At 40.6% G+C, this 144,179-nt stretch overlaps 1 protein-coding gene across 2 annotated transcripts; it reads left to right on the top strand.

Moving 5' to 3' along the window:
• Positions 1–24,147: 24,147 nt before the first annotated feature.
• KITLG (KIT ligand) lies at positions 24,148–83,635 on the top strand. 2 transcript variants are annotated; one of them, XM_056574392.1, is made up of 10 exons: positions 24,148–24,325; positions 43,930–44,031; positions 57,321–57,404; positions 68,566–68,727; positions 70,574–70,730; positions 70,818–70,880; positions 77,516–77,637; positions 78,126–78,199; positions 78,879–78,934; positions 81,469–83,635. In XM_056574392.1, the coding sequence occupies exons 1-9, from the start codon at positions 24,311–24,313 to the stop codon at positions 78,916–78,918; spliced, it is 819 nt and encodes a 272-aa protein (XP_056430367.1). In that variant the 5' UTR covers positions 24,148–24,310; the 3' UTR covers positions 78,919–78,934; positions 81,469–83,635. The 2 variants fall into 2 exon arrangements, with proteins under 2 accessions (XP_056430367.1, XP_056430368.1); XM_056574393.1 differs by having other exon boundaries at positions 57,321–57,383.
• Positions 83,636–144,179: the final 60,544 nt, after the last annotated feature.

Below are 144,179 nucleotides of genomic sequence, written 5' to 3' on the forward strand. Positions count from 1 at the left end.
CTACGGTGTTTAACCCCTCCCCCTCCCCCCTCTGTTCTCCAGATCTGTGGGGGTCATATCACACAACCAGTCAAGAAAGACTTTTCACATCTCTGTGACATGTCAAAAGTGTTTTTTTTTTTTTAAATGGCAGGTACACTTTAACATTACTCCTCAATTATTGCCTATATTCCTGGTGCATTATATTCCTAGCACATTAGAATATCCCAACACAACATATTGCTGTGTTTGACTATTGCACTTAAGATAACCATGGTTACATCTGTAAATATCCACACTGTTCTGCTATACTGTCAAGAACAGTATCCACATATGCACCTGTCGAATGTCTTTTAGCATACATTTAGAGCAACCTATACGTACGTTATGTGATACTTCTGGATACCTTTTTTTTTTTTTCTATCCAAATATATACTTGTAAGGCTGGGTTTGCATATGTCTAGCATCTGGCATAGGTGAACTCATCCTCGATCTGGACGCAACTGATGCCATAACTAATGACAAGTTGTCATCAGTTGTATGGTATCCAGCGTCCATTGTTTCTGCACAGCGGACAGGAGAACGCAGCGTGCTCTCCGGCATGTCCAACCATCCGGCATCAAAATTGAGATGTTGGATGATTGTAACTGTCCCATTCAAATGAATGGGGTCAGTTCAAGCATCAGTTTCCCTCTGGTGCACGTCGGCGGGAAACTATGCTGGACAACTGATATATGTGAACCCAGCCTTATATAGTCTACAAATAGCCTAAACAGTGTTAGGCTGGGTTCACATATGGGCATTGGAGGGAAACTGATGCTAGAACTGATCCCATTCATTTGAATGGGACAGTTCATAATCATCCAGCATCTCAATTTTTAAGCCGAATGGTTGAACACGCCAGAGGGCACCGGAAAGGGGAACGCAGCTTGCTGCATTCCCCTGTCCATGCCCAGAAACAATGGACGCTGGATGCCATACAACTAATGACAAGTTGTCATCAGTTGTGGCATCAGTAGCGTCCAGATTTAGAGCAATAAAATGGAGGAAAAAAGCGGAGGTAGCGCCGGGTGCGGTGTATGTCTTTATCCGGTATAGGTGGGTACCCAGGTGGGGGTAGCATGTTCCTTGCCGGTGATGGTAGCTTGGTATGCAGGCCAACAGCATGAGGATGGAGCCCAGAGGAGAGTCCGTAGAGCAATGCAGAAGTATTGGAGGAAAAAAGCTGCGTTGGCACTCCCAAGGAAGTAACCTAAGTCGTGGGTATTGATGTAAAATAATTTATTCTTACAGCATAAGAAATCAAAGAAAACAAAGAAAATAATAAATATAAAGCAAGACGCGTTTCGGGAGTCACAGCTCCCTTTTTCAATTGCATATATATCAATATATCAATATATATCAATATATAATGCCGGATGCCGAACATATGTGAACCCAGCCTTAGTACTATACTGTACTATACTGTACTGTGCAATATCACAGAATGCACAGCTATCAGTAAGCCTCTAAATGGTATGTGAAGGTTAACTAAATTGTTCTGGAATGTAAATGTATAAATGCCTTCTATAGCAAACTCATTTTGATAGTTTAATCATTCATTTATTTTTTGTGCATTTAGAGAATAAATGGTTGAAAAGTTAGATCTGGTCTCTGTGAAATATGTTTCTTGTGTTTTTGAAGGAGAAGATGGAGGTACAAGGGAACAGTTCAAGACAAGAGTCCACATACTGTAAACTTAATAGAGACACATGCTTTCAAAGCCAATAATTGTTCTCTTTTAAGAATATAATATCTGCAGTTGTATCAGTGTAAACATGATAAGCTATTATCACAAGAAGTTCACCTGCTACAGTAGCTTTGATTTTGACAATTTTCTCCACATTCCTGTTTTCTCTTGTTTTGATCTTGCTTTTGGATAAACATTTTGCATTGATACCAAAGATAGCCCTGCAGATAGCTAAACTGCATACACTCAGACACTGCAGACACCACTGGAGATGTCCTATCTACTTTGGGAACAAAGCACTGAGAAGAAAACCATGTGCTTTCTGCACAAAAGACCCAATTCAGATGAATGAAACTGATTTTCATTTGTGCAATAAATTTGCCTTGTGTCACATGAACCCATTGATTTCAACAGGCCTGGCTAAGTAAACTGCAATTCAGCTGGTCCTAACTAAACTGGGGTTGGGAAATGTAAGGGATTCCTACAAGGAGACAAAGATCGCTAAGAGTTGGGTAAAGTGCACACTAATCGCACACTTATCCCCACTTGTTCGTCTGATTAGGGGGGGCTTAGCACTGAGACCCCCACTGATAAAAACTTCTGATCATCATCTGTTCATATTTTGCAATTGTAATTGAAACATATTGGCCAGTGTCAAAAATGGCAAGAAGTCATTTCAGTAAGGACTTAAGGGTTTTTTGAAACAATCCTGTTATGATAAAAATATTGTATTTTATTAAGTTGGATTAAAATTGTTCCAACTACATACAACTTAAGAACTTTGTACAGTAGACTAATGCTGGTGTTTAAACTTTTATTAAATCTTCTCTTCCAGAGAATCGTATTAGAATCACTGGTGCATTAAATGAGATGAAATTTCACCAAGTATTGCACCTAATGGAGACAAACGATGCTATTTTGTGTTATTTAGTATAATAGACTAAAAATGATTCCAGCTTCCTGCATTAGATACAATTAATTCAAAATGTTAGTAATTTCCCTCATTGACAAGAACAACAATTAGTTGGTGAAAGCAGCAAATACAATCTGTTATAAAGTACACACACAAAGTCAAAGCCAAGGCTAACCAAGTACACTTACCACTTCTCCAAAAAACATCTGTTTCATATCTTTGCCAGCGAAGGATGCTACTGTGTGAGTCACACTGTTCCCCAGGCAATAATATGAAAATATACATGCGTGCTGAATGGGAACATTTCTATTTCTCAAGATACCTTACAGCAACATATCTCTAAAAATATTATTGGAATAGCTCATTTAGTGACGAATGTGTTAATTCTATAATGCTAATGTTAATTCTATAAAAAGCTTAACTACACTGTCTGTGCTCATAGTAACGCATTAGTAAAACAGTTATAGAAATGTATCAGTGAATAATTGTCTTTATAGCCATACATTCACTGTCTCAGTCGTAAAATAAACACAAATGCATCATGGTGAGACACAATTTTTTTCATGAAGTTACAGTTCCTGGAATAAAAAAATAATGTCACTGTGCTGGAGGAGTTGTTACACATGCTTTTATATAGATAGTTTGTTAGTTCTGATGTAAAGCATACAGCTACTCAAGCTCTTGTAAGCTCTTCTTAGCAGAGAATGTTACCTTCTGTTCAAGCGTAAACACCTGCATTACTTTCATGCTATTTTAAGTTGTCATTCTGAATTCCCAGAGTATATGAAAATAACAATTACTACGTATATTGTAGTAATAATAATAATAATAATAATAATAATAATAATAATAATAATTGGGGATGAGCTAATCGAATCTGACGAATCCGAATTTGCTACGAATTTCAGGAAAAATTGTGACCCTTTATCTTTGGGTTGAGTGTATATAAATTGAACTTGGTAGAGGTGAGTACTAATGTAAAAGTATTTGGGCAATTTTCAAAAATTCACATATAATAGATCTAGGGATGAGCGAATCGAATATGACGAATCCAAATTCGTTACGAATTTCAGGAAAAACTTAATCGCTTCATTAAACTCCATTTAGTGCCGTCCAGGCTCAAGGGCATCTAAAATGGTGGAGCCACACATAAGGACATGGGGCAAGAAATGCTGGGAAGGTGGGAACAAGGGTAGGGGGAATGACCCTGAATCACATGCAGCATATCAGCAGCTAGCCACCCACCCCTGTGATGTCACAGCCCTATATAATCAACATCCATCTTGCGGCCAGTCACTTCAGCCTTTTATTGCAGAGAGAGAGAGAGGGACAGAAATGTGTTGCACAGAAAAGCTTTTTACAGCAGCGATTCATCTCAAGCCCAAATCCTGCCTAGAAGAACTGATAGGGAAGGGAATGAGATTGAGAGAGAGACTGCAATTTTGTGTGTGTGTGTAGTACACAGCGACTGTGTGCTGCAGAACTGATGTATACTGCTGGTGTTGAAAAAAAATTACTGTTTTAAACGTACTGGAGCGCATTGTCCTCCCCACAAAAGTGCATACCAAATACGTACATCTATGTGGTGTACTATTTTGTTCCTGTAAAAGTCTTAAGGGCCTAGATACTGTGAAAGGCCAGCCAAAAGTACACACCTGCTGGTGTTGTAGACAGATACTGTTTTAAGCGTAGTGGAGCACATTGTCCTCGCCTCATAAGTGCATACCACATATGTACATCTAAGTGGCGTACTATTTTTTTCCCTGTTAAAGTCTTAAGGGCCTAGATACTGTGAAAGGCCAACCAACAGTACACACCTGCTGATGTTGTACACAAATACTGTTTTAAACGTAGTGGAGTGTATTGTACTCCCCTGATATACGCACTACATATGTCAGGCAGAGAAGTGCCAGGACGTGCACTGGGGAGTGGCAGAGGCCTAAATTCATCAGGTAGAGGTCGCAGCAGACTAGGGGCAAGTGGCAGCAGGAGTTGCAGCGAGATGCCTGAGCTCCCGGTATCAGCTAGCGGTCATGTCTCGACCAGCAACCCATCTGCCATAATCGTTTGGTTAACACGGTCATCACAAGTGACATCTGACACCCCTAGTCAACAGTCGGTGGATTCCTCAGACACAACCCTCAGTTAGCATGGCCCGGGAGCAATCCCTGTCCTCCCATTGCCGCTGTCCTATGCTGTTCCCTCCCCCATAGAAGTATCTCATGCTGTGGGTTCAGCTCCACTATTTAGTGAGGACGATCTACCAGGGGACAGTCAGCAGCTACTGCCCAGCCAGGAAGTGGAGGAGACATATGCCACTTCCTCCACTAGGCAGGCTAGGCAGGCAAGTAGTAATGAGGAGAGTGGTGTTCAGGATCCTGAAACAGACACTGTTGAGGAACCTGAGGACATCAGTGACGTGCAGACACAACTCGATGATGATGAAGCCGATCGCACTTGGGAGCCGGGTGCCGAAGGGGCTTCATCATCAGGAGAAGAGGGTTGCAGGTTGCCCGTGAGGCAGCAGCTGAGCCAGGAAGGTGGTAGCATGGTTGACAGTCAGAATGGTGGCAGAAGTGGAAAGTCTGGAGCCAAACATGCCCGAGGTAGACCACCTGCTACACGGCAGCATATCTTCCCGCCAGGTAGTGGAACAGGGGTTCCTGGAGTCGACGGCAGTAGCAATTAATTAGTGCGGACTGTTGGTCAAAAAAACAGCTACTCGGCGGTGTGGCAGTTTTTCATCATGTTTCTGGAGTATGTTAATCGGCAGAAGGTGAAGCGTGGCCAGGGTCCCAATGTTGGCACCACGGCCCTACTTCAACATATGCAGCATCACCATAAAGCAGCCTGGGAGAACCGTGGCTCTGTTGTTGGGGTCCTGCATCACCCAGTGGCATCCCTGTTTCAGCCAGCCAAGGCTTCACCACCTCAGCCAAAGGGAGCTGTGTGTCATACCCATCTTCTGTCACTCCAGATGCTCCTGCACCTCTTACTTTAAGTCAGTCATTTCGCCAGCAATCCATCTCCAAAGCCATGTCCAAGAGACAACAGTATGCGCCCACTCATAAAACGGCGCAGAAGCTGAATGTGCTCCTGTCCAAGTTGCTGGTGCTGCAGTCGCTCCCTTTTTAAGGGGTGGAATCTGCCCCTTCCAGAGAACTGATGGCTTGTGCCGAGCCGAGGTGGAGAGTCCCAAGATGTAACTTCTTTGCAAAGAAGGCAGTACCAGCTCTGCACAATTTTGTGGAACAGAAGGTGGGCCAGTCCTTGAGCCTGTCATTGTGTACCAAAGTGCACGGCAGCACTGAGGTGTGGAGCTGTAACTACGGTCAGGGACAATACTTGTCCTTTATGGCCCACTGGGTTATTGTGGTTTCTGCAAAGCCACAACAGCAACTCGGACACGTCACACCGCTTCCGCCTCCACGCTCTCGGGCCGTTGGTCCTATGACAGTGTGCGTCTCCGCCTCCTCATCCACCACCGTGTCCACAGCCTCCACTGCATGGACAAGTCTCAGTGCCCCTCCAGCACACCATGTATGCAGGGCACGGTGGTGTCACACTGTTCTTTACATAGTTTGCCTTGGCAAACGGAGTCACACAGGGAAGGAACTGCTAAAAGTAATTCTTCAAGAAATAGAATCATGGCTTACTCCATGAAAACTGGAAATGGGAAATATGGTGACCGACAACGGGAAGAACATCTTGTCTGCGCTGCGACAAGGAAGCCTGAGACATGCACCCTGCATGGCACACGTGTTCAATCTGGTTGTCAAGCGGTTCCGGAAGTGTTCCCCCCATCTGCAAGACATCCTAACAATGGGAATGAAACTGTGCATTCACTACAGCCACTCGTACACCGCAAAGCACACCCTCCTTGAGCTGCAGCGTCAGAACGGTATCCCCAAAATAGTCTGATTTGCGACGTTTCCACAGGTTAGAATTCTACCCTCCATATGTTGGACCGACTATACGAACAGAGAAAAGCCATCACCGATTTCTTGATGATCCAAGCGGATAGGGGGAATCCCCTGTGTAACTTCAATGTCAAACAGTGGCAGCTCATACGTGACACCTGCTATTTGCTAAAGGCCCTTTCAGGAAGTCACCTAATTAGTCAGTCGCCAGGATTATGGGATAAATAATGTGATTCCACTGCTTCATGTACTACAACACGTGCTGGAAACGATGGCTGGTCAGGGCATTTGAGACGTGGCGCCTACATCTCACGGCCACATGAGTCCTGTGGGGGCTGAACTGGAGGATGAGGAGGAGGGGGAGGGGCATAGTGGAGCACAATTTAGGTTTCGCAAGATGGGTGGTTTTTCTAGTCATCTGACAGGAGAGGAGGAGCAGGAGCAGCTAGAGGAGCTAGCGGGTTATGAGGAAGGTGAGACAAAGGACCCAGACACACCATGGCAGTATGCAGTGGAGATGGAACTACCTAAAACCCAGTGAAATGGCAGTGTTTGTAGGGGGAAATAGGGAGAGGTTCCTGTGTGGGGCAATCCCTTTTTAGGATAACTTTTTAGTATAACTTGCCAAGAAGCGAATTAATAATGCAAAAGTAGGGCCTTACAGGGGAATTTTTTATTCCCCCACCGGTTACAATGGACCATACGTTGTTCCCTTCAACCTTTTAGAGGTTGGTGTGGCACCATGGTCAATCTACTCTGATGCATCAGGCATTGGTGGGTGGAAATCCTGGCTAATCCATGCCTGATTCATCTTCACAAAGCAAAGGTCAGTCTCTCCACATTTTTCGTGGACAGACAAATTCTCCTTGGGGTTACTATGGCCCCCACCGCACTAAACACCCGCTCTTATGGCACACTACTGGCCGGGCAGGACAGCTTTTCCAGGGCAAACTCTGCTAGTTGCTGCCACAAATCAAGTTTGGCTGCCCAGAAGTCCAGCGGATCTTCAAGGTGTGTTGGCCTGGTCATGTCAAGGTATGCCATCACCTGCTGGTTCCAGCTACCTGCTGCTGATGAGTTGCTTCACTGTGCGGGTGAAGACTCAGGCTGTAGACTAAGGCTGCTGCTGATGGAGCTGGTACTGCTCCTGCCACCCCACTCCTCCCCAGCAGCCATGGCAGTGGAAGGTGAGTGCAGAGGGCCCCCCCAAGTCAGACCTGCGAGAGGATGGACAATGGCAAAGATAGGCATCGGACAACTGACTACATAGGATGTCTCTGTAGTAGACATATCTTGTATGTCGCTATGTTAACCTCCTCTGGATGCATGATGAAAAACTGCCACACTGCCGAGTAGTTGATTTTCCCACCAACAGTCCACACTAATTTACTGCTACTGCCGCCGTCTCCAGGAGCCCCTGTTCCACTACCTCCCGGGAAGGTAGGCTGCCGCGAAGCAGGTGGTCTCCCCCAGGCACATTTGGCTCCAGACTTGCCACTTCTGCCACCATGCTGACTGTCAACCATGCAACCACAATGCTGACTCAGCTGCTGCCTCACGGGCAACCTGCAACCCTATTCTCCTGATGAAGCCCCTTCTGCACCCTGCTCCCAAGTGTGATCGGCTTCATTATCTTCGAGTTGTGTCTGCACGTCAATGATGCCCTTCTCAGGTTCCTCAACAGTGTCTGCTTCATGAGCCTGAACGCACGCAACACCACCTCCCACGCCACTCTCCTTATCACTACTTGCCTGTCTAGCAGAGGAAGCAGCAGATGTTTCCTCCACTTCTTGGCTGGGCAGTAGCTGCTAACTGTCCTGTAGTAGATCATCCTCACTAAATAGTGCTGAACCCACGGCATAAGATACTTCTGTGGGGGAGGGAACCGCATAGGACAGAGGCAATGGGAGGACAGGGACTGCTCCCGGGATATGCCAACTGAGGGTTGTGTCTGAGGAACCCACCGACTGTTGACTGAGGGTGTCAGATGTTACTTGTGATGAAGTGGATGACCATGTTAACCAATCGATGACGGCAGATGGGTTTCTGGTCGAGACACGACTGCTAGCATACCAGGAGCCAGGCCTCTCGCTGCGACTCCTGCTGCCACTCGCCCATAGTCTTCTGCGACCTCTACCTGTTTAATTTAGGACTCTGCCACTCCTCTGTGCATGTCCTGGCACTTCTCTGCCTGATATACTTAGTGCGTATATGAGGGGAGAACAATATGCTCTACTATGCTTAAACCAGTATTTGTCTACACCAGCAGGTGTGTACTTTTGTCTGGCCTTTGACAGTATCTAGTCCCTTAAGACTTTAACATGAAAAAAATGGACCATTTAGATGTCCATATGTGGTATGCACTAATGAGGGGAGGACAATGCGCTCCAGTACGCTTAAAACAGTATTTGTCTATAACACACAGCAGGTGTGTACTTTTGGCTGGCCTTTCACAGTATCTAGGTCTTTAAGACTTTAACAGGAACAAAATGGTACACCACTTTGATCTACCTATGTGGTATGCACTTATGAGGGGAGGACAATGCACTCCAGTATGCTTAAAACAGTAGTTGTCTACAACACGTATATAAGTATATTAATGGCCCATACAAAAAATATGGAGAAAAACTGTTCCAGGTTAAACCCCCCCCCCAAAGGACGAGGGGGCACTCCCTCCCTCTGGAGAAGAAAAAGTTTAGTCTCAAGGGGCGACACGCCTTCTTTACCGTGAGGACTGTGAATTTATGGAACGGTCTACCTCAGGAACTGGTCACAGCAGGAACAATTAACAGCTTTAAAACAGGATTAGATACATTCCTGGAACAAAATAACATTAATGCTTATGAAGAAATATAAAATCCCTTCCCCAATATCGCGCCACACCCCTACCCCTTAATTCCCTGGTTGAACTTGATGGACATATGTCTTTTTTCGACCATACTAACTATGTAACTATGTAACTATGTAACACCAGCTGGTGTGTACTTTTGGCTGGCCTTTCACAGTATCTAGGCCTTTAAGACTTAAACAGGAACAAAATGGTACACCACTTAGATGTATGCACAGGTTACACTTAATAGAGGACAATACGCTTTTATTGCTCTGCTCAACCTAACTGGATGGCTACTATTAGCTTTTCAGTTGTTGTACACACCAGTGCTGCAGCACACAGTCGCTGTGTACTACACCCAAAATTGTACTCTCTCTCTCTCAATCTCGCTTCCTTCCTTATCAGTGCTTCTAGGCTGGATTTGGGTTTTTCTGTGCAACACACTGCGCTCTGTCCGTCTATCTCTGCAATAGAACGTTGATGTGACTGGGAGGTGTTCAGGCGCCTTGTCCGAGTTAACCTTGAGGCGCCTACCAACCCCCCCCCCCACCCCTATTACCCCATAAACATACACAAAGAGGGAAAAAATCTTTGTAACAAATATATTTTTTTAATTACAGATAATTTAACTACAACTCTCAGCATTCCCTGGTTGGGAGACACTAGCATACACACACATAACAGGGACTACAACTCCCAGCATTCCCTGGTTGGGAAACACTAGGATATATACACACACACACACACACACATAACAGGGACTACAACTCCCAGCATCCCCTGGTTGGGAACCACTAGCATACACACACATAACGGGAACTACAACTCCCAGCATTCCCTGGTCGGGAACCACTAACATACACACACATAACAGGGACTACAACTCCCAGCATTCCCTGGTTGGAAACCAGTAGCATTCTAACACACACACACATAACAGGGACTACAACTCCCAGCATGTGCCCCCCACCCTTCTCACATAGAAATCATTCCCAGTCAGAGATTTATTCCCCAATGCCTGCAGTGTATGAATCCCCAGCCCGTGTACTTTGTCATCCTGTTCAGTAAACACAGACAGAGCTCAGGCAGGGGAGATGAGGAGCACTGCTCTGGCTTCTTTCTCCCCATGCAGACCTGCGTCCTCCAAGGGGAGAGGAGATGCAGGAGCCGTGCTCCTCCTCTCTCCTCCTGCTCTGGCTTTTTTCTCCCTGTAAAGACCTGCGTTCTCCTGAGTTTGGGGAGATGAGGGAGGGGGAGTGTACTCTCTCCCCGTGCAGACCTGCGTCCTCCCGAGCTCAGGGAGGGGAGATGAGGGAGGGGGCGTGTACTCTCTCCCTGTGCAGACCTGCGTCCTCCTGAGCTCAGGGAGGGGAGATGAGGAAGGGGGTGTGTACTCTCTCCCTGTACAGACCTCCGTCCTCCCGAGCTCAGGGAGGGGAGATGATAGGGGGCGTGTACTCTCTCTACGTGCAGACCTGCATCCTCCGGAGCTCAGGGAGGGGAGATGAGGGAGGGGGTGTGTACCTCCTCTCTCCCCTTGCTCTGCCCTGGGCTAGGGGAGGAACGGATGCAAGTTTTCACGGGGGCGCAAAATTCCACCTCACACCAGCCTGTTACACTGCGAGCTGTGTCGGCCGCCCGGCACCCCTGTTGCTATGGCACCCTGTGGGGCCACACAGCTCGCACACCCCAAAGGCCGGCCCTGACAACTATATATTTTTGTTATGCAGTTGTTGTAAAGGTCATCATATACCTTTAAAAGTGTTGGACATATGTTCATTCAGCCAACAGCTATTGCTACTGAACCCCCAACACACTTAAAATTTGCCATAGCTGAACGTTCAGGTGATGTGAATAGGGTGAATAGACAGTTCTGGTGGCAGCATATCTACTGAAAGACAAAAGGATCAGGTGGTTGAAATCCAACATGTATGTTACAAAAAAGGGAAAAATCTCAGAAATAATCTGCTTAAAGGAACAACTGACACATTGATGTAACAATACATTTTTCCTGACTACAGTGGGTAGAAAAACAAATCTACAATGTGATTGATACATCCCCCTAAAATGAGTACACCAGGTAGGTAGCATCCATACACATTAGATGTTTTGCAGGATCCTACTGCATTATACCATGGGGAATACAAAATGATTCCAAGTTTTGATAATGTCATGCATTATTCTTGATGGGGAATTAAATAATTATGTCTACTATGATCCTATTGTAGGATTAAAGGAGAAGTCTCATACTAAAAAACTTGCTATCGAACATTGACAATGGGGGAGATTTATCAGAATCTGTCCATAGGAAAAGTTGCTGAGTTGCCCATAGCAACCAATTAGATGGCTTCTTTCATTTTTGAAAAGGCCTCTGAAAAATCAAAGAAGTGATCTGATTGGTAGCTATGGGCAACTCAGCTACTCTTCCTCTGAACCGGTTTTGATAAATCTCCCCCAATGTTATTATAAATGAGTTATGTATACAATGATCATGTTAAAGGCAGACTAAGTAGTGTATGCAAAAAATTATTATGTGATCATGTTCAAAACCAGTTGTAACCATCCCATAATATTGCTTTTAGGATAATAAGCTAGTTGATCAGGTCAGTGACGTCTTGCACGCTGCTTTCATTTGCCTTGTGCATACTGTACATAGCTTTTCCACTAAGCAGGAAGTGACTTAAGGCCTAATTTTTGAGACTTTACTGTGCGTAGTTTGTCAACAATGAAATAACCTGGAAGACCTAGTTTACCATTTGAGAGATATTCAAAGAGGTTTCCTGTTGTTACTGAGATAAAATCCTGTGAGATATTACACTAAAATATTTATGATGCAGAAAACACAGGGTAAATTATCTAAGCACTCACTTTTCCACCAATGATGGGAACAGGACCTAGTCAAAAGATCAAGAAAAACAAGTTTTCCTTGTTTCCTTATCTGGGATTCATTTCTACATTTGGTTAAAATAGGGATAAAGAGAGGGATGAGAAGCTGAATGACGTGCAAATTACGGTTTATTTAGTAGCTAGACTGAGTGTTAGGCTAAGCTGACCTGGGTTTATGAGAGGAAATTATTCTAAAAACCCACCAGTCATCTATGCAGAACATGCACATGTCTAATTTCTGTGATGTCATGGGTTCTTTATTGGAGGAGTACAGATGTGGGAGGTGGAAATCCCAGCAGGGGTTTCCTTTCCTTCCAGTGAAAATCTGACTGCGGTACTGTAGCGCTACACCGACGTGGTGACACAGGAGTCGGGTAGAAAGTAGTAGTACTTTTTATTAGTAGTCATAAAAATTAACATACAGGTGTGGACTACGTGTTTTGGCGGGGCTCCCTCCTTCCTTAGGTCCAGTTTACAGTGTGTAGGTAAAGCATCATATATATAGACACATACATGAACACATTTGAATTTTGATGGGACTGGAGGCCATTGGAGTGTGACTTCATTCTCCAGGGTCTATTGTACAGGTCCTGTTGGTGTGTGGGACTGTATAGGCTGGATCTATAACATTGTGATTTTTTTGCCTGTTGAAATCAATAGGCCCATTGTGATCTCTGGAGATCTTACAGCAAGCAGGGAAGGAAGCTAAACAGCAATGTCCTGGTAGTAGTGTGGAGGGGAGACCCCAATGTGGGTTTGAGTCCCAGAACACTAAATTTCAATCCAGAGCTTGAACCCACACCACAGTCTCCCATCCATGCTACTATCAGGACCTTGCTGTTTTGATTCTTGCCCCATTTGCTGCAAGATCTCCATAGAATTTAAACAACAACAAAAAACGTGGTCTCAAATGTCTAAATTTTAACATCAGTGTTGAGGGATAGCCAATGTCACTGTATACATCTACCACAGTAGTGCACCTAAATTCCTGTATTGTATTGTTCTAATTGTTATACATCCACACCGTCTATCAGGTGTAGGATTCTATTGTGGCACTTGTAGTCCGCTGCAGGCATGCTCTATTGTATGCATTTTTATGCTGGGGATCGCCCCTAGCAACAGACTACAAGGGCAGGATCTGCTCCCCCAGTATAAATGCACAACTGCATTTGGGGTTGAGCTCCTCCAGCCATTTGAGACCACATTTTTTGTTGTTGTTTAAATTTTATACTTGGAGGTGTGTAAACTTCATATGTAATGCGCCTTGAACATCTTCCAGGCAGCATTAAGGTAGCACCTGTGAGGCCGGCAACTATATTAGCCAACTTAGGTGGGGCTTGCAGTTTGCCTCCCTCCTCCCATTGTATGTGTGCTTAGCCACGCTGGAGGGTACCTGGGAGGACTCTATGAGTCGTCCTAATGCTGCCATAATTGCCCACTGGCCCCTGTTTTGCTTATCACGCACAGGTAGGTTTAGCGCTAGGTCCCGTGCCATTTGAGAAACCTTGGCGTTGGTGTGCGGGCTCAGGTATGTCCTTCATATAAGGATACACTGGCGAATGTCTCAATTTTAACATCAGTGTTGAGGGATAGCCAATGTCATTGTATACATCTACCACAGTAGTGCACCTAAATTCCTGTATTGTAAGTTCTACACAGACCACAATGGGCAAAAAATCACAATGTTATAGATCCAGCCTATACAGTCCCACACACCAACAGGACCTGCAAAATAGTCCCACACACCAACAGGACCTGCAAAATAGTCCCACACGCCAACGGGACCTGAAAAATAGACCCTCAGCTTCCAGTCCCGCCAAAATTCAAATGTATAATGTATTCATGTATGTGTGTGTGTATATATATATATATATATATATATATATATATATATATATATATTTAATTCTTTACCTACACACTGTAACCTGGACCCTTAGGAAGGAGGGAGCCCTTCCGAAACGCATAGTCCACACCTGTATGTTACTTTTTATGACTACTAATAAAATGTGCTACTACCTTACACCCTACTCCTGTGTCACCACGCCGGTGTAGCCCTACAGTGCCACAGTCAGATTTTCACTGGAAGGAAAGGAAACCCCTGCCAGGATTTCCACCTCCCACATCTGTACTCCTGCATTCTTCACCGTCCTCGACGGGACCGATGGCCAGCTGCTCCTGACACACCAGCGACCTGCCCAAAGCAATTATCAGTGTTGTGCCTGTAATATAGCGCAACCTGTAAAGGTGAGCATGTCCTTTACCATTCTGTTTAATTCTCTGCTAATAACGCGGATAACCGACACTATATAGCGCTTCTTTACAGGAAGCGCACAATGAGCTGTGGGAATTGTAAAGGCCCAATATTCAGGAGAACTTCTAAATAATAATCTACAAAAGGATTATTAAAAAAAATTATAAATATATATAAAGATTTACTCTTTAATATTCAAAAAACACTTAGGCATAAAGGAGTAAGCAGGTTGAACCACTAATAATACCTAGCCTTAGCATAAAATATTATTGTGTAAATCTTAATGGGAAGGTAATCCTCGTGGGAGAAAAAAACATGGATGGGGATGCTCAGTGTAAAAACAGGCATTAGCTTCACAACAAAAATGTGCATTGAACAAAGAAAATATATTGCCACTCACCCATCATAAAACGTAACCTATATTGCTATATATATATATATATATATATATATATATATATATATATATTTATTTATGTATTTATTTATTTATATACAGTGATCCCTCAGTTTACAATGGCCTCAACATACAACAGTTTCAACATACAATAGTCTTTTCTGGACCATTGTAACTTGAAACCATACTCAACATACAATGCTACGAACAGTCCAGATCTGTGAAACATGCCAATGGCTGGAAGAACTGACCAATAGGAATGGGCATTTTACTGGTAAATCCCCTGTATTACTGAAGCGTATGCACTAAATTCCTGTCTGGTTGCACTTCCATACAGTACAAGGAGGTATTACATGTTCTGTACTACTCTTAACCTATGTCACGGTTAGCTGCTCCTTTGGACACTAGGTGAGGGAGGCTCCATGTTACTTTTTTGGGACACTGTGTGTACTGTACAGGAGCCTGTAGAAGCTCCTGTCCTCTACATAGACAGTGATAACAGCTCCCAGCAGATCTTTCTTACTTTTATATGTACGGACTTACTTTATCTCTATTAGTTGTCTACTTATTTTTCTTTAATCCTCACTTTCTCCTATTTTTGGATGACATTTTGGTGGCTTCAGAACCAATTACCAGGTTTCCATAGTGTTAAAGTCTCAACATACAATGGTTTCAACATACAATGGTCGTCCTGGAACCAATTAATATTGTAACTATATATATAGATGTGTGTGTCTTAATATTACATACAAACAATGGGGCAGGTTTACTAATCATGCCTAATATATAGACAGCATAAACTTAGGCCAGGCCTTCTCAAGTTGTACACTTTTACACACTACAATTGTACCTCACAGAATCACACAGTGCATGTGTTGGTACCGTACAATCTATATAGCCAATGACTTGGAGGACAATTTATGTATATTGCAAATATTTGTAGACCATATATCACACTACTTGGCTGCTACGACCCATTCTTTATAGAGGCAGTGTTATGATTCGGCTAGCTGGATGTGGATCCTCTGTGTCAGCGAGGGATTGGCGTGGACGGTGTCGGTGGACCGGTTCTAGGGTTGCTACTGGTTTTCACCAGAGCCAGCCGCAAAGCGGGATGGTCTTGCTGAGGCGGTAGCAACCAGGTCGTATCCACCGGCAACGGCTCAACCTTGCTGACTGCTGAGAAGGCGTGGGAGAGAAGGACTAGGCAGAAGCAAGGTCAGACGTAGCAGAAGGTAGGGGCAGGCGGCAAGGTTCGTAGTCAATAGTAATAGCAGGAGGTCAGGAACACAGTAATGGTAAACACAGTAGAAGCTTTCTCAAGGCACTGAGGCAACAAGATCCGGCAAGGAAGTGCAGGGGAAGTGAGGTAATATAGCCAGGGAGAAGGTGGAAGCTAATTAGGCTGATTGGGCCAGGCACCAATCATTGGTGCACTGGCCCTTTAAACCTCAGAGAGCTGGCACGCGCGCGCCCTAGAGAGCGAAGCAACGCGCGCCAGAACATGATAGCCGGGGACCGGGAGGGGTAAGTGGCTTGGGATGCGATTCGCGAGCGGGCGCGTTCCGCTATGCGAATCGCATCCCTATCATGAATGTCAGTGCAGCGCTCCCGGTCAGCGGGCCCGACCGGGGCGCTGCATAGAGGAGAACGCCGCGAGCGCTCCAGGGACGAGCAGGGACCCGGAGCGCTCGGCGTAACAGTACCCCCCCCCCCCCTTAGGTCTCCCCCTCTTTTTGTCTCCTTGTCCCTTCAAAAGAGACGAGAAAATAGGGGGCGCCTCTTGAGTCTCCTTCTGGAAAAAGAAGTCCTGGGTAGCTACACCAGCGGCAGGCAGTTCAGAAGGAATGGGGAGGGGGGGGGGCAGAGGGAGAAGCATGTCACAGGGCAGAGTGTCACCAGGACGGGGGCTATGAGGAGGCACTGCACAGTCCTGATAGGCCTTGGGGAGACCAGGCACAGGAGGAAACACAGAGGCCCGACAGACGGGACTGGGAGCAGACGTGAGGCATTCCTTGCGGCAAGCAGGACCCCAATTCTTGATCTCCCCGGTGGTCCAGTCAAAGGTGGGAGAATGATGCTGGAGCCATGGCAGACCGAGGAGGACTTCAGAGGTGCAGTTGGGCAGGACCAAAAATTAAATTTTCTCGTGATGCAGTCCAATGTTCATAAGCAGGGGCTCTGTGCGGTAACGCACAGTGCAGTGTAACTTCACTCCGTTGATCGAAGAAATGTAGAGCGGCTTGACGAGACGGGTCACCGAAATGCAGTACCTATCAAGCAAAGAGGCCAGAATAACATTTCCAGAAGAACCAGAGTCCAAGACGGCCACAGCTGAGAAGAAGGAGTTGGCAGAAGGAGAAATCCGCACGGGCACAGTGAGACATGGAGAAGCAGACTTCGTACCAAGAGACGCCACACCCACGTGAGCTGGGTGCGTGCATGCGTTTTCCAGACGTGGAGGACGAATAGGGCAATCCACCAAGAAATGTTCGGTACCAGCGCAGTACAGACATAGATTTTTTATCCCTACGGCGAGACATCTCTTCAAGAGTCAGGCGAGACCGATCCACTTGCATAGCCTCCTCGGCAGGAGGCACAGAGGTAGATTGCAAAGGATAGCATGAGAGAGGTGCCCAGGGATTAAGGTCTTTTTCCTGGCGGAGTTCTCGGTGTCTTTCAGAAAAACGCATGTCAATGCGGGTGGCCAAATGGATAAGTTCATGCAGGTTGGCAGGAATTTCTCGTGCGGCCAGCACATCTTTGATGTTACTGGATAGGCCTTTTTTAAAGGTCGCGCAGAGAGCCTCGTTGTTCCAGGATAATTCAGAGGCGGGGGTACGAAATTGGATGGCGTATTCGCCTACAGAAGAACTACCCTGGACCAGGTTTAACAAGGCAGTTTCGGCAGAAGAGGCTCGGGCTGGTTCCTCAAAGACACTGCGAACCTCAGAGAAGAAGGGCTGTACAGTGGCGGTGACAGGATCATCGCAGTCCCAGAGCGGTGTGGCCCATGACAAAGCCTTCCCAGACAGGAGACTAACCACGAAAGCCACCTTCGACCGTTCTGTAGGAAATTGGTCCGACAACATCTCCAAATGTAGGGAACATTGTGACATAGAGTCCCCATCAAATTTGTCCGGCAGGGACAAGCGGGGGTTAGGAGTGGCCACTCGCTGCGGAGGAGGTGCAGGAGCTGGCAGAGGAGATGGTAGCTGCTGTTGCAGCTGCTGTAGCTGCGACTGAATTTGCTGTAACATGGTGGACATGTGCGACAGCTGGTGAGCTTGTTGGGCGATCTGTCGGGATTGCTGGGCGACCACGGTGGATATGTCAGCGATACTTGGCAGCGGCACGTCAGCGGGATCCATGGCCGGATCTACTGTTATGATTCGGCTAGCTGGATGTGGATCCTCTGTGTCAGCGAGGGATTGGCGTGGACCGTGTCGGTGGACCGGTTCTAGGGTTGCTACTGGTTTTCATCAGAGCCCGCCGCAAAGCGGGATTGTCTTGTTGCGGCGGTAGCAACCAGGTCGTATCCACCGGCAACGGCTCAACCTCGCTGACCGCTATGCGAATCGCATCCCCATCATGAATGTCAGTGCAGCACTCCCGGTCAGCGGGCCCGACCGGGGCGCTGCATAGAGGAGAACGCCGCGAGCGCTCTGGGGAGGAGCAGGGACCCGGAGCGCTCGGCGTAACAGGCAGAGTGTCTAAAATACAACAAATGAGGTGCAGGGCAAGTACACCAGAGTCCATGTTATACACTGGTACTTTTAGGACATCTGCAGCGGAAACAACTTATCCCCTATCCACAGTGCTCAGCGCGGCAATGCAGGGGCCCCATTCGGGAGATGACAGGGGATAAGTTGTTTTCGCTGCAGATGTCCTTTAAAGGGGTATTCTGAGCATTAATACCCATAGTGATAACCCATCTCAGCCAGCAGTTGGCTGGACTGCATCTTCCTATGTGTCAGGAGGAAAGCAAGAGGTGCTCAGCAGCAGGACTGGCACCTTGGTATAGCATTGACAGGGGATTGGAGACAAGTAAAACATTTTACTCCTAAGGCTAGGTTTCCACACAGGTTTTTTTCTGGCATTTTTTTAAAAACTGCAACTGCAGTTTTTAAGCCAAAGCCAAAAGTGTATTCAAAGCGAATGGGAAATATAAAGAAATAACTTAGGCTGGGTTCACATATGTCAGGTGTCCGGCACAGTTTTCCTCCAGCGTGCACCGGAGGGAAACTGATACCGGAACTGATCCCATTCATTTGAATTGGACAGTTCACAATTATCCAGCATCTCAATTTTGACGCCGGGGGAAGGAAGGGGCAGGTTGCTGCGTTCCCCTGTCCACTGTGCAAAAATAGTGGACGCCGGATGCAATACAACTGACGACAACTTGTCATTAGTTGTGGCATCATTTGCATCTAGATTTAGGCTGAGTTCACCTATGACAGATGCCGGACATATGTGATCCCAGCCGTATAACACGCATTTTTTTGACAAAAATTTTTAACCTAAAGTCTATCTGCGTGTTATACGCCGATAAGCCGCTGCAGTTCACTGATTTAAAGCGGGCGCTTTAAAACAATGAACTGCAGCGGCTTTTGCAGGTGCAGAGACCTGCCGTTGCTGCCAGCTTCTCTGCCCCTGCCTGTCCTGGGGTCCAGAGACTGCCGGCGCCGCTGCCCCGTTGCCTCCCCCATCCCTGGTTGTATAATTACCTGTTGCCGGGGTCGGGTCTGCGTTGCTTCTGGCCTCCAGTGTGGCGTCCCCTGCGTCGTTGCTATGCGCTGCGTGGCGCGGCGCAATGACGAGTGACGTCACGTTGAAGACGTCACTCGTCATTGCGTCTCGCAGCCCATAGCAACGACACAGGGGACGCCACACCGGAGGCCAGAAGCAGTGCGGACCCGCCCCCGGCAACAGGTAATTATACAACCAGGGATGGGGGAGGCAACGGGACAGCGGCGCCGGCAATGGGTGCCACTGCCCCTTCTCTCCCCCTGGCTATCGGTGCCGCTGCCCCATTGCTGGCGCCGCTTCTCTCCCCCTGGCTATCGGCACCGTCAATGGGGCAGCAGCGCCGATAGCCAGGGGGAGAGAAGGGGCAGCGGCGCCGATAGCCAGGGGAGAGAAGCGGCGGCAGCAGGGCTCTAGACCCCAGGAAAGGCAGGGGGAGAGAAGCGGGCAGCGACGACCTCTCCCCCTGCCTTTCCTGGGGGATTCTGTGGGGTCAGAAACATTGTATCGGGGTACCCAAATATCCTTGGTAAAATGAGGGTGCATGTTATAGGCCGGTGCGTGGTATACCCCGATAAATACGGTACTTCTCAATGCTGCTAGATCCACTTCTGGCAGTTTTTCAGAAAATACCAGAAAAAAACCTGTATGTAAACCTAGCCTTAGGGTACCCTGAGCTTTTCAAAATAACTATTCTAAAATGAATGCTCCTAAATATTTATTTAGGGCACGTTTCCCACAAAGCGCAGATTTCACTGGAAGAAATCCACAGGTGATATCCACAGCATGTAATAAGTGAGTTTTAATATTTCTTTATATATTCTTCTTTCAACCAATAAACACAGCATAAAATCTGCAGCATCATATCAGATATGAAATCCTCAGCATCAAATCCACAGCATCAGGTGAAGATTTTATGCAGAAAAACTCATCGCTGCAGATTTTACTGATTTGCTAAGTGTGAATATACCCTAAGTCTGGTACATTGTTGAGTCAATAAATTCATGCAGGAATATCTTTGTTTATCATCATGAGCAGCAGTAGTAATGGAAATAGTAGATTTTATAATCTCCTACTGTTTCTATAATTATCATTATTATTCATAAAACTTGACCCCTAGAGGACACAGGGTGTACAGGTATTCCCCGTGAGCCTAGGACCTGGCACACCAGGACGTACATGTACTATGAAGTGAGGTCAGGATAGACAATGAGTCCCAGCTGTTATTAACCCCTCAGATGGCGTGATTAATATTGATCAAAGGATCTGTGGCAATATGGCAATTCCAATGGCTGATCTGATCATCTGCGTCATGATGGCAGGGATCAGATGGGCCAAGATGGCGGGCAGAGGGCTCCTTACCTGCCTATTGCCTTTATCATGGGGTTTTCTGGTCTGCCTTTGAGCAGACCAGCGAAGTAGATCACAGATGACACTGCCTATGCATAGAACTAATCACTATTTGCACTCTAAAGATTGCAATAAAAAGACCATTGCGGGGACTAAAAAGTGTATAAAAAAAGTTAAAAAAATGTAAATAAGCTCCTCCCCAATAAAAATGTAATTCCCCTTTTTTTCCATTTTACAAAAAAAAGATTAAAAAACAAAAATAAATCAATATATTTGGTATTGCCACATGCGTATTGACCCACAAAATAAATAGAACATGTCATAAAGGGCACTGCGTAAACACAAAAAAAAAAGGTGCAAAATTGCAGGTTTCTTATGAATTACCCACCATAAATAATATTTTTTTTTAGATTTTATGATAAAATAAAAGGTGTCACTACAAAGAACAATTGTTCGTGCAAAAAACAAGCCCTCATATGGGTCTGTTGATGGAAAAATAGAAAAAATGATGCCTCTTAGAAGGCGAGGAAGAAAAAATGACAACACAAAAATGAAAATTTCCTGTGTCCTCAAAGCCAAAAATGGGCTGTGTCCTTAAAGGGGTACTCCTGCCCTAAGACATCTTATCCCCTACCCGACGCTGGGGACCCACGCAATCTTTCATGCAGCACCTCACTATCATCAGCCTTCAGAGCGAACATCGCTTTGGGTCTGATGAATCACGATCACAGGGCCGGAGTATCGTGACGTCACAGCTCCACCCCCGTGTGACATCACGCTCTGCCCACTCAATGCAAGCCTATGGGAGGGTGCGTGGCGGCTGTCACGCCCCCTCCCATAGGCTTGCATTGAGCAGAAAGAGAGAGTTAGTACTGGCCCATAAACCCATAGGTCAAGCTGCAGGTTACCTGGTTAGCTGGTGCTCTCTGGGTAACAAACACATCATGTGAACACATTATCATGTGACTAACTCAAAGATCCTTAAAGGTCCTTTATACATAACACAAATAACCCTATACATAATATATATTACTATAGGGGAGACACTGCAGGAGAGCCCCTAGGACACAGAGGGACTCAACCGGACAGGGCCTAAGTATTGTACGGGACTATATCCCGTACTGGGACATCACACATTATTATTATTAGTAGTAGTAGTATTGATAGTATTTAATAATAATATTATTTTATTAATAACAGTACTTACATTGTTATTATTAGTAGTATTGATAGTATTTCATAATATTATTATTTTATTAATAACAGTACTTACATTGTTAATATTATTATTACAAATATTAATAGCAACAACTACAATGCCATATATGTGTTTTATAATACTCTTTCAATTTCTTTACACAAATTGTGAAGTTGATGTGAAACTTTTTGCTCCTCCTGATGCCACATTGTATGAACATGAATCATAAGAACAGGAGATGTGCTAATATGCACTAAAATGAAGTGCAGTGCCAGCACACAATAGGTGGCCTGTGGGCTGCGGATGGGTTGGCAGTGCCTAGTGCACTTGTTGTTATTATTAATATTCATAATGATTAATAATAATATCAGTATTGTTTTATTAATAACAGTACTTATTATTATTATTATTATTATTATTATTATTATTAATAATAATAATAATAATATGTAATACTACTGTATTAGTATTATTGTATTATTAATAACAATAATACATACATAGTCTTTGTTATAATTATTCATATTTATTAATAATATTACTATAGGGAGACACTGCAGGAGAGCCCCTAGGACACACAGGGACTCAACCTGACAGGACCGAAGTATTGTACGGGACTATATCATGTACTGGGACATCGCACATTATTATTATTAGTATTGCTTGTATTTAATAATAATATTATTATTATTTTATTAATAACAGTACTTACATTGTTATTATTATTAGTATTGATAGTATTTAATAATATTATTATTATTTTATTAATAACAGTACTTACATTGTTATTATTATTAGTATTGATAGTATTTAATAATATTATTATTATTTTATTAATAACAGTACTTACATTGTTATTATTAGTAGTAGTGATTGTATTTAATAATATTATTATTATTATTATTATTTTATTAATAACAGTACTTACATTGTTATTATTAGTAGTATTGATAGTATGTAATATTATTATTATTATTTTATTAATAACAGTACTTACATTGTTATTATTAGTATTGATAGTATTTAATAATATTATTATTATTATTATTATTTGATTAATAACAGTACTTACATTGTTATTAGTAGTTTTGATAGTATTTAATATTATTATCATTATTATTATTATTTTATTAATAACGGTACTTACATTGTTATTATTAGTAGTATTGATAGTATTTAACAATATTATTATTATTTGATTAATAACAGTACTTACATTGTTATTATTAGTATTGATAGTATTTAATATTATTATTATTATTTGATTAATAACAGTACTTACATTGTTATTATTAGCAGTATTGACAGCATTTAATAATATTATTATTATTTTATTAATAACAGTGCTTACATTGTTATTATTAGTAGAATTGATAGTATTTAATAATATTATTATTATTTATTAATAACAGTACTTACATTGTTATTATTAGTAGTATTGATAGTATTTAATATTATTATTATTATTTGATTAATAACAGTACTTACATTGTTATTATTAGTAGTATTGATAGCATTTAATAATATTATTATTATTTGATTAATAACAGTACTTACATTGTTAATATTATTATTACAAATATTAATAGCAACAACTACAATGTCATATATGTGTTTTATAATATCATTTCTATTTTTTTACACAAATTGTGACGTTGATGTGAAACTTTTTGCTCCTCCTGATGCCACATTGTATGAACATGAATCATAAGAACAGGAGATTTGCCCTAAAATGAAGTGCAGTGCCAGCACACAATAGGTGGCCTGCGGATGGGTTGGCAGTGCCTGGTGCACTTGCCTAGTACACATCAGTTATCTGCCTGTACTGTACTGTGTTCAGCAGTCCCAATGAGCAGGCAGCAGGCGGGGCCCTGAGCAGGCTGGACGGGCAGGAGGGGGAGGCTGCTATATAACTAGTGATTGGGATCAGAGTGCACAATCCCACAAAGTGACTATGAGAGAGGATTACTGCTGGGCGATTCACTCTTTATCATCACTCCTGGACAAGGAAAGCCAATGCACGGATTAGCTCAAATATGCTGGGGCTCCACAACAGCTGAACGGATATTATACAAGCTACCTGAACTGGAGAGCTCCATCCTTTCCTTATGAAGAAGACAAAAGTAAGTAGCTGCCCATTGGCATATAGCGGAGGCGCAGACCAGCCATCCCTCAGTGGAGATCAGTTCACACTAGTGTGAACATAGCCTTTAATAGGAGAAACCCTGGTGCACGATCTGCTGCCGCAGCCTAGGATATTGCCTGCATGTCAGGACAGCAGTGCAGGCTCCTGGAGGAACAGCTGGATGTCTAGAAGGAGCAGTGCACCTGGACCTAGGTGTCCTCACAAGGAGCACAGTTGGCTCTGGACTCCTGGCACCCAGCACTGCCTGCCTGGACCTATCAGCATGGAGATAACACTCGGGGGACTTCTTCCTTTTTCCCTCAAGGAAGGACTGTCATGTTGCTATTTGCCTTTGAGATCTTCATGTGCTACATTTAGGGTTTCAGTTGAATTTCCTTTTATTGTGGAAAAATAGCAGTGATCTGTGAATATTTGCAATATACAGTATATACAAGTCAGTGGATACATTGTATTAATTGATAAATTCCCCAATGTAAGAATATGACAAACTTAGCTCTGCAGCTCCAGACACGTCCAGCACTGTTACATCTGTGTGGCTTCATATATGTCATTTTTATTTATTTCTTTTTATTTTTTTAAAGAAACTTTTTGAAGGTTTCAGCCATTTGCAGGATTTTTTTAAATTCTTTTTGAAATCTTTTTTTTCATTATTAAGTCAGCAGTTTTCAGGAATGTTGAGATTGGGAGAGATTTTACACCCAGAGGTCAATAAATTCGAGCTTCCAGGGTGTTTTCTGTGTTGTGTAACCTTTGTAATCTCTCCATTACAATTATACTGAGGTTATGACTGCCTTGCAGTTTTTTAAAGACATATCACTTATTACTGTTTAGTGCAATGTTCCCCAGCTATTGTACCTCCGGCTGTTGTGGAACTATAAGTCCCAGCATGGTTAGCTATGGTTATTCAGACAGTATAACTAGTAAGTGTATGGTTTAGTTAGAACACTTTTATTACTCCATTTACCATGTCATAGACTATGTCAGTGGTCTCCAGATTTTGGCCCTCCAGATGTTGCAAAACTACAACTCCCTGCATGTTTTTTTTTTTAAAGACATATCCCTTATTACTGTTTAGTGCAAGGTTCCCCAACTATTGTACCTCCGGCTGTTGCAGAACTATAACTCCCAGCATGGTTAGCTATGGTTATTCAGGCAGTATAACTAGTAAGTGTATGGTTTAGTTAGAACACTTTTATTACTCCATTTACCATGTCATAGACTGTCAGTGGTCTCCAGATTGTGGCCCTCCAGATGTTGCAACACTACAATTCCCAGCACGTTTTTTTTAAAAAAAAAAACATATCCCTTATTACTGTTTTGTGCAAGGTTCCCCAACTATTGTACCTCCAGCTGTTGCAGAACTATAAGTCCCGGCATGGTTAGTTATGGTTATTCAGACAGTATAACTAGTAAGTGTATGGTTTAGCTAGAACACTTTTATTACTTCATTTACTATGTCAGTGGTCTGCAAACTGTGGCCCTCCAGATGTTGCAAAACTACAACTCCCAGCATGGTTAGCTATTGCTATTCAGTATAACCAGTAAGTGTATGACATAGTTAGGACACTTTTATAACTCCATTTGCCATATCATAGTCTATGTCAGTGATTGCCAAACTGTGGCCCTCCAGCTGTTGCAAAACTACAACTCCCAGCATGGTTAGCTATTGCAATTTAGTATAACCAGTAACTGTATGACATAGGACACTTTTTGCAATATCATAGTCTATGTCAGTGATTGCCAAACTGTGGCCCTCCAGCTGTTGCAAAACTACAACTCCCAGCATGCCCGGACAACCAACGGCTGTCCGGGCATGCTGGGAGTTGTCGTTTTCCAACAGCTCCAGGCACACTTGGTTGATGAACACAGGAACTGTAAAATGCATTGTAGCCCTTGACTGACATTGAGATCAACTTTTAAAGCTAGTGTTCTGCATTATATGCTATGATGTGTATTTATGGAGTGCAAAGTGGCTATAAATGTATGAGTACAGTATTAATCACTAAGAACTTATATAGACTTTATATGCCCCAGGACAGCAACCATCAAGCTGCACATTGGAATTGTATTGATACTGTAATGTATATATGCATTATGTGTTTACAGTCCAGCTATGTTCTTGCGGCATTGAAACGTAAAATGTACGTAAAAGTAAAGCGTCTACTTAGGTAGAAATGTATCTGACAGTAACTTTGTATGCAGGGGTCCTGCTTCCACTTGCATGGTGCGCAGGGCTGGCGGTGGCATTGATTTAGCACAGTGGCTGATGTTTACTGTAATACGTGTCAATAGGAAGCTGACAGCCCTGTCTGATGTCTGTGTGTACTCTGAATCAAACTATCAGCAAGGCCAGCACGGTCTAGGGTGCAGGTATTCTGTTAAATAAACAATGGAATGGCAGTCCTTCACAGGTCTAGAGTATGTTTGAGCACCATTTACATTTCCTAGCTGATAACATTTCTTGCTCAGCAATGCTATCAGAGTTCTGCAGGTTCCAAATTCAACATTGAGCAGCGGACACCTTGGATTCGTAGACCTTGCTAGTAATAAGTTACATGATTTTATAATGCTTGAACAAGCATTAGCCCAGAATGACTTTGAAGTAGGCTAGGATTAAAGGTTGCATCTACATATGAAAAGTTGCAACTTTTCCAGGGCTACCATCAAAGCAGGAATGTGCAGAGGTGAAAGATACAATTTACCTCCGGTCTATAATGACCAAAAAAGATCTTGTGTTCCACATCTGGTGGGTGACCTTGTGGGCACAAGGAGTTAAAATCTTTTTAACTGAGCCCCAAGAAGTTATCAGTTATCAAAGTGGTAGGTTCTTTTCATGGCCAATGACTGGGAAAACTACTCTTGATAAAGCTTCCTAGTAGAGATAGGAACTGGTACTTGCAGAAAAGGTGTATCAACAATCTTTTGTAAAAACTCTTAGTCCCAGAATGGTGTAACAGCTTAGGTCCGAGACGGGTGTATGAGTATGAAACTGCTCTAGAATGGCATACTTGCTAAGCATATGTAAGCCACTACTAATCCCAGAATAGTATGTTAACTAAGCTTATAGTATGCAAGGAACTACTAGTCCTAGAATAGTATATCAGCTAATCTTATGTAAGGATCTACTAGTATAAGAAAGGTGCAACAGCTTAACCTACTTAAGAAATCATTCTTGAACGGTGTGAAAGCTTAGCTTATGTAAAAAAGTACGAGTCCTAGAACTGTGCAATAGTTGAGCCTACGTAAAGAATTGCTAGTCCTAAAACTGTGCAATAGTAGAGCCTATATAAGAAACTACTAGTCCTTGAACTGTGCATAAGTAGAGAATATGTAAGGAACTACCAGTCCTACAATTGCATAATAGTTGAGCCAAGTTGAGCCAATCACCTAATTTTAAAGGAAAACACAAGAATCTAACCTGCTAGCATGGGTTAATAGGCCAGGGGGTACAGATTAATACCATACATTTATTTTTCTACTCTACTGCACCTATTTTGCGTAACATAGTTTTTTTTAATATGCTAATAAGGGCTTTAGGTGCACATTACTTTACACCAAGGTGCACCGATCAGTCTACAGCGCCTCCTTTGGTCCTTTGCAGTGAGCTGTGTTACTGAAGAGTGACAAATGAGTATTCATAAGGAGGTGCTATTACGGAAGTGGTTGGGCAGGCCCGTGCACTAAAGGATAACACCCCCAATGCACCGAACAACCTTATTCGCATATTAATAAAAAATTAACATTCCACAAAAATGGCGCAGTGCAGAGGGATAGTAAAGGCACATTGGTAATCATTGCCCACTGTCATATTAGCCTATTTCAGCAAGGAGCTACTAGTCCTAAAAAGGTGCAGACACTAAGCCTACTTGAGTGAGTAATTCTAGAATGGTGTAACAGCTAACCTACTAGTCCTATTAGTTGTATGATGGCAAATCAGCATAGCCGATGCCAGTGTATGCCCCACTGTTACGAAGCCGGTACCATAGATGATATTTAGTGAGTTTTGTTTGGTCTTGTGAATGAGAAGCAGCTTACGTACCATTTCCTGATAACTATTTTTGTATTGAAGGTGGTCGGGCGTTTGTCACTGAAGAGAATATATATAGTACAAAGCACTTGGGTGTGGTATTACACAGGAAAACCAGTCTCAATGGCTCTTTACCTAATTAAAGAAACAGTTCATGCTCTTGTTTTATCCAGATATCTAGGATGTGTTCAATAAACAGGCCATTCCCATAGCTACTCCTCTTTTATGGTACTTAACATAGATTGTACGACAGTATCAGTAAAGTCAAAGCACACGTCAGCTCATGGAATATTGAACCTGTTGTAACTCGCCAAAGAACTTGTAAATCGCCTCTGTTCAATAATTGTGTAATAAGCAAATGTTGGGTCCCATGTGGCCTTCCTGACATTGCCCACGTTGTCGCCAGATTTAGTTATAAATAGAGATAATACATTCACAATAAGCAGCAACCATTTAATCTTCCAAATAATGGGATTTTTTTTTTTTTTTATCAGTTTGGTTTGGTGTTTTTTTTTTTTTGTGCAACCATCCAGCTTAGACTAAAATGTGACCTTTGCTATGCATAGATACGTGCTGAGCATACATTTGGTATGTAAAATGTTTAGTCTCACTGTCATCCTTTAACACCAGTATCTCCTAAATACACCATGCAATATCCTTATGCCTGTGGGACAACCCGGAGACATAATTCTTAGAAGAAGTTTTTTTAAAGAAGTTTACACTTATGGCCTGCAGGCTTTAGATACTAAGTGAACACTGCTATGCGGTAACGCTAAATATGAAGTATCACCAGGGATGTGCATTCACTTAAACAACGTACAATATTATTTGTTTATTTTTTTTTCTTTATTATTGAACCAGTTGCTGTTTTAGAAAAAATCTTGATGGACCGCACTTATAATAGCCATTGCTTCATGGTCAGGGATTCTTTATGCTACAGAGGCTATTCCCAGTAGATTGCAACATGATTCACTGTGACCAAAGTCATGTATGGAAGCATAGACCTCTGCTGTCTTGTCAAACAATAGAGGGGGCTGTATCTATAGGAAATCTCTTAACCAGGAGCAGGTATTCACGAGAAGAGGTCATACTGGTCTAATAAAGTGCAGCCCAGCAAAACTCAATAAAATGCCTCCTGTTGTGCTGGAATGTGATAATCTGGCAGACGCTACTGTCCTTATGTATAGGTGCTGTAGTATGTGGCAGAAGAGCCTGTTTGGTGCCGTAGTGCCTTAGTGATTTTAGAAGATAATTGGACCTAATGTTCACCCAGGTCTCCAGTCGCCCCCTGTCCTCTTCTGCATTTGCAGTGTTGTAGTCACCAGTTAGCATCTGTAGACTATTATCCCATATAATGCTATGCTAAGTTTCTGGTTAAACTGCTTTATGTTTTCAAAACTGAAGTAGACAGAAAATGTTGGTATCTGTACTGAAAATCTACAATATACTGTGGTTATTTGTGAATGAAGCATTGGCCAAGCTACATGTTCTACAATGCTTGCTACTAGGACAAAGGGGTGAGGCCCTAATCTTACCCTAATGCTATTTACAAAACCATCCATGTTTTGGAAATTCAGTAATAAGTATTGTGTCATCATCTAAGCATAAATATATATATGACATATATAGAAGTTATTATTATTATTTTATTTTTAGATATAGACATCACCATATATTAACAAAACTCAAGCCTGTTTCCTGGCCCATGAATTGTTGCCCCAGGACTTGTTTCATCAAAGCTTCTGCCGTATTGCTATACTCCTATCTGTTTGGAATGAAGCCTTTTCAGCCGATAGCTCATCTGCATGAGATTTTTATCAGAAGTAGAAAATAATTAGTTGGGAATGTTTTCTGATAAAAGAGTTAATATCTCCAGGAAAGATTTTTCTGCTTCATATAAAGAAATACCTATAAAACATGATTTTCAATAGTCATTTGACCAAGTTTGTAAACTGATACAGGGTTGTCCAACCTGCCAGACTCCCACCCTAGATCTTGACCCTAAATCTATTACTTTTTCATAAGTAAGATTATGATCCCTGAGGGCATATAACTTTTTATCTATATATTTTTTTATACAATGACATTGTATACAAGGAAGGAATGTAGACCATTAAGGTGAAATGTAAGACTGGCTTGTGAATATAAATCCTTTAACCCACATTTATTGTTCGAGCGGCATTGTTCAAGGGACACGATGAGAGGATGTATTGATGCTGCTTAACCCAACCAAAAGGTATCAAATATCTTCACCTGACGCTTTCTATGCCAACAAATACACAAAGCAGGAGCCACATGAATTCAATGAAAAAAAGCATCGTTTTCTATTTGCTACTTCAGGACAGTGTTGGGAGAAAGTTGTGCTGGAGGAAATCATAGTGAATTTAATAAGAAAATCCCTCCTGGACTGTTGGTTTAAAAATGACTTTCTATCTATGAATCTAAAAAAAATTTAAAACCAGTATTATCACTACTATATGGGTGTAGACATGTTATAGGCTGTTATAATCTATTTTGGTACAGTCCTTGTGAAAGGTTTAACCTAAAGTTGTTAGCCCCAGCACAAAATCTTTAACAGGCTTTCCCAAATATTACTCCCTTTATATCCCCTATAGCAAAAGATCCCTATAAACAGTTAAACTAATGTTCGGCTGACCACAATTGAAAGTGTATGGCCACATTGTAGCAAATAAGAGAAATTCTCATTTTGAACAATCAATGGAGTAGAGACTGTTTTAAGGTTGGCTCATTTCTAGTGTAGAGGTCCCAATATACATTAGAAAGAAATTGGCCAAATCAATTTATTTCAAGGGGACTGGCCACTAGAGATGTCTGACAGCAGCTTTCTCTCCTATTTTCATTAAAAACACATGCATGCCCAGCATGCATTTATAGGGGCGATCTATAGACATAGCTGTTAGCAGAAAGAGTGTTTGGTAACCGCTTCTGAAGATGTATGGGCACATAATGTTTATGGAGGCTTATCTAACACTATTTAAAGGTTTTTTTGGTCACACCTATTGAAGGCCTTTTTTCAGGATAGGCCATTAATATCTGACCGGTGGGCTGTTAGTCTGAGCAGCGTCTCTGGCCTTTACAAAGGCAGGTGGTCTTGTTTATTTTGTAATGGTTGTGCTGAGTTATAAATCTTTTACACGGCCCAATGGAAGGCTCCATCAATCATACAGCTGGGCCATGAACAATTACTGGATCATTCACCATGACTATTGGCCTCACATCACCTGTTTACACTGCTTATAAAGAGTGTTTGCTCATTCATTGGCTGATCGCTGCTTCTTTTATAAGGGTCAGTTATCGGGAATAAGCATTTCTAAGAACAATCACTTGCTCGATAATTGGCCTGTGGGAAACGGGTCTTTATGCCAACTCAGCTCCAACTAAAGTGAATAGATGCTAAGCTGCAATTACCCAGCTCGGCCACTACACAGATAATGGAGCTGTCTTCTTCCTATACTGTTTCTCTGATCAAAAACTGGTCATCTGGAGGTGCTCGGTGTCAACATCAATCTATTATTCCTGAGGATAGACCATTAATATGTTGTGAGCAGAAAACCCCTTTTAGTTCTATTAGTATCTGAAATATGGACCACATTGACCTTTAGCATACATACTAGTGCATTGACCTGCTTCATTCGAAAAGAGTTAGTTCGCCTATCTTTTGTGTAAACAGGTTCACTTTTTATTTGGGTCACTGATATTTTAATTTGCAAGCTTTTTTTCTTGTTGTCACCAAACAGATTAGAAGGTGTTCCTGTTTATATATTAGTACTAGAGCCATCCAAAAAGGAAAACTTAGGAATATCAATTGGGAATATCACTTCTATGGCCAAGTACTGTTTTAAAATGCAGCTGTAATGTTCCCACTCATTTCCGTCAAGTTAATGGGAAGATATCTGCATTGTTCCCATCAACTTCCTCTTGTACATATAGACTTATGGTAAAGAGATCCAGGACAAGGCTTCAGGAAGGTTGGAAAATGCATTAAGTACTTTACAGAGTACTCAATCTGGTTAATGCTTGATGTAGGGAAAAGCTTTCACTCCCTGACCATAACATAGTTAAAGGAAGCATGTAAATGCTTATTTAATAATATACTGTTTACATTAGAATGGTCTCTAGTCATTTTGTTGCTAAAATGGTATAAGAGCTTAAACCTTTCTATTAGGGGATGTTCTTTGGGTGGAGTTGAGCAAAACGAACTACTATAGGAATAAGAAAAGGCACAAAATAGTAGGTAGGTACTCCCATAATACTCCCATAATAGTAATAGGGCTGTGAGCAAACCATAGTTTGCTGTTTGACCACCATTGTGCTTTGGACCTATTTTTCATATTTTCTTTTGTAACCTCCTTCAGTGTGTTCTACATATGGTCTCAAATTTCACTCATTAAAAATATCTTGGTTCAGATTTATTGTAAATTGTGCCAAAATGTGTTGTATTTTGACATAGTGTGGTGCATCTATATCTATAACACCTTTTCTATGTGTTTTATTCACTTTTTGTACTTCTCCTGGCAAAGGGGTGTGGTGTTGCAGGGAGGGGGTTGTTTTTTAGAGGATAGGGCATGGCCTAAAAAGTGACAAGCTTTGCCAAAATGCACCAACATTTTTGTGCTAATATTTTTAACATGACCTCAAGTTGGCATAAAGGTTAGACAAGTCTAAAATGAAAATCTAAAATTTGCCTCTTCCATTGACTCTCCAGTTTTAGTTTATGCAGTCTTTCTCTATCTTCTAAACCATGTTGCTAAATCTGGGTTATTGCTTTCTTGTGCAATAGTAGTATTTATAATTGTAAGGCAAACGTGCATGTTGTTTTTTTTTTGTGTTTATGGTAGAACCCAAAAGCAACTTAAAGGAGTAGTGCAGTGAGAAATAACTTATCCCCAATCCAAAGGATAGGGGATAAGCTATAGATCAGGGGGTCCGACCGCCGGGACCCCTGCAATCTCCTGAACGGGGCCCTGGCAGTCCCGGGAGCCGCTTTGTGCAGGGGTCAGCACGCCCCTTTCAGCAGACCGCGGGGGTCCCCTATCTCTTGAATAGGGCATAAGTTACCTTTCTCTACACTACTCCTTTCAAGAGATAGAGGGGGTCCCCTATCCTTTGAATAGGGCATAAGTTACCTTTCTCTACACTACTCCTTTCAAGAGATAGAGGGGGTCCCCTATCCTTTGAATAGGGCATAAGTTACCTTTCACTACACTACTCCTTTCAAGAGATCTCGGGGGTACCCTATCCTTAGAATAGGGCATAAGTTACCTTTCTCTACACTACTCCTTTCAAGAGATAGAGGGGGTCCCCTATCCTTTGAATAGGGCATAAGTTACCTTTCTCTACACTACTCCTTTCAAGAGATAGAGGGGGTCCCCTATCCTTTGAATAGGGCATAAGTTACCTTTCACTACACTTCTCCTTTCAAGAGATCTCGGGGGTACCCTATCCTTAGAATAGGGCAGAAGTTACCTTTCACTACACTACTCCTTTAAGTATAAGCAGTACTATGTCCCAACCCAGGGATTCTGTAAGGGAAAGCTTGTCTGAATTCATCATATATACGAGTGGAGTGGAGTTGTGTGTCTCTCATTGCCCAGTATGCAGTACCAGTTTTATTTGATGTTGTGGTGTTGTGTAGAGTGTAGTATTAGGTCCCTGTGTGACTGACAGCTGAGTTCTCGCTGTTGTGCAGTGTACACTGTTGGAAGCGTGTCTTGCCATGCCCAACTTGAAAGTAAAGATTGTATTAATTCTTCCACCAGTGCCAAGTATAAGGGTAAGCAATTGCATTCTTTTAAAAGATGAATTGGCAGCAGTACTGCTTACACTCCCACACACAGATTTCAGCTGGTATAAAGCAAATGCTTTTCTCTAGAGTCATTCTTTACTTTGTAGTTGAAAAGGAAGCATCTAAAATCCATAGAGACAAATTTGACAGACACTATTACTCTAGTTTTTACTGGCAATCTAAGGCAAGCTGAATAAATTATATAACAACCGCATTCTTAAGTAACCTGAAATTTGATTAAAGTATGTCAGTCAGTTTGAAAGTAAAACATTCATGTTTTGCCATATTTTGACTTTTATAGCAGAATGGTGTAATTCCTCCCTTTATTGCTTTGTACATTTTATTTTTTTTTGCTAAAATGTAAACTATTAAAGCAACACTACTGTGAGATAGCAATGCTGTAGACTAGGACATCTATATTATGTTCAGAGTACTTGGTGTACAGTCTACTGATACAGAAGTCAAAGCTACTGAATAAGACTTTCACAGTCCTTCTGAAAACTAAGGGCAGATAGGGCTTCAAGCAGAGAGTCCTGATACATCAGTGTTGCCAAGTACTTTCCCACTACCTACGTGCACCGTGTACATCTTTAAAGGCGGTTCCCATGCAGATAAATAGGTCTTATTATGTGAAAATTAAACATATTGTAAAGGGGTACTCTGCTGAAAAAAAAATTTTTTTTGTATTAACTGGTGCCAGAAAGTTAAACAGATTTGTAAATTATTTATTACTTTTATTTAAAAATCTCATCCCTTCCATTACTTATCAGCTGCTATATGCTCCACAGGAAGTTCTTTTCTTTTTGAACATCTTTTCAGTCTGACCACAGTGCTCTCTGCTGACACCTCTGTCCATTTTAGGAACTGTGCAGAGTATGAGCAAATCTCCATAGCAAACTTATACTGCTCTGGACAGTTCCCGAGAGGGACAGATGTGTCAGCAGAGAGCACTGTGGTCAGATAAAAAGGAAATTTAAAAAGAAAAGTATTTCCTCTGGAGCATATAGCAGATAAGTACTGGAAGGATTAAGATTTTTAAATGGAAGTCATTTACAAATCTGTTTAACTTTTTATCTCTCTTTGAGAGATATAAGCTTACTAACCTCCTATGTGTCTTCTTTGTTTTGCCCCATTGCTAGTAAGAACCCTCTTAGGGCATCCGCTGAGACAGTCACATATGCTCAGTTTAATTGCATATTGCTCATTGATGTCTATCGTTTATGCAAGCAAGGGGGATTGTTTTTACTCCACCACCATAGACAGTCCTTCTCTTGCTGGAGAAAGCTCTGAGTAGCAATAATACTTCATCACACAGAGTTTTTTTAAGAGCGGAATCCACTTTTTACATAAAGTAGCATCTCCATTATAATAGTGGGCCCCCTTTGTATAAGTTCTGTATATCCTAATAAGATATTTGTAAAGGAGCCCCAGCTTAGGCGCTCTCCATCTACTCAACAATAGTATGGGTTCAGACAAAACTCCCTTCTCCATTAGGTGTACCCCTATATTTGTATTGTCCTTAGAAACTTATTGTAATATCTAGCTACTATGAAATGCAAGACATCTTGTCACACAAATGTCACTGTTTAATACTGGTTAATAGAGATGAGCGAAGTTACAGTAATTCGTCACAAACTTCTAGGCTCGGCAGTTGATGACTTTTCCTGCATAAATTAGTTCAGCTTTCAGGTGCTCCGGTGGGCTGAAAAAGGTGGATACAGTCCTATGAGAGACTCTCTCCTAGGACTGTATCCACATTTTCCAGCCCACCGGAGCACCTGAAAGCTGAACTAATTTATGCAGGATAAGTCATCAACTGCCAAGCTGAGAAGTTCGTGACAAATCGAATTACTGCAACTTCGCTCATCTCTACTGGTTAAATAAAAAAGAATACAAAGTAAGGGCAAGCACACAGGCTCGCTGAATTTATGGAGACGCACATAAACCCTACCCATTCTGCGAGGACGAAGGAGAAGAGCAATAAGTCTCATAATTTTGTGAACATTTTCTAATTGCAAAAAATGATGCAACTCTTTTCTCTTTTTATTTTCACCATAATTTTTTTAGTGTGATAAATGCCTCTCCAAAGTGTCTCCGTAAACATTGTACGGTATTAATAAAATAGACAATGACTGTAGACATTATGATAAGATATAAAAATATTAAGAAATAATAATAATATGATAGCTTTTGTATTAAAGGAATACTCCGGATTAGAAAAATGTATCTCATATCCTAAGGATAGGGGATAAGTGTCAGATTGCGGAGGGGTCTGACCGCTGGGACCCCCAACTATCTCCCGCCCGGCGCCCCCATTATCCTCATGAATTGGTGGTCAACATACCCCCTCCATGAATCTCTGTGGGAGCGCCAGAGATACCCGATTTCAGTTCTTTTCATGCAGAGAGCCAGGGTGCCGTATGGGAGATTGCAGGGGGTCTGACCACCGTATTACCCCTTTCTTTAAGATAGAGGGTAAATTTCCCTAACCTGGAGTACTCCTTTAACATAACTTTTTGACATAGTAAGAAGAGAAACATAAATATATATATATATATATATATATATATATATATATATATATATACTGTTTAGTTTCTAAAGCCTTGTCAACCTATCTTTCTGACATTTATGAAGCAAGTAAATAGCCATTAAAACATTTAAAAAAAATTCTAATTGGTAAGAGCCTTCTTGATAAGATTATCCACAATGTCAGATCCATAAAGTCATTAAATGATGGTCTGTTGAATGTTAAAATCAATGTACCATGCTACTGAACATACTTTTATATTGTACCATCAGCATGAACAATAGACCCATGATATTTTGTAGATAACTCTATAGAATGATCTCAGTTTATCATTGCCATTTAAAAACATCTCTGAACATTTTAAGCATCAGCTTACTCTCTTCCTTAAAGTGGCATCAAATACGACCATTTTACTGAAAATTTTAGTGAAAATATTATTCTTTTAACCTTTACTGAGGGATTTAGTCTACTGTTTTGTGCCATGTGTGTCAGGCAAACATGTGCGTGCTTATCTCCTTGTTTTATGATGGTGGATTTCAATGACACCATAAAATAACTTTTTGGCCTTGGAGCCTGTTTGATGGGAGATTTAAGTCTGTTGCAATTATTATGAAGATGGCCTTCTATTTATAGGAGCCTAATGCACGCCACAAAAGGGAAGCAAAATCTGTGAATGCAATTGAAGAAGTTTTTTTTTTGTAGTAAGTTGAGTGTTAAGCCTCCCTTAGGAATTAACCTTAAAAATTGGAAATAAGTATGGGTTTGTGATATCCTTAATAAGTACACTGGGAAATGTACACCCACTAGAAGAGCTCTGACATTAATGGCGGTAATGACTTGTTCCAGCTGACTTCAATTAAATAGGCTGCTCTGTCTTGGCTCATTTCATGTTACAAATCTCATATCTTTCTTCATCATTAGCTGTCTTGGGAATACGTGTGATGATTGAAGTAACTCCACTTAAAGCATTGTACGGTCTCTTAAGTTGCACCTGTAAGAAATGTAATAAAATGTGTAACTTAAGAACAATGAACGTTTAAAGAATGGGGGGAAAAGCTGTGTTGTCATAGGACAAAGAAAACTCATTACGTGGAATGTACACCTCCAGCAGCAACTGAGAATTACAGGTTGGAACAGCAAGACAAAGGGTGCACGATGATTAAGGGAGCTAACTTGTTTCTTTTGGAAACGAATATCATGTAGCTCTTATATCGCTCTATTTAAGGATAACAGGTTTGGAATAGTATTTTGTACATGAAAGGTTAGCAACTATTCAATATTTTGTGTCAGGTATTAGTTGTGACTGAAGGGCTTAGATACAATAAGGCTAGGTTCACCCTGAATAATGAAGTATGTCCTAGCTATACATTGCCATCAGCAGGGTAGATAAAGATTAAACTTGCTCACTCATGCCGCTCACTATTCTGCATATCCCACTTGTGTCCACCTGCCTTTAAGATGCTATAGCAAAGTTTTAGCTGGTTAAAATTCCATACGAGTGCTGAATATAACTTTGAGCAGAAGACTTTTCTTGTGCTATAGCACGTGGATATGGAAAGCAATGTGGTAGGGAAAAGTCTTCTGCTCAAAGTTATATCCAGCACTCGTATGGAATTTTAACCAGTTAAAACTTTGTTATAGCATCTTAAAAAAGTTCTAAAGTTTTGGATGCATACGAGTACAGGATATACCGTATTTAAGTTTTTAAAGTTTTTTACCCAAATATCCTTGGTAAAATGAGGGTGCGTGTGTGTGCATGTGTATACCTTGATAGACTGTTTCTGACCTCGCAGAAGCAACCAGGAAAGGCAGGGGGAGAGAGGCCATCGCTGCCTGCTTCTCTCCCCCTGCCTTTCCTGGGGTCTAGAGTCCTGCTGCCGCCACATCTCTCCCCCTGACTATCCAGAGACCGCCACCGCCGATGCCCCATTACCTCCCCCATCCCCGGTTTTATAATGACCTGTTCCCGGGGTCCACGCTGCTTCTGGCTCCGGAGGCATCCTTAGCTGTCACTGTGCGCCGGGCCACTGATGTTGACATTGCGTTGAAGACGTCACTTGTCATTGCGCAGCACAGCGCATAGCAACACAGGAGGCTGCCGGAGCCAGAAGCAGCGCGGACCCCGGGAACAGGTCATTATAAAACCGGGGATGGGGGAGGAAAAGGGGCAGTGGCGGCAGCGGTCTCTGGACCCCAGGACAGGCAGGATCAGAGAAGCGGGCAGCGACGGCAAGTCTCGGGACCTGCAAAAGCCGCTGCTATTCATTGATTTAAAGCACCCACTTTAAATCATTGAACTGCAGCAGCTTATCGGTGTATAACATGCAGATATACTTTAGGCAAAAAATTTTAGCCTAAAAAATGCGTGTTATATGCCGATAAATATGGTAACTTTGGAGTAGAAGATTTGTCCCTATACATTGAAATACCATCAAAAAAAGCTGTATAAGGCTGGTTTTACATATATCTGGCATAGGTGAACTCAGCCTAGATCTAGAAGCAACTGATGCCACAACTGATGGCAAGTTGTCATCAGTTGTATGGCATCCGGCGTCCATTGTTTAGCAAGCTGTGTTCCCCAGTCCGGTGCTCTCCGGCGTGTACAACCATCCAGCTTCAAAATTGAGATGCTGGATGATTGTGGACTGTCCCATCAGTTTCCCTCCCGTGCACGCTGGTGGGAAACTATGCCAGACGCCTGATTAAGGTGAACCCAGCCTAACGCAGCACATTATATGGGGCTTTATTTACTTGATTGGCCAGAATGTAGTCACTTAGGGGGAGATTTATCAAAACCTGGGCAAAGGAAAAGTGGTGCAGTTGCCCATGGCAACCAATCAGATAGCTTCTTTCATTTATAAAGAGGCCTGGGAAAAATAAAGAAGAAACAATCTGATTGTTTGCTATGGGCAACTGCACCATTCTTCCTCTACACAGGTTTTAATGAATCTCCCCCTTAGTGACTATGGTTGGGCTACTTCCCACACATATATGCTTTTTTAGCCAAGTTCAGTTGTGTGGTTTGCTGCACCATTTGAGTACAGCAAAAGAAATGTCTACCAGCAGGGAGTGGCCCAAACATAGTCACTAGCTGACTATTTTTGAGCAAAAAAGTGAATAGAGCACAGTGCACTATGGTATATTTTTATTTTATTTTATTGAATGGCTCTGTATAGCTAGCTACTATCCTTTATATTGCACCACTGGGTACTGGTCTTGGTATGTTCATATGAGGAAAAACGGGTTCCATCTCCTATTAACATCCATTGGAAATACTCAAAATTCATGTGACTTGGAGGTTCACATTGAAATCAATGGGAGCTTTTAAGAAAAAAGAAAAAACACATCAAAATCAGGACCAAAAACTATGCGGTCCATTCCACGCTGAGAGTTCTACCTGTGGGATCATCTTCCATAACAGCCATGCAGCCATTTTGCCCTATTCTCTTGCAGAACCCTATTTGACTTATTAACTGTGTCAACTATATGTAAGTTTATTAGGAGACAAGACTGTGGTCGCTAGGACAGGAAGTGATGTAATTTGATTGAAAGATGCAAACAGAACTCCATCATTTGGAGCAGAAGGAGTACCACACAGGAAAATTATTGCAACCATGTGTTAGGCTTTGAATTGTTCTGGTTCTAGATTTCCTGTTATTATGTTAGGATTCTGTATCTTAACAGCTGGAATAAGTGTTGCTATCTACTAAGTTTTATGCTGCTATTTTTTATTATATCACTTGTAAAAATGAGCAGTTTAGGATTATACTGTGTTAGGTTGATTAGGACAATCTTAAACTGTTGAATATCTAGTTTATTCCAATGTGTAGTATATTCATAAATGGGTACTGTTGCTTTAAAAACTTATGACACGTTTTTTTGTAGTTTTTTTTAAGCAACAGGTACACTTTAAAGTTTATGAAGCTTTAAAATATTACTAGGATATTGCAGAAACAAAAGCTAGCATATAAATTTTGTTAAGGTTGTAAATATAACTTGTACAAAGCAGAGCTGGGGCAATTATATAGAGCATACCACCTTTATAAACATTATAAATAGGAATATTTTGTGATGTTCATCCATGACTTCTAACTGTTAAATTTGTCTGGATTAATATTTTATGAAAACACCATGAAAGAGAACATATCATATTAAAGGATGAGCCGTGGACCTGTTTTTCCATTGTCATTATTTGTTAAACATCTAATTTCAAGAGAATGTAAATGAGAAAGAAACAGCTGTCAGTCACCCTTTTCAGCTCAGTGTATCAAATGGCAATGTTACTAAAGCCGCCTACATTGTTTTCATTGAATCTATCCAGATACGCAGGGTGTGTTAAAATAATACTTTGAATGCAAACTACAATTTGCATGGCATTTGCTTCAAAAAACAAAAAATTATAATGTACTATATTTTCTCCATGTTTTATCATGTTTTGGAAAGTTTTAGGAAAATCTTTAAAAGATAAATAAATAACAAATGACACCATGGGTAAAATATAATTCCAAATAAAAAATAGTCTATACTCCATGTGGTTGATTGGGTATAATCAAGATACAGAAGCCCTTAAAGTGATATACATGTCAGATGTTTATGGTTAGGGCTGAGCTTATGGAGCTGAGATGCAATACCAGACACCACCCACAGACACGTGTGTTTCTGAAAGAATGCAGCCATGTTTTCCAAGTCTTGGACATCCTGTTTAATAGTGAATAGGGAAAACAAGAGTATCAGAATGAAAGAATCCTATTAAATGTGATACTGAATGTTTTACTTGATAAAGTATTTGTTTAATGTCCAGGCAGCAAAAAAAGTTTTACCTTTCCTTGCTCCCTTGAGGCTCACTTTCTGCCCAACACAGCCCTATAACTTCCTTCCTGCTTGAAAGCTGCCAAGCTGTGTCAGTGGGGCAAACATCACATGCGGGCAAAACCCCATCCTCATGGCCAATTGCCACACTATGTTGCAGCAACATCATGCAACATGGTTTCTCCCACTTGCAGCAGTTCCAAAATAATAGCTGCCCCATTCACACAGCCCACTTCTTTTAAACAGGGACAAAGTTATGGGACTGTGTCAGCACAAGGCAGGAAGTGAGCAGCAAGGAAAGTATACCTTTTTGGCTCCTGAGACAACCCCTGTTATCATCTTGCTGCCAAGTGTTAGAAGTTTGGATCAAGATGTGATGCTTGGCGCCTCAATGTGCTAATTGCTCCAGTTTTCTGCTTTCAACTTAGAGGAGAAATATGTAAAAGGCAAAGTCCAACTTTTCAGTCCTTTTTTCTTTTACGTGTAGTATTTACATATCACAGCATATCTGATCACGGTACGCAGGGTGTATTGAACCTATTCCACTGCAAATTTTACTATGGTTTGTGAGTGTGGAAGGAATCCAGAACAGTCAGATAATACCTGGACGAACCTTGAGAACATATAAACTGTATTAATATTGTTCTAGGTAGATTCCAACCCTTGGCTCTATGAAGTAATTGGGGGTAAAAAGTTTTCTTTAAAATAGTTATGTTCGGTTTGTGCCTGGCTCTGCCATGCCTGCGGAGAGTCATGAAGCTAGCTCATAAACATTTATAACTTGCCACGCAACAAGTTTTGGTTAACTAACTTTACTATGCATTTAGGTGCATTTTCATGAATATATTATCCTTGAACTAATGCAATGAATAGTATAGTAGAGTAAAAAGTTATGAAATTACATAAAGAAATTTAAAGGAAGAAATTTGTTCATCAAATTTGTAAGAATGTGCTTATTACTTAAGTAATGTTTAGATATTCCCAGTATAACAAAGCATTATTGTCTGTAATATATTGGCAGGCAATCTATGGAAACCTTTAACATGTGATAGTCATATGGCCATAGCCATATGTTAGGCCCCTAGGCCTGCTATGTCAGTCTATCAGCATCTGACCATTTAGATAGCTTGGCTGCTTTTGATCATAGCATCTAAAGAATGAAATAGCCCGGATCAGAGATGTCATAGGCCATTGGAGCAAGATCGCTGTTCCCCTAATTCAGACCTACAGTTAGGCCATTCTGCTAAAAGGGGATAATATTACAGGCCCAAAATGTGAGGCTGCAATACGGAGAGATACTTATGACATCACTTTATGTTATTATTCATGTGCAGTCTTGTTATGAAAGGGCTGTGTGGGTTTAAATAATACTAATAGTAATATTTACATCTAGTCTGTCTTGAATAGGGACAGATATGCAAATGTGTGAACTTAATAAAAACTTTTTTATTACTTTTTTATAACTTTTTTAAGCAGGCCCTATATATGCGTATATACGGTGTGTATATATATATATATATATATATATATATATATATAAAATGCTTCATTTTGTGTTGCATCAAAAAGTATTATATTATATACCTGTGAACTGGGTTAGAATACATATATTTTAGCCACAGTTATGTCACTATTTTTTTTAGTTATTTTTTTACTTTTTTTTAGAAATAGGAATATTTTTGGGGGATTTTTTTGCCATTGTTACTTATAACAATCAAACAATATAACAATCATTGCACGTTACCTTTGAAAGCTAAAAAGCTACTTTAGACTGAAAGAATCCTACCTGTAATATTTAGTAATCTGTCATCAGTAAAAACAAGTGCCTTTTGTTAGCAGGGTGACAAGTTACCATCACGTCTGCAGCTGGATGGACACTGCTGAGTACCCTGTTCCATCCAAAGTATTTCCTCCAGGCCTTACTAGTTTTGTTCTGCTGCAAGCCACATTCATTCCTATATAGTAAAACATTCCTCCCAAAGATAACATATTTTACTTGTCTGTCATCTGGCTAATTCAAGAAAAGTGTGGATTAAAAGTCATTTTGTGGTTTTAACCAGAAAAATCTAATGCAAGAACCATAAAACATCAGCTAAGGGCCAGTCAGTAGCAGCTATACCCGTGATTTAATCTCAGTGATAGTTTTTGAATGATGTTTTTCATATATACTGCATAACTAATCGATAATTCAATGTGGGGCATGTTGGGCGTTGTAATAAAACGTAAGGTTTGACTGGACTCAAATGAGCAAGTATTGTGCCTGTTGTGTAAAATAAAATGCATGGACATAGTATTGTAGACTTTATGTAAATCAGCTTCTAGAATACATTTAACTTAATTTTTTTTAATACATAACTTTCAATGAGTTATACTGTGTTGACTAATATTGATTTCTATATTTGTTTTCAGACTTGGATTATCACATGTATTTATCTTCAACTATTTTTTGTATGCTTTGGAAGCCCGTGTACAAATCCTCTGACTGATGCTGTGCATGATATTGAAAAACTGGTAAGATTTTTATTTTTTTGCTTTTTATATTGATAATATAAAAATAACACTATAAAAGACATCATTTTCTAGGCCCCATGTATACAATCTATTAGACTCCTCAAATCATCAAACTCAATATTTGCGTAACATAACATAACATAACATAACATAAGATGTTAGCTTAAGCAAGTTGTCTTACCCCAACAACCCCTTTGATGTAAGATCCCTAGAGTAATCATGTGATTACTATGCGTACAGGTCTTTTCTGTGACTCTTAAAGTCTTGAGTGGGGGACACCACTATACCCTATAAGGACTTTTTGAACAACCACTTTAGCTATTAAATATGAAGTCATACAGTATGGCCCACATTACTAATATTTACAGGACTGTCAAATTACCCTGACATACTATTGTTTTTATCAAGTTGGGTTATTCCTGTACTAAGAGCTTTTCTTTATGTCTTGTTATCCTTTAATGCAAAATTACCACTATTTCTAGACAATGGAAAGTGCTTATGAATGGAATTTCAGAAGCTGGATAAAAGGACATGATGGTATGTCCTGAGGGCCCAGCAGGCTACACTGGCTAGAACAAACAAAAACATCAAAGTGTATACAAATCTCATGTCAAATTTCGCAAACAATAAATAAAAAAAATATTATTGCATTTAACAATTCTTATCCTATTCACATACGTCTAAATAAAAAAAAAATATACATTGCTTTGATAACATTTTGAATATTGATTATTTTTATATATGTTTATAAAGGGATTGTTAAAGTGCCCTCTTAATAGACCCAACTAAATTACTGTCTATAAGACACAAAGGATTATGGGTTTCTTTGGTTGACATTTTGTAATACTCTAGCTTCAAGGCTGCCCTTCTCTTTAAAATGGCATATTTTATTTTTAGTTCATCACCTGTCATTTTTATGCTTAGAAAAACACTTGCATTTATTGAGCATTACGAAAAAAGTTAAAATATATTTGTTTTTTTTACTGCACTTCAGTTCTTCACGCCATCATGATCGCTATAAGGAATATGTATTTAAACAGATTCTAATGATAGTGGATATAATTGACTTATAATAGGGTCAGCCTGATATTTTAGTAAAAATTTTTTTTTTGCCCATATTTGTCTAGTTTGTGATGGAATTAAAAAAGCAACATGCTAGCAACCATGTACACAGGGCCTAAAATTTGCAATGAAAAACACTAGTAGCATTTTTTGTGTCCTTTACTTTTCATCCGGCAAAGAGTCAGAAAAACTGACATGAACTGTTCCCATAGATGTCAATAGGTCATTCATGTGATCAGTTCACCTCAGTTTGAATTCAGTTTTTTTACCTGGCCAAAAACCGTGGCATCCAAAAAAAAAAAAACTACAAACAGAACTATAATGTGAAAATTAAAGGGGTATTTCAGGAATTTTTTTTTTAGATCAACTGGCTCCAGAAATTAAACAGATTTGTAAATGACTTCTATTAAATTTTTTTAATCCTTCCAATAGTTATCAGCTGCTGAAGTTGAGTTGTTCTTTTCTGTCTGACAACAGTGCTCTCTGCTGACACCACTGTCTGTCTCAGGAACTGTCCAGAGCATAAGAGGTTTGCTATGGGGATTCGCTCCTACTCTGGACAGCTCCCAAGACGTGTGTGATCAGAGAGCAGTTAGACATAAAAGAACAACTCAACTTCAGCAGCTTATAAGTACCGGAAGGATTAAGATTTTTTTTATAGACGTAATTTACAAATCTAAAGAAACAAACAAAAAATACGTAGGTGCACTCACCACAAGGCAGAGACAGTCAGGTCCAGGAGTCCAGTAACGGGTAGCGAGGTCACGGCATAGGCACTGGTGAAGTGTGGCGCTCGGAGGCTCCGAATGCCACACTTCGCCAGCGCCTATGCCGTGACCCGGCTACACGTTACTGGACTCCTGGACCTGACTGTCTCTGCCTTTCGGTGAGTGCACCTACATGTTTTTTGTTTGTTTCTTTTGATGCTTCACATCTGTGTACGTGCACCCGTAGGAGACTTTGACCGGAGGTCACCGAGAACCTTTCTGCGCATATTGATAGGTGATATAGCCCCTTGTGTGCTCTTCTCACTTTCTTGTCTTTGTTCATGCTAATTTACAAATCTGTTTAACTTTCTGGAGCCAGTTGATATATATAAAAAAAAAAGGTTTTCCTGGAATACCCCTTTATTATTAGTCTATAGTGCCATGGTGTCCAGATTTTGACCTTCTGTCTGGTTTTCAAATTGAGCAGAAGAAAAAATCATACAAAAAAAAAGTGTAACCCATACCATGAGTTACATACCATAAGTATCTCAGAAGATAGCTTAAATATAAAATATAAAAGGCAGGATTTTTTAAATATTTATTTTTAAAGAAAACTCTTGCTAAATATATAGGCAATTTTTTTTTTCTAGAAGGCATAGTACAAGATAAGAATATATAGGAAATATAAAAGCTACTTTTGAATAAGATATTCAAATATTTATTCACCTATTTATGATATATTGTCTGCCCGGCAAAATATATAGTGACCAACAAATGACATATGGCCAACCTCTGAATGCAGAATGCAGTATTTCTCTCATTTCCTGGCTTGTTTTCGTATTGTTTGATTAAAACCCTATCTTAGCAAACACATTTTTCCATATCTGGGGACTTACCAAGAATAATTTCCATGTGTTTGTACTTGATGCAATTTGATATTCTTGCACTCCACATAGTTATTTAAGGGAAATTTATGGACTAAACTACCCTTGACTTATTTTATGGCTGTTTGCTCTTACCTTGACTAGAACAGAATTGTTACAACACAAATATGTTTCTTTTTTTTTACCTTTTGTGATAAAAACAGATGTGTGGCTCTAGTATCACTCCTGATTTCCATTATCACAGATGTTGCTGGTTTTACCTTTTGCTCCATTTTATTGTTACATTAAATGGCTGTATGTTCCTGCTTATTGGTACTGTTTTATGAGTTTTCACCTGCAGTGTGTGTTCAGATTTTCATTCTGAGCACGAACTTTTGGCAAAGCCACTGAGTCATTGGTTTATGCCCTCAGTTATAATGCTTAAACTCCATGGTGTGCTTCCAATTTGTCAAGTCTTAAATCATGTCCCTTTCCATTGTTAAAATTGATCTACGTCCAATAAATAATGCATTGGGCACATGTTCATCTGAGCATTAGATATAGAAAATTAGTTTAGCAAGAGTAGCAGACAGTTGGTACTCATACATTTGTATGACTAATTTAGCAAATATTCTGTATGTATCCACTGACAAATTCAGTATGTATATATATATATATATATATATATATATATATATAGTGGGACATGGTTAACATTCACAATAATCATCATGTTATGGACAAACAGTGCTCTCCTTCATCTCATGACAGGTATTACAAAAGTCTTAGTGTGACCATCGTAGTATGGACAGCAAAGTATGAGTGCCGCTATATATATCAGGCTTAGTGTGAAGGAATGTGTTTGCACACATCAAAGTTGTTCTTCTAACATGTAGAAAGGTCCCATACTGGTCTGTAGTTTGCAGCAGTTGTTGGTTGCTTTGTTGTTCATATGAAAATATAAAAAATAAATTGTGAAGTGTCTTAGTGGAACAGATGTGTGAACAGCGGGGGCTGCAATTTCTTAGTTCTTACATTAATGACTAACACTTGGAAAGTCCTAGAAAAAGTCCTAGAAATAGCTCAGGCATGGATGAATAAAAAAAGTAATTTGCCAACTTGAAAAAGGTGTCTCTTGTGTAGTGAACATATTGTTTTACGGTTAAATGCCTTCCAGCTTAAATTGGGCATGTCACCACTACAGAACAGTCTGTGATTGAAGACCTCTTGCTACCTTTTTTATGGCTTTGATGCGTTCACCCCATGTCTCCTCTGTGAAATGCATCAAATGGCAATCAGTTTCATAATGTTAAGGAGCTGAATCGGCTAGGTAGTCCAAATATTTTTAAGTAAATAAACAAGTATGGTGCCAGTCATGTGACTTTTGTTAGTTTTGTGGATATTAGTCAATAAAACGGGTGTTTTACAACAAATGTTTGATAGGAATAGCAGAAACTATCTTAAAAGCACTGTCACATATAGAACCAGTAGAAGCAGTCAATTTATGAAATAGTATTCACATACATGCCAGACTCTCTTGATATTTTATAGTCATGACTTCTAATACCCCATATAGGTAACTACTTTAGGATCATGATCAGCTGACTAGGGATTCTCTGCAGGGAACCCGCACAGTCACATAGACAGCACTCAATATTAGAAGAGGTTAAGGGTAAGGGCATAGCCTTTATCTATATATCCATACTTCAACCTATAAACTTCCAGAAAGCAATGATGAAATTAAGGCTTCATTTACATCATATTTTCTGCACAAATCACATGTAGATGTAGGAACCCGTCAAAGAGGTGTTGTTCCCAGTTGGCCCATTCATTTTAATCATGAAGCCTAATTGTGACTATATTTAATCCATTTCCCAAATATATACTTTATGTGGGACTCAAAGATTATGCTTTTAAAGGAAAATGGTCACCCGTTCAACCGCACTATAACCCGATACACCGGGTTATAGTACGGGTGAACAGGAGACCGATGCGGGGTCTCGGACTGCTATAGGAAAGTCCAAAATAGTCACAGCACTGGCAAAAACATCCATTTATTTAGAATCCATTAAAATCGACAGGATACAAAAAGGTGCAAATTGGTGCATAGTTTAAGGTAAAAACCTCCCCTCTGATGCGTTTCCGCCCTACCAGGCCCTAATCTATGATTAAGGCCCGATAGGGTGGAAACGCGTTAGAGGGGGAGGTTTTTACCTCGAACTATGCCGCCTCAAAGTGCAATTCAGTGCTGGAATAGGGGGACTTTTGGAGGATCAGGGCTCCAGACTGCAGGTAGGTATAGCAGTCTGAGACCCTGCATCGGTCTCCTGTTCACCCGCACTATAATCTGGTGCATCTGGTTATAGTGCGGGTGAACGGGTGACCGTTTTCCTTTAAGTCCTGCATCGAAACAGGTATGAATGGAATGTATTCCCTATTAAACTATACTTAGTACATTTAAGTCACATGGGACACATACAATGATATATGATGGCAAAACTTTTTGACAAGTTGTCATCATATACCAGTAAGGTATTGAGAAATTGTTATATAAATGGGCCTAATCTGGTTTCTGGTTTCCAGCAAACATACAGTTACTAAAAGAACACTAATTTCTAATAAATGAATGTGTTTTATTCTCGGAAATATTTGCTTACCATCTTAACTGACTAAAGCTACTTTGTACAGATGACAGCAGAACTGCGAGCATTGCATCAGAGCTTTTATTTTATTTTTTTAAACGTAGCTACAAATAGTCACCTGGCCATCAAAATCATTTGCCTTGTTTGTTGAATAAATAAGATTTGGGATGGTTTGTTTGCATCCACTCTAGAAACTTTGCCAGTTTCTTTGTAAAAAATAAGATGGTAAACACAAAATCATAATGAAGGTGGTGGAGCCAAAACCATAATCCTAAAATTTGGCTCTGTTTTATAACTGTCATGAATGAACTGTGCTGAATAACCGTTGCTTAAACAGCTTTATTATATGCTCAGTTGACATTAAGTACAAAAGCAAACTTATTTTTTTTAAACTCATTACACAATGTCATCCATGTAGTTGCCCAGGTTTGTCTATGAAATATAAACTACTGTATAGCTATCCATACACATCCGACATGTGTCAGCTGACCCTGCCGACTTAGGGGGGGGGGGGGGTGACTGAGTAGCTAATATGTGTTGAGGCCTTCTGGCTCTCCCTCAGGAGCAGATGTCGGGAAAGAGAAGATTTCGGAATGTTGGATTATAACTGCCTGAGCCTATTGTTTTTGGGGAAGGTAAGCTGCTGTCAGATACATCTGGCTGTGGTTTCTGCACTTGCTCAGTCAAGCTTGTATGTGTACAAAAAGGAGGATTGAGCAAGATAGTTGTCTAACAAATAAGAGTTTGGACAGCTATATTGTTGTGTATGGCCAGCTTAAGGTTATTTTACTCAATTTACTGAGTTGGGATAAGACTTTGCGGGTATGTTCACAAGTGCATATTTTCTGCTGCAAATTTGCTTTAGTAGACTTTGGAGTACGTTCACACGCGCGGATTTTGAGCTTATTTTACGCTGCAGATCCGCTGGTGAAGGCTTGCTCTATGCTGGCTTTACATGTGCCTGCTGGTAGAGGCAATACGCTGCTACAAGCAGGCACACTGCGATGTGCGAGTCGCAGTATACTCGCACATCGCGGGAGTTCTCTGCCTAGCTCAGAGCAGGGAGAGTGGCCTCGATGTGCAAGTGCGCCGCGCACATCGCTGCAGTGTGTCTGCTCGTAGTGGCACATGTAAAGCCAGAGGCACATGTAAAGCCAGCATAGAGCGGGGCCTTCACCAGCGGATCCGCAGCTAAATACGCTGCAAAAATCCGCGCGTGTGAATGTACCCTTGAAGTCAATGGGCAGCAAAATCTGCAGCAGCAAATCTGCAGCAAAAATATGCACGTTTGAATGTACCCTAAAGGGGTTGTCTCGCTATTAAAAAAATTATCGTTTAACGCAGCATAGGGGACAACTAATTGCAGGGGTCTCACTGCTGGAATCTTTCACAATCTCAAAAATGGGACACTCTTCTCCCACCAGAATGGAGCAGAAGTGCACAATTGTGCCCACTATTTCATTCACTTTCTATGGCAGCTGCTGGAGATAGCTGAGTGTAGTGCTCGACAATCTCAGACTACTCCTCTCAGACCCCCACAATCAGACAGTTATTCCCTATCATGTGAATAAGGTGTAAACTGTAATGGTGGGACAATTCTGTTAAAGGAACAGAGTCGTTTTTTGTTTTTTTCATCCCTATGCTCTTATGAAATCATCAGGCCTAAACCAGTAATAAATGCTAGTTTTGCATCAGTTTTAGTAAGCCAAAACTAGAAGCGGCACTAAAACTTGCAAATCTTCCCATTATACTTTTTTATATTTATGTCCCATTCCTGGTTTTGGGTTAAAGATTATCATATAAAAATGTATACTAAAACACTGCCATTTGAAAGTGGCTTTAGAGTGAGGTAACTGGTGAGAGAAATGATTTGTCCATTAGAAATAGATTTTGAGCGCTGAGAATTGAGAGCTCTTTAACCAATAATAAATTCAACCACTTATTAAATTGATTCAAATATATTGGTCGATTTATTTATATATCTAATTTTTCAACTTATTACATTCACTTTATATTCCTTTAATATATGATTGTAATATATTGTTTATTAATATTTACATATTTATTAACTTTTTTCAAGACCCACTTTGAAGTCCGAGAGAAAGCAACTTAGAAATAAGAATAATTGTGTAATTTTCTAGTTTTATAATACAATTTAGTGCATCTCACTGTAGACACATTTATCAGATCCCTTTTATGCCTCATACAACAAGGGGACAAGGCTTAAATGGGAAGAGCGTGGGATTTAGCAGGAAGGGGCATGACTTAAAGGAGATAAATGCAGCAAAGCGGCACTACAATATTGGCATTCAATATTGTCACGCAGTAGTTGGGATAAATATGTGCCAAATTTGGAGCATCCTTAGGCCGCTTTCACACTATAAAAATTAATCCGTAATGAAAGTCTGTCATAAAAAACGTGAATATCGGATTTTTCTAATAGCCGTTTTAACCCGTTATCGCCTGTTATTAATAGCGGGCATTATTTTGTGACGGGCGATAGTAACGGGAGAATTAGTGCATGCACTATTTCTTCCATTCATTCGCCCATCACAAAATAACGTCCATTATTAATAACGGGCAATATCGGGTTAAAACGGCTATTAGAAAAATCCCATAGACTATAATGGGATTTTCTACGGCTGTTTAATGGCCGATTTTCAAGATTTTTATGACGGACGTTCATTACGGATGAATTTTTATAGTGTGGAAGCAGCCTTAGATTGCCGCGTGTCTAGTTATGAAGCACCATTCTATCATATCCCCTTAACGACGCAGGACGTATATTTACGTCCTGCGCCGGCTCCCGCGATATGAAGCGGGATCGCGCCGCGATCCCGCATCATATCGCGTGGGTCCCGGCGCTAATCAACGGCCGGGACCCGCGGCTAATACCACACATCGCCGATCGCGGCGATGTGCGGTATTAACCCTTTAGAAGCGGCGGTCAAAGCTGACCGCCGCTTCTAAAGTGAAACTGAAAGTATCCCGGCTGCTCAGTCGGGCTGTTCGGGACCGCCGCGGTGAAATCGCGGCGTCCCGAACAGCTGATCGGACACCGGGAGGGCTCTTACCTGCCTCCTCGGTGTCCGATCGACGAATGACTGCTCCGTGCCTGAGATCCAGGCAGGAGCAGTCAAGCGTCGATAATGCTGATCACAGGCGTGTTAATACACGCCTGTGATCAGGATGAAAGATCAGTGTGTGCAGTGTTATAGGTCCCTATGGGAACTATAACACTGCAAAAAAAAAGTAAAAAAAAAGTGTTAATAAAGGTCATTTAACCCCTTCCCTAATAAAAGTTTGAATCACCCCCCTTTTCCCATAAGAAAAATAAAACAGTGTAAAAAAAAATAAAAATAAACATATGTGGTATCGCCGCGTGCGTAAATGTCCGAACTATAAAAATATATCATTAATTAAGCCATACGGTCAATGGCGTACGCGCAAAAAAAATCCAAAGTCCAAAAAAGCGTATTTTGGTAACTTTTTATAACATTAAAAAATGAATAAAAAGTGATCAAAAAGTCAGATCAAAACAAAAATCATACCAATAAAAACTTCAGATCACGGCGCAAAAAATGAGTCCTCATACCGCCCCGTACGTGGAAAAATAAAAAAGTTATATGGGTCAGAAGATGACATTTTTAAACGTATAAATTTTCCTGCATGTAGTTATGATTTTTTCCAGAAGTGCGACAAAATCAAACCTATATAAGTAGGGTATCATTTTAACCGTATGGACCTACAGAATAATGATAAGGTGTAATTTTTACCGAAATATGCACTGCGTAGAAACGGAAGCCCCCAAAAGTTACAAAATGGTTTTTTTTTCCGATTTTGTCGCACAATGATTTTTTTTTCCGTTTCGCCGTGCATTTTTGGGTAAAATGACTAATGTCACTGCAAAGTAGAATTGGCGACGCAAAAAATAAGCCATAATATGGATTTTTAGGTGCAAAATTGAAAGGGTTATGATTTTTTAAAGGTAAGGAGGAAAAAACTAAAGTGCAAAAACGGAAAAACCCTGAGTCCTTAAGGGGATATGCATGTACTGTATGTTTCTTTAGATACTTTGTTATACCATTATCTTGTGACAAGATCTAAGCAGTTTTGCAAGATTTTACTGTTTACCATCATTTAAGTTGGCCGTTAAAATGCAGAAGTATTGTTTTTCTCTTATTGAGAGCAATTTGATTTGCTGGCTAACATGGCACCAAGCTCATTTTGCTCCAACTTTAAAACAACAACCCAGCTAGGAGACCGTAACCCTATATCATCTAGTGATTGATTTACATTTGTGCTATAGATCATGGCCATGCTTTTCTACAAAGTTAAGCTATGCCATGCTTTTGTTCAGCTTAAAACATGACTGACTCAAATATGGAATTTGATATGAATCACTTAACCCTTGAAGTTTGACCTATCTGTTTTTGACTTAAGGGCTAATTCGGTTGTGCATGCTCAAAATTTTTCTAGTTGAAAAGTGCTCTGCAATATGCTGGTGCTTGATCTGTATATGATAGTGACAAAACAACATACTGACTTTATGTTCATGTCCTATGGAGGTTTCTTGTTGTAAACCAGTAGGGTTAGATGTAGGAGACAACATATTTCTTTTAGTCCAGTAATTCTGATGACAAATATAATTTATCACTACATCTAATGATCATTAAAGGGTACCTCTCATCAAATAAACTTTTGATATATTTTAGATTAATGAATGCTGAATAACTTTCCAATAGCATGTTAATGAAAAATATGCTTCTTTCTATTGTATTTCTCCCGATCAGTCCTGTCAGCAAGCATTTCTGACTCATGCTGGAGTCATAAACACTCAGAGCTGCCAGCCTGCTTTGTTCACAGCCAAACAGGCTGTGAACAAAGCAGGCTGGCAGCTCTGAGTGTTCTCCTTTGTGAACAAAGCAGACTGGCAGCTCTGAGTGTTTAGGACTCCAGCATGAGTCTGAAATGCTTGCTGCCAGGACTGGTAGGGAGACCCCTAGTGGTCATTTCTTCAAAGTGGAAAATGAAATAGAAAGAAGCATATTTTTTAATAACATGCAATTGTAAAGTTATTCTGCATACATTAATCTATAAAATATCAAAAGTTTTTTTGATGAGAGGTACCCTTTAGCAATTAATTAAATTGAATATGAAATGTAAACATTTGCATCTTACAACAGGCCTTAGAGCAGTGTTTCTCAAGTGTGGTCCTCAAGTCCCCCCAACAGGTCATGTTTTCAGGATTTCCTTAGTCTTTCACCGTGATATAACTGTGGTGATGTCTGATTCACTGACCAGAACTATATCACCTGTGAAAGACTAAGGAAATCCAGAAAACATGACCTGTTGGGGGGACTTGAGGACCGTGCTTTAAAAACACTGCCTTAGAGGGTTAAAGTAATATTTTTAGGTTTTAGCATAGGAATAAAAGTTTCCCAAATGTCAAATTCCAGACAGATAGATAGAAATGAATCCTAAGAAAATAGAGCTTAATATTCATGATCTCTATTCTCTTGAAAAGTTTTGAAGAGAAATAGCATTGTGACATAGACTTTCTTTAAAAATCTTAGTCATCTTATTACTTGTAGTATCATTTGTCATTCACTTCATTGTCCTAAATGTTTGCAGACATAGGCAATGTTCAAACAGCATATTTTCAGGTCTCACACCATGTATTTCTAGGCATTTTTTGGGGGGATCTATAAAAATAAGTGTCTTACAGTATCTCCCATAAGTGAGTACACCCCTCACATTGTTGTAAATATTTTATTATTTATTTTCATGTGACAGCACTGAAGCAATGATACTCTGCTGCAATGTAAAGTTAACAGTCTGTATAACAGTGTTTAATGTTGTTGTTTCCTCAAAATAACTTAACGCACAAACATTAATGTCTAAAGCTTGGCAAAAAAAGTGAGTCCATCTCTAAGTGGAGATGTCCAAATTGGGTCCAAAGTGTCAATATTTTTTGTGTACACACTATTTTCTAGCACTGTCGTAAGCCTCTTTGACATGGAGTTAACTAGAGCTTCACATGTTGCCACTGGAATCTTGAGAATCATAGAGACCTTGCCCCCCCACCACCACCACCACCACCTTCTGTTTGAAGATGCCCCACAAATACAAAATAGGGTTCAGGATCTCCATTGGCCAGTCCATCACCTTCACCCTCAACTTATATAGCAAGACATTAGTTATCTTGGAGATGTGTTTGGGATCATTATCATGTTTGAATACTGTACAGTGGCTTAGTCTCCATCCCCCCCACCCCTCAGCCCTTTAACCTCTGCAACAATGCTGGCAGCACTCATCTATTTCCCAAAAACAACCTCAGGATATGATGCTGAGCATGTGCACTCAACTTCTGTATTGTGAACCAGCTGTATGGTTTTACTCACCATTCTGCAGCTCAGTTTCAGAGTATTGACAATATTTTTATAACCTAGGTCATATCTATGTAGAGCAACAATACTTTTTTCAGATCCTCAGATAGTTCTTTGCCAGGAGGTACCATGTTGAACTTTAAGTGACAAGTATTGAAGAGTGTGAGGGCGATAACACAAATTTAAGACACCTGTTCCCCATTAACACTTTAGACCTTGTAACACTAATGGGTCACATGACATTGGGAAGGTTACATGGCTATTTGGGCTCAATGTGGACATTTCCACTTAGGGGTGTACTCACTTTTGTTGCCAAGGTTTACACAATAATAATGGTGTATTGAATTATTTTGAGAGGAAACAACATTAAGCACTGATATACAGGCTATGCACCACTACTTTACATTGTAGCAGAGTGTCATTTATTCAGTGTTCTCACATAAAAAGGTATAAAAAAAAAAACCTAAATATTTATAAAAATATGAGGGGTACACTCACTTATGTGAAATATTGCATAATGTCACTTAGTTTACGGATGAAAAATATGACCATTTTTTCATATACTGTGTACACAGACAAGCACTTTCCTGTAGATTTACATAGAGCACATTCATTTTGAAAAAAATGGATGCAAATTTCCTGCGATTTTTATGGAACCATTTTTTTTGATTATTATACACCTGAAAATAAACTGTGTGACGATGGGTTCAGAGGACAAAAAACGTTGCAAATCTTTCCATTACAGTTTTTCTCTGTGTTGGTTTCACTCTTGATTTTGGCTACAAATATGGACTAAAATACTATATGTGAACCAGCCTAAGAATGAAATCACATGGGTCCATTTTCTCAAAGACATAATGTAGACATATGCATGTAGCAAGAGGAAAATCCATAGAATCTGGAGGAAAATTCAAATGGAACACAAGAAGGTTCACCGCAGATTTATGACAAGAGTGTCGACTATGCCTAAAAGTACATATCAGCAGTATGTCAATGTCAATTGGTTATGAAAAGAAGCAATGATGACTTTAGAAACATGGAAGTGACAATGTTTCACTATAAATGCTCACCAGTTCTAGCGCTACTTATAGAAGTTAACCAAGAACATTGCGTAAATGTCACCCGGTTGGAATCTTTGATCTTAATGTAATATATGAGGTCTTATGATCATAGGAATCCTTGTGGTGGTAGCAGTGCTTTTTTTATACAGCTGCTTGATCCTGCCTAGTAAGATTTATTGCTTTTACAGTTCAGTCACTCCCCTGACAATTGCTGTTATGGGACATGCGGTGGCCCTCAATACTCATTAGATCTCATAACATGAATCTTGTATCCAGTGTATGGGCAGCATTAGAGCATACTAACTGTTAGTTATGAAAACAGCCCCTTTCCATATGCTTTACTTTTACATTTGCAATGTACAGTGTAAAACTGTGAATAGGGCAATGTACCGTTGGTTATATCAGGGCATTTAGGCAAATAGTGTACTCAACATCACATGATCAAAATTAAAATAAAAAAAAAGTAAATATTTTACCACTGATTTAATAATTTTAAACACAATTTTAAATACATTTTGTAGGAATGTATCAACCACCTTTAACATTTTCCATTTATTATTTCTAGGTTGGAAATCTCCCAAACGATTACATTATGCGTCTGAAACGTGTCCCAGCAAAGGATCATCTAGTAAGACTGTCTATCTTTGTGGTATATAGCACATATATATATATATGCATGTTTTCCCTTTATCACCCTTCTTAGCAGCATTTTGTTGTAGGACATACATGGCAGAATCTGTAGTAGAATTTTCTCCTTCTGTCCTGATTACCTGAATGGAATATTCAGAAATCCACAGGCTTTCCACCAAATCAACCTCATCTGGATCAATAGAAATTATTATTTTTTATTTGCAGAAATTTCTACAACATGATGCCATGTGTGAATCCGCTCTAATAAATAAATAGCGGTTCTGTCTGGGGACCTCCCACAATGAATTTACATATTATACCTTAAAGGGGTACTCTGTAAACATCTTATCCCCTATCCAATGGAGGGTGCGTGGCAGGATGTCAGGAACGCGGAAGCTGCAAGGGGTCCCACCTGCGATCTCCAGGGCAGCAGCAGCAGCATCTTGCAGCTTCCGCGTTCCTGACATCATGCCATGCCCCCTCCATTCATGTCTATGGGAGGGGGCTTGATGGCCAGTACATAGCCGTCAAGCCTCCTCCCATAGAAATGTATGAAGGGGGTGTGGCAGCCGGCATGGCCAGTCATTAGGCACGTAGCGATGTTTGCTTTGTGCACCGAATGAGAGGGGTGCTGCAGCGGAGATCGTGAGAGTCCCCAGTGGTGGGACCCCCGCGATCTAACATCTTATGCCCTATCATTTGGATTTTTTTTATTTATTTTACATCCACTTCTAATAACAGCAGTTTACATTGGTAGAGGTATATGAAGCTGCAATTCAGAATAAATAATTGTGGACAGGACCTTCTGCAATGTGATTGTTGTGTTTGTGGGACTTAACATGCACAACAATAATTTGAAAAAACATATTTTTTTTTTTAGGGGGGGGGGCTAGTACTATACTCTTTTTTTTATTTTTTTTATTTGTAATGTCCAGTAAGAGGCTATTGAAAAAGCACCTGGTGATATCCTAATATATAGCATTCTTAATGAAGCAATCTAAAAGCTACCATTTATATGCTTGTACCTAAGATTTGCTGTTTGGTTTGGATGTTGTGATGGCAGAAGTGAAAATAGCATTTATTGCAGCCCACTCCGAATATAACATACCATACATACCAGGCAGTTGGTATAGCCTGCCAGTGGTAAGCTTTGTAGTGACTTGTGGTAATCATAGCTGAAACTATTTTTTTTTCTTTTTAATATTTACATCTTAAAATTATGCAACATCTCAATAACTAGAATACTCCTTCTGTTCTTTTGACTGTTACCTAACTGTGCGAAAGCATTAGAGGAGTTTAAATCCTTTGTTAGAAATACAACTATTTAGGCATGAAATAAAATAAAGTTGTTGCACAATAGAAATACATTTTTATATCATAAATCTTCATTCTCTAAAAGCAGCCAGCAGTATAAACAATAGATGCATTCATTCTGGTTGCAATGGCGGCTGTATAGGAACATGTATATATTTGGATAGAAGTGATTCTGCGGGTATACATGTGTCAGAAACATCAGATTGTAGGGATGAGTTTTTATACAAATTTAGAGTAAAATGACATTAGTTAGAGCAGGAACAAAAAGGTCCAAGATGGAAACATTCTTATGAATGTTAAATTACAAACAAAAGTTAAGGCGGGGTTCACACATCCTAAAAATACAGGCGTAAGATTGAAAATACAACCATCTTTTATTCCTATTTTGCAGTCATGTTTTAGCTTGTGATATTAGAATGTGGAAACCCAGCCTTGCTGTTATTGACTTCTGAGTGCCCTGGATATGTATACGTGTGTGTGTGTGTGTATATATATATATATATATATATATATATATATATATATATACACGCATTGTATCGTTAATAAGTTTAAGAAATGACATTAAGTCCATCCTTTAATCCTACTATGTTGTGATCCTTAGCTTTGCTACCTATGGAGATTAGGTATACAGAGTAAGGATCGCACCAACAGAGGAATATGCAGTAACATGTATGTTGCCTCATTGACGTCTTTGGCAATGTACTGCTGGGACAGACATGCTGGAAAAGGAACAAGAGGTCATATGTTAGAAAAACTGTGGAATGTGAGTATAGCAGATAAGATCATCAAACGCTTTTGCCTACATGTAAGTGCCTAAGGTATAAACCAGCAGGCCTAAGTATACAACTTGCACAACTAAGTAAATGTGTATATGGTTGGGTCCAGAGATGTTTGGACAGAGACACAATGTTATAATATAGCCTCTGTTTCACAATAAATCTCAGATAAAACCATCAATATGTGATTTAAAATGTCAGCTTTAATTTAAGGGGTGCAACCAAAATGTTGCATTCATTTAATGATGAATTTAAGGGGAGTCTGGAGTTTATTCAAGTTGTTGTTTTTGCATCTTGTGGCTCTCAATAACTCTCAATATGTGGTCAGCGTAAAGAATTGTCAGTGAAAGTGAAAGAATCCACCATAAGGTTGTAAAAAACTATCGTAATAAAGATCTGGTAGGAGGTAGGTATATCAGTGTCTACAATCAAGTGAGGCCTTCCGGAATGTATATAAGGGTTTATCTCCAGATGTATACCACTGATAACACCAGCACAGAAAGGCCAGATAAAACTAAGCTAGAAAACATCTAACAAAGATCTGAAACAAGATCCTTGGACAGATGGAACCAAGATTACCATGTATTAGAGTGATGGGAAGAGAAGAGTTTATGAGCTGAAGGATACCACATCATCTGTCAAACATATTGGAGCCATTGTTTCGTCATAGGCGTGTATGGCTGCCGATGAAACTGGGATATTGGTGTTTACTGATAATATGACTGGAGAGATATAGCAGGAGGAATTTTGAAGTGTATAAAACTCCTTATAGATGGATTATAATCCAAATCTTAAAGCAGGGGTCTCAAACTCGTGGCCCACGGAATTACATTTTGCAGCCTGGGTGCGGGGCAGGTGATTCCTTCAGGCATTTAGCCCTGCTTCGGGCAAGCAGCACTAAATGCCGTAAGACTTCACACAGGTCGGCACACACTGCTACTGTACCTATATCTCTCTGCTGCAGCCTATAATGAGCCTTCCTAGGGATGCACCCAGGACGCCAGGACTCTGACGTCCTGCGGGGCGCATGTGATGACGTCACCTAACACATCCCCGCAAAGAAGGCTAATTTTAGGCTTCAGCAGGGAGATGTAAGTACTGTAGCTATGAAACTTAACTTGCCTAATTACTTGCCTAATAAGGGAGGACCTGCTTATCACCAGGGGCTAACCTATCTTCTTATGGGGTATAATTGTTTAAATAGGAGCCCTACCTGCCGTGGGTAATATCTATCTGGGGGCCTGTACAGTTATTGGGGAGCCCTACCTGATGGGGGTCATATCTATTTGGAGGCCTGTCTGGGGGCATGATGGTGGCAGTATATGTGAGGGGCTCATGGTGGTCGCAGTATATGTGAGGGGCTCATGATGGGGGCATTATATGTGAGGGGCTCATGATGGGGGCATTATATGTGAGGGGCGCATGATGAGGGCATTATATGTGAGGGGCGCATGATGGGGGCATTATATGTGAGGGGCGCATGTGGCCCAGCCTTACCCAGCCTCTACCTCCAGTGGCCCAGAGATAATTTGAGTTTTAAAGCAAAGAAATGGGAAAATGTCCTATGGCGGATTATCTTATATAAACTACCCTGACTGAACATATTTTTGAAGATGGTTATAGTAAAGGTTAGCATAGCATCTTAAGGGAGGAAACTCGGCTTTTAGTGCTGTCCATAGGATCCAGACCATAGGCAGAAATATCTACAATTTAAGTATTAAAAATAATCATTATAATAATATTATTTTTTTTCAATTGCTTTTGAGCCATGTTCAGGTTTTTAATTCCAATTAGTGAATTTAAAACCAGAAACAGATCATAAATGGAGGATACTTAAAAAGAAAAGACTGAAGGGGTACTCCGGCAATAAACATCTTATCCCCTCCCATCGCTGGGGATCCCCACGATCTCCTGCGCGGCAATGCGGTCATCCATGCATGGAGCGAACTCCGCTCCATGCCAGATGACTGGCGACTACAGCCGCCAGATGCTGCCGCTGCCATCCCGGAGATCGTGGGAGTCCCCAGCGGCAGGACCCCCGCGATCAGACATCTTATCCCCTATGATTTTGATACGGCATAAGATGTTTATCGCCGAAGTACCCCTTTAAGTATCATTATCAACAGTGTCACCTGCACTACACGCCTATCCCAACAAGTTAGTGCGGGTGACACTGATGACAGATTGCTTTTAATTCCAAAATGTTTCATATAATGTTTTTGTACAACCCATTGACTTAAAGCTAAAAGTCTATGTTTCACATTTTGAAAGCTATGTTTCAAATAGATAGCGTACGGCATAATATATGGTGAACTAAAAATCTGTCACAGGAAATTTAGTGTGGATAAAGGGCCGGTCATCTCAAAGAGGTCTTCATTGTATCAAAAGAAAGCGAGAGAGGCTAAAGAGCAAGACAGAGAGATAATAGAATTATGGTTAGTCTGCTTTCCATGTACCAGTTATCTGGACATGACTGGTAATAAATAACAGCAGTGTTTTATGCTGGAGTGTAGGATCCTTATCGCTACATAAGGCCGATAGGTCAATGCAACTGTCTTTGTTGTCTAAGTTCTGAAATGTACATACTGTCTGTATTTTTTCCATACAAGGTCATTTTTATGGCTATGCTATAATTGTGAACTTAGAATAATAGAGTTTTATTTAAAGGGGTACTCCTCTGGAAAAAAAAAATTTTATTTATCAACTGGTGCCAGAAAGTTAAACAGATTTGTAAATTACGTCTATTAAAATTTTTTCAATCCTTCCAGTACTTATCAGCTGCTATATGCTCCACAGGAAGTTCTTTTCTTTTTGAATTTCCTTTCTGTTTGACCACAGTGCTCTCTGCTGACACCTCTGCCCATTTTAGGAACTGTCCAGAGTAGGAGAAAATCACCATAGCAAACCTATCCTGCTCTGGACAGTTCCTGTGGACAGAGGTGTCAGCAGAGAGCACTGTGGTCAGTCTGAAAAGAAATTCAAAAAGAAAGGAACTTCCTCTGTAGTATGCAGCAGCTGGAAGGATTAAGATTTTTAAATAGAAGTAATTTACAAATCTGTTTAACTTTCTGGCACCGGCTGATTTAAATGTTTTTCAGCGGCGTACCCCTTTAAACGTCAATGCTATACATACAACATGTGGATGACCTGTCCCTGCAAGTGGCTCTTTGTAGGTGCACAGTTTGATTGATTTGTTAATTGCTTCAAGGCACCTCCAGCCATAAGTGTCATAAGTGAATGTAAAAAATGACTAGCTGGAGCTGAAGTGTGGTAGACAAAAGCAAGTTAAGCGCCCACACTAATGATTTGACTTTTGCTCTTCGTACAAATAATTCTTGCTATTTCCTGCTAAATACTCCAGATGCAATCCTGTCAACCCCTGCCCATGGTTACACAGTCATACTGTTCCACTTAATTCCGAAATACTTGAAATATATATTGAGATATAATATATATATATATATATATATATATATATATATATATAATTTTTTTATTAATATTATTTTTATTATTATAGTTTTTCCAATACGTTTTTTTTTATCACGATACGTACTCTATATTAGCTTACTAATGTGTTTGGCAGTGGCACCTATAATAGCACATGCATGTAAAAAAAATCTAATAAAAGAAAAGCTATTAAGCAGCAGTAAACTAGCATGACGTAGCATTTACACTGTTCTAATGTCTTCATTATCTTTACTAGTAGTTGATTCAGTCTTCTTGTTCAGAGCATATATAACTTTAATATGATTACATAAGGCATTAATGTGATACCTGTCTAGACATTGCCCTATAAAATAGAAAATAAAAAATATATATACCGATACTTTTTTTTAATGGTTCTACTCAGCTGTTTCTGTTTAAAGAGGTTGTCTGAGATTTCTTTTTATTATTGGTCATAAGTGGTGGCTCTTATATGGCTCCCAATTTCCTCATACATCATACAGAGCTTTGAACTGGCTTTTGTAGACACTAAAGCGGTACTCCACCCCTAGACATCTTATCCCCTATGCAAAGAATCATGGGGTCCCACAGCTAGGACCCTCGTGATCTCTGTGTGGCACCCGGCATTCATATAGAACACTGTGTGCGGGCGGCGGGGTTGTGACAGGGTCATGGCCACGCCCCTCATGACTTCACGTCACCCCCCCTCAATGCAAGTCTATGGGGGGTGCCTGCCAACCGCCACGCCCCCTTTCATAAACTTGCATTAAGGGGGTGTGGTGTGACATCACGAGGGGCGTGGCCATGACACCACGACCCCCACCGCTCGCTCCAAGCCTTTGGAACAAAATGTTCCTAATGCTGGGGCAGTGGAGTACCCCTTTAACAAAGATATAGCACTGGAAATTGTATAAAGCTTTTATTAGCACAACATTACATTAAAAGTACGGCCATCTTTTCAACCTAGTTTACAATGTGAAAACTCAGCCTTAAAGGGGTTATTCAGGAAAAAACTTTTTTTTAATATATATATCAACTGGCTCCAGAAAGTTTAACCGTTAAACACGTGTCTCAGGAACCGCCCAGTTTAGAAGCAAATCCCCATAGCAAACCTCTTCTAAACTGGGCGGTTCCCAAGACACGTGTCATCAGAGAGCACTTAGACAGAAAAGAACAACTCAACTTCAGAAGCTCATAAGTACTGAAAGGACTAAGATTTTTTAATAGAAGTAATTTTCAAATCTGTTTAACTTTCTGGAGCCAGTTGATATTTAAAAAAAAAGTTTTTTATCCTGCAATACCCCTTTAACGTTTACAAAGAAGATTCTTAAAATTTTAATCCTGATCCTATACTAATGAATTCTAAAATTAGTATGAATTCTAAAAGTAAATACATGTTATACAGTATATTATAGTATAGTGTAAAGCTATAGTGTAAAGCTATGTCTTGAGACGTATTTTTTTTTTGTAAACATGGATGAAACCTCTTAACCTGAAAAACTAGTCAGTCATCTTTTTTAATAAGCCAATTAAAATGGAACCCAGAAACATTCCTGTTTACTTTAACCTACAGTTCTTGAAATTCCAATACATACTAATAGGGGAGCTTTTGCATTATGTTAAATAACAAAGGTTTGTAGACAGATCCCTCAGACTTACAAAACCTTTTACAAAAAGTCTGGACTTACTTTATCTTTCCATTGGGAAACAGATGTCTATCCTTTGCAGTATTCATTCACATGTTGTATTGTTGTGGGGGGGGGGGGGGAGCATATTTACCAAGACGAGCATATCCATACACCTGACTTAAGTAAAGTGCTGCTCCTTTCACCAACTCTATATTTATTGAAAGTGGCATGCAATCCGGTGCACCTGAGTCTTCCTGTGCGGCCTAAATTCTCGTAAATTCAGCACAGATTTGTGCCATACTTGCTGTGCTCCCCCAAGGCTCTCCACTTGGCAAGCGCAGCACAGACCTAGTAAAGTCCCACATATTTGTGCAAACACATTATATGGGCAAACATTTTGACTCCTTGTCAGGCCTGTGCATGGTTCAGCCTTAATAGATCTCTTGGCTTAATAGCCATTGTAAATATTTATACTATATGTTATCTACTGTAATTAAAGGGTTACTCTGCCCCTAGACATCTTATTCCCTATCCAAAGGACCCACTGTGACCCACCGCACTTTCTGTGCAGCACCCGAAGTTCTGAAAGTTATTTTCAGAAAGTTGGGTTTGGGCAGCCGTGTTCATGACATCACGCCATCTTGTGGCGTCATGAGGGGGCGTGGCATGATGTCATGACCACAGCCGCCCAAATTCAGAGTTGTGACGATAACTTTCAGAAAGCCGGGTGCTGCATGGAGATCGCTGGGTTCACAGTGACGGGACCACCGTAGACATCTTATCCCCTGTCAATGAATGAAGCACAGCACATGTGTAAGGCCATCGCTTCATTGATTCTCTATGGGGCTTCTGAACATTGCCGAGCTCAGACCCTTAGAGAATGTATGGAGGGCTAACCGCACACATATGCAGCACTTCATTTATTTAGGGGATAATTTGTGTCTGTTAGGGGGGCTGGTGGTCCCACGAGCCAGAACCCCACTTGCCAGTTTATCACCTATCCTGTGGATAAGAGAATAACTTTCAGGGTTCAAGATAGCCTTTTTACTTTATTGTATTCCTGGTAAATTGGTCCCAAATCTATGATAAAGCACATGACATGTATACACACATAGGTATAGTTTATTTTTTGCTTTTTAGCCTTAAAGAGGTATTCCAAGCAAAAACTTTTTTTATATATCAACTGGCTCTGGAAAGTTAAACAGATTTGTAAATTACTTCTATTAAAAAATCTTAATCCTTCCAATAGTTATTAGCTTCTGAAGTTTTCTGTCTAACTGCTCAATGATGATGTCACGTCCCGGGAGCTGTGCATGATGGGAAAATATCCCCATAGGAGCTGCACAGCTCATGGGACGTGAGTCATCAGAAAGCAGTTAGACAGAAAACAGCAACTCAACTTCAGAAGCTAATAACTATTGGAAGGATTAAGATTTTTTAATAGAAGTAATTTACAAATCTGTTTAACTCTCCGAAGCCAGTTGATATATATAAACAAAGTTTTTGCCTGGAATACCCGTTTAAAGTAAGGTCCAAGTTAGATTTACAAGAGACTGATAGGCAACTTGTGGGATTCCATTTATTGTTGTGCTGTAACTTGCAATATGCCCTACCAATATCTGTACATTCTATTATTTCAGGTACGCACTCTCTTGTTTATGCTCTCTGCCTTGTATTATTTTGTTTAGAAAATATTGCTGTCATGTAATGACCTGTCATTACCTGAATTACATTAAGGGATTTCTTTTTGTTGCCTGTTTTATATATTTTTAAAGGATAATATGCACCAAGAATTTACCCCAACATTGTCACTTTTAAACTTATCAAAAAGCTGATGTAAACTGATACAAGCAATCTGTTTTTTTAACTATACATTCAAAACTGATCCTCTATAAAAATGGAAAGTTTACATTAGTTTATCATTCTTTCAAAATATGATTCATTCAATTACGTAAACTGACCAAACCTGAATGGATCACAAACACTGATGTGAAACTAGCCTAACTTGTATGCTGCTAGAGTTGTATCTGTATTTAGGAGAGGTGAAGAAATTGGGAAATTCCAACAAAGGTTGTTTCCAAGTTTTTTTGATTCCTTAATGTCATAACTTCCAAATGATGCAACTGCATTGGCAAAGGATTTTTTACTGCAGAATAGTTAAACCCCAAAAAATTGTGAAATCGGTTATTATAGTTGACCCTCAAAAGTATTTTTTTTTTTAAAGTCAGCATTTAAAGGGGTTATCCAGGAAAAACTTTTTTTTTTATATATATCAACTGGCTCCAGAAAGTTATACAGACAGCTTCTATAAAAAAAAATCTTAACCCTTTAAGTACTTATGAGCTGCTGAAGTTGAGTGGTTCTTTCCTGTCTAAGTGCTCTCTGATGACACCTGTCCCATGAACTGTCCAGAGTAGAAGCAAATCCCCATAGCAAACCTCTTCTACTCTGTGCAGTTCCCGAAACAAGCAGAGATGTCAGACAGAAAAGAACAACTTAACTTCAGCAGCTGATAATTATTGGAAGGATTAAGATTTTTTTTAATAGAAGTCATTTACAAATCTTTTTAACTTTCTGGAGCCAGTTGATATAAAAAAAAGTTTTTCCTGAAATACCCCTTTAATTACCATGAAAATGTGTCATAAGCAGAGCTTAAAGCTGTAGGTATATAAGCTAGACAGAGTTATGCTGACATCTCAGTGAACTAGTATCCTGCCTGAGGTGTCCTCAATGTCTTTTCTGAGGTCTCTTCAATGTCTTGTCTTATGTGTCATCAGGAGAATCCTATTTCTGAAGCATTTATGTTACTTCTTAACAAAATACATTATTTCTATTTATCTCTTATCATAATGACACACTACTGCATAAGAGATCAATACCTATAGGACCACACATATTGACTAATGAAACATGCTCAACACATACACCGGACCAATTTACTTACACAGTGCAAACTTTAAATGCATCAGACTAAAGGTATCTTAGGTTGGTTTACTTCAATCCAAAATTTTGCACTAATATTTTGGAGCATAGAAAAAAAATTAAACAAAGCCATGTCCCTTTTACCACTTTGTTGGACCCATCGAAGAGGTGTCTAAAATTTTTATAAAACTCATCATAAATGTGGCATATGACATCATTTAAGACAGCTTTTAGGCGCAAAGTGTGCCAGTATTCTGGCCAATTTGCAATAGTTAATCGGGGCTATTATTTTTGTACTCTGATGGTCCACAAATGACGATCGGGCAGTATGGAACTAGACAGGCAGGTATTTTAAAATGCAATTGCTTAATAATTGGAGTCTTGACCTAAGATGGCCATTAGCTAAGTAGAGGACTCACCTCTGAAATGCTTTAGCTGTTGTTTATTGGTGTTCTAAATGACAGTCTTAGTTGTCTTTAAATGCTAGCAAGTTTTGGCGACATGGAAGACATTTTTGCTTAGAAAGGAAAAACACATTATAAGGAGCATGGTTCACACTGAAGCGTGTCCTGATGCTAAGCTCCAATGATATCGAAGGAACCTTAAGACAGACAAACATTCACCTACAACCTTTGTTGCTCAATCAATAATTGGATTGACATATAATGTATTTTGTGCTCATTCTACCTTTGCTTGCTAACATAGGAAATATGTGTTGTACTTTAAATTTTTGCCATGTGAAGAAACTTATTTTATCCTATATTTAAAAAAAAAAATGCTTAAAAATCAATGCTGAATATTTTTTGGGTAAAACATCATTTCCACTTTCTGGACAAAATGATTTTGCATTTGAAACAAACATCTGTACTGGATAAAACAAGGCCAGATGGTAACTTGAAATGTAATTTAGCTATTCTGACATAATGGCATTCTTACATCATTTTGTTATCAAAAGAATAGCTTGTTGCCGTACTTTTTTATGGCATATTTGACATCAGAAGAGCTTGATTTACAAGCACATTGTACATTTTCCTAAGACTATGCCTGTCTGTTGTGCATATGTATTTATTTACACCCTTTTGTGTTACAGGCAAAACACTGCTGGTTATACGTGATGGTGCATGAATTATCCAGTCGCCTTGAAGTACTTGTAAACAGATTCGCTAATACATCACAAAATTATAAAATCTTAGGAGACCTGACCCTAATTTTTCGAGAGATCAGGAACTGTGTCAATCTCAATGAACAAATGGTAATTCTTTTTATTTTATGTTAACATAAACAATTTGCAAGTCTGCAGGGCATCAAGCCAACAAGTAGTGAGTTGAGTCTCGCCTTTTTTCTACTGTATACATTATAATAAATGTATTTACCTATCTAGCTATAATGGGGAACAATTTGGTAGCAGTATTATGATTTAAAGTGTACCTGTCTTATCCCACACAAAAAAGTTATATGTTACTCAGTATCTAATCCTGTTCATATATTTTTATGTGTCTAGCACCTATATTTCTCTCACAAATAACTTCTATCCTTTGGGGGACATGTCCTTACTCTGCATGACTCTTCTTTCTTCCTTAGTCTTCTGTGCTGGGTCTCTTCATCCAATCACCGCAGGCTGCTCTGTAACCCCCTCATCTCTGATTTCATGCTTTAGTCTGATAGGACAGGGGTGAGCACAGAGGAGTGAGCACAGCGGGGTGCTAATCCCACCCTCACTTACTGGACTTTGTCCATGCCTTTGCTTCAGCTTGGACAAAGATGTTGCTACAGCCAAACAGGATTATGATCTGGATGGGGTGTTTTTTTATAAGCCATGTTTTCTAAATAAATAAAAAAAAAAAAAAGGAAATAACATTTTCTTATGAAATATTTTAGAAAGGTTAACGTTTTTAAAAGATCTACAAATTGTATCTAGGAAATGGGTAAAAAAGGTGTTCCTCAATAAAGGCGCTGGTCCATGAATACATATAATGGTTTTATTTTCATGAATATAGCAACGCGTTTCGACCCCTGTCCGGGGTTGAAACGCGTTGCTATATTCCTGAAAATAAAACCATTATATGTATTCATGGACCAGCTCTGTTATTGAGAAACACCTTTTTTACCCATTTGCTATTGCCTTGCTACCGGTGAGACTGACGTCACTCCGGGAAGTTCCTCGTGGCAGCTGTCCGGCTCTCCTTCTTCCTAGATGCTACTGTAGGTGTTGTGCCCTCAGCACAACACCGAAGGGTAAGGACCCATCTTTCCCTTCATCCTGATTTTCTTTCCCAGACGATCCTCACCCAGGGGCGCACCTTTTGCTGTGTTTTCTCTCCTCTTTGCATTACAAATTGTATCTGGCAGTGCCCATTTAATTTTGAGTAAATTGCAATTTAGCTATATAATAATGGGTAGCATAATACAACACCCTATTACCGACAAATTAAAAGTAAATGGGTTTTCTGTCAGTTGACAAAAAACTCCATTCTGGCTTGTTCCGGCTGGGGAAAGCTCAAGTGTTCCCCGCTAAAAAGTGCTGCAATGACATCCCATACATCCTGCAAATGACACTGTAGCCAATCACTGCTCAACGTGATTCATCTTCTTCCTGTCTTTATACAATGTTTATCGTGGTGCAATGCTGTATCACCTTTGTGCATTCAAGCCAAAAGAAAACAGTACGGAGAAGTTCAACATTAATTTAGCAAAAACAAATCTAAAACACAACTGTAATAGACTTTCTTTAAAAAGAAATGAAAGAAGCTGAAGGCCCCCCCACCGAGTAGAGAATGTAGCTGCAGGCTAAAACATAATTGCTGGAATAAGCAGCACATTCTTCGGGCATGTGTAGATAGGGGAAAGAACTTAACCCAGTAGCAAAAATATGGCCTCTTGTGACTTCATATGCATTCTGTGACTATAGTACTTAAATATTTAAAATTCATTCTGTAAATAAATTATGCTGAAAACGCTAGGGGATTAAAGAGGATTTTTATAAGATTATGCATTCCACACACTTTCAGGTTAGCACATCTCAGCACAAGTTATGAGTATTGTTGATTTGAAAGCAATGTTTGACTTCTACAGTGACTACTATATTTTTCTGTTTACAGGATTTTATAGAGGAATATTTAGATAATATTTCAGAAGGGGAATTTGTACCCAGAGAGTTTTTTAATTCAGTGACCAGCACATTTGATGTTTTCAAGGATATAAACAATACAAATTATAATACGACATGTGATCTCCCTACAAGTGATCCCGAGTTAAGTAAGTACTAGTACTGAAATGCATTGGTCACTCTAACTGCCATTTATAATATTTAAGAAAACAGATACATGCTATTGTCTGTTTTAGGTTATATCACAAATGGAAACACACAATATGCATCAAGTCATTTAAGAAATAGCACCAGAATTGGTAAGTAGAGTACATCAAGTAACTTTCAAGAAAGAAATGTTATTTCCCTGTTTAAAACCATATTCTAATATAATAATAGGCCTAAAGGGGTATTCTGGCCAGACATCTTATCCCCTATCCAAAGGATAGGGGATAAGATGTCTTATCGCGAGAGTCCCGCCATTGGGACCCCCAGCGATCTTGGTGCAGTTCCCTTTGGATAGGGGATAAGATGTCTAAGGCCGGAATATCCCTTTAATTTTTCTAATAGCATATATGGCTGGGGTGGGTTAAAAAAAAAGTGATGCTTCATCAAACACTATGTAATGAGTAGACTTTAGAGGACACTTGAACTTTCCTTATATCCTATATTTTGCAGGAAATATTTATTTTATTGGTTACAGGATATTGTTTTAGATATTCTCTTGGACTATATAGTGTAAATTGAAGCCCATAGATGGGAATTACACAATATCTTGCTGTATACAGTAAATTGTATGTATCTCGGGTAACACATTGTCTTGATTAGTATTCACTGTATCACTGTTGGCATTGTCTTATTCTAAAAGGTAAATTCCATAGCGCAATATACCTGGAATGGATACTGTAGAATTTACACATTGGGGGAGATTTATTAAAACCTGTGGAAAGAAAAAGTGCAGCAGTTGCCTATAGCAACCAAACAGATTGCTTCTTTCATTTAAAAAAGGCCTCTGAAAATGAAAGAGGCAATCTGATTGGTTGATATGAACAACTGGTCAACTTTTCCTCTGCACAGGAGCAATCTCCACCTATGTCTGTTGTACAATAACTATTAAGATTTTGATTGCTGTACAAAAAAATGGCCTACTTCTTATAGGTGGTAAGCCAACCCAAACTTACAGCACAGCTGTATCTACTGTTATTGTTCCTCTATGATAGTCTTCACCCATTTATGCTGCAAATTCTTTTAGATTTGCTAATGTGTCAATGAATTCATCCTTTCAGGGACCTTTGGGACCCCAGTGCTCCACTTTTACCAGCTATATTATATAACTATATAGTAAATTAAAGATGTTTTGTTATTTATATTAATGAATTCTTGACTAGCAATAGATAATAGAATGTCTTCGGTGACAAAGCACTGTAAGGCTGGGTTCACACTACGTTTTCTCCCATACGGGAGCGCATACGGCAGGGGGGAGCTAAAAGCTTGCGCTCCCGTATGTCACCGTATGCGCTCCCGTATGTCATTCATTTCAATGAGCCGACCGGAGTGAAACGTTCGGTCCGGTCGGCTCATTTTTGCGCCGTATCCACGGTTTTAGGTCCGGTTGTAAAAGCGCATACGGCGCAAAAATGAGCCGACCGGACCGCTCATTGAAATGAATGACATACGGGAGCGCATACGGTGACATACGGGAGCGCAAGGTTTTAGCTCCCCCCTGCCGTATGCGCTCCCGTATGGGGGAAAACGTAGTGTGAACCCAGCCTAAGCCTTACATTCCCAGTGAGCGTTTCTATACAGCACATTTATGAAGCGTTTGCCATTTTTATTTTATTAAGTAGAGAGTCCAACAGCCTCAGGATATGGTAGAAATCCCTTTTTATTGGCGAACAAATACTGGAAATGTAAAGTTTCGATCCCAATGGGTCGAAATATTACATTGCCTGTATTTTGATGCCTATAAAAAAGTGATTTCTACCTTATACAGATACTATTGGACTCTCTGCTATGATAATTCTTGTGTGACCGGTTTTAGACCACTGGCCTACCAACCTGTATCCCCTTATCAAATGATATCTACATTGCTGCTGTTGAACTGTCTCTTTATTGTACATTGGTATTGCTGCAATACTGTAGAACAGCTGTGTCGCTGTTTTTTTTGGAAGAAACCATCTGTTTTTTTTTTTTTTTCATCCAAGATAACGTGTAAGCAATAAACATCAGAGAAAATTTTTTTAGCATGATATATTTGAGTACAGTTAAGGTGTGACACTGCCATAAGCAGATAGATATAACATCAGCAGATAGAACACTAATATTTCTGGATTAATTTAGAAAGTAATTAAATGATATTCGCATAATGAGGAGCCATACAGCAATATGACCTAGGTAAAGGTCTTGTTCAGAACCTCCAGGCATCTACCATGATAAACATAACAAGGATAGGATAGTCAGTATTGAGCAATAAATGTAATTACTAATTTATGATTTCAGTCCATTTTAACTAAATTACACTACCCTGGAGCTTTAATACAAAGTATGTAAACTGGTTGATGTGTTATAACACAACTACCTCACAACTAACGGTCAACGCACTTCAGAATCTACCGGCCTTTAGTCATGACTATGGGTGGTCTTTACTGCTGTTTTTACTGCTGCTTTGTCACCTGTGCTGCCACAATAAAGTTTGAATTATACTGTATATGCTAGAGGTCCTTCTGTTGTTGTTCTAAAATTAGTGCTCCCCAGCACATCCTGACACCCATTTCCACAGTGAGCTAATTCTATAACTGTGTTTTATTATGTATATTACAGTATAGTCTTGAATGTGGATTGTAAACTGCATGGAAGGCAGCACTTTTTTACCTGTGCATGTCTATAGAGATGAGCAAATTTACAGTAATTCAATTCGTCACAAACTTCTTGGCTCGGCAGTTGATGCCTTTAGCCTGCATAAATTAGTTCAGCTTTTACGTGCTACGGTGGGCTGAAAAGGGTGGATACAGTCCTAGGAGAGTCTCCTAGGACTGTATGCACTTTTTCCAGCCCACCGGAGCACCTGAAAGCTGAACTAATTTATGCAGGATAAAGTCATCAACCACCGAGCCGAGAAGTTTGTGGCAAATCGAATCACTGTAAATTTGCTCATCTCTGCATGTCTACATAGGTTGATGGCATAGATTCCATCTATAATTGAATGCATGGTACATAAGATCTGTTATATTCTGTAGAAAGGAAGCATTAAAGAATTTGCCTGAAATAGCAATGGAGCTGAGCCGCAAAGCCAAACACAGCCCATGGACAAGAGTGGTGCTGTTTTTGTTGGGCCGAGACAGAATACAGACAGCTGGAAATAGCAGCCTGTATTCAGTTGATAAACCCAGATAGCAATGATGGAGATTTGATATCAATAACATTGGTCAGCTGAATTATTGAATTCCTCTTGTTCATACACTACTGATAATAAATGTATATCAGGTAGCAAGTGTAAAGGCAGTTCCCTAATATTCAGTATTAGAGGTGCATGGTTAAAAGCAAAAACTGCATTACCATGAAGCTTAGACATATAAACATCCCCTACAATTATTAATCCTGCCAACACAATTTTTACAAAGTACCTGTTCAACAAACCATGTTTAAATGTAGCTCTAGAGCCCATGAATTTATTGATATTTATATTACGTGTACTGATGTTATACACTTCAATAGCAGTGTTCTGTATCAGATTAACCTACTCCAAATATTTACATTGTCACATATTCCCGTGCTATACACTTTGCCTTCCACTTTCTAAATACAGAGACGTTTGCCGTACTTGAAATACTTTCAAGTTTGTATTTTTTCCTTTTGTGACTTTACATCAAACTTCTGGCAATCTTTTCAATCTATTAATCTTATTTATAAAATATTTACACTGAACACTAGTTGGCGAGGATGGAATGTAATGTCATGGTGTAGCTACCACTTTACTGCTATGTTTGGTATTTCATTTGGACCTGGTGCTCCTACTGCTACATAGTGGAATGCCTACTCTATAAATACACTTACTTCTTTGTCATAGTTATTTCTGATCTTTGGTTCAGTTCACAAAGGAGATGCTGCTATGTACATGCACTAAACAAGCTAAACTGTGTGCTGCCCTACTTTTCATAATACCCTGTCCGCCCAATCTGTGCTACTGCCATGATATCAACTATATTTTCAAGAGACTGGCTGTTACATAATAGGAGGCCCACATATATTTTAAGAGGTCTTATGTTGAGGTTTTTTTTTTCTATGTGAACAATGCCTTCCTATTTCCACTGGTTATATAAATAAGCAGTATTGTACTCTGAGCTGCAATGTTGTAAGGCAACATCTGCATAGAGTTAAAGTAAAAGTGAAATATTTTGGCGTCAATCCTCCATCCTCATTAAAGGCTCATCTTTAGTTTGATGTCATATGGAGAACTCTATACTGCTCTCTTTACCATGCTTTATTAGTTCAGGATGTAATTCCATATGATCCCAATGTCTCCTTCAGCTAACATGTTTAGTACTGACGCTGGACTGTTTCAAAACAGATACCAGCTATTGACAAGAAATATATTATAGCTTATAAAAGGTGTTAATAGTAGGAATCTAATGATTGTAAACTCTGCAGGGAAGGGAGAGTTTTATCTTGAGGATTAGCTTACTTCTTAAAGGAAAACTGTCAGCAAGTTCACCCACACTAAACCCAATACGCTGTAGCGAGGGACTGGCGCATGCACAGTGGCACTGTGCATACGCATCATACGCATGCACTCTGCAAACAGGGCACAGCGCTCAGGGGATATGTGACTCCACATCACTAGGACGTGGAGTTGAAGATAATGAATATTCACACAAAACGGGGTGGGCATAAAAACTTCAGTGCGGGAGGCCGAAGCAGATGGCTGGCAGGGGTCCCGCCTTGAAAGCACTAATCATCCACTGAAGAAAGGAACATTACAGAAGCATAACTCGGCGGCTGATGGACCAAAAAAATTAAGAGACCCCTGTAAGAACTCCTGTTCACCCACACTATAACCCAGTGTATTGGGTTTAGTGTGGGTGAACTTGCTGACAGTTTTCCTTTAAGAATCTTTAATTGCAAGGTGGTCACGCATATTAGACGAATGTCAGATTTTCCTATTTTCATACCACAACAACATATGTTGACAGTTGGACTTCAGCATGCTGAATCCGTTTGTTCTTCACGGGAGATAAGCTGCCACCTGGATAGTCTAAAAGAGGCCTATTCTCTTTTGAGGCCTATTCTCTCTATTGAGAACACATGCACTCCTGTCTGGACTAAGGGTACATTTGTATGGGTTCAAAAGAAATAGCTGGCATAACTGTATTATTGCCTTAGGAGTGTCTGCAAGATTAAAGAAAATAGTTTTTTACTTTCATGCTGCCCAAACCATGAGATATTGGAGAGGTCCCTGGCAATTTCTCCACTCCTCACCAGCCATGATTGATAGATGTCTCTCTGTTTGGATATAGGGCCCCCATCAATCAAGGCTGGCAGGGAAGGCAGAAGACACTGGGAACCATCCAGATTACTTGTGGTTTAGGCAACATGAAAGTGAAAACATGTTCCTTTTTAAAATTCTTTACTAGTCCCAATAAATAGCTATGTTTTCTATTTCATACACATGGCAGTAACGCTTACCAGTTGTGTGGTTAAGAAACATGTATGATTACTCCAGGACATGTTCCCTTCAAATATCTTTCTTAGTTATACATTTTGTATACAAACTAAATAAATGGGCAGCCTTGCAATACATGGTCTAGGGGATTCCTCTAGAGCACGAGTTTCTTTGCAAGGTTAAAAGATAGCAAGGGTTAAGAGAAAGGAAAAACTTCAATGAATTAAGTGAATTAACCCTCTATTTCAGTAGGCTTGCTGTCCCATGTATCCGCTCTATTCTTTATAAGATAGATTATTTTTATATTAAAGGAGTAGTCCGGCACGCACTTTTCTTATTTTATCCCTTCCGGGCTGCAAAAAAAAAAAGAAAACAAACTTTCTCTTACCTGCCAACGCGCCCCAGGAGCTCCAGTACAGGTGTTCGGTCGCCGGGCTGTTTGCTTCCTACTTCCTGTTAGCCCGGCACGTCGCACGGAGCTTCAGCCTATCATCGGCCGCAGCAATGTCCCGCCTCGGCTGGTGATAGGCTGAAGCTCCATGTAGCATGCCAGGCTAACAGGAAGTAAGAAGCGAACAGCCCGCCGTCCGAACACCTGTACCGGAGCTCCTGGGGCGCGTTGGCAGGTAAGAGAAAGTTGTTGTTTTTTTTGCAGCCCGGACGGGATAAAATAAGAAAAGTGTGCGCCGGACTACTCCTTTAAGTTATAAGCACCTTTAGATGATTCCCTATTGGCAAAGAAAGTTTATAGTGGGTCTAAATACTTGGATTATTAACATTTTATACTGATAGTTTAGTTGCTGTAACATCCACTTTCCTGCGTTAGAAAAGTGGAATCTGTTTATTTTTTTCAGTAAACATGAAGATTGTTGAGTTACACAAGTTCAAAGTTTTATACAATTTTTCACGCTTTATTATGACATGTTCAAACTGATACCAGGGGAGGAGATGGGACAGATACGTTAAGAGGTGTTTTCAGCACAAGCATTTAATATTATTAGATAAAACATAGATCCATCATGACTTGAGGGGTATATTGCTATGTTATTAAGTAAGTGTGTTGTTTGTCACAATACGATAACCAGGATAAACTAGGTGAACATACGCAAATACCAAGTAGAATAGTTTGTACAGTAAATTTTATACAGCTTAAAATTAGCTTGCTTAAAAATTGGTAACCGTATGTTTTAAATATTCATCTTGTGCATGGGTTTAGTTTTTATATTAAATATTTTTTTGTATTATTGTTGTTATAAGATTTATTATTTGGGTATGTAAACTATTCTGCATGTTTAGTTCCAGGGTACACAGAATCAATTGAAATGAACAGCAGACTGCCATTACAGTGGCCAAGCATAGCCTCAATAGCATTGATGTCTATAGTCGTTGGATTTGCCTTTGGTGTTTTATGTTGGAAGGTAAGTTATAGTATGCCTAATAAAGTAGTAAGTAGTAGTAGTTAGGTGGTAACCCTAGTTAAATGTTTAGCTCTTTTAGTATTGTGCATCATCTGCAAATGAAGACCAAGGCTGGTCATACACTTAGCCTGCCTGTTGGATCTTATGACTCTCTGACCTCCCAAAAACAAGTATACTTGACTTAACCAGATTACATGCTCACTCACATCTGGTAGCAGCTTATCTCCCAGGTAAACAAAAATATCAGCTGTATAGTGGCAGGGCTTCCAGCATTTCCACATTTGTACCATTACTCACCTCCTTGCAATTCATTTAGCCATAATAGATTCACACTGCTCATTTTAAGGCCACTTCCTTCTAGAGCATCATAATACCTACAGAAGCAATGTAAAATCTTAAAATTACTCTTAAGAATATATATTTTTAAAAGTATTTTAGGAACTAGGTTCTGTGTATGTAACCCATATATATGTCCCTTATTTATTTAGGTGAAGCACAGAAGAGGCCATACAGAGACTGCAATACCTGGGATCACCGTTGATCAAAGAGAGGCTAATGAAAAGTATGTACTGCGTGTTGCTTTCTGAACTTCATATACTTCCTTTTGTGCTGTATTTTTATTTTAGAATGAACTGAAATATAACAAACTAGTATAGCATGGCAGAAGGTGCATCATAAATAGAGATAGAAAGAAGAATGTGGAGCATTCACTGGCTGAAACTTATTTAGTCTCTTTTCAGCCAACTGGCATTACACGCTTCTTATATGTATAAGAGATGTCCAGGTAACTGAAAGAGAATGGGGAAAAACTCCTGAATAGAGCTGAGCGAATACACAATAAGAGTTACCGAATTGGTCATTTATTCATTTAGTCTTCTAAAAGTCATTTCAATCTGGAATGAGACAATCCATTACACAACACACTAAACAGCCCTAGCCAAATATGTTTTATATTATTGTATAATCTATGACAGAGCTTTTCAAACTTACAATGTTGATGACAACTATTTTAGACTTGCATAGTTTGCTGATGAACCCCCTGACGTATCACCAGTTGCACATATCACAATGAGCTTCCTGCAGTTTTAGCATTACAAACGTGACTGCTACCCCCTGTGCCATTTCATTTTGTTGATTGTTTTTTTCCTAAACAGTAAGTTAGAATGTTTTCTCCCATCAATATTGTGCTGCACGATTGTAAAATTAGCATTGTTAATATATTTCCTAATATCTCTTTTTAGCATGCTACAACAGACAGCAAGAGAGGTCTCTGTAATATAGAAATCACCAATATCTGGTAAGTAAATGCTACATGTAAAAGGACACTTTTCAATATTTACCAGTATGAATCTTGGGACAGATGTGGGCCAAAACATTTCAGAAATAGTCCACATATTATAGAGTTGTCTATGGGCTGTGTCCAACATTACAGTATGGGTCCCTTCCCTTTCCAGACACATCTCATGGAAAAAAGAAACTTTTTTTTTTTTTTAACATTTAGACAACCACTTTAGGCTGGTTTCATACAGAATGACACTAAGTTGTAAAATGTGTTAAACAGCTAAAATGCTATAAAAACACGGCAAAAGGGACCTTAAAGGGTTTGTCCAGGGACTTTATATGTCACCAGGTTGGGATAAAAAATGTGTACTTACATGCCCCTATTCCCCTTCCACCATCATTTATAGAAACATAGAATGTGTCAGCAGATAAAAACCATTTGGCCCATCTATTCTGCTCCATATTCTGAATACTATGAACAGTCCCTGACCTTATCTTATATGAAGAATTGCCTTATGCCTATCCCATACATGCCTAAACTCCTTCACTGCAGCTACCCACTTCTGAAGGAAGGCTATTCCATGCATTCACTACTCTCTCAGTAAAGTAATACTTTCTCATATTACTGCATAAACCTTTGCCCCTCTAACTTAAAACTATGTCCTCTTGTCGTAGTTTTTATTCTTTTAAATGTACTCTCTTCCTTTAGTGTGTTGATTCCCTTTATACACTACTCGAAAAAATAAAGGAACACTAAGATAACACATCCTACATTTGAATGAACTAATCGTATGAAATACTTTCGTCTTTACATAGTTCAATGTGCTGACAACAAAATCACACAAAAATTATCAATGGAAATCAAATTTATCAACCCATGGAGGTCTGGATCAAAATCAAAGTGGAAAACCACACAACAGGCTGATCCAATTTTGATGTAATGTCCTTAAAACAAGGTGGTGGTGGATGGTCTCCTGAGGGATGTCCTCCCAGACCTGGACTAAAGCATTTGCCAACAACTGGACAATCTGTGGTGCAACATGGTGGATGGAGCGAGACATGATGTCCCAAATGTTCCCAATCAGATTCAGGTCTTGGGAACCGGTGGGCCAGTCCATACTATCAATGCCTTCCACATGCAGACACACTCCAGCCACATGAGGTATAGCATTGTCTTACATTAGGAGGAACCCAGGGCCAACCGCACCAGCATATGGTCTCACAAGGGGTCTGAGGAGCTCATCTCGGTACCTAATGGCAGTCAGTCTACCTCTGGCAAGCACATGGAGGGCTGTGCGGCCCCCCAAAGAAATGCCACCCCACACTATTACTGACCCACCGCCAAACCGGTCATGCTGGAGGATGTTGCAGACAGCAGAGCGTTCTCCACGGCATCTCCAGACTCTGTGACATGTGCTCAGTGTGAACCTGTTTTCATCTGTGAAGAGCACAGGGTGCCAGTGGCAAATTTTCAAATCTTGGTGTTCTCTGGCAAATGCCAAACATTCTGCAAGGTGTTGGGCTGTAAGCACAACCCCCACCTGTGAACATCGGGTCCTCATACCACCATCATGATGTCTGTTTCTGACCGTTTGAGTGGACACATGCACATTTGTGGCCTGCTGGAGGTCATTTTGCAGGGCTCTGGCAGTGCTCCTCTTTGCACAAAGGTGAAGGTAGCGGTTATGCTGCTGGGTTGTTGCCCTCCTATGGCCTCCTCCACGTCTCCTGATGTACTGGCCTACTAGTAGTACGTCTCCTGATGTACTGGTCTCCTAGTAGCGCCTCCATGCTCTGGACACTATGCTGACAGACACAGCAAACCTTTTTGCCACAGTCCCCATTGATGTGCCATCCTGGACTAGCAGCACTATCTGAGCCACTTGTGTGGGTAGTAGACTCCGTCTCACGTTACCACTAGAGTGAAAGCACCACCAGCATTCAAAAGTGACCAAAACATCAGCCAGGAAGCATAGGAAGTGAGAAGTGATCTGTGGTCACCACCTGCAGAATCACTACTTTATTGGGGGTGTCTTGCTAATTGTCTATAATTTCCACCTGTTGTCTGTTCCATTTGCACAACAGCATAACTTTTCCTGGTAAGTTTCATCCTGCAATTCTGTTGCCTAGTCCTGCTCCCCAGCACTTCCTGGTCCCAGTTTTAACACAAGAAAGTGGCAGCTTTGACCTGCCTTAGCAATTGGTTGAGTAGTCACTTTCTTGTGTCGAGACTAAGTCCAGGAAGTGCTAAGCAACTAGACTAAATGTCTTCAAAATGGCAGCAGCAATGGGTCATGGCAGGTGAGTACAGATTTTTGGAGCTCAGTCTGAGCATATTTAAACATAAAAGATGTCCCTGGACAACCCTTCAAAGCCAATAATATATTTATTTATTTTTTAAGCCTGCAATATATTTTTAGCAGACTAAAGTTCAGTGTTGTGTAAATGTTCTAAGCTTTTTGTTGTATACATGACCATCCTATGATAGGAATCTCAAAGATATGAACAACTATTTAAGAATTTTCATCTATGTTTCAATTTTACCTACAGGTATCGGCACTCTATTAGCTTTATATCTGGAACAGTCGAAAAACAGCCTCTTACTCTTGTGACGCAACAAACTGTTATTTGGACTCTTTTGGGGTGAATTCAATTATTGCTACCTGAATTGACACCACTTACAAGAGTTTGTGCCTCACTGGATTGTTTACCGTGCACACTTGCCCTGTCTGTCTGCTTAAGACAATAGCTATGATTTCTGGAGAACCTGTAACAGAAGATAAATGGAGGACCAGAGCTATGCCAAACACTAAACACTTAGAGAGCAATTCTATGGTAGAGACATTATCCTGCCAAGATGAAAAACAGATTTTAGGATTACTGGATAATTTTGTCTGTTTTGCTTGTTTTTCTGAGTTGTTTTACCATTTCCATTGATGAAAGTATGTAACACTCCATAATCATCCTGACTCCTGGAATATTGTCACACCGTGTCAACGCAGCCCTCTGACAGTACCATAAAATGAAGAAAATTCGACAGCAACATGTATACAAGGCAAAGTTCTCCATATACCTATATACTTTTTAAAGTTCACATAATAAATATATTTTTTTATATTGGACACACTTTTCTGTACATAAAGTATTATAATATGTACCACTTGCATTGAGTCGGTAACTCTGTTGGCTAAATGGGCCTTTTAGATATAAATTAAAACAAAATAATTATAAATAATATAACCAAATAGGAATGACATAATCTATTTAAATCCATTTCACTGGGAATTACTGTGGCATAGCTCTGATTTGCAGTCATACAAAGGGTTAATGACAGGAATTGTGCCACAAGTAATGTTTCTCCAGCAAAGTACCATGGGAAATTTAGTGCTGGTGCTGGTGACAAAAAAGTGTAAAAAGAAAAAAAAATACATTCAGTCATTTCTTGACTGGTATAATAAAGTGGTCTGTATTTATATACAATTTAAATTATTTATTGCAACCATTTACTATAGTAGAAATTATGATCTTAAATACTTTATTACAAATCTGATGTCATAACATTAATAATTGATTTGACAGCGTATGCCAGTAGTAACATTTGCTTCTAGTGCTATATTGGAATCTGTTATAATATGTTGCTCACTTTTCACAAGAGCAGTAACCATAAAACGAAATAACGGTTCTGTGTTTTGTATTTTCATGTTAGATTCCATATTTTCAAAATGTGATATCAAAAGGGAAGTATAAACATGTTTGATGGGGAATTATTTTTTTTTTTTTTGGGATTTATTTGAATATTTGTTTTCCCTAGTTTTTATACACATATGGTATCTCTATAATAAGGCTTCTCTGGGTATCTTTGGCTCATAGGTGGTATCTTCTGGGTGACTTAACACGATGAAAGATAGGGATGGTAAATCACCAAGCAGTTGGAAGATCACTCATCTAGATGCCAGTTACCATTTCTTCTCTTAACAAACTGTGTTTAGCTGTATTGCCGAAATCTTACATTTTACTTTGACTGGCATTACCATTAAATAGATATACATCCAGTACATTGCATTAGCTTAATAAACATCTTTCTCTTCTTGTTTATGATTCGAAACATTGTTGAGCTCTTTTCTGTGCATGCCAAAAATAAGAACTTTTTGGGACTAAAGTAATGTGTGATGCTTGTGTTATATATGGTTCAAATATTCCAGGAACAAAATATTTACATTTAAAAGATGCTTTTAGATTTATGGTTTCCTAACTAGTTCAATAGTCAAATAGGCCCTTTTTTTCAGTGTCCCCACAAAATATTGACTCAGTTCAGTTGTAGTATTTCATACTATACTAAAAACTTCCAGCTCAGGCTATCTTAGTTTTTTTTTTTTTGTTCCTGTACATGTTAGTATCGATAGCTGCTATGAAAAGTGGCCTGGCAACGTAAGGAAATACCATAAGTAATGTCTCAAGGGAGAACTTTTCTAATCTGTTGTGCTTTTGAGTCCCGTAAACATATAACTGTAAAGCTATACATCCGGGAAATAGACCAAATATAGTCACTAGTTGACTACTTTCGATCCTTAAAGGATACCTCTCATCAAATAAACTTTTGATATATTTTAGATTAATGAATGCTGAATAACTTTCCAATAGCATGTTAATGAAAAATATGCTTCTTTCTATTGTATTTTTCCCGATCAGTCCTGTCAGCAAGCATTTCTGACTCATGCTGGAGTCCTAAACACTCAGAGCTGCCAGCCTGCTTTGTTCACAGCCAAACAGGCTGTGAACAAAGCAGGCTGGCAGCTCTGAGTGTTCTCCTTTGTGAACAAAGCAGACTGGCAGCTCATAGTGTTTAGGACTCCAGCATGAGTCTGAAATGCTTGCTGCCAGGACTGGTAGGGAGACCCCTAGTGGTCATTTCTTCAAAGTGGAAAATTAAATAGAAAGAAGCATATTTTTTAATAACATGCAATTGTAAAGTTATTCTGCATACATTAATCTATAATATATCAAAAGTTTTATTGATGAGAGGTACCCTTTAAGGTGCAATAGATCTTCTTTTACTATGACACAATATATGTCAGCATCAAGTTGTGATGTGAACAGCCCCATATGTAACATTTGTTTTATGTTCAAAGTTGTTGTCCTTAATATGTAATATAACAAAACACAAAATCACCATTTGTATTCACATTAAACGCCAAAGAAAATATTTACTTTTTTGTGTTCATTCACCCATGCATACAGAAACTTTAAGGAGAAATGTTTAATGCAAGTAAATATTTCCAAATATTCTGATATTTAAAGGGGTACTTTGGTGGAAAACAATATTTGTCATCTCAACTGGCTTTAGAAAATTAAACTGATTTGTAAATACTTTTATTAAAATCTTAATCCTTACAGTACTGATCAGCTACACAGTGCTCTCTGCTGACACCTTTGTCCATGTCAGGAGCTGTCCAGTTGGAGCAAATCCCCGTAGAAAACCTATCCTGCTTTGGACAGTTCCTGACATGGACATAGTTGTCAGCAGAGAGCACTGTGGTCGGAATTAAAAGAACTACAGAACTTCCTCTGTAGCATACAGCAGCTGATAACTACTAGAAGGATTAAGATTTTTTAATAGAAGTAATTTTGAAATCTGTATAACTTTCTGCCACCAGTTGATTTGAAAAAAATTAATAAAATAGTTTTCCACCGGAGTACCCCTTTAAAGAAGATCATAAGAATGTAAGGCGAGGTTCACACTCATTTTTTTTTACAAGGAGGCATATTTCATTGGTAAAGCTGCATCCGCGAATTTGTAGACAAATTGCGTCCCCATGTTAACAATTAATATGCTCTATGTAAGTCTATGGGATAGTGGTCATTTATTTACACAGCTGTAAAAAAGAAAATGTGGCCATATTTATATATATGGTGTGTTCGAGCGAACACTTTCCCATAGACTTACATAGAAGCACCTTAATGTAAAAAAAAAAAAAAAAAAGGCAATGTATTTTTAGAACTAGCCTCATAGCAATGTGTTTTTTTTCCAATTTTTTTTAAAATTCTGGATTTACTTAGTATTGTACAGTATATCAGGAATTTCCATATTTTTTTATTTACAAAAACTTGAAATATTTATAGTACAAAAGATTACGTTTATTTGCATGACTGGCTCTGTTTTTATGGAGAAGATAAAAGCATAAGTCTTGATTTACAAGGTGTTTTAATAAACTTTTTTTTCCTAATGAAAAGTGCTAAATATAAGTTGGTGCATTTCTAGAGTGACAGCCTTTAAAAATAAAATTACACACAAAACATAATTGCCAATGCATTAAAGTAACCAACAATAGCGTTGGTACTATCCTTTCTTAAAAGGCTTGTAGAGCGTTAAGCTGATGTTGTTTGTTTTGTGTGTGTTTTAAATCAGTGCCACACCTGTCCACAGTGGTGTGGCATTGCAACACAGCCTTATTCACTTTATGGAGCTAAGTTAATACTAGACACAACCTATAGATAAGTGTGCTGCTGTGTTTTGAAGAAAGCATCCATGTTTTGTGATCTGGATATTCTGCATGTTGTGAATGCCTAAAACAAATATTGGTACACAGTGTGCCACTCCTGTCCAAAGGTTGTGTCTGGTATTGCAATTTAGCCATAATTAAAAGTTTACTTTTTGATATTGTTTTTTACTTTAAAAGTCTCTATTACCTCATTCATGTCAATGGATCAAATAGATTATTGACTTAGACTTAAGAAACTAATTTTTTTTTATAAACCTATCTTTAACCTAATTTAGCCATTTTGAATGAGTGAAAGAGTTTTCATCAAGATAACACTTAGATTGGGTTACTCTTATCAATTTTTTTTGGGAATACTACCACTGCGATTTTTAAGCCAAAGCCAAAAGTGGATTCAAAAAGAAAGGGAAATATAAAGAAAGGACTTATACTTCACCTCCCTCCTACTTCTGACTTTGGCTCAAAACCTGCAGGCTGGGTTTCCATTTGTTTTTTATTTTCAAAAAGCCCCCCCCCCCCCCCCCAGCATGTTGAGACTATGACTTTATTATGAAATCGTGGCATTTCTCTCCTATAGAAGTCTATGGGAGAGAAACAATACAATTAAAACACAACGTGAAATTTGAATTGTAGTTTTTTTTCTGGCATTTTTACATTTTTATTTATTTATTAAGAGTTAAAAAAGAAGTGGACACAAGAACGGAAAAAGCTAATTGTAAACTATTGAAAAGTGTCAAATATTTGATCTAAAAATAATATATACTGGAAACTCCAAGTTTTCATCATGCATTACATTTAATTTAGGATAATGTACTTACACAAACACTACTAAAAATTATACCTTATGATTTCGTTTTTGCTTTGAAATGAGTGGTATGTTCTTTTGATCCTAGCCCATTTTATTTCTATTATTCATTTAGTTGTTTTCATTATAGAGATACTTTATATAAGCAAGAGTAATGAATTCTAACAGATCCAAAGCACTGCCGATTGTCTACTGGCAGCATGATGAATGATCATCTATAATCTCAATGTTGCCACTTTTCTTTTAACTGGTGGTATGATGATATGTATCCAAAACTCTGCCATTATTATTTGTGGTAACAGAAATGAATGTGTTGTGGCACTTGAGATAGTGAGGATGTTTACAGCAACAGTGCAGGTATGAGCAGTAGAACCATCAGAGGTTATGGTTTGGATTATATTCTGACTGCAAGCCAAAAGGAAAAAAAAATGTTAATCTTTTATATTGTGATATGTATATATTTGTTTTTAAAATGTATGTATGTATGTCCTGATTTATTTTTTACTGGTTTGAATTTGGTATTGCTTTGTATACATATACTTTATTGTTATAAATAAAGAATTCTATGCACTGCCATAAAACTGGTGTATTATCTCATCATAATAATATATTATAATAAAATACAGTTCTATAGCTCTCTAGCTGACATATATAACACTGGTAAGATTTAAAGGGGTTTTCCAACATACGGTGACTTTAACAATTAAGTGTCATACAGTGATGGACATGCTTACCAAGGATTCGTGCTTGTGTTGGTGGCAAATGGCTGTGTCCACCATCACGTTTCGGGTTTGTTCATGGGAACTGGCTACTTCTGGTTTCTGCTGCCTCCCTCAGACTACAATCCCCAGGATCCTTTGTTTCAAGGTGGGAGGTGATTTATTTTCCTCCCACAAAATGTTTCCCCATTGCAGCACAGCACAACCTGACACACAATCTGTGGATCTGTGTGATGATGAATGCACGTAGATGTGCGCCGGTAACGTCATCAGGTGGCTGGCCTCACACACAACAGACAAAGCAGCCAAGCCCCTTTTTAGCACCTGACTTGTGATGTAATGTCTCGGGCCACACAGCAAGCTGGGAAAGGTCTGATACAACACTCATTTTGTAGTCTGCAGAAAATGAACTTCAGCGGAAAAGGAAGACAAATAAATGTCATACCCGCCACCAAATACAGGTAGTAAAGTATATTAATTAATAGACTAACTTTTCTGCCCCGTGTTTTACGTTCAAAGAACCAAAAATCCTGGAATACCCCTTTAGCAGATGGACCTCTAGCCTACAGTGAGATAAAATGTGATTTTTGAACTACATGAACATACTTTACATCCAGTGGCGTAGCTATAGGGGGTGCAGAGGTAGCGATCCCACTGGGGCCATGGTGCCTAATGGGGCCCCAAAGCACATCTGCCCCATAAGAGACCAGTATTTTAATTGACACATAGGGCCCAGAAGCTACAAATGACGCCTCGGTTTACATCTTGTATAAATGTAATAAATAGCTTGTCTCTCTGGTATTCAATGAAAATGTAAGATCTTACTTGCGAAAATGAAGATGTCTTTAAAAAGCATTATTGTAAACTCAGTTGCATTGTGGAGGAAACAACCCTACCAATTATATTTCCATGAATAATATAACATGTTTCTAGCACCATATGTTTATTCTGCATTATTTATGGACCACGTCTATAAGGTATCCAAGCAATGTCTGCTATGTCTATACTCAAACACTACTCATATTTAACTTGATCTAGGAGACAAAATACAGATAGGGAAGTAAGGCGCTGCGTTTTTTTATGAATCAGAATGTTCATGACCTAAACTCTTCCTGACCTGACAAATCAGACAGTTGCACTTTGGCCTTTTACTCACCAACAATGGCTTCATTTCTTTGTTAAAACCCATGCTCACATATTTAGCCGTGGCTGAAACTTTGGACCTACAATCTTATGACTGAATATTAGCATAAAAAAATGTGCAGTGTGATGGAATACAATTTGGTCACAGCTTACCATCTTATTGAGAAAATTTCAGATGATAAAAAAAACAATAACTGGCAAAAAATGCTGTAATAACTTAAAAGGGTATCAAATAAATCAATTCAACTATACCTTATGGTTGTAAGACCTATCTCTGAGACTTTCACCTATCTGGGTCATTGTTCATTAGGATGGATATGCCATAAATGTTGAAGAAGGGACTAGAACCTTTTAAAAGCTAAATAGGCCTTTGAAACCATTGAATTCTGGTACTATGGGGATGCAAAGGACTGCACTGCAGCTGTGGACAAAAAAGTAGAAGTGTATGGGCAGAAGAGCTGTGCCTGGATCATTAGCAATGAGTGTTGGCTATAATATACAGCAGACATCCTTCTCTAAAAATTAACTCATACCGTATCCCAGATGTGTAACTAATTATAATGTAATATGCAATATATAATGTAATATGCAATATATAAGTGGTTAAACAGAGGGAGAATGTAGTGACATGGAGGCCTAACAAAAGCCCCCAAGCCTGCCGTATGAATGACCTTTTAGGCTTTATTTAGCATCCCACAGATGGCATTGTAAAGGACTAATTAAAATGAATAATGTTTATTAAAGGAAATCTGTCACCAGTGTCACCTACACTAACCTGTCAGTACCGACAGGTAGTGCAGGTGACACTGATGACAACAGTACCTACCTACAACAGTAATCTTCTCCGTTTGCTTCAGCTCCGGGCTCGGCATGGGGCACAGGCGGAGCTTAATAATGTTCCCGCTGTGGTTCTCTAGCAGCGGGACCCAGCAGAGAGCAGCAGCAGTGACGTCACTAAGCTCCACCCATGCCCCAAGCCGGAGCTGAAGCTATCGGAGAAGTTTACCGGAGATCCCCTGCACGGAATGGGACAAGGTAAGTACCATTGTCATCAGTGTAACCTGCACTACCTGTCAGTACTGACAGGTTAGTGCAGATGACACTGGTGACAGATTTCCTTTAATAAAGTGCATTAACTAAATGGAAAAAAAATGGTCACAGTAAAAAAAAATTAATATTTTTTTTCTTTAGTACACTGCTCAAAAAAATGTAGGGAACACTTAAACAACACAATGTAACTCCAAGTCAATCACACTTCTGTGAAATCACACTGTCCACTCAGGAAGCAACACTGATTGACAATCAATTTCACATGCTGTTGTGCAAATGGAACAGACAACAGGTGGAAATTATAGGCAATTAGCAAGACACCCCCAATAAAAGAGTGGTTCTGCAGGTGGTGACCACAGACCACTTCTCAGTTCCTATGCTTCCTGGCTGATGTTTTGGTCACTTTTGAATGCTGGCGGTGCTTTCACTCTAGTGGTAGCATGAGACAAAGTCTACAACCCACACAAGTGGCTCAGGGAGTGCAGCTGTGGCAAGAAGGTTTGCTGTGTCTGTTAGCGTAGTGTCCAGAGCATGGAGGCGTTACCAGAAGACAGGACAGTACATCAGGAGATGTAGAGGAGGTCGTAGGAGGGCAACAACCCAGCAGCAGGACCGCTAACTCCGCCTTTGTGCAAGGAGGAGCACTGCCAGGGCCCTACAAAATTACCTCCAGCAGGCCACAAATGTGCATGTGTCCATTCAAATGGTCAGAAACAGACTCCATGAGGGTTGTATGAGGTCCGGACGTCCACAGGTGGGGGTTGTGCTTACAGCCCAACACTGTGCAGGATGTTTGGCATTTGCCAGAGAACACCATGATTGGCAAATTCGCCACTGGCGCCCTGTGCTCTTCAAAGATGAAAGCAGGTTCACACTGAGCACATGTGACAGACATGACAGAGTCTGGAGATGCCGTGGAGAACGTTCTGCTGCCTGCAACATCCTCCAGCATGACCGGTTTGGCGGTGGGTCAGTAATGGTGTGGGGTGGCATTTCTTTGGGGGGCCGCACAGCCCTCCATCTGCTTGCCAAAGGTAGCCTGACTGCCATTCGATACCAAGATAAGATCCATCAGACCCCTTGTGAGACCTGTGATAAAGTGGCAAGGAAAGGGTGCATTTCTTTGACTCACTCTGGAGAATTCTTCACCATGGGCCTAAGTAATCAGGCAGCAGAGAGGAAGGTCTTCAAAACGAAGAGTCTCAGTCTGATCTGAGCTCTCCCTAGGAAACAGCAAGCCATTGTAAGGGGGAGACACGGCCCTGTTAGGGGAAGCACACAGCCGGAGTTGTGAGTGGCCCAAGTGACGGTGTGAACTGTGGGTAATCAGGTTGCAGGTGTCATATGTTTTAACTGGATGAGGGTAGCTCACCAGATACTAGACAGGGCATGCTGAGAGTTGTAGTCAGTGACCAGATGGTCTAGGATTTTATTTTGTTCCTGTGTTATGTTTGTTTTTGCCTGCAACTTAATAAATTAAAGATGGCGAGGTGCCAGACTTGTATCCTGAACTGTTGTCAGCCGAGTTATTGCAAGGAAACGTGTCCCGTGGCAGTGACCAAGAGCTATCCCCAAGGACGGTTCCTTACATTTGGTGGAGGATGCGGGCATCACGTTGCCAAGGGCAACCAACGAACAAGTTGGAGTTGAGCCATTGCTAGGAGCAACCCCCTCCAAGATTGCAAGTCCAAGGAGTCCAACAGAGGAATACAAGCACAGAACTAGTCTGTGGAGGAACATTGCTAGGGGCAACAGATCGCGGTTTTGGAAATGGAACAACGTCAGCAGGCCATTGCCGGGAGCAAACGATGCGGGCCACAACCGGTGGTCGCCAGGATGCAGCCGAGGACCCGTGAGTTGTTGGTGGGCTGAATCCTACTGTGGGTGGACTTGGACTGTTATCAGACTGTGTCTCGGATCATGCCTGCGGTAATTACGTGTGTGAAGTCCCGACCGGAGCCCGGTAAGACAGTTCAAATTAACTTTGATACATCTTTTGGGACAGTGAACCATGTGATGGAGGTTTGTGCAGGACTTACTGTGGAAATTGTTCTGGTCCGAGACTTTCCGTACTTTTGTCCATTGTGGGATGCCGAGAGTGCACCAGAAACTCTGCACCCAACGGTGCCGGAAGTAGTGTATTTGATGGACTGTGTGAATGGTGCCATAAATTGTAAACCCATGGAGGAAAATAATGTTTTTGTTGAAAAACTTGTGATGATGTGTTCCGATGTAAAGAGTTCTATTCCCACCTCTAGCAGGACAAAAGAAAACCTGTGTGAGCTGGCAATAGATGGTAACAAGGTGATGGTTTTGTTAGACTATAGAAGTGTGATAAGTCTGGTAAAGACCAGCTGCAGAAAGCCAGAGCCTGCTATAATGTTTCTGCAAGCTGGAATTTGGGGTTATAAAATGGTTCACGGATGTATTTCTTCTCCCTATATTATAGATCACAAGGTTGCAAGAGAGCCTTCCTTGGAGTATGAGGTAGTAGTGGGGAAGGATTTTCAGTTTTTTCGACAGTTGTGGGAAGATAGTAAGGTGTCTACAACAGGAACACCTGATAGGCTCACAACACTTGACTTGCACCATACAGCAGGGGAAAGAAACTCAGCAGAGGCTGAGGATGGGGTGTGTAAGTAGATCCTAGGTGTATGTCAGGTGGGGTGTGCCAGACCACTAGAGGAGCTAAAGAGCTTGTAGTCAGTGACCAGACGGTCTAGGATTTTATTTTGTTCCTGTGTTATGTTTGTTTTTGCCTGCAACCTGTATAAATGAAGCTGGCGAGGTGCCAGATTTGTATCCTGAACTGTTGTCAGCTGAGTTATTGCAAGGAAACGTGTCCAGGCAGTGACCAGGACGATCCCAGAGCTATCTCCAAGGATGGTTACTTTCAGATCATATGCTGGTGCGGTTGGCCCTGGGTTCCTCCTAATGCAAGACAATGCTAGATCTCATGTGGCTGGAGTGTGTCAGCAGTTCCTGCAAGAGGAAGGCATTGATGCTATGGACTGGCCTGCCCGTTCCTGAGCACATCTGGGACATCATGTCTCGCTCCATCCACCAACGCCACGTTGCACCACAGACTGTCCAGGAATTGGCAGATGCTTTAGTCCAGGTCTGGGAGGACATCCCTCAGGAGACCATCCACCACCTCATCAGGAGCATGCCCAGGCATTGTGGGAAGTCATACGGGCACGTGGAGGCCACACACACTACTGAGCCTCATTTTGACTTGTTTTAAGGACCTTACATCAAAGTTGGATCAGCCTGTAGTGTGGTTTTACACTTTGATTTGGAGTGTGTCTCCCTATCCAGACCACCATGGGTTGATAAATTTCATTTCCATTGACAATTTTTGTATGATTTTGTTGTCAGGACATTCAACTATGTAAAGATGAAAGTATTTCATGCCATTAGTTCATTCATTCAAATCTAGGATGTGTTACCTTAGAGTGCCATTTATTTTTTGAGCAGTGTATTTTTATCTTACAGAAGTTTTGTCACAGACCATTTTGGCCCTGACCAAGTTTCATTTTTGTGTTTTCTTTTTCCTTCCTTGCCTTTTAAGACAGTGGTTCTCAACCTTTTTTGCCTGAGTACACCTTGACAGCCCATTCCCAAAAAATGTTACCCCCATATTAGAAATATTTTGTAATGATTATAGTATAATTCACATGATTTACTTTCCTCTATAACAAGCCCCCTGTGCCTCTCCCTATCTCCCCAGTCCCCCGATTTACAGGTGATGCCTACTCGACCTGAAGTTGTTAACTTTTCTTTACTATCTGGCCATTAAGATTTCTCCCATACTTCTCCACAGAACCAGCCAAACAAACATTTTAGGCTCCTTTCTGCAGTATAATACCCTCCTATTTACAAACTCCCCATGTTTGTTGTCACACACAGTAATAGTACCTGCTTTGTGTCCCCATAAAGTTGTTATGGCTCATATCAGTAGGTCCCCGGTCTGCAGGGGCAGTCGAGCAACAAAGCTGATGGTAGTTACTGCCCACAGCAGCCCAGTGTACGCACTTCCCCTTTGCTGTCTTCCAGCTCCGCTCCTCGGTGCAGTGACGTCAGCCCTCCATTTCTTTCAAAGTGGTCCAGAATAGTGATGAGCTGCAGGGGCCGTATACGAATTTGCCTATTTCGCGAATATAAGGACGAATATTCGTCCTATGTTCAAGAAATTTGCATATTCACTATGTTCGTTCTCTTTATTTTTCTATGCAAAAATTTGTCGTGAAATTTGAATAGTGCGCATGCGCAATTATATTTTTCATCTAAAAGAAGCAAAGGATCAGTGTCTAGTCTGGAAGTGCTGATATTTGCATAAATATTTGCATAAATATTCACAAATTTGCATAAAAACACGAATATTCATCATTATAAATATATCACTACATTCTAACAATTCGCGAAATTGCGAAGTGCCGATATTCGCGGTAAAAATTAGCATTTAGAATATTCACGCTCAACACTAGTCCAGACCAGTAACCAGTGGCTGTGGCTGCCATTACTAATTTTTTTTTCAAGTACCCCCTAGAGAACTGCTAAGTACCCTTAGGTACTTGTACCCCAGGTTGAGAACCACTGTTTTAAGAGCCATAACACTTTTATTTTCCATCCTCAGACCCATATGAGGGCTTATTTTTCGCTCAACCAATTATACTTTGTAATGACAACTTTCATTTATTTGTGGTGGAAAAATTTAAAAGAATATGGCATCTTTTGGGGGACTTTTGGGGGACTGTTTTTTTAGTACACCTATTCTTATTTTTCCGTATGCGCAGCTGAATGAGGGCAAATTTTGTGTGCCGTGATGTGCAGTTTTTATCGATATCACTTTTGTATATTTTTCGTATATGTAACTTTTTGGTCAGTTTTTATTGTGCTTTTTCTGGGATATATGATAGGATCAACTGGCTTTAGAAAGTTAAACAGATTTGTACATTACTTCTATAAAAAAAAATATCTTAATCCTTCCAGTTGCTGTATACCACATAGGAAGATGAGTTGTTCTTTTCTGGCTGACCACAGTGCTCTCTGCTGACACCTCTGTCCATTTCAGGAGCAAATCCCCATAGCAAGCCTCTCTTGCTTTGGACAGTTCCTGACATGGACAGAGGGGTCAGCAAAGAGCAGTGTGGTCAGAGAACAAAGAACTATACAACTTCCTCTGGGGCGTACAGTAGTTGATAAGTAATGGAAAGATTAAGATTTTTTAACAGAAGTAATTTACAAATCTGTTTAACTTTCTGCCACCAGTTGATTTGAAAAAAAATGTTTCCACCTAAGTACCCCTTAAAGCATACAGACAATTTGCATTTTTTGTATTTTCAATTTACCTCCTTACCTTTTTATCTCCTTAATGACGCAGGATGTAAATTTACGTCCTGCACCGGCTCCCGCGATATAACGGGGGTTATGCGGGACCCCGAGTCATATCGGGTCGGTCCCAGTGGCCATCAACGGCGCCGATCGCGGTGATGCCCTGTATTAACCCTTCAGACGCGGCGATCAAAGTTAACCGCCGCGTCTGAAGTGAAACTCAAAGTATCCCGGCAGCTCAGTCAGGCTGTTCGGGACCGCCGCGATGGACACTGGGAGGATCCCTACCTGCCTCCTCGGTGCCCAATCAGTAAATGACTGCTCCTTGTGCCGATAACACTGATCAATGGCATGTTAATACATGCCAGTGATCAGTGTAAAAGATCAGTGTGTGCAGTGTTATAGCCCCTTATGGGGGCTATAACACTGCAAAAAAAGTGAAAAAAAATGTTAATACATGTGATTTAACCCCTTTTAGTCCCCCCTAGAGGACTCGTATTAGCAATCATTTGATTGCTTATATAGTCCATTACAATACTTCATGTGATCACTCCTCCAGTGTTCAGGCATCAGTAAGAGGTGGAACAGCAAGTGACTAGTATATCACATGATCGCTGTTCCAGTGTTCAGTAAACAGGTAGCAGAGCAAGTGAACATTTCTCAAAGCATTTAGTCGGTTTTTTTTTTGCTTAAAATTTAGCAAAAAAGTTGCATGTGCGACTTCTCTATTTTTGTGCGACTTTTTGATTGTGCTGTGCACTAAACAGCAAAAAAAGAAACTTGCTTACCAAAGCAAAAAGTGATTTTTGACTTGCAGTGGTCAGAGATGTCGCAAAAAAGTTGCATCACATGAAAAAAACCTACTAAATTTACTCTAGCTCAGACATGGAGCAGAAAAAGCCACTACCATAGCAAAAAAATAATTGTAAGGAAAAAATAACTAAAAAAAAGGAATACATAAGCAAACATTGATAAATATTCCCCTATGTAAACACTTACACGTACTACGGTGGAAAACATTTTTTTTTTTTTTTTACTGGAGCCAGAAAGTTAAACAGATTTGTATATTACTTCCAGTACTTATTACCAGCTGTATATTAACCCCTTAAGGACTCAGGGTTTTTCCGTTTTTGCACTTTCGTTTTTTCCTCCTTACCTTTTAAAAATCATAACCCTTTCAATTTTCCACCTAAAAATCCATATTATGGCTTATTTTTTTGTGTCGCCAATTCTACTTTGCAGTGACATTAGTCATTTTACCTAAAAATGCACCGGGAAACGGAAAAAAAATCATTGTGCGACAAAATCGAAAAAAAAATGCCATTTTGTAACTTTTGGGGGCTTCCGTTTCTACGCAATGCATATTTTGGTAAAAATTACATCTTATTATTATTCTGTAGGTCCATACGGTTAAAATGATACCCTACTTATATAGGTTTGATTTTGTCGCACTTCTGGAAAAAATCATAACTACATGCAGGAAAATTTATACGTTTAAAAATGTCATCTTCTGACCCCTATAACTTTTTTATTTTTCCATGTACAGGGCGGTATAAGGACTCATTTTTTGCGCCGTGATCTGAAGTTTTTATCGGTATGATTTTTGTTTTGATCTGACTTTTTGATCACTTTTTATTAATTTTTTTAATGGTATAAAAAGTGACCAAAATACGCTTTTTTGGACTTTGGAATTTTTTGCACGTACGCTATAGACCTTGCGGTTTAATTAATGATATATTTTTATAGTTCGGACATTTACGCACGCGGCGATACCACATATGTTTATTTCTTTTTTTTTTACACTGTTTTATTTTTTTTTATGGGAAAAGGGGGTGATTCAAACTTTTATTAGGGAAGGGGTTAAATGACCTTTATTAACACTTTTTTTTTACTTTTTTTTTGCAGTGTTATAGGTCCCATAGGGACCTATAACACTGCACACACTGATCTCCTATGCTGATCACTGGCGTGTATTAACACGCCTGTGATCAGCATTATCGGCGCTTGACTGCTCCTGCCTGGATCTCAGGCACGGAGCAGTCATTCGTCGATCGGACACCAAGGAGGCAGGTAAGGGCCCTCCCAGTGTCCGGTCAGCTGTTCGGGACACCGCGATTTCACCGCGGCGGTCCCGAACAGCCCGACTGAGCAGCCGGGTCACTTTCAGTTTCACTTTAGAAGCGGCGGTCAGCTTTGACCGCCGCTTCTAAAGGGTTAATACTGCACATCGCCGCGATCGGTGATGTGTGGTATTAGCCACGGGTCCCGGCCGTTGATGAGCGCCGGGACCGACGCGATATGATGCAGGATCGCGGCGCGATCCCGCTTCATATCGCGGGAGCCGGTGCAGGACGTAAATATACGTCCTGCGTCGTTAAGGGGTTAAAGAGAAAGTACTTTTGTTTTTGGATTTCTTTTTTTTCTGTCCGCAGTGCTCTCTGCTGAGACCTCTGTCTGTACTGTGGACAGAAGAAAAAAAAAGAAAATCAAAAAAGAAAAGAACTTTCTCTGTAGTATATAGCAGCAAATAAGTACTGGAATGAGAAAGATATTTTGATAGAAGTAATTTACAAATCTGTTTAACTTTCTGGCACCAAAAAATTTTTTTTTTCCACCGGAGTACCCCTTTAAGATGTAGTAAATAACATACTAAAGGCTATGTCTAAGATGAGGAGGAAAGGAGCACTATCCAGAGGAGAAATAAAAAAGACTTAAAGTGAGTAATATTTATTAAATAAAGATGCATTTTTTGCTAATATTTGCTATCCTTGGTTGAACAGGTGATAGTAATCCTTAACACCTTGGAGACGCAGGGTGTACGCATACGCCCCCATTCCTAAATCCCAATAACAGGGTTTAAACCGTTCTCACCAGCGAAGAGCAAATTAAACCCGGTGGGTCTGGGTTGCTGTAGGCAGCCAGGACCCACAGCTAATGCTGTGCACGGATGATCGGACCCGGCATCAACCCTATAGACGCTGCGATCAAAGTTGATCGCAGCATCTAAAACATAACCAAAAGTATCCTGGCAGCTCAACGGTGCTGATCGGGGCTATCGCGACACAATCACGATGTCCCGATCATCTTACTGGACTATAGGAAGGTTCTCACCTACCTCCTCGTCGTCCAATCCACCATCTGCTGCTCCAAGGCAAGAGCAGCAGATCGCCAAAAACACTGATCAATGCTATGCTGTGGGGGCTGGAAAAAAAAGTGTAAAAAAAAAAAAAAAAGTTTATAAAAGTTACTCCATATACCATAAAAATATTAATAAAAAGTGATCAAAAAGTCCCATCAAAACAAAAGTACAGATAAAAACTACAGACCACAGCACAAAAAATGCGCCCTCATATAGCCCCGTATGCAGAAAAATAAAAAAGTTATAAGGGGTCAGAAGATAATAATTTTAAACATACTAATTTTGGGGCATGTATTTAGGATTAAATAGTTAAATTAAATAAAACCTACATAAATTGGGTATCCTTGTAACCGTATGGACCTACAGAATAAAGATAAGGTGTCATTTTTAACTAAAAGTTCACTGGGTAGAAACGGAAGCCCTCAAAAATACTAAATGCGTTTTTTTTATTTCATGTCACAAAAAAATTTTGTTTTTGTTTTTCACTGCAGATTATGTTATAAAATAAGTGATGTCACAACAAAGTACAATTGGTGATGCAAATAACAAGCCCTTATATGGGTATGTAGGTGCAAAATTGAACCCAGTATGATTTTTAGAAGCTGAGGAGGAAAAACTAAAGTGCAAAAACGAATATTGTTTTGAGTCCTTAAGGGGTTAAATGGTTAAATTATTATGTTCACATTTGATTGATGTACCTTTGTATTTAATAATGTTTAATTTTTATCATATGCGGTTATTTTACTTTTGGTACAATTGTCAGCTTTGTGTAGAACAGCTGAATTTTCTTTAGATTTTGTATAGGATTTATGATGACAATCTCTGCACAATTTAAAGCGTACCTGTCATATAACAGAAAACAAATAATGCTTATATATGTTACTCCCTAGGTCTTGCAGATCCTTTATATGTCTTTTTTATGTGCTTAGCTTCACAAATCCCTTCGTTCTACTGCTCACGCATTCTGACATCCACTGCTCAGGAAGGGGCGTGTCCGAGGCAAGCAGCCCTAACTCACCATGCATTTACTTCTTCCTTCAGTCTGCCCCTCAGTCTGCTGTGCTGGGTCTCTTTATCCAATTCCTGCAGGCTGCACTGTAACTCACTCCTCTCTGTTTTCAGATAGAAGTCTGATAGGACAGGAGTGAGCACAGAGGAGTGCTAGTCCACTTACTGGACTTTCTCCCTGCCTGTTCTTCAGCTTGGACAAAGGTGATGCTGCAGCCGGACAGGATTATGTTCTGGATGGTATGGCACCACTAGTAGTCTATTTTATAAGCCATCATTTCTATAAAAAGAAGATAACATTTTTATGAAGTATATTAGAAAGGTAAATGTTTTGCCAAAATCTGTATGTACAAGATACCGGTTCCGCTCACCACCTTTTAGGGAACATGCATCAGCTGAGCACGGATGTGCCGGTCCCGCCCTCAGCCAAATACGGAATATGAACAAAGAAGTCATCCAGCTCCCAAGATGCAATAAAAGAAGTATTCTTTATTGATCCAACAGATAGGAATGACACACAATCCTATCTGTCAATCCTATCTGTTGGATCAATAAAGAATACTTCTTTTATTGCATCTTGGGAGCTGGACGACTTCTTTGTTTTGCCAAAATGTACAACATAAAAAAGTTTTTTTATTCTGACAGTGCCCATTTAAGCATATTAACCATTTTACAATGGTAAGTGATACATTTAGGGATGAGCAGATCGAATGTGAGGAATCCAAATTTGTTACAAATTTCAGGAAAAATTTGATTCATAAACTAATCCGAATATTGCCGCAATTAGATTAAACAAATCACGTCATTAAACTCCATTTAGTGTGGTCCAGGCTCCAAGGTATCTAAAATGACAGATCCACATATGAGGACATGGGGCAAGAAACTCTGGGATGGCAAGTAGACCCTGAAGTACACTTTTGGGTGTAATACACAGTAATTCTACTGTTGCAGTGGGGTGTACAGTAACTCTAAAGCTTAAAGGGGCCAGTTAGGCTCAGCACTAAAAGCCATTGTCACCTGTTATTAGTGCCTAGTAATACTGTACTGGGCTCTACTACACAGTGATTCCATACTGCTGCAGTTGGGTGTACAACAACTCTACAGCTAACAGGGGCCAGTTAGGTTGAGCACTCAAAGCCATTGTCACCTGCTGTTAGTGCCTAATAATACTGTACTGGGCTCTACTACACAGCGATTCTGTGCTGCTGCATTTGGGTGTACAGCAACTCTAAAGCTTATAGGGGCCAGTTAGGCTGAGCACTCAAAGTCAATATCACCTGCTATTAGTGCATAATAAGACTGTACTGGGCTCTACTACACAGCGATTCTGTACTGCTGGAGTGGGGTATACAGCAATTCTAAAGCTTATAGGGGCCAGTTAGGCACAGCACTAAAAGCCATTGTCACCTTCTTTTAGTGCCTAATAATACTGTACTGGGCTGTACTATACAGTGATTCTGTACTGCTGCAGTTGGGTAAACAACAACTCTAAAGCTAAAAGGGGCCAGAGTGAGCACGAAAAGCCATAGTCTCCTGATTACAGTGCCTAATACAGGTTGCGTAGCGGAGCGTATTGTCCTCTCATAAGTGTAACCTGTGCGTACATAAGTGGTGTACGTTTCTTTTTTCCCTATGAAACTAATTTGGGCCTAGTTACTGTGAAAGGCTAGCCAAAGCTACACACTTCTTTTTGTAGCCTTATACAGTTTGTAGTGGAGCACATAGTCCTCCTCGCAAAAGTTTAAACTGTACGTACACCTACGTGGTGTCCTTTATATATTTTCCTGTTAAACTAATTTGGGCCTAGTTACTGTGAAATGCCAGACAAAGCTACACACTTGTTTCTGCAGTCTAATACAGTTTTAAGCATAGTGGAGCGCATTGTCCTCCTCTCATTAGTGTAACATATACTCACTCAGCTGGTGTATAATTATGTCAGGCAGAGAAGTGCCAGGACATGCACAGAGGAGTGGCAGAGGCCTAAATTCACCAGGCGCAGGCAGAGGTTGCTGCAGAGTAGGGGTGTGTGGCAGCAGGAGTCGCAGCGAGAGATCTCAGCTCCCGGTGTCAGCTAGCAGTCGTGTCTCGACCAGCAACTGTGATTGATTGGTTCACTCGTCATCCACTTCATCCCAAGTGACATCCGACACCCCCAGTCCACAGTCGGTGGGTTCCTCAGACTCAACCCTCAGTTGGCATGGCCCTCATGCTGCTGCTGCCACCTCCAGGCTCTGTCATTGTGCCACCATATGGTCTCCTCATGCTAATGCTGCCACCTCCAGGCTCTCTCATTGTGCTGCCATATGGTCTCCTAATGCTGATGCTGCCACCTCCAGGCTCTCTCATGGTGCTGCCATATTGTCTCCTCATGCTGATGCTGGCACCTCCAAGCTCTGTCATTGTGCCGCCATATGGTTTCCTAGTGCTGATGCTGCCACCTCCAGGCTCTGTCATTGTGTCGCCATATGGTCTCATGCTGATGCTACCACCTCCAGGCTTTCTCATTGTGCTGCAATGGATACTGCAAAACATAATTAAGGTGCTGGTCCAGAGTTACAGAAATTCCGCATCAGACCACAAATTGAGAATATTGAGGATATGCATTAGCTAAAACTTATCTTTTCTTAGGATAAAATATATGGACACAATTTTTTTTTTAAATCTAACAAAAGAAAAGGGGTGATTAAATGAAACAGGTGGCAGCTCACCTCGCAGGGGACCACCAGCTCGATGCTCATCAGAATGGGTCCTAAAAAAAGAATTTAAAAAATTAGAATTAAACTAAATAAAAATTACATAAACAAATCTCTTTAATCTCTTCATTTGTGACACTATATAGTCTCTTGACCCTGCTGCCACATCCAGATGCTCTGCGGCAGTGATTCTAATAGTGATGCCTGTAATCTGCATGTCATACTGAATAACAGTATTATTTCACTAACACAGCACACTCCCTATGCGTTTTATGACAAGGCAAAGTGTTCTACACCCCAATTGAGGCTCTCTGTAGCCCAGAAATAGCTGTTTTTAATAGTGATTCGCTGCAAATAAATTTGGACATAACCAAATTTTTTTCGGAAAAATCGACGAATTGGCCAAATCTAATTTTTCAAAAATGAGATCATCTCTTGATACATTTACTGTTATGGTCAATTTCCATACCTAAATTTGACTTTACTTGATAGAATAGCTCAAGATGACAAATTATTTTATTTGCCTGCCATTGTACAATTCTCTTAGACCCTAATGCAAAATTTGTTAAATGGCCTTTAACTACTCTATGTCATTTATAATAATGGTGAAGCACAGACACCAGGGCCCAGTTTCCATTGCTTTCATAACTTCCTTTAACTACATGTCTGCTTACACCTTTCTGACAGGTGACAACATTCCCCCACTTTATATGTCATTGTCTGTCAGTGACTGTTGCTGTGCTAGTATTCTTGAATATTCTTTTTTTTTCTTCTATTTAGCAGGTGTTGCCTTTGTTACCCAATGACTCTCCAATGAACTCAGACAAGTTAACAATTTAAAAATTAGGAGAAAAAAAATGAACCCCCTTGTGACAAAGCAAATGGACATTTTAATAAGGGAGCCAACAAAATAATAAAAAACCAAAAACAAAGTAAGCCTTAACCACCCAGAAACTATCTGGGCCTCTCTTCAAGATAATTTATGAGAATCCATAGGGATCCAAAACAAAGGAAAATATCCAGATAAATGTCAAACAGAATGGGCGCTCATCCAGTCAGAAACAGGAACATCTCTTTTTGTATTTATTCTTGGCATAGTCATAAATTATAATCCACATTTACTTGAGCAAGCATGTAAAAAAGTCAAAGTGGATGAAGGCCTTATTATTCTCTGTGCAATGTTATGGCATCCTAAACAACAGCATATGACATGGTGCCAATTTAACATCCATAGCTGGGAGGCATAACATGTTCTATTCATTGGTAAGAGCAAAATATATATATATTAAATTGATATATATTGTATTCCTTAGCGAAGAGGAGTCAACTTCTGTCCTGGAGTCATTTTCCCAACATTTATAGAAAATGGATTATTTTCAAAATAAAAACATTGTTGGTGATAAAGATTCACTTGTAAATCATTTAGCACCTACAGTAGATCTCAGTAAGAAGAAGACAGCCGCAGCTATGGAAAGTCTTGCGGCACTTCCTCCTCCTTACAATGGGGGTCTTTGTATAGAGTATGTTGGTGGTGCCTTCAGCTATTACCACTTTTTTTCTGCCTATTACATCAAGTGGGGACCTTTGAAAATTCCTCCTTATAAATGTGAACCAATTTAACAAAGAATTGCACTGTCTTTCTGTCAGACACTGGCAATGAAATTGCTAATTAATTAGACAGAATGGATTATTCATAGTCATCCTCATAGCAAGCAAAATAAGGGTTAATGTGATGAAGCATAGATTCAGAGAAATACAAACAAGTGTATTACCAATGTGCTCAGCATGTTGGAGATGAGTGCTCTTTTAACCCCTTGGGGACAAAAGGGTCCTTCACTGCATTTCTAAAGACAAACACTATTTTATCATTTATGTACAGACTTTTTTCTGTATTAAATATACACATGTAAACTCAGAAAACTCTTAAAACAAGATGTTTTAATAGTTATACTTTATTGTTATTATTTTTAATATTTGTATGTATTATTATTATTATAATAACAATAACAACAACAACAAAAATAACAATAATAATAAACTAAGATGGTTTTTAGGGCATGTTTAAAACTGTGGATGGTTGGTATAAGCCTAAAGGTACGTTCTCACAGGTGTAGTTCCTTTCAAACTTGCAGCGTATTTCCAGCTGCGAGTTTGAAAGGGGCAGGGTCTCCGCTGGCTATCTACAGTAAATTTAGGGCAGCAGAATCTCCGCTGCGGAAAATCCACTGCAGACCCCATTGAAGTCAATAGGGTCTACGGCACATTTTCAATAGCGGAGTTTCGACTTCTGAAAATATCCCGCCGACAATCGGCGGAGAACCTGTCCCGCTTTAGTCTTAACAAGAGAGATGATAGGATGTTTGAGACAGCAGAGTAACAGTGACTGGTATTTTGTAGCAGTGCAGGGGTGTGATCAATTAGCATAGAGATGCACTGAAAAAAAGCTACTGATAGTTTGTCCTATGGGGGCTGTGTAAAGTGACAACAAGAAAGGGCCTAGGATCCCGGCAGCAAGAAGAAGATAGGAAGAAATAGAGCCAGCAAATAATACCCTGAAGGAGTGAGTGATCAGAGGGGTAGGAAGAAAACAGATTTGTAAATTACTTCTATTAAAAAATATTAATCCTTCCAATAATTATCAGCTGCTGAAGTTTAGTTGTTCTTTTCTGTCTGGCAACAGTGCACTCTGCTGACATCTCTGCTTATCTTGGGAACTGCACAGAGTAGAAGAGGTTTGCTATGGGGATTTGCTTCTACTCTGGACAGTTCCCGAGACAGATGTCATCAGAGAGCACTAAGACAGAAAAGAACCACTCAACTACAGTAGCTCATAAGTACTGAAAGGATTAAGACTTTTTAATAGAAGTAATTTACAAATCTGTTTAACATTCTGGAGCCAGTTGATACTTAAAAAAAAAAAAAAAAAAAAAGTGTTTTCTTGGATAACCCCTTTAAAGGGGTACTCCGTTGGAAAACATATTACTCCTATTTAAAAAATCTTAATCCTTCTAGTACTTATCAGCTCCTGTATATTACAGAGGAAATTGAGTCATTCTTTTCTGTCTGACCACAGTGCTCTATGCTGACACCGCTGTCCGTATCAGGAATTGTCCAGAGCAGTAACAAATTCCAAACCTCTCCTGCTCTGGACAGTTCCTGACATGGACATAGGTGTCGCAGAGAGCACTGTGGTAAGACAGAAAATAATTACACAACTTCCTCTGTAGTATACAGCAGCTGATAATCCTTCCAGTGTTAATTTTTTTTTAAATAGAAGTAATTTACAAATCTGTTTAACTTTCTGTCACCAGTTGATTAGAACAAAACTGTTTTCCACTGGAGTACCCCTTTAAGACCAATATAGCAGAGAATACTGAGGAGGATTAGGTGATCTAAAGTGTCAAATGCTTAAGATTTAATAGAGAGACATTGTAATTAGATTTGGCCATCAGGAGATCATCAGGAGACCATATGACTTTGGTTAGACCTGTTTATGTAGAGTGCAGAAACCAGACTTTAAATGGTCACTCTCATTAAAACTAATTTTAAAACTAATTTTTGCTCTTGCACTCCTTATGGTAAATAGAAAATATTTCTAATATACTTTGTTTAAAAAAATGAAGTTTTCTATGTTTTACTTGTGCTTAAAAAAGCTCAAGAGCACATTTTCCCCCAACTCATACACAGACTTTGGACCGAAGCCCAAACACAGGAAGTGCAGCCTGTAGTGCAAAGGGGGGGGGGGGGGGTGTCCAACCAACAGCATATGGCAGTTAAGTGTGAGAGGAGCTATGATTGGATGAGGCTGGACACACCCCTCAGCACTCCAGGCTGCACTTTCTGTGTTTGGACTTCAGTCCAAAGTCTGTTTATAAGATGGGGGAATATGTGCTCTTGAGCTTTTTTAAGAACAAATATAACATAGAAAACTTCATTTAAAAAAAAATATTAGAAATATTTATTTATTTACCATAAGGAGTGCAATAGCAAAAATAGGTTTTAATGAGAGTTACCCTTTATGGGGTCAAGGAACGAGTTTGTGGAGAGATTTTGGAGATGAATTTGGAGATGAAGGGGAAATTCTAGACAGGTCAATAATTCGCTGCACAGGGCAAGTTCAGAGTAGTGTTGAGCGGGAATATTCGCAATTCGAATATTTATCACAAATTTCGCAAATTTACATATTCACGAATATGGCGAATATAGCGTTATATATTCGTAATTACGAATATTCATATTTTTTTCACACAGAACACATCACAGTGATCTCATCCCTCCCTGCTTCCAGCTTGTGGTCTAAAGAAGACTCCTATACTATTAACTGTATTAGACTGGAGAGCAAATATTCGCGAATATCGTCACTAAAATTTAACAGGTAGATAGATAGTGACCATATTTGCAAATATGACATGACAATATTCAAAATGAAAAATGTCATAGACCCATTATCACTTCTGTATAGACCAAGAATTAGGAGATAGATAGATGGATAGATAGATAATATAGATAGGCAGATAGTTATCCGCATGCACAGACGAACATGCAAATTTACGCAAAGTGAAAATAACCGCAAATTTGTATAATATGTGAATTTTGCGAATATAGGACCAATATTCGAATCGAATATGGCATATGCCGCTCATCACTAGTTCAGAGATGCTCTCATTTAGTAATGGAGGCGAAGAAGGAAAATTTGACCCTTACAAAGGCGCTGCTAGTTCCAAAGTAACCAGGATGCCAAACAGAGGTATTGGTAAAAACACCAGAGTGGTTTATCTGAGGAAGGGGGTGGCTCCCCCGAAACGCGTCATATGCGTACTTCATTGTCCTCTTATGCTCTAATAAACCACTCCGGTGTTTTTACCAATACTTCTGGTTGGCATCCACGTTACTTTGGAACAAGCAGCACCTTTGTAAGGGTCAAATTTTCCTTCTTCCCCACTTCTATCAGGATCGGATCCTTCCCTTCCCTGTGACCCAGGCTCAGCAGCAGTTCCAGCCTTTCTGTCACCCAGGTAAGTAGACAGATTAAAACGTTAAATGCTTCATTTTATTATCTTTTTCTGCATAAAAGGGTACTCCGGTGGAAAACAATTTTTAAAAAATCAACTGGTGGCAAAAAGATTAGTAAATTACTTCTATTTAACAATCTTATCCCTTTCAGCACTTATCAGCTGCTGTATGCTCCACAGGAAGTTGTATTTTTCTCTGGAATTATTTTCCATCTGACCACAGTGCTCTCTGCAGACACCCGCTGTCCATGTCAGGAACTGTCCAGAGCAGGAACAAATCCCAATAGCAAACCTATCCTGCTCTGGACAGTTCCTGACATGGACAGAGGTGTCAGCAGAGAGCACTGTGGTCAGACAGAAAAGAAATTCAAAAAGAGTGTGGAGCATACAACAGCTAATAAGTACTGGAAGGATTAAGATTTTTAAATAGAAATAATTTACAAATCTGTTTAACTTTCTGGCACCATTTGATTTAACCCCTTAAGGACCAAGGGCGTACAGGTACGTCATTGGTCCTGCTCTCCTGATATAACGCGGGGTTACGCAGTAACCCCGCGTCATATCACGGCGGGCCCGGCGTCATAGTGAAGCCGGGAACCACCTCTAATAGCGCGCAGCGCCGATCGCGGCGCCGCGCACTATTAACCCTTTAGCCGCGCGCTCAGAGCTGAGCCGCGCGGCTAAAAGCGAAACCGAAAGTGGCCGGCTACCTCAGTCGGGCTGTTCGGGATAGCCGTGGCTAATCGCGGCATCCCGAACAGCTGACAGGACAGCGGGAGGGCCCCTACCTGCCTCCTCGCTGTCCGATCGCCGAATGACTGCTCAGTGCCTGAGATCCAGGCATGAGCAGTCATGCGGCAGAATCGTTGATCACTGGTTTCTTATGAGAAACCAGTGATCACTGATGAAGATCAGTGTGTGCAGTGTTATAGGTCCCTATGGGACCTATAACACTGCAAAAAAAAAAGTGAAAAAAAGTGAATAAAGATCATTTAACTCCTCCCCTATTAAAAGTTTGAATCACCCCCCTTTTCCAATAAAAAAAAAAACACAGTGTAAATAAAAATAAACATATATGGTATCACTGCGTGTGGAAATGTCCGAATTATATAAATATATCATTAATTAAACCGCTCGGTCAGTGGCGTGCGCGCAAAAAAATTCCAAAGTCCAAAATAGTGCATTTTTGATCACTTTTTATATCATTTAAAAATGAATAAAAAGTCCTATCAATGCAAAAATGGTACCGTTAAAAACTTAAGATCACGGCGCAAAAAATGAGCCCTCATACCACCCCATACACGGAAAAATAAAAAAGTTATAGGGGTCAGAAATGACAATTTTAAATGTATTAATTTTCCTGCATGAAGTTATGATTTTTTTCCAGAAGTCCGACAAAATCAAACCTATATAAGTAGGGTTTCATTTTAACCGTATGGACCTACAGAATAAAGATAAGGTGTCATTTTTATCGAAAAATGTACTACGTAGAAACGGAAGACCCCAAAAGTTACAAAACGGTGGTTTTTTTTTTTCAATTTTGTTGCACAATGATTTTTTTTCCGTTTCACCGTAGGGCAAAATGACTGACGTCATTACAAAGTAGAATTGGTGGCGCAAAAAATAAGCCATCATATGGATTTTTAGGTGCAAAATTGAAAGAGTTATGATTTTTTAAAGGCAAGGAGCAAAAAAACGAAAATGCAAAAACGGAAAACCCCCCGGTCCTTAAGGGGTTAAGAAAAAAAATATTTTCCACTGGAGTAACCCTTTAAACAGTATTGTATGATATTCCCTTGTCTTAAAATTGCCTTCTTCTATGTTACTTCCTAGTCATTTATTCGGATAACATGTGATCTTTTTTTTTTTTTTAAACTGCTGTTGTATGAAATTTTTTAGTATGACAAAAGGGTACTATCCATGCCTGAAACACATGACTTTCTTCTGGTCCTGCAAAGCCTGTGCTATTTTAAATAAATAAATAAAGCATTTTCTGTTTCAATCTACTTACTTGTCTTGGATTTCCCCATCTTCAGCCTATATTAAATATTAAACTGTTATTCATCAATTTGACAGCGTGGCAGCTTACAATATCCTGCTGAATAAGGCCACTGCATTTGCGAAATACACTTGTTATGAAGGGGTGTACTAATGTTGTAAAGTAAGAGGCACATGCCAAAGTACCATATGAATGCAAGGACCTACTGTTTTGAGGCAGAACTGTGCCCAGAGCATCACACTGCCACCAGCTACTTGCCGTCTTCCAATAGTACAGTGGACCCTTAACATACGATGGTAATCCGTTCCAAATGGACCATCGTTTGTTGAAACCATCGTATGTTGAGGGATCCGTGCAATGTAAAGTATAGGACAGTGGTCTACAACCTGCGGACCTCCAGATGTTGCAAAACTACAACACCCAGCATGCCCGGACAGCCAACGGCTGTCCGGGCATGCTGGGAGTTGTAGTTTTGCAACATAAGGGGGTCCGCAGGTTGAAGACCACTGGTATTGGAGGTTATACTCACCGTCACCGCTCGTCACCGCTGCCCTGGATGTCGCCCTCCATCGTCCCCGGAGTGACCCCGACAGCCTCTGCTTCCCCGGAATCCTCGCTCTCCATCGCCGCCATCACGTAGCTATGCACGCCGCTCCTATTGGATGATGGGACGGCGTGCGCAGCAACGTGATGACGACGATGGAGAGCGCCAACGATGCAGGGGATCCCGAAGAGGACGCGCCGGAGCCCCGAGGACAGGTAAGTGATCGTCAGCGGACCACACGGGGCACCGTAAACGGCTATCCGGTGGCAGCTGAAGCAGTCTGCACTGCCGGATAGCCATTTATGCCATGGCCCCGACATATAAAAGCATTGTATGTTGATGCTGCCTTCAACATGCGATGGCCTCTGAGAGGCCATCGTATGTTGAAATGATCGTATGTCGGGGCCATTGTAGGTCGGGGGGTCACTGTATATCTTTGTGCCATTTCTTCCCCCACACAGCACATGCAGCGGACATGATCTGAAAGAAAGCATGATTCATCAGACCAGGCCATTTTCCTCCATTACTCCACAGTCAAGGTATGACGTTCAAGCGCCTATTTTAAGCACAATCAGTTCAGGACAGGGCATTGGCACTGGCATTGACACTGGCACTGGCATTGGTACTCTTTGACTACACAGCAGTATATGCGTTACCACTTCACCAGTTGTCCTTCTTTGGACCAGTTTTGGTAGGTATTCATCACAACTAGAGATAAGCGAATTTACAGTAAATTCGATTCATCATGAACTTCTCGGCTCGGCAGTTGATGACTTATCCTGCATAAATTAGTTCAGCTTTCAGGTGCTCCGGTGGGCTGGAAAAGGTGGATACAGTCCTAGGAAAGAGTCTCCTAGGACTGTATCCACCTTTTCCAGCCCACGGAGAACCTGAAAGCTGAACTCATTGCAGGAAAGGTCATCAACTGCCGAGCCGAGAAGTTCGTGACGAATCGAATTTACTGTAAATTCGCTCATCTCTAATCACAACATACTTGTAAACCCCTAACAGTATGAACATTTTCTCTTCTGTATTCACATTAAAATCATGAGGAAAAACATCTATCAACATCGACACAATGAACTAATCACAATTATTCCTGCAAATATTAAAAGAGGATCTTCATGTGCTCTACATGGGCTTATGTGTTAATCTTTTTTAAAGTGTGGTCAATAACCAATTATGGAATCAAATAAGAATACAAAAGGAATACACTTTAAGATTTCAGACAAATTCCTTCAGGAAAAATATTATGAAACATCATCGTGGATACAGCAATTGTTTCTCTTTCATCTCCATGCAAAGGATGGAAATGCCATTGTTCCCTGGTTATTTCCCATGAGAGTGGGTGGAGGATCTAAAGCATCTGGTAAGTAAATAAAGGCTCTTGTATATCTGTTTTCCATGTTAGAGACTGTTGAGAAATGAGTTAACTACAAAAAGTAAGAAGCATTTCTAAATGAATTTAACTTAACTTAAAGGGAGCAAGGCTGACGTTTAGTAAGATAATATATTTTTGAAATATTACAATTGTGGGCAGGCCCTAAAGATTATGTCATTTACTAAAATCCACAGCAGGAAATCTGCAAGAAATCCACATTAAATCATGCAGATTTGGTGAAGCTCTTTTTTGCAGGAGATTTTCAGTACAAATTTACAATTAGTAAAAAAAAATTTTTTAAAAGGCTGAAGATTATGCCTGCAGATTTATTGGAGATTTGGACTTCCCCATCAAAGTCTACGGAGAAAAATCTTCAAACAGTCTGTAGCATATCAGTCCCCTAAATTGACATATTGAGGACTTAAAATTTACACTGCAGGCCAGTTTCCGAATAGATTTTGTATGCATTTCTTCTATAGCATGTAAAGTTTTTTTTTAGGCCATTCACTGTTACTCTAAATGTTGCGGGTTTTTCAACATACATTTCACGTGGAAAGCTTGCAGTAAAAAATACTGCTTCTAGCACTACCTTAAAGGTGAACTCCAGCCAAAACTAACATATCCCCTATCCACAGGATAGGCAATAAAAGGCCCCCCGTGATCTCAAGAACAGGACCTGGCTCTCAGTGACGGTACATCTACTGCACGTGCTCCCTTCATTTCTATAAGAGCGCCAAAGAGATCCAAGTACAGCCCTTCTTACTGAGAGAGTTGGTCCCGTTTTGGAGATCGTGGGGGGTCCCCACAGTCAGACGCGCTACAATCAGCTACTGTGGATAGGGGATAAGTTAATTTTAGCTGGAGTTCTCCATAAAACCTGGCAAGTTCTCTGACACTTAGTAATACAGATTTGTAAGTACTACATGGACTCCTGTTTGGTACCTCCATATTAGACCTTGTCATTGAGATGCTCTCCCTTAAAAACAACGACTAATACTACGAAAATTCTATGCACATTCATTGAAACATAGGATGTGTCAGCAGATAGGAGCATTTGGCCCATCCAGTCTGCCCATTATTCTGAATACTTATGAATCGTCCTTGTCCTTACCTTATATGATGGATAGCCTTATCCCTATCTCTATCTTATATGAAGAATAGCCTTATACCTATCTCTTATGAAGGATAGCCTTATGCTTATCCAATGCATGTTTAAACTCCTTCACTGTATTTGCAGCAACCACTTCTGCAGGAAGGCTATTCCATGCATCCACTACTCTCTCAGTAAAGTAATACTTCCTGATATTACTTTTAAACATTTGCCCCTCTAATTTAAAAATATGTCCTCTTGTGGTTTACATATATACTTTAAATATACTCTCCTCCTTTATTGCGTTGATTTCCTTTATGTATTTAAAAGTCTCTATCATATCCCCTCTGTCTCTTTCTTCCAAGCTATACATGTTAAGGTTCTTTAACCTTTCCTGGTAAGTTTTATCCCGCAATCCATGTACTAGTTTAGTAGCTCTTCTCTGAACTCTCTGTAGAGTATCTATATCCTTCTGGAGATATGGCCTCCAGTACTGCGCACAATACTCTAAGTGAGGTCTCACCAGTGTTCTGTACAGCGGCATGAGCACTAGTGTTGCTCACGAATATTCGCAATTCGAATATTATTCGCGAATATCGCATATTCGCGAATTCGCGAATTTCGCGAATATAGCGCTATATATTCGTAATTACGAATATTCGTTTTTTTTTTTGGTTTTTTTTTATTTCACAGTACACATCACAGTGATCACCCCTCTCTGCTTCCAGCTTGTGTGGTGTAAAGAAGGCTGTAATACTACTGTGTGAGACTGGCGTGCGAAAATTCGCATATACGAAAATTCGCATGTGCTAATTTTCGCATATGCGAATTTTCGCATGTTCTAATTTTGCATGTTAATATTCGCTTATGTTAATTTTCGCATACGCGAATGTTCGCATATGCGAAAATAAAACGAGACTATAATGAATATGCGAATATTCGCGAATATATGACGAATATTCGTCCATATATTCGCGAATATTCGCGAATTCGAATATGGCCTATGCCGCTCAACACTAATGAGCACTTCTCTCTTTCTACTGCTTATACCTCTCCCTATACATCCAAGCATTCTGCTAGCATTTATGCTCTATGACATTGTCTCCCTCAGTTTGAATCTTCTGAAATAATTAGCCCTATATCCCTTTTCTCTGCTTCTGAGGTTAGGACTGTATCACATAGTCTATACTCCGCCCTAATCTATGATGTATACCTTTTTTTTTTTCCTTTTTTGTCTTTACCATCCGGTTCTTTGCATTAGCTACAATGTGTTACCCTAAAATTGTGCTGTGTGAATTGCTACACTAGTGAAAAAATTTATGAATTCATCAAAATGGAACAGAAACACATTGTAGCAAAAACAGTATGGCACAAACAAATTAAAATAGGGCTCACAAGGTGCATTTGGTTTTAGCCCTGCCTGTACAGATTCAATGCAATCTACTGTGAGCAATGCATTTACATATGTAAGAATATGATGATGGCCACTGAAGTTCAGCATTACTGTATATGAATAGTGTGTTAAATATTAAGTTCATTAAGGGACATAATAGTCATTTATATACGTTTAGTTAATAAAAAAAATCTCTGGAGGAAAAATACATTATTTGAAATATATATGCAGACCTGATCAAAGGAGCTTGAGTTGTGTACATTAAATGTGAGGTGGAAGCACTGTGAACATTCAGTTGTCATTACATGTCTGCTCGATGCGTTAGTTAAATGTAAAATGCCCCCGGACATTCTGTAATCTGTTGTTGCTTCCTATTCTGCCAATGTCTGAATGGCAATCTCTTGCTCTATGTTAATCTTTACTGACTGACATCATCCATATTATGTGATATGAGCCAGAAAATTAGAATACAGTTCATTGTTTACAGTGACCTACTTAAGTCACCTCCGAAAAGCTAAGCAAACTGTATCCATGTTGGGATGTGGAGAATATAAACACAGAATTATTATTTAGTATCCCCATGAGTAAGAGGTTTACCAGATGCTCCTCTGATGCTTATGCTATGTTATATAGCTTATGAAACAAGGATATATCCTGAAAAATGTTTGAGGTGATATTTGGTCACTATTGGTGTTTCCATGGATAAATGCATTAAAGGGAACCTGTCATCTTTTTATGCTGCCCAAACCATGAACCATCTGGCCGATCACTGGTGGTTTCTGCATGCACTGCCGGCCCTGATTGATAGATCTCTCAAATAGGAAGGGGTCTGTCAGTCAAGGCTGGTGAATTGGGGAGAAACCACGTTGGACCATACTGATAACTAATGGTTTAGGCAGCTTGAAAGTAAAATATTGTCAACCGTATTGTCTTTGTGAATTGTATGCATGTTTTACTGACATTATAATTTAACTTCTGCGACGTAGCAGAAGTAACAAGACCCCACCATCCAAACAGCTAAAAGTAATGTTACAATACACACAAAAAAGTATTAACCTGTATGCATACGCCCTTGCGTCCTGGTACTTAAGGATGAAGGGCGTATCCATACGCCCCTGGGAATTTCGGTCCCCGCCGCACGCCGGGCGGGGACCAGACCGGGATGACAGCTGATATCGATCAGCAGGCACCCCGCGCAAATGCCCAGGGGTTCCGGGTCATACGGGGTCTATGGTGAACCGGAATATAAGAGGGATCATGGTTGTCTAAGACACCTACGATCCCCCCGAAGGCATAGGAGTGAGATGGCAGAGGTGCCGCCCCTCCTATCACTGCTATTGGTCGTCAGAAACGACAACCAATAGCAGATCGGGGGCGGGGGGGGGGTTAACTTTTGTTTTCCCCGTCCTGCCCACCCACATTAGGTGGGGCAGAACAGGGAACCGAAGGGGACCGACGGCGAAGATCCACTTACCCATCCGGAGGCAGCGGGCGACAGTGATCGGCGGGCGCCGATGTCGTGCGGCAGAAGAGGACCGCTCCCTGGATCCTACGGAAGCCGGTAAGTTGCCTAGTAACATCTGGAGGGCTACAGTCTGAGACCACTATGCAGCGGTCTCTAACCTGTAGCCCTCCAGATGTTGCAAAACTATAACTTCCAGCATGCCCAGACAGCTGTTTGGGCATGCTGGAATATATAGTTTTGCAACAGCTGGAGGGCTATAGTTTGAGACCACTATACAGTGGTCTCTAAACTGTATCACTCCAGATCTTGCAAAACTACAACTCCTGGCATGCCCAAACAGCTGTTTGCGGTCTGGACATGCTGGGATTTGTAGTTTTGCAACATCTGGAGGGCCACAATCGGAGATCACTGAGCAGTGGTCTATAAACTGTAGCCCTCCAGATGTTGCAAAACTGCAAATCCCAGCATGCCCAAACAGCTGTCTCGGCATGCTGGGAGTTGTAGTTGCGTACCTCCAGCTGTTGCATAACTACATCTCCCAGCATGCCCTTCGGCGATCAGTACATGCTGGGAGTTATAGTTTTGCAACAGCTGGAGGCACACTGGTATGAAAATGCTGAGTTAGGTAACAGAACCTAACTGAAGGTTTTCAAACCAGTGTGCCTCCAGCTGTTGCAAAAGTACAACTCCCAGCATGCACGGTCTGTCAGTACATGCTGGGAGTTGTAGTTTTGAAACAGCTGGAGGTTTGTCCCCCCCCATGTGAATGTACAGGGTACATTCACACAGGCAGGTTTACAGTAAGTTTCCTGCATCAAGTTTGAGCTGCAGCAAATTTTTCCCCGCAGCGCAAACTCCTAGCAGGAAACTCACCGTAACCCGCCAGTGCGAATGTAACCTAAAAACACTACACTAACACATAATAAAGAGTAAAACACTACATATACACACCCTTACACTGCCCCCCTAATAAAAATGAAAAACATATTGTACGGCAGTGTTTCCAAAACCGAGCCTCCAGCTGTTGCAAAACAACAACTCCCAGCATTTCTGGACAGCCACTGACTGTCCAGGCATGCTGAAAGTTTAGCAACAGCTGGAGGCACCCTGTTTGGGAATCACTGGCGTAGAATACCCCTATGTCCACCCCTATGCAATCCCTTATTTAGTCCTCAAATGCGCATGGTGCTCTCTCATTTCGGAGCCCTGTCGTATTTCAAGGAAACAGTTTAGGGCCACATATGGGGTATTTCCGTACTCGGGAGAAATTGCACTACAAATTTTGGGGGGCTTTTTCTCCTTTTACCCCTTATGAAAACGAAAAGTTGGGGGCTACACCAGCCTGTTAGTGTAAAAAAATAACAAATTTTACACTAACATGCTGGTGTTGCCCCATACTTTTTATTTTCACAAGCAGTAAAAGGAAAAAAAAGACCCCCAAAATTTGTAATGCAATTTTTCCTGAGGAAATACCCCATATGTGGGCGTAAAATGCTCTGCGGGCACACAACAAGGCTCAGGAGTGAGAGCGCACCATGTACATTTGAGGCCTAAATTAGTGATTTGCACAGGGGTGGCTGGTTTTACAGCGGTTCTGACATAAACGCAAAAACATAAATACCCACATGTGACCCCATTTTGGAAACTACACCCCTCACGGAACGTGACAAGGGGTATAGTGAGCCTTAACACCCCACAGGTGTTTGACGAATTTTCATTACATTTGGATGGGAAAATGAAGAAAAAAAATTTTTTTCACTAAAATGCTGGTGTTACCCTAAATTTTTCATTTTCACAAGGGAAAATAGGAAAAAAAGCCCCCCAAAATTTGTAACCCCATTTCTTCTGAGTAAGAAAATACCCCATATGTGGATGTAAAGTGCTCTGCGGGCGAGCTACAATTGAGCATTGTAGCTGGCACTATGGGGGCTATGTAAACACACGTGGCCTTCAATTCCGGACAAATTTTCTCTTCAAAATCCCAATGGTGCTCCTTCTCTTCTGAGCGAAGAGAAGGAGCGCCATTGGGATTTTGAAGAGAAAATTTGTCCGGAATTGAAGGCCACGTGTGTTTACATAGCTCCTATAGTGCCAGAACAATGGACCCCCCCCACATGTGACCCCATTTTGGAAACTACACCCCTCAGGTAATGTATTAAGGGGTACAGTGAGTATTTACGCCCCAGAGGTGTCTGACAGATTTTTGGAACAGTGATCCGTGAAAATGAAAAATAAAATTTTTCATTTGCACAGCCCACTGTTCCAAAGATCTGTCAAATGCCAGTGGGGTGTAAATGCTCACTGCACCCTTTATTAAATTCTGTGAGGGGTGTAGTTTCCAAAATGGGGTCACATGTGGGGGGGTCCACTGTTCTGGCACCACGGGGGGCTTTGTAAATGCATATGGCCCCTGACTACCATTCCAAATGAATTCTCTTTCCAAAAGCTCAATGGCGCTCCTTCTCTTCTGAGCATTGTAGTTCGCTAGCAGAGCACTTGACGTCCACACATGGGGTATTTCTTCACTTCATATTCTACTTCACTTTGCTGCTATTCCTGTGAAACACCTAAAGAGTTCACACACTTACTGAATGTCATTTTGGATACTTTGAGGGGTGCAGCTTTTATAATTGGGTAATTTGTGGGGTATTTCTAATATGAAGGCCTTTCAAATCCACTTCAAAACTGAACTGGTCCCTGAAAAATTCTGATTTTGAAAATTTTGTGTAAAAAAATTGGAAAATTGCTGCTGATCTTTGAAGCCCTCTTACCAAAAGTAAAAACATGTCAATTTTATGATGCAAACATAAAGTAGACATATTGTATATGTGAATCAATATATACTTTATTTGGAATGTCTATTTTCCTTACAAGCAGAGAGCTTCAAAGTTAGGAAAATGCTAAATTTTCAAATTTTTCATCAAATTTTTCACCAAGAAATGATGCAAGTGTCGATGAAAATTTACCTCTACCATAAAGTAGAATATGTCACAAAAAAACAATCTCGGAATCAAATTTATAAGTAAAAGCATCCCAGAGTTATTAATGCTTAACGTGACAGTGGTCAGATTTGCAAAAAATGCTCCCGTCCTTAGGGTCATTATGGGCTCCGTCCCCAAGGGGTTAAAGGATAACTGCGGCTCAACACTTTTCCCTTCCCTTGTGCTGGGCTGCAAAAATAAAAAATAAAATAACTTTAAAGCGGTATTCCAGGAAAAAACTTTTTATATATATATATATATATATATATATATATATATATATATATCTCAACTGGCTCCAGAAAGTTAAACAGATTTGTAAATTATTTCTATAATTTTTTTTTAATCCTTCCAATAATTATCAGCTGCTGAAGTTGAGTTGTTCTTTTCTGTCTGGCAAGAGTGCTCTCTGCTGACATCTCTGCTTGTCTCGGGAACTGCACAGAGTTGAAGAGGTTTGCTATGGGGATTTGCTTCTACTCTGGACAGTTCCAGAGACAAGTGTCATCAGAGAGCACTTAGACAGAAAAGAACAACTCAACTTCAGCTCATAAGTACTGAAAGGATTAAGATATTTTAATAGAAGTAATTTATAAACTTGTTTAACTTTCTGGAGCCAGTTGATATATAAAAAAAAGTATTCGCCTGGAATACCCCTTTAAGTAATGACCATATAAACCTGAAAAAAATTAAGTCTTACGTACGATGCACTGGCAGGGTATACACTCTGCGAGGGTCCTGACAGAAATGATGAGCGGGGAGATTTGTGATGGATTTGAATGCGCGCCGACAGCTGATCGTCAGCTGTGACGCGAGTTATCGCGAGAGTTAGCAAAGACCAGGATGGCGAGTGAGATAAGGAGTGCGAGGTAGTGACACAGGTTGGAATAATATAAAGGTAAGAAATATATAGCGATAATGGTGAAATATGTATGGAGATGAATATGATATCAAGAGTGTGAACGGACTGTAAAAAATTTTTTTTTCCTGGATAACCCCTTTAACTCACCTTCCTACGTTCCCCGTTGAGCCAATATCGGCATCCCTGTCCTCTGGTGTTGCTCTGCTTCCTGCTTTGTGGCCTCAGATCGTCACACTTCAGTCAACGTATCATCTACCGCAGCAATGTCCTGCCTCGGCCGGTGACAGACTGAGCGCACTGTCATGTAAGGATGCCAGGCAGCAGGGAAAAGGCGGAGCCTGGGCTCCTTACATGACAGTATGCTCCACCTATCACCGGCTGAGGTGGGACATCGCTGCAACCGGCGATATGCTGCATGCAGTGTGACGATCCGAGCCAAAGAAGCAGGAAGCAGAGCAACACTGGAGGAACGGGACACTGATATCGGCACAATGTAGGAATGTGAGGTAAAGTTAGTTTTTTTAGTTTTTGCAGCCGTACCCGACGGAGATTAGCAGTGGGCAATAGACTGACATGTCCCCACTGTGCGCTCTGATTGCGCTTGGACTAGGGCAGCAGCAGGGACATGATGGGCGGCGGTGGGGAATATATGAATGAGGCAGCGCATTGGGGGTACAGGTCAGGTACCGGCGGCGGGGAATGGAGTGCTATAACAGCGCACAGGGGGGACAGGTCCTTCCGTTCTCTGCTGCTCCTCTCTGTCAGATACGGAGATGAGCAGCAGGGAATGGAATGGCATGTCCCTGCTGTGCACTGTGACAGCACTAGAAGATGAGAAGATGACCGGGCAGCAGGCAGGGGGGAATCATACATATACACAGGGGGGAACAAAATGAATGTGATTATACAGTAAAGAACACTGAAGTTTAAAAACCCTGCCAGGAGCCCTGAATGGCTCCTCCGTATCGGCCATTCAGGGCTCCCAGCAGGGAATTTAAAAATGAAAGTAAAATACATCATACATTGCAGGGGAGCGCAGCATGCCACCCGCTCCCCTATTTAACAATTTCTAATCGCATCGGGTCTCAGAAGTGAGACCTGATGTGATCATTCCCTCAGCCCCTGTACTACAACCCCCATCATGGAACAGAGTATGTTCCATGATGGGGGTAGTTGTACAAACACCAATGCAGCCTCCCCCGCCACCGGCTGTGGGAGTCTGTAGGCAGAGGTGTTCAAACTGCCGTACAAGAGGGATGTTATAACGTGTCTTAACAGATGAATATGCCCGTTATGTTGACGGATATTATTCAGCTGTTAGCACCCGTTATTTCATCCGTTATTATACATCCATTTTTACACAGAAAATGGATGTTTAATAACGGATGAATACTCATAGTGTGAAAGTAGCCTTATTGAAATACTGTATTAATGTAACTCCTTCTTTTTAAAGGGGTTTCCACACCTCTTACATCACCATTTTCATAGATATTTTGTGAATAACTGTTATTAGCAAAATTGCTTACTTCCTATGTGACATAGTTACGTAGATCATAAGGTTTAAAAAAGACCACAGTCCATCAAGTTCAACCTATACCCATAGGTGCCATGTGCCCATTCTCTGTTCTTATTAACAGCTAATTTACTAATCTCTGCTACAGGCCACTACTCTGCTGTTGAAGCTGTGGGCCAGGCTGCTGATATCAAGCCCTTTCTGCATTGCAGAAGAGGGCCAGGTGGTCAAGATCTCAGGAGTGCACTCCCCTAGCCTGTCTGACAAGTGGTTCACTCTATGGTTTGTGTACTGTCCCTGGAGCCGTCTGTGATGAGCTTGTCAAATACAGAAGATGTTCAGGCAGGAGATCCCACACCCAAGATAGATCCCTGTATCACTCCAACACTTTTCAGTCAACAACCTGTGTAATTTAAATATCCCCTCCTCCCCAACAAGGAAGTTTAGTAGAATATAGCAATGCAGGTAGCAAAAAACACTATGTTGACAAACCCCTTTAACATATGGCTAAATAACTTGAGACACCAAATCACACACCACAGTAATTTGAATTTTATTACAGGACGGAGACAAACATTATGCTTATCTTTTCTTTACTACTTTAGTCATAGCAGCAAGAAAAAACAGGTATATAGATATAGATATACAGAAGAAAAAACTTTAGGTGTAACAGGCACGTGCTACATGCAGGTAATATGCAAATGAGATACACAAACTATCCAATCAGCATCAGGTACATAGATGATATAAGGAGAGTGTAGATAACGTAATTCCTCTTCTTTGCTGCTACTTCACAAAGATAAGTACTGTATACGTTTTTTCTCCATCCCTTCCTGTTCATATTATTATTTCATATTTTCATTCCCCTTATTTATTTGAACATACATTACTATACTATATATTATAATTTCATATTATTCTTTTCCATATATTTTTTCCATATTATTATTTATTGCACGCTACTTTCATTATTTTTCCCCTTGTTGTTATTTATAAGTCCGTTCACACTCTTGATTTCATATTCATCTCCATACATATTTCACCATTATCGCTATATATTTCTTACCTTTATATTATTCCAACCTGTGTCACTACCTCGCACTCCTTATCTCACTCGCCATCCTGGTCTTTGCTAACTCTCGCAATAACTCGCGTCACAGCTGACGATCAGCTGTCGGCGCGCATTCAAATCCATCACAAATCTTCCCGCTCATCATTTCTGTCAGGACCCTCGCAGAGTGTATACCCTGCCAGTGCATCGTACGTAAGACTTAATTTTTTTCAGGTTTATATGGTCATTACTTAAAGGGGTATTCCAGGCGAATACTTTTTTTTATATATCAACTGGCTCCGGAAAGTTAAACAGATTTGTAAATTACTTCTATTAAAAAATCTTAATCCTTCCAATAGTTATTAGCTTCTGAAGTTGAGTTGCTGTTTTCTGTCTAACTGCTTTCTGATGACTCACGTCCCAGGAGCTGTGCAGCTCCTATGGGGATATTTTCCCATCATGTATAGCTCCCGGGACGTGACATCATCATTGAGCAGTTAGACAGAAAACTTCAGAAGCTAATAAATATTGGAAGGATTAAGATTTTTTAATATAAGTAATTTACAAATCTGTTTAACTTTCCGGAGCCAGTTGATATATAAAAAAAAAGTTTTTGCCTGAAATACCCCCTTAAGTTTCAATGCCATCCTGTGGCTGCTATTAAAGGAGTAGTCCAGTGGTGATTCAGTGGTGAGCAACTTATCCCCTATCCTAAGGATAGGGGATAAGTTGCAGATCGCAGGGGGTCCGACCCCTGGGGCCCCCCGCAATCTCCTGTACGGAGCCCCGACAGCCCGCTGGAAGGGGGCGTGTCGACCTCCGCACGAGGCGGCGGCCGACACGCCCCCTCAATACAAGTCTATGGCAGAGCCGAAGCGCTGCCTTCGGCAATCTCCGGCTCTGCCATAGAGATGTATTGAGGGGGCGTGTCGGCCGCCGCCTCGTGCGGGGGTCGACACCCGCTATCTCGGCGGAGAGCCGGGGCCCCGTACAGAGAGATCGCAGGGGGCCCCAGCGGTCGGACCCCCCGCGATCTCAAACTTATCCCCTATCCTTAGGATAGGGGATAAGTTTTTCACCACTGGACTACCCCTTTAATATTCTCATACCATTTATTTCTTTCCTTTCAGATACATCTTCATTAAAAATCCCTTTCCACCTTATCACCCCTCCTTTTTATCTTATACATTCCCTCTCCTCATCTTAGACCCATATTTATTTTATTTATTAATTCATATAAAATTGATTATTACATTTATTCATAAAATTTATTTTTTATTTACATATCGCGTCTTCCTATCTAGACCACCTGTCCCGACCTGCTATACCGTCCTCCTATCCCGACCTCCTATCCCATCCTCCTATCCCGTCCTCCTATCCCGTCCTCCTATCCCGTCCTCCTATCCCGTCCTCCTATCTCGACCTCCTATCCCGTCCTCCTATCCAGTCCTCCTATCCCGACCTCCTATCCCGACCTCCTATCCCGACCACCTATCTCGACCTCCTATCCCGTCCTCCTATCCCGTCCTCCTATCTCAACCTCCTATCCCGTCCTCATATCCTGTCCTCCTATCCCGACCTCCAATCCCGACCTCCCATCCTGACCTCCTATCCCGACCTCCTACCCCGTCCTCCTATCTCAACCTCCTATCTCAACCTCCTATCCCGTCCTCCCTTCCCGTCCTCATATCTCAACCTCCTATCTCGACCTCCTATCCCATCCTCCTATCTCGACCTCCTATCCAGACCTCCTATCCCGTCTTCCTATCTTGACCTCCTATCCCATCCTCCTATCTCAACCTCCTATCTCAACCTCCTATCTCAACCTCCTATCCTGTCCTCATATCCCGTCCTCCTATCCCGACCTCCTATCGCGACCTCCTATCCCGTCCTCCTATCCCGTCCTCCTATCCCGTCCTCCTATCCTGTCCTCCTATCCCGTCCTCCTATCCCGTCCTCCTATCTCAACCTCCTATCTCAACATCCTATCCCGTCCTCCTATCTTGACCTACTATCCCGTCCTCCTATCCCGACCTCCTTTCCCGTCCTCATATCTCGACCTCCTATCCCGTCCTCCTATCCCAACCTCCTATCCAGACCTCATATCCCGTCCTCCTATCCCGTCCTACTATCCCGAACTCCTATCCTGACCTCCTATCCCAACCTGCTATCTCGACCTTCTATCCCGACTTCCCATCCAGTCCTTATATCCCGACCTGTAATATGTGTACCAGGTATTGAAATAGCTCCAGCCGTACGGAAATTAAATGGGAACATACATTTCCCATTGATTTTCATGGGACTTTAAACAAAAACCCTGACCCTCACAAATGGGGGTAGTTAAGGGTTAAATTAACTATCCTATATTTTAAGTGGGCATATAAGTAAAAAAACAGATGTGTAAATATCACTAGCGCTGGAATGGTATGTTACCGTCTGCCAAGATAACGCTGAAAGGGTCCTGACCACTGCTCACATGGATAATGGATTAAAACTTAATGTGGTATTAGTGTATCGGCGCACAGAAACAATGAAAAGGTATATTCAAACTTGCTCTGGATGTATTGATTAGCCATATCCTCGATATGAGGGGCCGGTGAATACTGAGACTGTGTTACTGATAATTATTCTTGTCAGATATACCTAAAATTGATTATACCAAAATGTCCATGGATTTAATTACACCTAAAACAGAGTATTGAGCACTGAACGATGACAAGAAGATTTGAATAAATACTAAGTTATTTGCAACTGACTTGCGATCACAGTCTCTGTGCATGCATCCCGTTACAAATGTTTCAATAATGTCTCTGATGTAAATACAATAACTACAATCTCTGACACAAAAGTGACAGGGACCAAGTGTTTCATAGAAGCAGATAGTAAATGAACCAGTACCTGTAAACATACAGCGCTCGTGTTAGGACTGTCGCCCGGGGGTTATTTCCAACTTGCGATCCAGGTATTTACTATGTTAGGGATGTAGACTGGAATAGATGTCCGTGGTGGTTGATGACTGGAATCGATGTCCGCTAAGGTTCCGAGGAGCCTCAGAGAGCTCCCTTCAATACTGGGGTTTTTAACAGCGATTTACACACACCGGGAGAATCGCTCCGGCCGGGTAGCGTCTCACCGCTCTGGCGCGCTGAATAACAGATCGTTTGCGGTATTGCCTGGGCGCTACTTAGTGACGTCACTATTGTTGTAGGGCACAGAAGCCGGGTCAGATCCAATGCATTTCGGATAGTTCGCTATCCTTCCTCAGGGATGGGTGATCCCCCCCAGGGCAATACTATTTATAATGTCTGCTCTTCAATAATCCGGCGTTTGAAGGGAACTTCCACTAGTCCGCAAAAGGATGTACAAATTACTTCATAACATATGCATTCTTGATATGAGTAATACCTAATGATGGAGCTTATTTAAAGTTTCTTCGATATTGAATATAACAACATTTTAGAAACCTTTTTTTGATGTGTGGACTTAAAATTTCTTATATTGCAAAAATAGGATTTAGGGGTAGTAGATAGCAGTGGACTGCACCCTAAGGTGCAAAAAACGCATCAAAAACCCATGTTGAAAAAATGCAGTCTGAACACTGACTGATTTCTTTCCCTTTCCTTTTTTTGAAAGGCATTGTAGGTGGAATTGTAAAATAGTATTGAACTAAAGAAAAGCAAAAAGTTCAAAGTCAGTATTAAGGCCAAACGGTGTCATAGAATTCAAATTAAATATCCATCGGCTCTCTGACCTGGACATGGCTGCTAGATGGTCACCTCCTCTCCAGTGTCGTTTAATTTGTTCTATACCAAAGAACTCAGAATTTTTGAAAGAGGCATCGTGTTTGTCCAAATAATGTTTAGACAGCGGGTGTCCAGCAAATTTCCTTTCAATATTGTAAATATGTTCTCCAATCCTGGTAGATAGGAGACGCTTTGTCCTACCTACATAGGTTTTTCCGCAGGGGCACTGTATGGCATATATCACATTCTTAGATTTACAGTTTAGATGTGATTTAATCTTCTGTTTAAAATTACCATCCCAACTCTCTACTACTGTATGGGGGGTTAGTTTTCCTGTCTTTCTGCAACATTTACATGAATGGCAGTGGTGGAAACCAGGAGGGTTAAGAAATGTCTGGTGGATATCTTTATTGAAACTCTTTACTGTGGGTGCCACTTTATTACCAATATTAGCAGTTTTTCTAAAAATAAATGTGGGTTCTTTCTGAAAATATTGTCCCACAATACGGTCTTCTTTCAAAATATCCCAATGTTTCTTCACTATCTTTTTAAGTACATTACTCTGATTGTTATAAATGGTGATGATAGGAACTTTAATGGTTTCATCCACCAAGATAGTGGTTTCTTTTACTTTTTGAGTAAGTAAGTCTCCCCTTTCCACCTCCTTCACTTGTTCCAAAATTGTCTCTAGACTTTCCTTATTGTAACCTTTCTCCATAAACTTCTTCTGGAGGTCCACTTCTTTGTTATATTCCTCTAGTTCTGTGAAGTTTCTCCTTATACAGATAAACTGGCTACGGGGAATATTCCTAAGCAAGATGGGTAAGTGACAGCTATCTAAATTAATATAACTATTACTGTCAGTCGCCTTCCTGTATGTTTTGGTTAACAGTTTGCCATTTTGAATAAATATAGTGAGATCTAAAAAGTTAATCTCTGTACGGCTAAAAGTAGGGGTGAAAGTTAAGTAAAAATCATTTTTATTTAAATTAATTAAAAATTGTTGTAGAGTTTCTTCTGTCCCCTTCCAGATATAAATGATGTCATCAATAAAACGCCGCCAGAGGACCAGATCTGACACCAGGCCAGTACCTGGGAGGATGGTATTTTCCTCCCAGTACCCCATGTAGAGATTAGAATAACCTGGCGCAAATCTTGTCCCCATGGCGGTGCCCCACTTCTGCAGGTAAAAAACATTTTCATATAAAAAATAATTATGACTAAGAATAATTGATATATAATCACCAATAAAATGAATATGTTCCTGAGGTAAAATCGGATCCTTTCCCATAAAATATTCTGCCGCCAACCTCCCTTTCTGATGTTCAATGATGGTATAAAGGGAGGTGACGTCTAAGGTGCCAAGGATATAGTTCGGTTTCCAATCAACCTCCTGAAGTGTCTGTAGTATATGGGTAGTGTCCTTGAGGTAAGTAGGTAATTTTATTTTTGTAAATGAGTGTCCACATATTTTGATAGGTTTGATGTCAAGCAGTTAACCCCCGAGATGATGGGGCGTCCCGGTGGTTCTGTAGCAGATTTATGTATCTTAGGGATATGGTAAAAAGCAGCTATTTGTGGATGTTTTTGGTTAATAAATGCCATTTCTTTCTTATTTAAAATTCCTAGGTCTCTCCCCTTCTGGGATAGGTCCAATAGTTCTTTCTTAAAAGAGACAGTAGGGTCACCTGGTAATTTGCTGTATGTTTTCCCATCATACAGCAAACGCATTGATTCTGCATGATAATCCTTTTTGTTTTGAATCACAATGCTCCCTCCCTTTTCTGCTGGCCTAATTATTATATCATAATTTTCCTGTAGGGTTTTGATGGCAAATTGTTCCTTCCTGGTCAAATTAGTTTTATGATTCCTGGTGTTCTGCCGGCGGATATCACGGACAACCATATTTTCAAATACTCGGAATGAATCCGAGTATTCGTTCTGAGGGTGGAATGTAGACTTATTTCTTAGATTTGTGTGTAGGAATTTATTAGGTACATCCTCTGTATTGCTGATGATGGGGTTTTTCATAAAGAATTTTTTTTAGAGATAGATTCTGCATGAATTTCTTTATACCGATAAATGTTTCAAATTTATTGAACGTATTACTGGGGGCAAATTTCAGACCTTTCTGTAATAACTTAGAACCATCATTATTTAGAACGTGATTACTTAAATTATAGATTTTTTGGGTGGATCTCTTCTCCATTTCGCCTTTCCCCTCCCGATGGTGTATGTTCTCCTTTATTTCCTCTATCTTCTTTTTGGAGAATTTCCCCCCTCTTGTACCTCTTTTATGTCTTTTTTCCCCCCTCGTTTCTGAAAGAACTCATAGTTTGGAGTTTTCACAGCCTCTGGTGGTAATTTTCTGTGTGAGGTATCTTTTTTATTTTGGTTTTTAATTATACCAATATTATCTCCATTTTTCTTTTTGTTTTTGTTTTCATTCGGTTTTGTGAATACTTTTGGTCGCACTACTCTGTCTTGTTCATCCTCATTCCCCCCTATGTTACTCCCCAATGGTTGTTCAAGCAATGAGTACATATTGGATACTGGAAGGTCATCCAAAGGGACTGGGGTAATCAGAGGGTGAGCTATAGATATACTCTCAGGTGAGGGATTCATATCTGTTGAAAAGCTTGAACCTGGGTTCATAGCAGGTGGAGGTAGAAATGATTGTATGGATAAAGGGGGTGTTTGACAAATGGAAATTGAATCCAAATTAATCTCTCCCCCACCCTGTGGGTTTGAGATTACAGTTTAGTCTATGGTATGTAATTCTCCCTCATTTCCTGATGATGGGGAATTATATAATTGTAGATCATCAGGCACGTCATCTCTCATAAATTTACTGTGTTTTTTCTTTATGATTTATAAGTAACATGTGACCAAGTATTATCGAAATATCTCCAGCCGTTTGGAAGTTATGCAGTAACATATATTTCCCATTGACTTGCATGGGACTTAAAACAAGCCCCGCCCCTGGCAAATGGGGGTGAGTAAGGGTTAAATTACCTATCCTATGTTTGTTGTTGACATATAAGTAACATGTGTGCCAAGTTTCATGTTAATATCTTTAGCCGTTTGAAAGTTTTTGTGGAACATACACACATACATACATACACACACACACGTTGAGTTTTATATATATATAATATTCTCCTATACATTATTATTAATATATTTAATGTATTAATATTCACGACTTTACCTAACAATATGGCCAGTGAAGATAATTCTAAGGTCCCTGAAGCACTACAAATTGAGTTTGTGGCTGAAAATTTTCTCCAATCTTTGGTTGATTCCTCTGTTAATAAATCTGTACAATCAGCGGTAAGCACCGCATTGTCTGGTATTCTGGATATGATAACCAAATCTGTCTCTTTAGCTATATCCAGGTCTGCCACAACAAAACCCTCTAAACCTGGTCCTTCTACCCCTTCCAACCATTTCTGGTCAGCTGAAGTATTCACTTCAAAAATGGCAGAAGGCTTTAAAATTTCAGGGAAAGCCTCCCAAAAAAGGCACCGATCTACCGGTCCTCTTGACAATCCACATAAAAAATCTAAAAACACTGGGGACCAGGACAAAATTAATGCTTTTTCAAAAGGCACCATTACCGATGCTACTAATCTGCATCCACTACCCTCTGCCCGTGAGGAGTATGTTAATAAACAGGCTATTAGAGTCTCCCACAGGGCAAAACCTGACTCATACATTGAATCTAATGGACAATCTTACTCGGAAGACGTCGATGTTTCAGACCAAACTGATGACTCTGATTATGAGGAAATTTCAGAGAATGACGATTGAGTCATTTTGGATACAGAAGACCAAAAGTCGGTCATTCTTGATAGTGCAGGTCAGCCATTCTTCGATCCAGGATACATTAAACACCCTAGATCAGGGGAATGGCTACCTCATCCCCTTGTAGCCAAATTTAGCCAATAGCTTCTAGGAACAAAATGCGGGCTGAATGCCCTAGACCTACCTTACCCCAGAAACTCGCTAACACCCCTGGCATTGATCCCACCCTTGTAAAGTTTTGAAATAGATCTGGGAAAACCCCCAAAAAGGGCATGGATCGTTCATTTAGAACTATCCAGGACAGATTCCTGGACCTTTTGGGTCCTCTGACCTGAATTCTAGACTTGTTTGAAGAGGCAATATCTTCCAATACTACCATAGACATAAATATTCTAAGAGGGCCATTTGTTTATTTGGAAGTATAAATGCACCTATTTCTACATGACACAAGAGGTCACTTCTCATGAAGCTCGACCCCCAATTGATCCATTTAGCTTCTTCAGAAGCTAACTCCCCTTCTGAAGGTCTACTATTTGGAGACAATTTCATAAAAGAGATTAACAAATATATCCTTAGATAAGGCACAAACATCATTACTCAAAGTCTTCAACTCTCGTGTTTTTCACAGGAAAATCAATACTCCCGTGCCCCTTCCCGCAGTGATAGATTTCCACTTCCTCCCCCCCTCCTTCCAACCTACCCCCTTCTTCCCCACTAGAGGAAGACCTTGGAGGGCAAGAGGACACTGCGGTTACACAAGATCGAGACCTCCAACAGGTAAGTCCACACATTCCATCTTTTTCTCACATACCCTTAGGAGGCAGAATAGCTCATTTTTTCCAAAACTGGAATATGATTACTTCAGATGCTTGGTTTCTGAACACAGTTTTGGGCTATCAAATAGATTTCATATCCAACCCCATTCAAATTCACCCTCCTCATCCCATAAAAATTTTCAAATTCAGACCAAGAACTCATCAATCTAGAGATCAAAGAATTGAGTCCAAAGGCGCTATAATTCAAGTCCCTCTTCATTCTCCAGGTTATATCAGCAACCTTTTTCTTGTAAAAAATAAATATAGAGGTCACAGACCTGTTATAAACCTAAAGACCCTCAACAATTTTGTGTACTACCGTCATTTCAAGATGGAAGGAATCCATCTATTAAAAGATCTGTTACTACCGAACGATTGGTTAGCCAAATTAGATCTAAAGGACGCCTATCTTACGGTGCCCATGCATCAACTGTCTCAACCTTACCTCCAATTTTTATGGAAAGACCAAAAATGGCAATTTGTCAGTCTACCATTCGTTCTGTCATCAGCCTCTTGGTGTTTTACAAAATTCCTCAAACCGGCGGTAGCACTATCTCGACGATATTCTAATTATGGCACATACTTTACCTCTAATAAGACTCCACATTCTATGGACTCTCTTCCTTTTATCCGACCTGGGCTTCATTATAAATATGGAAAAATCTATTCTATCTCCCTCCAAGGAAGTAGAATTTTTGGGATTTAAGGTTAACACTCAACTGGCGATTCTCTGATTTCCTTCCAGGTGATTGAAGTCGATTCGCAGAGAGATTTGTATCATCTTAAACAAAAATCTAGTTTCTCTCAGGTCTATTGCTCGAGCAGTAGGTCTCCTCTCCTCCTTGATTCAAGCAATCTTTCCAGCTCCCCTACACTACAGAGCTCTTCAAAGACTCAAAGCTCAAAACCTCAGAGAAGGTTTGGGTTATTCAGATGAAATAGCCTTAACTTAAGACACCAAACAAGAACTTCTTTGGTGGTTGGAACACATTCAAGCCTGGAATGGAAAGACTATCTTCAATTCAATTCCAGATTTAATCATAGAATCGGATGCCTGTCGTCTAGGCTGGGGGGGCCAGATGCGGATCCTCTTCAACCGGAGGGAAATGGTCTCTAGAAGAATCCCACCTTCATATAAACTGTCTAGAACTCCTTGCAGGATTCTTCGCTCTCAGGAGTTTTGCGAAGGACAGGTCTCTTTGTTGCATTCTTCTGAGAATGGACAACATTTCGTCCGGAAAATATATCAACCGTTTAGGTGGTACCAAATCGGAGAAAAAAATTTTGCCATTTCTGCCTAGACAGAGACATCCTTCTGAAAGCAGAATATCTTCCAAAACTTTTGAAAGGCATTCGATTCAGACGTCCTCCACAACTTAAATATCATTCCACTTGGGACGTCTCCCTAATTCTTAATCTTATCGATTCATGGGGGAACAATGTGTTACTATCCCTTAAACTTTTATCTTTCAAACTTTCTGTTTTACTTATCTCTGTTAAAAGAATCTCAGATGTTAGAGCCCTTGACATATCTCATAGACAGTTTACTCCAGATGGTTTCCTTTGTTCTATTTCTAGATGAACTAAAACAAATCTTCAGTCAGTATTCTATCCATCCTTTCCTCTTAAAGCAAACCTTTGTGGGGTGCGCTGTCTCAAAGTTTATGAACAAAAAACTTCTTGTCTCAGGCTTCCTTCTTCTACTCAATTGCTTATATCTTTCTGCAAACCTTTTCTTCCTGTATCCTCCACCACCTTAGCTAGATGGGTTAGACAAACTATGTCCTTAGCTGGAATTGACATTTCATTATTTGGCGCACACTCTACTAGAAGTGCTATGTCTACAAAACTTTCACAAGCAGGAGGATCATTATCAGATATTATGAAGGCTGCCAACTGGTCCTCCAAATCCACTTTTAAAACCTTTTAATTTAAACCTGAACCTCACGTTTCCATGGTTGTTGTTTGATTTATATTATATCTATGCCTTTTATTTATTATTTAACCATTTGTCATACTATTTATTACTTTGTATGATTTAGCCTTAAACAAGCATAATGTTCGTCTCCGTCCTGTAATAAAATTGGAGATTTTCCTACCTTTAGTGACGGAAAATATGGATTTTATTGAGGACAGGAGACGAACATTATCCCTCCCTATTACCCTACCCATTATTATTACTATTTAAATTTTATTTCTTTCAGTCTAATTCATCGTTCCAGATTACTTCTTCTTCAGGACATCGAAATTTCCGCCTTCAGAATTACATTTCAATTCCCATACAGTTTCTGAAATTTATCATTCAATTTTGAAGACTACAACTTCAAGATTTTCAATATTTATTTGTTGTTATTGTTTGGGACATTTTCTTTGCAATCTGTTTAGTTTTTGTATATGTTTTTTCTCTTATGCATCAAAGAAGAGGAAGTACGTTATCTACACTCTCCTTATATCACCTATGTACCTGATTGGATAGTTTTTGTATCTCATTTGCATATTACCTGCATGTAGCACGTGCCTGTTACACCTAAAGTTTTTGCTTCTGTATAGCTAAATCTATATACCTGTTTTTTCTTGCTGCTGTGACTATGACTATAAGTAGTAAAGATGAGATAAGCATAATGTTCGTCTCCTGTCCTTAATAAAATCCCTATTTTCCGTCACTAAAGGTAGGAAAATCTCCAATTGTTTCACCAAAAATGTTATGGCATACCAGGTTACATAATAGCCAGCCCCTTTTACTTCTTTGACACAAGCTTCCCACCTTGGAGGGTACTCAGGGTTCCTGGGTAGGTCTGTCAGAACTGTGCCACCAACTATGAGTTGTTGAACAGAGGAGTGTGGAGATGCGCCCTGTGCTCAGAATCCAAGATGGAACCTGCTCCCTGTTCTGGTGCTTCCCCCTCTGCCATGCCCTGGCTGCATCCTATTTATCTGCTGCATTTTGGATGCAGTGGATGCAGCCAGTGCTTGCAGAATGGGCAGCACCAGCACAGGAAGCATCTACAAACTCTTAAATGCATCCAAACCCTGAGGCCTTGACACATATGGCAATTAAAAAGTAATTTATTTAATATTTTAATGTAATATGCCAGATGAAGGATTACAGTGCTAAGAATGTTCTCTTTTCTCCACCAATGCTGATATTCTGGACCTCTAGTCCTACAGATCAATAGTAAATTAAATATTTAATCTGTACTGTTTTAATTGAATATTGTTTGAGGTTAAAAGGGTTATCCGGCTATTACCCACACTCGAGAGGCAACCTGGCACCTTCCAGTTCCACATTCTGGAGTGGGATAGAGGGTGAAAGCCTAGAGGGCACTTAGTCTCTGATCCTGTATATGCCCAAAGCCAAACAGGTTAGGTAGCACAGCAGGTCCACACGTTAGGGCTTTACACTGTAACATGAGAGACAGTTTTCTTTATTCTAAAGGACAATTTTTCATACAATGTTGTATGCATATTATCAGGTAACAGAGTCTGATTACCTTTAGCATATTCAGAGAAAGCTAATAAATCTAACAGTGTGTTTGTGAAGGGTGGGCAGGAGCAAGATCACTTCATGGATACCCCATGCAGTTGTAGACCTGGGCACTGTTCCTAGGCGTGCCTTCTATAAATATATTTTAATTTCCAAATCTTGTAGACAGATCCATCTGCAGTATTAAATGGGTTGCCCAGCAAAGGCAACAACTTTTGTATTATGTCAAAAAGTATAATAAAGCAACCTAAAACCTAATAATATAATGCTATCTGCTATACTGAATAGATGCCCACATAGCTGAGCTGTCTAGCTTGTAACTGTGACAACCTGTCACACTCTCTGAAAACACAGCTCCCGCCCTGCTCCAGCCCCCCCCCCCCACCCCCACCACTACCTCTTGTTTGCTCAGGAAAGAGTGTTGATGTGAAGGGGGGAGTTCCTATTACTGCCCTTTTGATTTTGAGGAAGCAGGAGGCCTTGATCAGATAAGACAGCAATGAGCCTGTTCTGACTAAAACTACTGTGACTTGAGAAAGGCTTCATGCTGCCTTAAAATATAATAACTAGTAATATGAGTTTTCCCTTTCACATTACTGGTCTTTCCCTGAGCAGACAAGAGGGGGGGGGGGCAGGGACAGGAGCTTTATGTGGGGCATGATGTCACAGCTACAAGGGAGAGAGCGGAGCTCATATGGAGAGATCTCTGTAGTATAGCTTCATTAAACTTTTTGACTCCATACGCAGGTTGTTTCTTTATCTGGACAACTCCTTTATGCTCATTAACCTCATTATGTTGTTTAAATGCTTTCCTTCCAAAAGCTCACATTTTAGATTGAACCTTAGCCTTGATGGGGCTCAAACACCAGATCTTGTAGGTTATTCAGCAGTAGTATATGAAATTAAAACATGATATTGTAGATTGCAATATATTATGCTATATAGTTAACCATATGTGCACAAGAATTCTTCAGCTAAGCTGACAATACATAAGGTAATATTTTCCTAATTGTATTTTGGCAGTTATTTCCACTGTGAATATTAAAATTGGAATAGCAGATCCTGATATCCCTCAAATGAAATTCCCCCAAGCATGTCTTCAGTTTATAACGGATGTTATATGTTGTGTATAATAGTGTTTGGCTTTGTAGCCTAGAGATCTTTGTTCATATAAAAGAGTGGTTTAAAAATACTTCTGAAATACACAGGTCTACAGTAATGTCACTAAATAAAGAAGTCATTGTGATATGTTGTCTAAGTGTTAGCAGATTGTGCTAAATTACTATTTCAATTTATTGCCAAACAAAATAAATACAGAAAGAAAATGGAAAGCACATTTGTTTCAATCTTTTTATTGAGAAATTTTTCATAAGAAAAATAACAGACAAGAGGTCCCAAACAACAGGGACTGCAAACAATACAGACAAAATTAAAGAACCATAATTCAGGCATCACAGAATTTACACTGGAGTACAGCGTGTATTGCTCATGTATAAACATACAAATATATGATTATAGAGAAATGGTTTCCCAGAATCCTCAAGCATACACCAAAATGCAAAGACTTGTTATCAATATTATTATCAGTACAGAGGGAAGGTGGCGTCAAGTGGAGCAGAGTAGAGGGCATTAAAAAAGGTATGACTTATATTACTAATGGAAATGGGCCGACTGCGTCCATCTGTTCCACAGTTGAGCAACCTAACACTTTGAGTACCTTCAGTTAACGCTTTTCATATCGATATGCCATATTAACCAGTGTAACTACTTCCCCGATCTGAGTGGGTGTAACAGACTTCCAATGACGGGTTACCATCAATTTAGAGACAACTAAAATTTTACATAACAATGGTCGAAAATCAGGGCTAGTTTGGGAGTCAAGGCCGGTTTAAAGGGATAAATGAATCGGAGCATGCGTTCAATGCTCATCCAATAACCTTATAGTTTAAGGCAAAACCATAATACTTGTGAAGTCGAGCCCCTTTGGGAGCAACTCCTCCAACATAGAGGTGATGTGGATGAGAACATTTTATGTAACCTCGTGGGTGGATAATACCAGCATAGCCTAGTTTTAATGGCTGTTTCTACATGGGAGACACTGCGCAAAGACCTGTATATCCATTTGGAGGCCTGTTCCCACTCCATTTCAGAGATCTCAGTAGCTAATTCTTTAGACCATCTAGTGAACTGTATGTTATTATATGGCAAGGGGCTAACATCCAGTAACTGATATACTGTATTGCTTTTAATCTCCTGACATTCATATTAAGTAAACGAAAGAGGTCATCTGAATAGCACCAAGTTTTGTTTATGGAGGAGCAAAAAGGTGGCGTATCTGTAAATATTTATAAAAGTCTGCATTCTGAAGACCATACTAAAAGTTGAGAACTGGGATATCTGTTCTCCATCAAATAACTGGGAGATATTTAGAACACCCTTCGCTAACCATTGGTGTATATGAAGACCTGGAATCTCCAGTGTTAACAATTCAAGTGGCATTTCTGGGTGGATGAAGTGTGAGCATGTGCTCTGTGGCTATGAAAGGAGGACCAGCATGCTAAGCCTGCTCTAGTAAGTGGTAAAATACCTGCTGGGAGCTGGGCATTCCACATGGAGAGGAATAATAGTAGTTTTGGATTGTTAATTTCACACAATGAGCATTCAATTTGTACTTATGGCATAATAGGACCTCCAGTCCAATAGGCTCTGAGTTGTGAAATTAGAGTGGCATCTGCAAGTAGATGTCAAAAACGAAACATTAATGAAAACACTGCCATGTCAATGTGATAGTGATAGTCTTCAAATATTTATTCTTGAAACTTCATACACAAAGGGAATAAAGGTGCAGGGTGGCAGGATGGTGAAGGCAGGGGAAAAGTACTGAACGCCTGGGCGACGTTTTACACCAAACTGCTTCTTTCTCAAGCAGGGCTCCCTAATTCGAGTAGACTTCAATAAATTTAGAAGAGAGCGGTGGACTACAAATAAATCGATATGGGAATATGTATTATGTTTTGAGGAATAGCACATATAGTCTTGTTCAGAGGCATGCATAATCCGCCACGCATCATACAGCCCCTCCTTATGAAGTTGGGTAGAGAGAGACACTGGCAGGGAGTGACTAGTCGGTGTAGAATCCATGAGGGGGTCTAAGACCGCCTTAAAATCTCTACAGATCAGGACATGACCTCGATTACATCTATTCACAATGCGGAATATTTTATGGATGAAGCGTATTTGTCCTTTGTTTGGAGCGTATACAGATACAATAGTGTAATCTACATTGTTACATGAGCATACCAACATTATATATCTACCATTCCTGTCAATTGTAACAGAGTATTCCTGAAAGGCTATGGAACTGTTAACTGCTAGGAGAACTCCTCTAGACTTAGTGACAAAGTGGGATTCGTAGACAAGCGGGAAGGACGGATTGCGCACCCTAAACGCGCCGGTTGTATCAGATGCGTTTCTTGAACACTGTGGGGAAGAGGAGAGCCTGGGACATTGTTTGGCTGGGTTGCCTGATAACGAGGGCATAGGGGGAGCCCAGTTAGATGCACGCCGGGATGGTCTTGCATCTCCGTCTCCCCGATCCTCCAGTGCTGGAAGTGAGCAGCTGCATGGACGCACTGCAGGGGAGCCATCATGACAAGGTGAGTGCTGACTGCTGTGAGCAGGCGAAGGCGGGGAGGAGTTGTGGTGCATCAAAGAAGCGCTATCTTGGGTCACGCTGTCTCTAGGGGTGCAATATAAGTCAGTAAATTTCTTGGGTTTCCCTGCAGTTCTGCTCCTCCTTTTAGACGCCATCATCACCAGGGAGGTTCTGATACCCAGAGGCATCTATAATGTAGGCGTCGCCAATCGCTTGTTTTGTCATTTAGTCCAGGAGCTACGGAGCTACGCGGCCATCTCAGTCGGCTGCCAAGCCACACCCCATGGAAAGCATATTCATATAAACAGGGGCGGACACAGACAACAGAGGGCCCCTGTGCAAAGAATATGCCTGGGCCCCCCCCCACCCAGGTAATATGTTTGCTAGGTAAGCAGGTAGTACGTTTGCAAGTAGTAAATTAGGTAAGTAGAACATTCTCTAAGTAGGTAGGCAAGCAGTAAGTTTGCAAGTTATTTAGGCAGGTAGTAAGTTCAGTTGCTAGGAAGGCAAGTAAAAGGTTTGCCGCTAGGTAGGTAGGTTACCGTATATACTCGAGTATAAGCCGACCCGAATATAAGCCGAGGCCCCTAATTTCACCCCAAAATCCCAGGAAAAGTTATTGACTCGAGTATAAGCCTAGGGTGGGAAATACATCATCCCCCCTGTCATCATCCAGACCCCCGTCATTGACACCCTCATCATCATCACCCTGTCATCATCACCCTGTCATCATCCCCCCTTCATTATCACTGCCTGTCATCATCCCCCCTTCATCATCCCACACCCCCCTTCATCATCCCCACCCCCCTTCATCATCCCCTTGTCATCATCCCACACACCCCCTTCATCATCCCCTTGTCATCATCCCCTTGTCATCATCCCCACCCCCCTTCATCATCCCCTTGTCATCATCCTCTTGTCATCATCCTCTTGTCATCATCCCACCCCCCCTTCATCATCCCCCTGTCATCATCCCACACACACCCCCTTCATCATCCCCTTGTCATAATCCCACACCCCCCCTTCATCATCCCCTTGTCATCATCACCACATGTCATCATCATCACCGCTTGTCAATGTCTGATACAGTGGTCTTCAACCTGCGGACCTCCAGATGTTTCAAAACTACAACTCCCAGCAAGCCCGGGCAGCCATCAGCTGTCCGGGCTTGCGGGGAGTTGTAGTTTTGAAACGTCTGGAGGTCCGCAGGTTGAAGACCACTGCGGCCTTCGACATCATCCAGCCCCCTCTCACCCCCTTTAGTTCTGTACTCACCTCCGCTCGGCGCTGGTCCGGTGCTGCAGGACTGTCCGGTGGGGAGGTCGTCCGGTGGGATAGTGGTTCCGGGCTGCCATCTTCACCGGGGGGCCTCTTCTCCGCGCTTCGGGCCCGGAATAGAGGCGTTGCCTTGACGATGACGCAGAGGGACGTTGGTAATGAACGTACCTCTGCGTCGTCGTCAAGGCAACGTGACTATAACGGGCCCGAAGCGCGGAGAAGAGGCCCCCCCGATGAAGATGGCAGCCCGGAACATCTATCCCACCGGACCACCTCCCCACCGGACAGTCCTGCAGCACCGGACCAGCGCCGAGCGGAGATGAGTACAGAACTAAAGGGGGTGAGAGGGGCTGGATGATGTCGAAGGCCGCAGTGGTCTTCAACCTGCGGACCTCCAGAGGTTTCAAAACTACAACTCCCAGCCGATGGCTGCCCGGGCTTGCTGGGAGTTGTAGTTTTGAAACCTCTGGAGGTCCGCAGGTTGAAGACCACTGAGGGCGGAGAGTTCACTCGAGTATAAGCCGAGGGGGGTGTTTTCAGCACGAAAAATCGTGCTGAAAAACTCGGCTTATACTCGAGTATATACGGTATACATTTGTTAGGTAGGCAGGAAAAGCATTTGCTAGGTAGGTAATATGTTTGGTTGGTAGGTAGGCCGGTATATGTTTGGTTGGTAGGTGGGTGGCCACGTTACATTTGGTAGGTAGGCCCTTAGTCTAGTGTTTTCCAAACAGGCTTTGGCTGTTTGGGCATGCTGGGAGTTGTAGTTTTGCAACAGCTGGAGGCACTCAGGTTGGGAAACACTGGACTAAGGGCCCAACTACTCACCAAAATGCCACCTTCTGCTGCAAAACTCTAACTTCCAGCTTAAGACTGTCCGAGCATGCTGGGAGTTGTAGTTTTGCAACAGATGGAGAGACAATGTTTTGAAAACACTGCCGTAGTTAGTGTTTCCCAACCTGGGGGCCTCCAGCTGTTGCAAGACTACAACTCCCAGCATGCCCGGACAGTCTTAAGCTGGGAGTTAGAGTTTTTCAACAGCTGGAGGCACCCAGGTTGGAAAACAATGGACTAAGGACCTACCTATCAAACCTGAGTGTCTCCAGCTGTTGCAGAACTATAACTCCCAGCATGCCTGGACAGCTAAAGACTGTCAGGGGAATGCTGGAAGTTGTAGTTTTGCAACAGCTGGAAGTCCCCAGGTTGGAAAATACTGACTAAGGCAGTGTTTTCAAAACAGTGTCTCTCCAGGTGGTCCAAAACTACAACTCCCAGCATTCCCGGACAGTCTCCAGCTGTCAAGGCATGCTGGAAGTTATAGTTTTGCAACAGCTGGAGGCACACTTATTTGTAAACACTGGTGTAACACTGGAGGCACACTGATTTGTAAAACTGGTGCTGAAACAATGATGACACTGAGCGCACCGTGATTTACTGACCTGCAGGAAAAGCAGAAGGCGGCGAACAGAGAACGGGACACCAATATTGGAGCAACGGGGGAGCATAGACAGTTGAGTTAGTTTCTTTTGGAATAATTTTCATCCCTGGCACAGTGGATAAAACTAAAATAAAATACAAAAAAAGCCAGCAAGTAGAAGTTAAACGTCCGTCTTTATTCAGGGTTCTTCCTGAAAAGCCTTCACGGTGGCAGACAAACCATGAACATATCAAAAATATGAAATATTGCACAAACAGAGGGGGGGTCCCAAGCAAGGCTGACGCGTTTCTGATCTATCGATCCTTACTCATAGCCTGTAGATCCTCAAATGAGGCACCCTTATATACTCCAGGGCATTTTCCCCATTCCCACAGGAAGGGGAGGGACAGGTCCACATCACATGTGCGCGTGATTAAAACCAAAACAAAAACATGGGACCAAACACAGATAAATTATTCAGAGACATATCAGTAATGTAATATTAAATCTGTTTTGCTATTTAGACCATGGGGTTGAATGCAATTCAAAAGATAAATCCACATGATTTCCCTATTGTGGAGGGATCGAATATGGTCACCTCCCCTTTTATTTAGTTTCACCTTCTCAATGCCTGAGAACCTGAGGGAAGTGGTGTCTGAATTATGATATATTAGAAAATGTTTAGATATGTTAGAAATGTTCGAGCTTAAAGGGCCAGCTGCATGTCTAATGTGCTCTTGCATGCGTTTTTTAAGGGACCTTTTGGTGGAACCCACATATGTTAAGTGACATTGTGTGCACATGATTTTATATAAAACAAAAGTGCTATCACAGTTTATAAAGTTGTGAATGACATTGCATTTGCCATCCACCGTACCTTCTATTTTCTGGCATTTTTCGGCAAAGGGACATACCACACACTGCGATTTACCGCACTTGTGGAAGCCCTTGGTGCTAATCCACTGGGTGGTAACACTAGCCGTGTCCACCATACTGGGAACAAGTAGATTGGATAGAGTAGGTGCCCGCCTCACTGCAAATCTCACACCTGACTTTATAATCTCCCCTACCGTGGGATCTGTTGATAGCAAAGGTAAGTGTTTAATTACAATGTGTTTGATGTCATTAAATTCTGGACTGTACGTGGTGACAAATGTAGGACAATCTTGTGATTCAGTTGGTTGCTTACTTGTAAAAAGGGATTTTCGATCCATAGGATCCACTCTCAACCGAGCTTTTTTCAAGAGCCATCCAGGGTAACCTCGAGCCGCCAGGCGTGTGCATGCTGCATCAGCTTCCCTGCGGTACACCTCGGCGGAAGAACTGTTCTGCTTAATTCGTATAAGTTCACCTACTGGTATGGCTCTTACTGTTTGTTTGGAATGGCATGAATTCGCCCTTCGGATGGTATTGCCTGATATCTTTTTTCTGTAAGGATCAACCTCAATTTTATTTGTATCAGGGTTGCCACTAATATGACATCCAAAAAGGGGGTTTCACTTTTACACCATGCGTGGGTAAACGTAAGATTAAACTGATTATTATTGATATATGTCATGAATGCATCAACGGTCAGATGGTCAGACGACCAAATGATGAACACATCGTCTACATACCTCCCATACCATGCGAGGCATGTGGAAAATGGATTGGTGTCAGAAAAAATTAACTCCTCCTCCCACCAAAAAACAAAAAGCTTAGCCCGAGCTGGTGATTACTTTGCTCCCATTGAAGCACCCGTGCGCTGCAAATAAAAATTGTTACCAAACATAAAATAATTGTGTTTTAACACAAAATCTACCACCTCAATAATGTAATGTCTCAAATCCACAGAATATTTAGAAAATCTCATCAGTATATCCGAGATAGCTGATAATGCCAGGTTTTGCGGAATACTGGAATAGAGCGATTCAATGTCGCAAGTAAGCCACGACAGAGAATCGCTCCATGTGAATTCATCCATGATTTTTAGCAAGTGCTTAATGTCCTTGATATAACTTGGGAGGTTGCAGTACTGAGTCCAACCACTCGCATAGGTGCTCGTTAAGGGATCCGATCCCCGCCACGATCGGACGCATCGGCGGCGGGAATCGGTCCTTATGCAGCTTGGGTAGCGAGTGGAAGATAGGAATAATTGGAGCAGGCCCGAAAATATAATCCACTTCTTTTTGGGTCAAAATAGATCTGGCTTTCCCCTCTTCCAACAGAGTCAACAGTTCTGTTTTAAAAGTTTCAGTGGGATCCCCACAAAGTTTAAGGTAAGTTTTATCATCAGATAGTAGATTTTCATTTAAAATGATTTGTGATCGGGGCTCCATACGTGTACTAGTGACAGGAAAGATTGCCTACATACCTATACAAGATCTTACCCTAGCATAGCGGTCTGAGTTGTGCCATAACCGCGCAATGAGGGCACGCCTATAGAGGGCATGCACTATAGTGAAGGAATAAGATAAGGGAGGGTTGGGAGGGTTCCACAAACGACACGTGCTCCGCCCCTGTAGGAGAGGGGAGAGTTATATACACACGCCCCCACCTGTTCCCAATGAGCCCCACCTGGAAGTGCAGGGAGCGATAATTACTTCCGCCCCTCGCACAAACACAGCCCATCAGGCTTTATACTTGTGATCGGGGCTCCATACGTGTACTAGTGACAGGAAAGATTGCCTACATACCTATACAAGATCTTACCCTAGCATAGCGGTCTGAGTTGTGCCATAACCGCGCAATGAGGGCACGCCTATAGAGGGCAAAAAGCAACCATGCTAGGATGAATACAATTCCTGAAATAAAACATCCTACATCCAGCATCAATCTTCACATACCCGAAGTTGACTATACCTAATGTGCTGAAAGAGTAGCCCTGACCAACTAGTGACTACTAGAGGTGGTAACCATACCTTTGAAACCGTGGTAGTAACATCCATCTGTAAAGAATCAACCTGAGAATAACCTTCCCTGCCAAATACTAACTGAACTATACCTATCACCATCCCTACTTGTGACATTACTTCAAATGGACACGGAAAGGCTAACTTCATGGCAGGTCTGACAAGCACCAATCCCCTGCTATTTAAGAGGCAAAAACTAAACTGACAGGTAAATGACAAGAAATACCTATCTACCTGATAGATCGTGTGGGTCATGTCGCATGACAAGGTTCACGAAGGCACCTTACCTGATTGAGACTGTAACAGACATACCTAACTAGCCACTGTACTGACCCAACTGGACTTGGAAGTGATGACCCATTGCAGATGACAGCTCCCTGCGAGAGCAACGTATCTGTAGACGTGACCAGTGTTTAGATGAACCATCATGTCTGTAGACCTGACAGGTCTTTGTGACACCGTCGTGCCTGAACCCGTCACAGGTCCCCGCGGAACCATCGAGCCTGTAGACATGACAGGTCTTTGTGAAATCATTGTGCCTGTAAACGTCACAGGTCTTTGTAAACCACTTTTTTTTTTTTTCTCAAATACGTAAGTGTGAAATGCCATATTGAGATTGTATACTATCTGAAACGTGTCAGATTACCTACATAACCATGTCAAATCAATTGCTCTGAAATGAGACAGCAGCAACCATGATTCAATCCCCGATCCTAAAGAAATGAGTCATGAAACTGTGTATTAAATGCAGAATATATCTGCAACTAAATGCTGGCCCTCCTTAAAAGAGAACGTGCAATTATGCCGGATAGTTGAATCTGTGTACTATAACGAAATTATAATGTCATCGAGAAATACAACAGACGAGGTTGTATCTGACCTGAAAACGTGTCAGGTCATAACAAATATAACACACGACAAAATTGCTCTGAAAACGAGTCAGTAGCAACTGGCATTACCCCTTTTAACCTGAAGAGGAGTCAGGCAACAGGGTAACATCATGAGTATTCATGACAAGATACCTGTATGAAGCTGGAGTGTTGTTCTGAAGGCGTGTCAGTAACAAAAATGACCAATTGTGTCCAATACCCTAAGCAAAGGATCTACCTCCCCTGTGTGCACCACATGAAACATGTTAACCGTATGTGCGGCATAACCTGCTAACAGTATACCCAACTACAAGTCGCTACTCAATATGTTATTGCTCTGAGACATGTCTAACAATAACCTATGTGGTGCATCCCCCCCTGCAGACGTAGGAGGTTTAAGAATATGTGCTCGATATATCTGCAATGAATGTAAGCACCATATGAATACTGTAATCGTGTCTTGTAAATATATGTACAGCCAGAGGTGCAACTGCTATTCAACACTAGGAACGAATGCACATAACCTACCCGCATACAACTATGGTAGTATGCAACAAATGCTGTGTACTGGTGCATGTATCATACACAAGCTGGGAGCGTAAGTACCGTGAAAATGTAAGGAACGTTATGAATTTATGCTCTAACATCATTATGAGTACCTCATACATGCCTAGAAAATAAAGTGTAAACATATATCTAAAAAGATAGACAACGTGCAACTATGCCGGATAGTTGAATATGTCTACTATAAGTAACTGATAACGTGGTCATGAAATACCACGGAGGAGGCTGTATCTGTCCTGAGAACGTCTCAGGTCGTGACAATGAACCACAATGTAATTGCTCTGAAAATTTGTCGGTAGCAACCGACATTAACTCCTTAATCTGAAGGAGTCAGGCAAATAGGGCAACATCCTAACAAAGCTGTATAACCTTTCCGTATAAACATTATGCACGAATATGCAGTATGAAAGCTATGAGCATGAGTACAGTAAAGCTACGGGAGCATATGTGTAGTGTAGACTCTAAGGATGGAAATGCAGAAAAACTATTACCCATGTGCAGTACAACAAAATAAAGCTATGAACGTAACCAGACTATGAGCGTAACGTGCAACTATGCCAGAGAGTTGAATCTGTGTACTATAACGAAATTATAATGTCATCGAGAAATACAACAGACGAGGTTGTATCTGACCTGAAAACGTGTCAGGTCATAACAAATACACCAACGACAAAATTGCTCTGAATACGAGTCAGTAGCAACCGACATTACCCCTTAACCTGAAGAGGAGTCAGGCAACAGGTTAACATTGTGACTATTCCTGAAATTGGTTGCTCTGAATGTGAGTCAGTAACAACCGCGATTCAACCCCTGAAGGAATGAGTCAGGTGACCGGGCATTGAACAGCCGATTAGTGCCACTAAAATGATGACCACCCTTGAACGAGTACCTGTGCCGGATAGTTGAATATGTGTTCTATAACTAACTGATAACTTAGTCGTGAAATACAACAGAGGAGGTTGTATCTGACCTGAGAACTTGCAGGACATGACAATAAACAACAATGCGATTGCTCTGAACGAGTCAGTAGCAACCGACATTGACCCCTTAACCTGAAGA

Source organism: Hyla sarda, chromosome 4 (genome assembly GCF_029499605.1).
Source record: "Hyla sarda isolate aHylSar1 chromosome 4, aHylSar1.hap1, whole genome shotgun sequence".
Classification (NCBI taxonomy): domain Eukaryota; kingdom Metazoa; phylum Chordata; class Amphibia; order Anura; family Hylidae; genus Hyla; species Hyla sarda.

What these genes read in the sequence shown, in the direction of transcription:
- KITLG (XM_056574392.1), top strand. An exon ending in TAAGACTGTCTATCTTTGTG is followed by an intron (nt 57,405 to 68,565) that starts GTATATAGCACA and finishes TTTGTGTTACAG; the next exon opens with GCAAAACACTGCTGGTTATA. An exon ending in TACAAGTGATCCCGAGTTAA is followed by an intron (nt 70,731 to 70,817) that starts GTAAGTACTAGT and finishes TGTCTGTTTTAG; the next exon opens with GTTATATCACAAATGGAAAC.